At 49.0% G+C, this 143,889-nt stretch overlaps 1 protein-coding gene across 3 annotated transcripts; it reads left to right on the top strand.

The window, feature by feature from the left end:
- Positions 1–42,554: 42,554 nt before the first annotated feature.
- HRH2 (histamine receptor H2) lies at positions 42,555–87,122 on the top strand. Of its 3 annotated transcripts, none has more exons than XR_010663926.1 (4): positions 42,555–42,769; positions 65,410–67,011; positions 73,385–73,518; positions 86,917–87,043. XR_010663926.1 is itself a non-coding variant. In XM_065940879.1 (3 exons), the coding sequence occupies exons 2-3, from the start codon at positions 65,936–65,938 to the stop codon at positions 87,107–87,109; spliced, it is 1,269 nt and encodes a 422-aa protein (XP_065796951.1). In that variant the 5' UTR covers positions 42,561–42,769; positions 65,410–65,935; the 3' UTR covers positions 87,110–87,122. The 3 variants fall into 3 exon arrangements, 1 of the variants encoding a protein (XP_065796951.1); XR_010663927.1 differs by lacking the exon at positions 86,917–87,043 and adding an exon at positions 75,689–77,767; XM_065940879.1 differs by lacking the exon at positions 73,385–73,518 and having other exon boundaries at positions 42,561–42,769; positions 86,917–87,122.
- Positions 87,123–143,889: the final 56,767 nt, after the last annotated feature.

Here is a 143,889-nt window from a genome sequence, read left to right as displayed (position 1 = left end):
AGAATTTGCCCATAAGGTATACCATTCAATGGCTTCCAGGGTATTCACAGAGCTTCGTATCCATCACCACAATCAATTTTAGAACATCTTCATCAAAACATTACATCAAAACGAAACCTCACCCTCTTGAGCCATCAAGACCAATCCACCTGGCCCTCCTGGCTGCCACTGAGCTGCTTTGTGTCTCTGTAGGTTTGCTGTTCACGGAAATGAATGCTGCCTTTTACAACTGGTTCATTTCCTTATAATAATGCTTTCAGGATGCATCCCTGTCACGTGAAGAAATTTTTTTTTTTTTTTAATTATCAATCTGGACTTTCTCACATGCCACTTTCACTTCTAGAAGTCAATATTAACCCAATCAGCCCCCATGGATACTAAAGGCCATTATCTTCCATCCTTTCACATTCAGTCCTCATAGCAAACCTATGACAGGGCTTGGGATATCTTTCTGATGGGAAAACAGAGGCTCTTTAAGTGAGGATGCAAGGAATTCCTAGAAAGGGTGCTCCCTGCTTGCCTACTTTGACCTCAGCAGGCAGCATCTCCAGAGTCCTCAGAAGATGCTCCAGAAGTCTCATCTGCAAAACCTCCCAGGCCCCGGACTCTGGGCTCTGGACCTCTGGGTCAGGGTTCCAAACCACACTGAAACGTTTTGTATGTTAATGTCTTTTATTGGGCTTTTATTGGTATTTTTAAATAGCCCAGGGCTATAAAATTCTTAAAATAAAACAGGGGAAGATTCAATGGCATTGGATTTGAAATGATTTCTTGGGTTATGACACGAAAGGAACACACAACAAATGTAAAAATAGTTCTGTTGGACTATATCAAAATTTAAAACTGCACAGAGTGAAAATGCAACCTAATAGGAGAAAACTATTACACATCTTGTATTGGATAAGGGCTTAATATCAGAATACATGGAGAACTAATAGAACTCCACAGCAACAACAAAAACCCAGCCCAGTTTAAAAAAGTGGGCAAAGGATTTGAACAGCTATTCCTTCAAAGAAGATAATGTAGAATGAAATCTCACCATTGCTACAGTATGAATCCACCTTGAGAATATTGTGCTACATGAAACAAGCCAGACAAAGACAAATATTATATTATTTCTCTAAAAAATGAAACAAACAGAAGAAAACAAAACTCATAGATACAGAAAACAGAATGATGGTTGCCAGGGGGAGGGGTGTGAAAGGTGGGGGAGATGACGAGGGTCAGTAGGTATAAACTTCCTCCTGTTATAAAATAAAAAAGTCATGGGGATGTGTTGTATTAATAAAAAAGGAAAAAAGTAGAATTCAGAGCAAATAAAAGGTAAAAGAATATCTTTTTAAAAGAAGATATACAAATGGCCAGAAAGCATATGAAAAGATGCTCAACATCACTAAAATGCAAATCAAAACCACGATAACTCTTCACATCCATTATGGTGACTACTATCAAAAATAAACAAATAGGTATTAGCAAAGATGTGGAGAAACTGGAACCTTTGTGCACTGTTGGTAGGAATGTAAAATGGTACAATGGCTGTGGAAAACAGTGTGGGGGTGCCTTAAAGCACTAAAAATAGAATTACCATGTGATCTAGCAATTTACTTATGAGTATATACCCACAGGAACTGAAAGCAGGATCTCAAAGAGATATTAATACAACCAAGATCATAGCAGCAATATTGACAGTAACCAAAAGGTGGAAGAAACCCAAATGTTTATTGATGGATAGATAGACAAGCAAAATGCTGTGTATGCATACAACAGAATTCAAACCTTAGAAGGAAAGGAAATTCTGACACAAGCTGCAACATGGATGAACCTTGAAAACATTACACTAATTGAAATAAGTCGGTGACAAAAAGACAAATACTGTATGATTCCACTTACATGAGGAAGAGTGGTCAGATTCTTAAGATAGAAAATAGAATGATGGTCTCCAGGGGCTGGAGAAGGGAGAAATGGGGAGTTGTTGTTGACTGGGTACAAAGTTTGTTTTTCACAACCCTGTGAATGTACTTAATACTGCCAAACTGTACACTTTAAAACGGTAAGATGTTCAATTTTATGCTATGTGTATTTTAACCACAATTAAAAGCAGAAGTACATGAATGAATAAATGAATGAATTAAAAGAGCCCAGAGTCTTCTATATTTTCCTAAAGGCCACAGTCCCGCAAACTCCAAGAAGACCCAAATGGGTTCCCAGTGGGGGAGAAGAAGTCCCTCCTGCCCCCTGGTGGAGGGAAAACTGTTTTTAGGCAGGGAAAGTTTTAGCCACGTAAGTTGTTTTTTTGGACTTCACTAGTAGTGAAGTGAAAGTCGCTCCGTCATGTCCAACTCTTTGCTACCCCTGGACTGTATTCTCCAGGCCAGAATACTGGATGGGTAGCCTTTCCCTTCTCCAGGGGATCTTCGCCAACCCAGGGATCAAACCTGGGTCTACCGCATTGCAGGCAGATTCTTTACCAGCTGAGCCACAAGGGAAGCCCAAGAATACTAGAGTGGCTAGCCTATACCTTTTCCAGGGATCTTTCTGACTAGGAATCAACCAACTGAGCTATCAGGGAAGCCCCCGACTGTCAGCTTGATACATGGTTAATATGCTAGATCTTTTATGAAATCAAGCTTCCCTGATAGCTCAGCTGGTAAAGAATCCGCCTGCAATGCAGGAGACCCTGGTTCCATTCCTGGGTCGGGAAGTTCTCCTGGAGAAGGGAAAGGCTACCCACTCCAATATTCTTGGGCTTCCCTGGTGGCTTAGACTGTGAAGAATCCACCTGCAATGCGGGAGACCTGGGTTGGGAATATCCCCTGGAAGAGGGCATGGCAACCCACTCCAGTATTCTTGCCTGGAAAATGCCATTGGCAGAGGAGGCTGGCGGGCTACAATCCAAGGGATCGCAAGGTGTCAGACATGACTAAGCACAGCACACGTTGTTTTTAGGCAGGTACAAAGTCTGCTATACCTAACACCCTTTGGCCCAGGCCTGGGAAGGCGGCACAGGGCTAGAGACAATAAAAGGGTCCTCACACCTCCATTAGCACACAGAGCACTCACAGTCACTCATCAGATTCATTTTGCAGAATCCTGCTTAGGTGACCATTTTATAGATAAGTAAAGAGGCTTGTTCAAGGTCACACGGCTAGAAAGCCGTAGAGTAAATCCTCAAGCCCACACACCTTTTCCAAGCCTCTGCTCTTTCCTCAACCTCTCAGCAACATGCCCCAGAGCCTGAGTGATGCTACCAGCTCTCTCAAAAAAGTTCTCAATATAACTTCTCCTCCCAGGCCTTTACCCTCCTCTTACAGAAAATGAAAGCTCCAGGGTTAAAATGTCTATGCATGCCGCTCATTCAGCCCTTCAGCAGGCAGCGCTGACAGCATTCTGGGCTCTGGGTACTTTCCTGGCCCCGTGGATGCAGCGGGAATCAGGTGGATCAGGCCCCTGTCTTCATGGAGCTCACGGACAATAAGCACGTAAACAAATGGGAGATCCCAGAGTACAAGCACCCCAAAAGACAAGGCCAAGGGTATCTGGAGAAGACTGCATTTAAGGGCAGCGAGAGAAAGCAGGGCCGCTTCCCTCGTGTGTGTGTGTGTGTGTGTGTGTGTGTGTAGTCATTCAGTCATGTCTGACTCTTTGCGACCCCATCCAGGCCAGAATACTGGAGTGGGTTGCCTTTCCCTTCTCCAGGGGAGGACTTCCCTCATAGCTCTGTTGATAAAGAATCCACCTGCAGTTTGATTCCTGGGTCCGGAAGATCTGCTGGAGAAGGGATAGACTACCCACTCCAGAATTCTGGCCTGGAGAATTCCATGGACTGTATAGTCCAAGGGGTCGCAAAGAGGAGAACACGACTGAGCGACTTTCACTTTCACTTTCTCCAGGGCATCTTCCAGACCCAGGGATGGAACCTGGGTCTCCTGCATTGCAGGCAGATTCTTTACCATCTGAGCGGGAAGCCTCCACTGGCTCAGTGGTAAAAATCTGCCTGCAATGCAGGAGACCCAGGTTCCATCCCTGGGTCTGGAAGATCCCCTGAAGACAGAAATGGCTACCCACTCCAGTATCCTTGCCTGAGAATAAACAAGAACAACAACAGAGAAAGCAGGCCTCCTAGAAAAAAGTGGCATTCCAGTTGAAAATTAGAAACTCAAAAGGAGCCAGCCATTAAAGAGCAGCAGAGAACACTCCAGGCCTAAATAATGCGAAAGGTGTGGGAATAGACGTGGCTTCTCAGAAAAACAGCCAGGAAGCCAGCATGGCTAGAGGGTGGTGAGCGAGAGGCGGCAGGTAGGAGGCCGGTGGGGAGTGAGGCAGGAGGCAGGTGCTGAGGCGGGAAGCCAGGAGCAGGGCTCGGAATCGTTCTGGCCGAGAAGGAGTGTCCTGAGGCAGTGACAAGAAGGAAAAAGCAGCCTGGCCCGGGTGTGTGGTGTTGACTGCAGGGCGCTGCGCCCTTGAGAGCTGGGACACCCTCACTCTGCCGGATCCCCTTCTGTGCCAAGTGAAGGCTCCGTCTCCCAGGGGCTCTTCTCCTCCCGTCAGGTCTGTCCTGATGCTCTGGACAAACGGACACACCTAGGAGCTGAGCAGGCGCTGGCTCGGTCCTCTCATTTCCTTCCCTGTTTGCTTTTCCCAGCCCCAATAGGCTCTGGGCCTGGGTTCCCACCCTTCCCGGGAGCTCTGTCCGTGTCTGGGCCTCTAGCGGGCGGGCAAGGGTGACCTTCACCGCCTGAGCAGTGCAGCCAGGGCTGAGCGCTACACTGGACCAGCCCTGAGGCAGAAAAGGCTTAGGAGGCAGAGATCAGTGGGGAAGCTCCAGAGAAGGGGGAAATTAATGCTAAGTAGGACCTGGAGAGCGCCTGGGGCAACCTCGGCCTGGAGAGGAAAAGCAACTGAATCTCAGGTCACACCCAGTAATCTGATGGTCCTAGTGCGTAGTGATAATAATAATAACGATAATGACCACAGTACAGCTGTTGATAATAATCATTAAGCTCTCACTCTGTGCCAGACACTGTCTGAAGGCATTTACATGTTTAACTTTTTTGCTTTTCACAGCAACCCTATGAGGTAGGAGCTATTAGACACCCAATTTCTAGAGGACAGAGACTAAGAGATTTAGCCACTGGATCGGGCTCAGACTCAACACCTGTTGCCTCCAGAACCCCACTCTTACTTTTCACAGAAGCATAGTTGATTTATAAAGTTCTGTTAGTTTGCAGTATACAGCAGAGTGATTCAACTATATATATATATATATATATATATATATATATATATATGTATATTCTTTTTCAGATTCTTTTCCATTATAGAGTATTTTAAGATATTGAATGTTAATTCCCTTTGTTATCCAATAGGTCCTTGTTGTTTATCTATCCTTTCTGTTAATCCCAAACTCATCACATATCCCTGCCCCCTCCTTTCCCTTCGGTAACCATAGTTTGTTTTCTGTGTCTGTGAGTCTATTTCTATGTTGTATATAAATGCATTTGTATTAAAGAGTCCACATGTAATTGATGTCATATGATAGTTGTTTTTGTCTGACTCACTTCACTCGGTTTGATCACCTCCAGCTCCATCCACGCTGCTGCAAACAGCCGAATTTATTCTTTCTTATGGCTAATATTCTATCATACAGTGTATATGTATATTGTGCGGATACCTCATCTTCTTCATCCATTGATCTACTGGTGATGCTTAGGTTGCTTCCGTATCTTAGCTATTGTAAATAGCACTGCTATGAACTTTGGGATGCATGTATCTTTTCAAATTAGAGTCTTCATTTTTTTCCAGAAAATTACCCAGAAGTGTGATTGCTGGAACATATGGTAGCTCTATCTTTGGTTTTTTAAGGACTCTCCACACTGTTCTCCATAGTGGCTGTACCAACGTACACTCCCACCAACAGTATAGGAGCAGGGCCCCACTCTTAACAACTGTGCTGCCAAAGGAAGGCTCAGAGCAGGGAACCCGCTTGCCCACGGTCACTCCGGCTCACTCACACTCACGCCGTATCTCTGCCGGCCACTGTCCCCCACAGGGGATGTCATATGCCTTTTTATGTTGATGGCACCAAGCAGAGCACAGGGTTGGCACAGAAAATGCCAGTTGAATTGAAGCTAAATTGTGGTAACAAATTTTGCCTAACTGTTGCAGATTTATTCAGTACATACAGGGGGAAGAGAAAGAAGTTTCAGGAAGGAGGCAGATGGAACAAGCCCGGCTGGTGGTCATAGTAGAAAACACATGGACTTTCTGAGAAGTCACAGACTACTCATCTGCGGGATCTTCAACAAGTCATTTAGATACTCATCATCAGTTTCCTTATCTAGAAAAATTAGGATACAATTCACAGCCTCACACAGCATGGTCAACCGATGGACATAGAGAAGGATGTGGCCGATTTTTTCTGCAAAGGACCAGGTAATAAATGTTCTCAGCTTTGCAGGTCATAGAGTCTCTGTCACAGCTTCTTAATGGCTTTTGTAGCGCAAAAGTAGTCGTAGACAACACATACTCACAGAGACAGGCAGCAGGCTGGTTGGCCCACAGGCCATGGTTTGCTGATACAAAGCGGCTAGCCAAAACACAGACCTAGGTGTGACTTTCATGGGCCCCAGGAGCTTGTGCCTATGTGGATCTCTTCCACCATAATAAAATTTTGTGAGGCCTGGAAATTTTCTTTTTAATGTGAAAATTTTTCCCCCTGGGACTTTAAAATAAACTCTTTTCATAGGATAGGATACCAAAATTATTGTCTGTCCCAGGCATTGTGCCCATGTGCCTAATGGGTGAGTCAGCAGTTGGCAGCCAGCAGGCACTCAGGAACTGGGACCTCCCCTCCCAGCCTCTTTTCTTTGCTGGGTGGGACTGTATCTTTGTTGTCTAGAAGTGCATAAGAAAATATCAGAGACTGGGTGGCTTAAATCACACAAATATATTTTCTCCTGGCTCTGGAGGCTAGACCTCTGAGATCAAGGAGTCAGCATGGTCAGGTGCTGGTGAGGCCTTTCTTCCTGGCTTGCAGACATCCGCTGTCTCACTGTGTGCTCACATGACCTCTTTTTAGTGTGAAGGAGAAGGGCTGGGGAGAGAGAGAAGAAGCTCTCTGATGTCTCTTCTTATAAGGAAACTATCAGATCAGGGCCTCACCCTTATTACCTGACTTAACTTTAATTACTTCCTTAGAGGCTGAGTCTCCAAATACACCCACACTCTGGGTTAGAGTTTCAACATACAAATGGGAGTGGGGACACAAATGTTTAGTCCTTAAGAGCCTGAAATCGGACAAGAAGGAAGGACGGCTTTTATGAGCTCAAGCTTTGCAGTAAGGTCAACTGGGTGTTAGATCTTGGTGGACCCTCCCTGGCGTTTATCAGAGAAATCATTTCACTTCTTCTGCCCCCAAGTTGTTCTTCTACAAAATGGGGGTAATTTCTATGTCACTGGGCTGTCAAGGGATATGTAACAAGCATTCAACAGAGACTCACACATGGTAAGCACACGATCAACGTTAGTGATAGTGAGCCAAGTACTGACCCATTCGTCAGGCACAGCCTATGGGGCCCACAATACTTTCAGTGTCCAACGACAAGTTTAATTTACTTTAAAATCATAACACACACCCACATACACACGCACACACACACACATTTCATAATAAAAGAAGGACATTCCTAGGGCCCACAGAATTCTACTATGTTAGAAAGTGAAATGAAAGTCACTCAGTCATGTCTGACTCTTTGTGACCCCATGGACTGTAACCCGCCAGGCTCCTCTGTCCATGGGGATTTTCCAGGTCAGAATAGTGGAGTGTGTAGCTGTTCCCTTCCCCAGGGGATCTTCCCAACCCAGGAATCGAGCTCAGGTCTCCTGCATTGCAAACCTATGCGTTACTGTCTGAGCCACCGGGAAGAGACCCATAAAGGCACATGTTCCTAGGGCCCACGAAAGTCACACGCAGTGCTGTGTGCCTCGCCCTGGCTAGGCGCTTTGTATCAGAGGGCAGCAAGCCATGGGCCACAGGCCAAGTCACCGTCTGCCTGTTTTTGTACATATGTATCGTCTATGGTTACTTGTGTACTACAGAAGCCGTTGAGAAGGGGTAACAGGGACTGTATGGCTCACAGAGCTGAGAAAACTCATTACCTGGCCCTTTGCAGAAAAAAATGGCCACCTCCCACTTTACACCCATCAGCTGAGTTACTACTCCATGCCCTGTGATGGTGGTAATGTTGCCAGGGAAGGTGAAGGGATGCATATGAAGATGGTGGTGATGATGTTGATAAGGGTCATCTTATTAAAAAAAAAAAAAAAAAACCAGAGTGATTGGATGGCCGCAGTGGCTGGGGATTTTCAGCTGAGCATAAATCCTTGCCATCACCAGTGCAAAGAAGACCCGCCAAAAGGAGTGGATCCTAGCATCCACTGGGGATGCTCAGTGAATCCCTTTTTCTGGGCTCCCTGCACACAACCTTTCTGTTAAAACTCTTCATCCAGTTGAACTAATACTCGTGGCCCCATTTACACTCTGACACCAATTCTCTGAGATCAGCTGCATGTCCTGGAGCTAGTGTCATGCCCACAGATCTAAGATCTCTTCTGTAAGACTGCCTCGACTTGAGACGCCAGCCACCAGTCTCAGGAGCCACCCACACTTCTCACTGGCTGACTATAAATTTCCAGGTTCCCATGGCTCCCAGAGGCTTGCTAATTCTCTAGAATGACTCACACAATGCACTGAAAGTGCTATACTTATGATTACAGTTTTATTTTAAAGGATACAGATCAGCACCAGCCAAGTGAAGAGACGCATAGGATGAGTCTCAAGAGAAGGATTCGGGGCTTTTTCATCCTGCATGGAATACAGACACATCCCCCTCCCAGCACACCAATGTATTCGCCAATCAGGAAGCTCCACCGTGCTGTGGTGTCAGAGTTTCTATTGGGGTTTCATTAGGTAGGCATGACTGAGTAAATCACTGGCCACATAATTGAACTCAGTCTTCAACCCCTCCCCTCCTTTGAAGTCAGGCTGGCCCAAAGTTCCAGCCCTCTAATGATAGGTTTACCATGATATTGAATGGTTTGTCTTGAAAATGAACAGAGATCATTCTGCCGAAGAAGCTGAACGGTTCTATGAAGACCTACAAGACCTTTTAGAACTAACACCCGAGAAAGATGTTCTTTTCATTATAGAGGACTGAAATGCAAAAGTAGGACGTCAAGAAGTTACCTGGAAGTTTGCCTGGAGTAACAGGCTAATTTGGCCTTGGAGTACAGAATGAAGCAGGGCAAAGGCTAATAGAGTTTGGCCAAAAGAATGCACTGGTCATAGCAAACACCCTCTTCCAACAACACAAGAGAAGACTCTACACATGGACATCGCCAAATGGCTAACACCAAAATCAGATATATTCTTTGCAGCTAAAGATGGAGAAGCTCTGTATAGTCAGCAAAAATAGGACTGGGAGCTGACTGTGTCTCAGATCATGACTCCTTATTGCCAAATTCAGACTTAAATTGAAGTAAGTAGGGAAAACCACTAGACCATTCAAGTATGACCTAAATCAAATCCCTTACAATTATACAGTGGAAGTGAGAAATAGATTTAAGGGACTAGATCTGATAGACAGAGTGCCTGAAGAGCTATGTATGGAGGTTCATGACATTGTACAGGACACGGGGATGAAGACCATCCCCAAGAAAAAGAAATGCAAAAAGGCAAAATGGCTGTCTGAGGAGGCCTTACAAATAGCTGTGAAAAGAAGAGAAGTGAAAAACAAAGGAGAAAAGGAAAGATATACCCATTTGAATGCAGAGTTCCAAAGAATAACAAGAAGAGACAACACTTCCTCAGTGATGAGTGCAAAGAAATAGGGGGAAATCATAGAATGGGAAAAACTGGAGATCTCTTCAAGAAAATTAGAGATACCAAAGGAACATTTCTTGCAAAGATGGGTGCAAGAAAGGACAGAAATGGTAGGGACCTAACAGAAGCAGAAGATATTAAGAAGAGGTGGCAACAATATATAGAACTGTACAAAAAAGATCTTCGTGACCCAGATAATCATGATGGTGTGATCACTCACCTAGAGCCAGACATCCTGGAATGTGAAGTCAAGTGGGTTTTAGGAAGCATCACTATGAACAAAGCTAGTGGAGGTGATGGAATTCCAGTAAAGCTATTTCAAATCCTGAAAGATGATGCTGTGAAAGTGCTGCACTCAGTATGCCAGCAAATCTGGAAAACTCAGCAGTGGCCACAAGACTGGAAAAGGTCAGTTTTCATTCCAATCCCAAAGAAAGGTAATGCCAAAGAATGTTCAAACTACCTCACAATTGCAGTCATGTCACACACTCAAATTTCTCCAAGCCAGGCTTCAGCAATACATGAACCATGAACTTCCAGATATTCAAGCTGACTTTAGAAAAGGCAGAGGAACCAGAGATCAAATTGCTAACGTCTGCTGGATCATCAAAAAAGCAAAAGAGTTCCAGAAAAACATCTATTTATGCTTTATGGACTATGCCAAAGCCTTTGACTGTGTGGATCACAATAAACTGTGTAATATTCTTCAAGAGATGGGAATACCAGACCACCTGACCTGCTCCTTGAGAAATCTGTATGCAGGCCAAGAAGCAACAGTTAGAACTGGACATGGAACAACAGACTGTTTCCAAATAGGAAAAGGAGTACGTCAAGGCTATATTGTCACCCTGCTTATTTAACTTATATGCAGAGTACATCATGAGAAACGCTGGGCTGGAGGAAGCACAAGCTGGAATCAAGATTGCTGGGAGAAACATCAATAACCTCAGATAGGCAGATGACACCACCCTTATGGCAGAAAGTGAAAAACTAAAGAGACTCTTAATGAAAGTGAAAGAGGAGAGTGAAAAAGTTGGCTTAAAACTCAACATTCAGAAAACTAAGATCATGGCATCCAGTCCCATCACTTCATGGCAAATAGATGGTGAAACAGTGGAGACAGTGTCAGACTTTGTTTTTCTGGGCTCCAAAATCACTGCAGGTGGTGACTGAAGCCATGAAATTAAGAGATGATTACTCCTTGGAAGAAAAGTTATGACCAACCTAGACAGCATATTAAAAAAGCAGAGACATTACTTTGCCAACAAAGGTCCATCTAGTCAAAGCTATGGTGTTTCCAGGGGTCATGTATGGATGTGAGAGTTGGACTATAAAGAAAGCTGAGCACCAAAGAATTGATGCCTTTGAATTTTGGTGTTGGAGAAGACTCTTGAGGGTACCTTGGACCTCAAGGAGATCCAACCAGTCAATCCTAAAGGAGATCAATCCTGAGTGTTCATTGGAACGACTGATATTGAAGCTGAAACTCCAGTACTTTGGCCACTTGATGCGAAGAGCTGACTCATTTGAAAAGACCCTGATGTTGGGAAAGATTGAGGGAAGGAAGAGAAGGGGATGACAGAGGATGAGATGGTTGGATGGCATCACTGACTCTATGGACATGAGTTTGGGTAAACGCCGGGAGTTGATCATGGACGGGGAGGCCTGGCGTGCTATGGTCCATGGGGTCGCAAAGAGTTGGACATGAGTGAGTGACTGAACTGGACTGAATGATAGGTTTGGTCTTTCTGGTGACCAGTCCCCATCCTGAGGCTATCTAGGATCCCACTGTGATCTCTTCATCAGCACAACAAAGACACTAATATCATTCAGGAAATTTTAAAGGCTTTTAGAGTTCCACGGCAGGATGAAAACCAGATATATTCCTTATTATACCACGCCTCCCTTAGGAAGCACCTCCTTCTCTGCCTCTCCAAACTTTGATGGAATTCCCAGGCTCTTCGCTTACTGTTCTCAACCAGGGAGACATCTTGCCCCTGGAAATGACCTCTGCAGGGGCTAAGCTCATCTTTCAACCATATGTGCTCATTTTGCTCACTTTGAGGTAACAACCAGCCCTCCCTAAAACTCCTTCTGACCTGGATCCTGAGCTGCACACCTAAACCCCACTTCCTCAGCTGAGGCTGGGGTTCCTCACTTGCTTATAAACGGGATCTGCTCAGATTCCCTCTCTCACCTGATCACTGCCCAAGAGCTCTCTTGTTTAAAGTTAATTTTTATTGATGTGTAGTTGTTTCACAATGCTGGGCTAGTTTCTACTATACAGCAAAGTGAATCAACTATACATGTACATAGAACGCTTCTTTTTTGGATTTTTTTTCCCATTTAGGTCACCACAGAGCACGGAGTTGGGTTCCCTGAGCTATTAATATATAGTAGGTTCTCTGGCTGTGCTTTCTTAGCTCATCCCAACTTCAGACCCTGAGATTACCTAGCTTTCAAGAGAAGCCTAGAATTCTGGCTTGAAATGAGTCCTAAAAAGACATTAAGCCCAATTGCCAATGGCACATTCCCAGTTTTGCCCTTTCTTAGTTGGATGACCTTGAGCAAGTCACTTCAAGTCCAGAAGGTTACATTTCGTTATCTGGAAAACAGAAGAATAACTCTCCATTAGTCAGGATTTGGCTAGGGCTTGCCACAATAACAAATTCTTCCTCACATAACAAAGATGCTTTCCCACTCACAGCACAGCTGTCCCATGACTATATCATATAGAGCACGTGGTCTCCAGGGCCACCAGGGCAGAGGAAATAGGGGGGCCAGAGGAGGTACCCTGGCTCTCAGTTGTCCTGGCCCAAAGTGACCCACATCAACTTGGCTCACAAGCTACCGGCCCACAGCTGCCATGCGGCTCCCACACGGCTGCAGAGATTGCTGGAGGATGTCTATGTGCTATCTGGCAGGTGTCCACAACCTCTCCACAAGCTCTTTGACTCAGTGGGAGGTGGGGGGAATCAAGAAAGCTCATGTATGTGAAAACTCCAGCCACAGAGCAAGTGATTGCTAATCAGTTTCCTGATTTCACAAAGGCCTCTGTTTGGCTTGGTGAACCCTTTGGTCCTGATAAGACAGGTGGGTCCTGTCTGTGCTGTTTCACTGCACAACTTCCTGGCTTACAGGCTGCCAGGATAGGACAGGTCCTAGTGATCTGGCTGCTGGGGCTATTCATTCCGGGCTGAGATAAGCCCTCCAAAGATGACCACCTTACTTCTCCCAACTCCTCACCCTCACCCTCACCCTGGGATCAGAGATCCTAATTTCCTCAAATCAATGACAGAGACAGAGCTTATCTCAAATATCACTGATGTTTACCTTGGCAATCAAAGAACGAAAAAAATCTGACTTAGTGCTATCCCTTTTTAGTTTCTGGCAAAGTTTAGTCTGTGTAGCTGTAACCAAATTGGTTAGTAGAATGGAGTGCACGACATGGAGTCAAGACTGCATTTGCAATGACAGCAAAAATAGCAGCAGACATTTATTGAGCATGTATGTATGCCAGGCTTCTGGCCGAGCGTTTTATGAGAATCATCTCACTGAATTCTCAATATCTCTGTGAGGAGGATCTTATCATCCCCATTTTATGAGTGGAAAGATGGAGGCCTGTCCCTATGTCACAGCTGGTCTGCAGCAGAGCCAAGATCTGTCGGATTCCACAGCTTAAGGGGTAGACCACTCTGCTCCATGCCTAGGATCAAACAGGCTTTGCTGCTTACCAGTGGTAAGCACATTTACCAAATGCAAAGGGTTTCCAATGCCTGGGGTATATGAGGTTTAAATTAATTCATCTTTCAGCTACTGTTTACTAAGTGCATGCCAGGTCTAAGGAGCTGGCTAGATTCTGAGGTTGAGTAGATGGGTCAGGTGTGGCATTCTTAAAGATCTCATGGTTCAAGATATCATTAATTCCCAAGGAGCAAGAAAAAGGCCTTGAGAGAATGAGAGGGAGGAACGTGAAAGTTGGAGATAGGAAAAGAAAAGATCAAGAAGGGCTGAGCCCCGATGGATGGATAGGCATCAGGAAGCTAAGAAAGAAGGGTCCTACAGCAGAAAACGGTGCGTGCAATGGCAGAGAGGCACGAAGGGACATTGTCTGGGAACTGCAAATGGGCTCTTCACTGTTGGAGCATAAAATCTAGGATGGGGACAGGGAGGGGATACTGTTAGGAGATGTGACTAGAGAGGTAGCTGGAGCCACCTTCATTCACCCATCTATTCATACATTAAGGGCCATCCACTGAGCATCAAAGGATTCCAGGCACTGTGAGAGATACTGGAGATCCAACAGATACCTTACGCAGAGCTTGAAGTGTGCGGGAGGGACACGTGCAAGATACCAGCAGGTGAGTAAATGAGAGAGTTTCAGAGCGACGCAAGCAAGAGCAAGGGTCTTCAATGCCAGGCCAAGGGGGCCACAAAAGAGTCGCAGGCAGAGGACAAACAAGGTGAGATCTACATTTTGGAAGCTCACTGCATGCAGGAGGGGAGGCTGGTGCACCACCTGGGCAGACACCCCTAACCCCGGGCTGCGCTCATGGTGGGTGCTCAGATAACACTAGGGATCCGGCTCTCACTGTGTTGCACTTCTGGATCTGGGGCCTATACTCCTCCCTGCCCAGCTTCTTTGTCCCCAAGGACATCTGTGAGACGCCTCCTAATAACCCCGCTGGCTCTGTCTCCAGTGAGGACTGGGCGGAAAGGCCATCTTGATAAGCACCAAAGCTCCAGCTTTGACCCCGGGAGGAGGAGACAGCCTGAGTCCCTTGTGCTCCCCTGCTGAGGATTCAGCCACCTTTCCCCAGGGTCTCATCCATCCCCTGAATGGATGGAGGACAGAGATGTGAAAGTCAAGAGCCTTGAGCATGACCCTTGTCCCCACCTCTGACTTGCTGTGTGGTCCAGGCAGATTGCTTCCCCTCTCTGTGTTTCCTTTTTAGCAAAACAGGACAGTATCCAGCTTCCCACCTCAACAGGCCTGTGATGGGAACATGAGTAACAAGTCATTTGCTCCTCAACTAAGCACTTCCTGGGGCTCTCCATGTCAGACGGGAGGGCTGGTGCAGCCTACAGAACCAGAATAATAAGTCGCTCCTACTCATTGAGTGCTGCCCATGACCCAAGTTCTGCTCTAGTAATATTACATGGATTTGCTTCACTTAATTTTCATAGCAACCGCATGAGGTGGGTCCTCTCTCAGCCTCATTTAACAGACTAGGAAAATAAGGCAGAAAGAAGCTATAAAACTTCTCCAGGGACAGGTCTACAAAAAGCAGCAAACTAGGGTATGACCTGGGTCTGAGCCCAGAGCCCAGGCTCCTAGCCCCTAGCCCACACTGCCTCACTGCCCACATGGGGCTCACAGCCAAGGTGAGTCCTGAAACTACTCAGAATCAGATGGGGGAGCCATACACTGGAGAGCTGTGTGGTATAAAGACAGGAGACAGAGACAGGAGCTAGCTGGAGTGAGACCCGAAGGAGGCGCGTGCCTGGAGGAGCGGTGTGAGCAGGGCAGAGGGAGGCAAGGCTTTTGTAGTGAGGAAGGGGGTGGGGTATGCAGAACTCAGCAGGGGCCTGCAGGCCAGAGGCCTCACACGGAGTTTGCGCTTTCCACCAGGAGTGAAGAGAGCTGCTGGAGAGATGTAAGCTGATTGCATTTTGAAAATAATCCTCTGGACTTGAGGGACTGTGGGAAGACATGGGAAGGCCATTCATAGGACCCTGCAGTGACCCCAGTGAGGGAAGTTGGCCTAGACAGATGCTGGCCTTGGAGATGGGGAGAAGGGAACTTTGGGAGGATATCAGTCAGTTAAGTCATTCAGTCGTGTTGGACTCTTTGTGACCCCATGGACTGCAGCACTCCAGGCTTCCCTGACCATCACCAACTCCCGGAGCTTGCTCAAACTCATGTCCATCGAGTCAGTGATGCCATCCAACCATCTCATCCTCTGTCGTCCCCTTCTCCTCTCGCCTTCAATCTTTCCCAGCACCAGGGTCTTTTCAAATGAGTCAGTTCTTCACATCAGGTGGCCAAAGTACTGGAGTTTCAGCTTCAGCATCAGTCTTTCCAATGAATATTCAGGACTGATTTCCTTTAGGATGGACTGGTTGGATCTCCTTGCAGTCCAAGGGACTCTCAAGAGTCTTCTCCAACACCACAGTTCAAAAGCATCAGTTCTTCAGCGCTCAGCTTTCTTTATAGTCCAACTCTCACATCCATACATGACTACTGGAAACAGCATAGCTTTGACTAGATGGACCTTTGTTGGCAAAATATTGTCTCTGCTTTTTAATATGCTGTCTAGGTTGTTCATAGTTTTTCTTTCAAGGAGCAAGCATCTTTTAATTTCCTGGCTGCAGTCACCATCTGCAGTGATTTTGGAGCCCAAAAAAGGAAATCTCTCACTGTTTCCATTGGGAGGATATAGCTAAGCTGAATTAACAGGAATGGATAGTTGACAGAGGGTAATGGTGGGAAGCGTGAATCATGGAGAAGCTTCGGGTCTCAGAGAACATCATCTCAATAGGCTGGTTCTCCAAGGAAGCAAAGGCTTTGTAAGAGTCATTATGAAACACCCAACTGGAGAAGGAAGGTTCAGATAGACTCAGCAGACAGGAAGCCCTGACTCCACCCTCCAACTGACCATGTGACTTATGACTAATCTCTTTACCTTCCTGACCCTTAATTTCCATCTTCCAAAAGTAGAGATGTAAACACCCACCTCACAGAACTGTGGGGTTCACAAAGGTGATGGCTTCTGCCATTTGGGTTTAGAATCACTACATATCCTTAGTTACAATTCATTGAGCATGGAGGATGTGTCAAATTCTATGTTGCAAAATGCTATATACATGATCTCCATAATCCTCCTATCATTCCAGTGAGGTAAGCAAAGTTATTCTCTTCACTTCTCAGTAAGAAAATGGAGGATCAGAGAGGTTAAGGGTTTGCCCAAGGTCTGCAGTGGTAAAAGAAGAGGTAGAATTTAAGTACAGAGAGATCTTGTTTTGAAGCCTGTGTGTTTCGTCATCACATGAGCCAGCATGAGTTGGGATGAGGTCAGTGGCAAGTAACCAAGTGCAGACAAAGGTACTTGTACAGAGGGAGTTTGTTACTTCCATAGATCAAGAAATCTGGTCATAAGTGATTCTAAGTTAGAGGCAGTAGCTCAATCATGTCATCAAGGACCCACATACCTCCCAGCTTCCAAATCTATCCCTACCATTCTATCACCAGGATCTTCACTCATGCTTGCAATATGGCTGCCACAGCTCCAAGTATCATAAATGTATCCCAAGAAACAAGGGAGATGACATGAAGGGAGTATTCTTTCTTATCATGAAAGAAAAATATTTCCTCAGAAACTTTATTTCTCATTGACCAGTAATAGGTCACAAACAGTCCTAAACACATCTGTGGTAAAAGAAAGTAGAGATAACATGATGTGGTAGTTTTCAAGGGTATCTGCATATTCTTGTCACTCTTCTCATCAAGAAGTGAGGTTCCCTGGAATTTGAATCAAATTTAGGAACTTCTTGACCAATAGAACATGGCATAAATGACATCATGTGACTTCAGAGGCTAGGTCATAAAAGAAGATTCATTTTTTACTTAATTTACTGGAGCTTATATGCTGGAATCCTTAGCTGTTATATCAGTCCTACCATGAGGCTGCCATATTGTGAAGAGGCCCAACTAGCCTTCACAGAGATTCCACACAGAGAGGGCCTGTATGATGAGAGAGATGCCTGGCCATCCCTAAGTAGCCAATCACATGTGTGCATGCTCAGTCGCTTCAGCCGTGTCCAACTCAATGTGACCCCAGGGACCGTAGCTTGCCAGGCTTCTCTGTCCATGGGATTCTCCTGGCAAGAATACTGGAGTGGGTTGCCATGCCCTCCTCCAGGGGATCTTCCCAAACCAGGGATGAAACCCACATCTCTTAAGACTCCTTCACTGGCAGGCGGATCACTAGCACCACCTGGGAAGCCCAATCCCCAATGTTTATCAATGTTTCTGAGAGGAGGGATTGATAGCCCAACTCTGAGAAAGCATAGTGATGCTAGGAGGTTTCTCACTGGCCACACGTAGCCTGATCCTCTGATTGCTTGAGTGGTACAAGATTCACATGAGAGCTGGAAACATTAGTGCTTCCTGATACAGGTTCCTGCATTATTAACACTCTCTGCCCTGCTGTGACAGCTGATTCAATCACTCAATCAGTTCTGAGAACTTTCCTGTGCCAAGCAGTCCCCGGGCCCCGAGACAGAGAGATGAAAATGTAGTGCTTGTTATGCCCTCTGGGAGCTCTCAGAGTTGGATGAGCCCAGAAATAACTTCCAAGTCAGAAAGTATGTGATGTATGTGAGAGAGTGCCAGTCAAATGAGTTCAGAGCCAAGCAGTCTCTTCTGAATTTGGGGAGGCAGGAGATGAGTAAGGGGGGGCTTTGCAGTAATGGCAGCTGTGCAAACATGGCAACTCTCCTGCCTACCCTTCCTTCCCACTGCTTGCCTACTGTGTAGCCTTCTTTCTGTTCCTCGAACTCCCTAAGCTCATTCCTGCCTAGGGCCTTTGCACTTGCTGTTTATGTTTGGGAAACAGGGAAACATGAAATCCATATCTAAGGAGTATATAAATAAGGGGGAGAACGGAGCAGGCACTTGAATTGCCCTCCCCGTGGGCAATGGGCCTCTCGTCCACCCTCAAGTGCTTCAGATCAGGCCCGTGGCCAGGGTTCCAGCACAGGTAGCAGATCTACTGTGCCCCACAACCACCTTGTATGTGTCTGGCACTGTGCAAGGAGTGTTGTAAACTTCCACTTGCTTCACAATAATCTTGTAAGGTGGCTGCTAACATCCCATTGTACAGGTGAGAAGATGGGTCCAGGGAGAGGGATGAACGGTTTGCCCACTGATGCATGGCTTCCAAGGAGAAGAGGGTCAACACCAGGGTCCACGCTGTTCCTTCTGCAAGGCTTATGAGACATAAGGGGGATCCTAGAACTACAGGTCCCAGAGTCACAAAGAAAGCCTCACCAAGCTTGAATATTTCGGCTTGCATATTCACAACCACAAGGAACTCAGTCCATGAGCTGCCAAATTTTCAGCTGGTGGATTTGGGAAAGAGTAGATCCAGGAAGAAGATCCTAGCAATAGGCGGAAAGACCTTGGAGTGGCTCTCATAGGAGAGAGAGCAGCTTTGATTTGAGCTTTGGGAACCCCTCCAGAGACAACAGGCATCTCTGCTGGAGTGGAGTTTGAAGGGCTGGAGGCAGTGGGGAGCAGTGCAGCTACGTTGCCATCACAGACACTGGGTGTGGTATGCTGCCGGGAGACCACGGGCCACCTGCTCAGCAAGGCCAGGACAGGCAGCGACTGGAAAAGGGGGCTGTCTCCTGGCTGCACCGGGCCCCCGAGGATGGCATTTTGCATGTGTCCTAGAAGCAAAGCCACTGTGTAGCTGGTGCCCTCCTGTTGCAGATAAGATCACTGGGTGAGGTCACAGGGGGCCCACTGCCTGTCAGTCTGGGGCCCTGGCAGCCACATCAATCATTAGCTGGTAATCAGAGGCCTCCAGAAGCCGTGCCCTTCCGCAGAGCAGCCTGAGTCCAGCAGTTTCCCACAAGTGCCCAAATACCCCCTCAACCTCCCCTGCAGAAATCTTGGTTCTACTAGGCTCCCAGCCGAGGGCCTGAATACCTTTCTCCCCACATGCACTGGAAGAGGGCAGATCATTCGAGCTCACGGTCACTGAACCAGAGAGGTTCCATTATGGCCCCTCAGGTGGCCTGATGCATCAGAAGTGTCTGGCTCTGGCCTCCCCTCGACCTGGGTTCCAATCTTGTTTTGAGTGGTTCCCTCTATCAATCAGGAAAAGCATTGTCGTGAGGGTGTTACTACAAGAGTTCAGTGAATGGTCATCCTCCCACAGCATCCTTCATTTGCCTTTTACTGTCCAAAAGAAAGGTAGTAGGTGTTTTGAAAGAGACGAAACTCCATGCTGGCTATAGTCCTTCTAATCTAAAGTTACAGAGAGAGAGGTCACAGACAGAGCCATGGTTGTGTGCACATCCATAGGACTCACATGGGAATGGGAATTCCACCAGGCAACCGGGATTGTTCTTTTATCATTCAGCAAACCACTGCCGACTGTCCATTCTACGTTCTGAGAGCTGGGCACACAAGATCAAAACATACGGCCCCTGCCAACAGAGAGGCATCCCTGGGAATAAACAATTCCAGTCCACCCAGTAATTGCCATCACCCACGTGTGGACCGTTTTCAGTGGCAGCCCTGGAAAAGGCGTCCTGCCTGATGCTGCCTCTGGGTGTAAGTTGAAAAACTCATGGTTCCTTTATCCCAAGAGTTTAGAATTTAGAACAGAAAGAGATTCATGGATAAAAATATCAACATAGCCAGATGATGGCATTCACAGATTCATGGGCCATTTTCAGCAGGAGCACTGGAGAAGGAGCAGTAATTCTGCCCAGAGGAGGTAAGCCAGGATCCCCAGAACAGACAGGAACTGAAATTTGGGAGACTTTCGAACGTCCACAGCCTCCCTCCTCTCCTCCTGGGGCGTCCTGCCCCAGGGAACTCCTGGGGTCAAGCTCCGGCCTCTCTCAGCAAGGCAGCTATGCCCACACTCGGCCCCTTCCCCACTTCTGCTGTGGGGGGACCTCCAGGGCTGGGCTCTCCCACTGTTCCCCAAGGTGCCCACTGGCATGACGCTGGCCTCAGGCTTCCAGGAAGGTGTGGCTGAGTCAGCTTCTGTGCCCATGGAGGCTTTTTCTAAAAAATGTACTTTTTTGGCTTTCTCTCAGTCTGTTTCAGGAAGCTGGTAACTCATATTCTCCACCCCCTCCAGAGTTCACAAACACACCAAAAATTGACTTACCCTCCCCCTAAGAGCGAGTTCACAGCCTATGTGGTTAACTCATTGTACATCTTTTAGAGAGGAGAAAACAGAGCCTCAAAGCATTTAAAAAAAAAAAAGTGGCAGCGGTGGAGTGACCTCCAAGTCCAAGGCTTTGTCCAGCACCGCCCAGCTGCCACGCTTCCCACTAGAGATCAGTCTGGCACAGGTGGCCATGAACTGGCCCACAGTGAAAAGGATGGAAGGGTCACCATTTACTCAACAAATAGCTATGAAGCTCCTACTATGTGCCAGGCACAATCCTACACACTGGCAATTTGTTGATGATCAAGACAGACAAACATGAATTTCAGTGAAAAAGGATAAGTAATAATTGACCATAAAAAGAGTAAATGGAACCATTTTAGAGCGTAACGTATGCTATGAAGAAAAACAAAACAGTAATAGGATAGAGGGTGATGGGAGGTGAGAGGGGAGACTTACTTAGACAGAGTGGGCAGAGAAGTCCTGACTGATGGCAAGTGTCCGGTCCTATGAAGAGCTCAGGCCAGGAAAGCAGCAGGTGCAAAGGCCCTGAGGCAGAATGTGCATGGTGCGTTCATGAAACAGCCAGCATGGCTGGAGCAGAGTGAGGAAGAGACCGAGTGCTGAGATGAAGTCAGAGAGGGAGATGGGACCCAGCCGTATGGAGCCTTCTCACTCGGGAAAGAAGCCGGGACTGACCCCACAGAGGAAAGTCAGCTAAGCACTTGTCACAGAACTTAGGTGGACTGCCCACTTGCTGAGATAAAAGAGCATGTTCCAAAGCCTGAGGTCCCAGTCATCCCCTCAGTGGCCTAGAGTCTGCTTACCGGAGGCTGCCTGGCCTTCGGATGCATCCTTTTCTACGATCGTGCCTGGTGCCTAGGGCTTCCCTGGTGGCTCAGACGGTTAAGAATCTGCCTACACTGCAGGAGAGCCAGGCTCAGTCCCTGGGCTGGGGAGCTCTCCTGGAGAAGGGACTGGCTACCCACTCTGGTATTCTTGTCTGGAGAATTCCAGGGACGGAGGAGCCTGGCAGGCCACCATCCACAGGGTCACAAAGAGTTGGATACAACTGAGGAACTAACGGGCTTCCCCTGTGGCTCGTCTCATGAAGAATCCGCCCGCGGTGCAGGAGACCTGGCGAGGCACTGCTGCTGAACACGGGCCTTGCACGGTCCTCTGGACATTGTCTGCTGCAGCAGCTCACTCGGCTGGTCTGACCCTGCCTGGTGATGCCACAGATGTGCCCTCTGCTTGACACCAAATTTCAGCTCCCCTGGGGAACATCCTACACTCAGCTCTTCTTTCTAAGCACTATCCCAAGCATGGTGGTTGGATCCAGAGGGGCTTTCAGCCACGTGAACTCAGCTCCTCCCATAAACCCCGATCTCCTCTTCTTTACTGGTGAATTCTCTATGGGGATGACTAGTAGATTCAGGTCAGAGCAACCCAATCAACTTTCCTAATTTTAAATATCAGAGAGCAGGGCGGAGCTTGAGGGTTTCAGTACCTTCTTTTTCCAAAAGATCCTGGTATAATTTGTTTCAGAGAAGAAATTCATGTGAGCTTATGGTTGCCAAATCTTCCCCTTTTTACTCAGCAGAAGCCAGAATTTATTTTATGTGAAACTTTCAGACCTTAAAAATACCACAAAGGCCTGTCAACTACTAAAAAAAAAACCACTGTTAATAAATCATGTATTTCATTTCTGTCATACAAACACATCATACTACACGTATATACATACACGTGTTATGTAACATACACACACACACACACACACATATATATATATACGTGTGTATTTTTCCAAATTTAGAAATCAGATTTTTTTTCTTATATCAATGAGGAAGTGAAAAATGGCTCTGCTGTCAGCCAGACCCTGATGTTCCCATCTGAATATAAACAATACTCAGTGCTCACAGAATACAGAGTCCCAGTGATGCCAGGCTCAGTCAGGGTCACGCTGCATCTGTGTTTTGAACATGGCAGAGAAAAAGCCATTCAGAGCCACAAAAATAACTGAACACCCCCTCCTTTTATTAATGTGAATGATTCCTGCTTTTTTACTGTTTCCTAGGTAAAGCATGTTAAGACACCCCATGAGTGAACTGCCCTTGCTCCTTGGCAATATCCTATCCAGAACCTGCTTCCTTAATCCCACCGTAGAATCATCCAAGGCCAAAGTCTCTAAGAAACCTTCTCAACCCCCACGGCTCCCCACCCTGCCTCGTGGTTCCTCTAGGCGACTCTCCCTTACCACTGCAAGACAAACAGACCTAGTTTTGAAGGCCTTTGACAACCTACCTTTTGCCCCTGGTGGTCTTTGGACAAGGCCCTTGATAACAGCTTATCTTCAGCACCTTTCCTTATCCATCACTAGGGCTATCGACCCCTCTTTCATGGCAGCATTGGATGGCAACATCTATATTACTTCGAGCTTTTTTTTTTAACTGTTAAATTTTTTTAGCTGCACTGAGTCTTCACTCTGGCACATGGGATTCTCTAGCTGTGGTATTTTCTGTAGTGTTGGCATGCAGGCTTAGTTGCCCTGTGGCATGTGGAATTTTAGTTCCCTTGTTGTTGAGTCACTAAGCTGTGCCTGACTCTTTGCGACCCCATGGACTACAGCACTCGAGGAGGCTTCCCTGTCCTTCACTATCTCCTAGAGTTTGCTCAAGCTCATGTCCATTGAGTTGGTGATGCCTTCCAACTATCTCACCCTCTGTCACCCCCTTCTCTTCCTGCCCTCAATCTTTCCCAGCATCAGGGTGTTTTTCAACGTATCGGCTCTTTGCATCAGGTAACCGAAGTATTGGAGCTTCAGCATCCGTCCTTCCAATGAGTATTAGTTCCCCTACCAGGGATCAAACCCTCGTCCCCTGCTTTGGAAGGTGGATTTTTAACCACTGGACCACCAGGGAAGTCCCATTTTCATTTTTTAATACTCCCCACTACATATTTCCTGGTCATGGTATATCATCACATACTGTAACTGTTTTGCTTTATTGTATTTATTCGTGTCATTCGGCCTTAGGAATCATTACTATGAACAAAGCTAGTGGAGCTGATGGTATTCCAGCTGAGCTATTTCTAGTCCTAAAAGACGATGTTGTTAAAGTGCTGCATTCAATATGCCAGCAGATTTGGAAAACTCAGCAGTGGCCACAGGACTGGAAAAGGTCAGTGTTCATTCCAATCCCAAAGGAAAGCAATGCCAAAAAATGTTCAAACTACTGCACAATTGTACTCATTTCACATGCTAGCAAGATTATGCACAAAATCCTTCAAGCTAGGCTTCAGCAGTACATGAACCGAGAAATCTCAGATGTACAAACTATATTTAGAAAAGGCAGAAGAACCAGAGATCAACTTGCCAACATCTGCTGGATTGTGAAGAAGACAATAGAATTGCAAAAAAAAAAAATCTACTTCTGACAATGGAAAATTCTTAGAGAGATGGGAATACCAGACCACCTTACCTGTCTCCTGAGAAGCCTGTATGCAGGACAAGAAGCAATAGCTAGAATCGAACTGGAACAAAGGACTGTTTGAAAACTGGGAAAGAAATACATCGAGGCTGTATATTGTCACTCTGCTTATTTAACTTATATGCAGAGTACATCATGAAAAATGCTGGACTGGATGCAGCACAAGCTGGAATCAAGACTGCCAGGAGAAATATCAACAACCTCAGATATGCAGATGACACCACCCATATGGCAGAAAGTGAAGAGGAACTAAAGAACCTCTTGATGAAAGCGAAAAAAGAGAGTGAAAAAATTGGTTTAAAACTCAACATTCAAAAAACAAAGGTCATGGCACACAGTCCCATCACTTCATGGAAAATAGATGGGGAAAAAGTGGAAACAGTGACAGATTTCATTTTCTCGGACTCCAAAGTCACTGTGGATGTTGACTGAAGCCATGAAATTAAAAGATGCTTGCTCCTTGGAAGAAAAGCTATGACCAACCTAGATATCATATTAAAAAGCAGAGACATCACTTTGCTGACAAAGGTCCATCTAGTCAAAGTTATGGTTTTTCCAGTAGTCATGTATGGATGTAAGTTGGACCATAAAGAAGGCTGAGCACTGAAGAATTGATGCTTTCAAACTGTGGTGCTGGAGAAGACTCCTGAGAGTCCCTTAGACAGCAAGGAGATCAAACCAGTCAATCCTAAAGGAAACCAACCCTGAATATTAATTGGAAGGACTGATACTGAAGCTGAAGCTTCAGTACTTTTGCCAGTTGATGCAAAGAGCTGACTCATTGGAAAATACCCTGGTGCTGGGAAAGATTGACTGCAGGAGGAGAAGATGGCGATAGAGGATGAGATGGTTGGAAGGCATCATTGACTCAATGAACACAACTTTGAGCAAACTCTGGGAGATATTGAGGGACAGAGAAGCCTGGTGTGCTTCAATCCATGGGGTCACAAAGTCAGACGTGATTTAGTGACTGAGCAACAACAACAATTTGCTTTATGATAACTCCTCATTTTCTGTCCTTCCCACAGGACCATAAGCCCTGTGAGGGCAGAGACCCCCATCCAGCCCCCAACTAAAAGTCTGAGAAGAGCTTAGTGAAAGGTGAATAGAATCAGATGGGGCCTAGAAGACTGCTCATCAGCAAAAGAATGAGAGCGAGAGAAATAGTACCAGTTGCAATCTGGACCGCTGGCCTCAACAGGCAGATGCGGCCCCTGCAGGAGGGGAATTGAGCCTGGCAGGCTTTGGCTGGCTGCCTGCAAGCTGAGAGCTCTTAGAGTCTATGAATAGCCGTCACACAGGGGAACTCAGCAGAGGTGGAGGTCCTGGGACTAGAATCAGTGCTCTATTAATAAGGACAGCAGTGTGGTTGGGTCGGGAATGACCTCCAGCCCTGACTCTGAGCTTTTCCTCTGTGTTGTTGTCAGCAACTCTGAAATAGATTAAGTCAGATGGCCTTCTTTTAGCTCAGAGAACTGCAAAATGCCAAGTGTCCCCATCATCCTTGCTTGCCCAGCTATGTTATTAAAAGTTCTAGAAATCCAGAGAGACTCCCCTAGTCTGCTACAAAAGAGAACTCAAGAGGAATGTCACTAGCAGCTCCGCAGGCACCGACTCCATGTCAAGTGGAATCTGAGGGTCTCCTGAGGGAGCAGTGTCCTCTGTGCTGAGCCCGGAAGGAAAGACTCCACTCTTTGGAGCTGAGATGGGCGCAGAGTCAGGCAGGGGAGCTCACACTTCTGCAAGACATGAGCCAGAATTTGTTTGTAGAAAAAGAGATTGTGAGCCCTAAACTAGACCTTAGAAGACCAACTGTTGTCCTCGGGCCAGCTCCTGCTCTCCAAACGCACCATTTTAGAAAACAGGAAAGTGGGAATTCGTGGTCACCAAAGAACAGGTTCTTTCTGTTCTCTTTCTGGTCTGTGTTAAGTGCTCTGGGACAAGTCACATGTCCTTTCTGATCCTCAGTTTTCCTGCCTGTAGGGAGAAAGAGAGAAAGGGAAACAGAAGGGAATAAATGCTGATTAGAGTCACGTAGACTCTGGGCCAGACGTCATGCTGGGCACTGGGGAGGTGGAGATCAAAGACACTCTCTGCTTGCTCGGGAAGCCCATTATCTGGAGAGGGGACAAGTAAACAGCTGATCACAATGCTTGAGGGTCAATCAGAGGTGCGATGGAAGGAGGCTTCAGCAAGATGTGACGGCCGAACCTCAAAGAATGAGTAGGAGTATCTCCGGGGAGAGGAGCAGGACATGTGGGGGAGGAAGTGCCAGCTGGGAGGTGTCTTTTGTTTGGTGAGTACCTACAGGCGAGGACTTGTGTATGCATGCTGGGTGTTTGCCGCAAAAGTCACAGAGTCCGGGGCCTGTGGGGGCCGGGGAGATGATGTACGAGTGAGGCAGGCAGGTGTCTGAGACCACAGGATGTGTGGGAGCTTCTGTGGAGGAGAGAACTCATGCCCCGTGGAAAGAGGGACGTTACTCACTTCCCATCAAAAGCCCCCTTGTAAGAATGAGCCCAGTGTCTTCTGAGAAGACAAAAAATCTGGATTTTTATGTGAAGTAATAATTTGTAAATATTTTCTAATTTGTAAATAGCAACTCCAATGTGCCAGACAGATGAAGCAGGGTGGACATGACTTCTTGGTTCCCCAGTTTGCAGCCTCTGGGCAAGATAGTCCCTGAAGTCCCTCCCAGCATTTCTTTTTGAAAAAAAGTCATGTAGCATAGTGATTAACAGCGTGGGCTGGGGAGCCAGTAAAGATCTCAGTTCGAATCTTAGCACTGGATCTTACCAGCTAATTCACAGAGTCCATGAATGTCACCACGTGGGGCTGTGCAATGCACAGCCTGAGCAGCTGATAGGTTGCCTCGTCTGTAACTGTAAGCAAGGGACTTCTCCTCTCCAAGCCCCATCACTTGCAAATCAGGGATGAATATGTATGAGGGTAAAATGAACTTATATGGGTATATGTGCTTAGCTCAATGTTGGGCAGACAGAAAATACTCAAAACAGGACATTTTTTTTTTTAACCCGAGTGTCATTCTTAAGACTCCAGCTGAAAGTACGGGCTCCCTGGGGAAACACCCTTTGTGCTGGAGAACTCTGGCTGATGGTTGGAAGGGAAGACCCCTCTGTTTGGAGCTGGGCTGGGGTAGAATCAGGGAAGCTCATGCTTTTCTCAGGAAGACATGAGCCAGGATTAGAACGTGGGGAAACAGACTGTAAAAAATCCAGGCACTAGCTTCAGGTTTTGAGAGAATATTTTTCAAGAATTTATTGAGATTATCAGTTTGGAATATGTTTGGAAGACTTACTTTTTTTTTTAATTTCTTGTTCAATAAGGAAAAAGGAAGCCCTCCTCTGTGCCCCACTCCCCCCTCCCGCCATCTCCCCCCACCCCATCAAATGCACGGCAAACGTGAAACCAGTGACCTGGACAAAAAATGCAAGTGGATTCATGGAAAGTTGGTTTACACAGGACTTAGAACAGAGCCCTGAGAACAACCAGAACGATTCTCGGCATCCCTCCCACCCCGTAACTCTCTCCCTGACCACTTAGCCCTTCTATCTCTTCCCTCCTGTTAGCTGTTTCTGGACTTGCCTCCCTGGGCTATGAGCATCTTGACCTCAGGGAACCAGTCCTCAATGTCTTTGCATCTCAAAACATCCAGGGCATAGTACACATTACCAGGCATGAAGGGAGCAAATGAAGGACTGAATAAATGTCTCAGCTCTTAAGGTGGCTGGAGTGACAATGTTATCAGTTGAATTATGTCCCCCCAAAAGATGCTGTTAAGCTGGGAATGGGCACTTATTTGGAAATAAGATCCACACATGGTCTAGGATGACACCTAACCCAGTGTGACTGTTGTCCCTATAAAGGGGGGGAAATTGGGGGAATTCCCTGGTGGCCCAGTGGTTAGGACCTCATGCTTCCACTGCAGAAGGAAGTTCAACCCCCGGTTGGGGAACTGGGATCCCACTGGCCAAGTGGTGCAGCCAAAAAGACGCAGTGTGTGGGGGGGTGACAGAGGGCGGGGAACGATTTGGACACAGAGAAATCTACACGGAGGGGAGAAGACAAAGGAGAATACCATGTGTAAGCTGAGGAGCAGGACAGTGGCATGAACAGAGTCTCCTTCCCAAGGCTCAGGAGGAACCAAGCCCGCTGATACACTGCGATGCCCAACTTCTGGCTCCCAAACGGTGGGAAATAAATGTTTGTAATATCAGCCATCAAGTCTTTTTTTGTTGTTGTTATGGCAGCCCAGACCCAGCTAATAAGCAGTGTTGCTGGGACTCACACGGGGCATCTGGTCACCCATCTGGTCCAGAGATATACGGCAAATTCACGGCTGAGGGCTTGGGTCCAGGGTTCTCACTGGGACTGGGGAACTGAGATGCTGACTTTAACACACACAGGACTGCAGGCCATCAGCTGATGCAGCCAACCTGATTGCCTTTTCATCTGCTCCAGCTCCATCTCTCACCGTCGGCTCCCCGACTGAAGTTCTTGAGTATGTCTTACCTTGCTAGGGGGCCTGCCTTCCGATTAGGGTCCGGAGCGCATTTCACAGCGCAGAGCCGTGAGAAGGCAGCTCTCCCGGGGACCCTGATGTGGGAGTTGGGGGACAGCACAGAGTTGTGTCCCAGACCTCGGACTCTGGGCTGGGCTGCCTGGATCCCGGTTCCAGTTCTGCCTCTTGGTAGCTGGGTGACCCTGGGAAAGGGTCTTACCTCTCTGAGCCTAGTTTCCCTGAGAAATGCTGACAATAATAGCGTCTACCTCAGAGGACCATAGTGGGGATTAAACACGTTATTACAATTGAAGCTCGCAGAGTCTGGCTCGCGGGCTGTGCTGTGTGTTTGCCTTACTCCCCTGGGGACCGATCTGTGACTCTTGGCTGCGGTGGCCAATCTCACCCTGGCGATCCACCCCTCTCCAGCCCCAAGACCCACTGTTTCAAAGGGTTCCACTGCCCCCTGCTCCTCACTGTGCCCAGTCAATGGGCAGTGCTGCCAGGAGGGCAGGGAGAGTGCGCTCGGGTCTGGATCCCCTACTTTCCCACTGCAGGGCCCCCAGGGCGTGACTGCTGCCCTCTACTCAAGGCTGCAGCTCCTTCTAAGCGGTTCTCCCCGCTCCCCCCCAGCCCCTGCTTGTGTCCTGGCGTTGGAACCTGCCAGCTCTCTTGTCCCTTCAGCCCTAGAGAGGAAGGGGCCCAGTTGCAGCCAGTTGAGGGCGCCGCACCATCTTCTGGGGGCTTCCCTGCATCCCATCTTGTCCTTTGTAAAAAGTCCCCTTGCCTCGTTCTTCAAACCACCCAATCAGAGTGTGCCATCTGCTTCCTGCCAGGACACTCCCTACTGCATGCGCCCTGTGGGAGCTCTGTCAGGAAACTCATTTGGGGCCCAGCGATAAGAGAATACACTTATTCACACGTGGTGTTGGTAAGAAATAAGCTGTGGCATCACAGGGAATTGATGCTGAATTTCAGACTGGGTGGACAGAAGGGTGCGGGCAGGGCTGCAAATTGCTGGGGGGGGGGGGGGGTCGGTAGAACAGGGAGAGGGTGATGGTGGTAGTTAAATTCTTCCACTCCTGGTAAACTCGCTGAACTGCAGAAATGGTGCCCAGCTGGCAGGAGCAGCCAGTGGGGAGGGCTCCGGGCAGGGAACCAGCCTCTGGGCTCTGTCCCCACACCCAGGCCGACAGGGCTGCAGGTCTCCCCTCCAACCCCACCCTCCCCACCCCAGGCAGGGACTCTGTGGCCAGGCCGGGCCCAGGACCAGTGAGCCAAGTCCCCACTCCCGCTGCACACAGCACTCCCACCCCCCAGCCCGCCACCCTCCCACCCCCGCCCCACTAGGAGTGGGCGGACCTGCATGGCTTCCTGATGGGCTCAGGGCTCTGCAGGGCCACAGGGCCTGGGAGGCCTGCAAGAGACCTGCAGCCTCATGGACCTATTGTAAGCAGGTGAAGCTCAGAGGTAAGTCAGTTGCTCTGTCTGGAGACAAAAGGGCCCCATGGAAAGACCCAGACAGATATGTGGGTCGGGGAGGAGGAGGCTCAAAACTTCCTTGCTTTTCCACTATGATTTATAATAAGGAATTTAAGTTTGGTCTTGGTGCGCAGTTTCTGGTACAGAGCCCTAAAATCCTTGGAATTTCCTAGGCATTAAAGGCAACCAAAGTGTCTTGCTCTTCATAACAAGTCTCTTTCAACCACACCTGAACTTATGCTAATGAGGTGACTTATGGAAAGCCCCTAAGGATGGGGGCTGGTTGCCAGGGAAACCAACATGATTAAAGGTTGGAACTTCTGGTCCTGCCCACCTCCCGGAAGGGAAGACCGCTGAGAATTTGAATCGATCACCAACGGCCAAGATTTAATCAATCTTGCCTATGCAATGAGGCCTTCATAAAAACCCCAAAGGACTGGATTTGTAGAGCTCCTGGGATGGCACATGCATGGCCATCTGGGGAGTGAGGCACTCCTGAGGCGCACGGAAGCGCTGCACCTTTTCCCGGTACCTTGCCCTATGCGTCGCTTCTATCTGGCTGTTCCTGAGTTACATCCTTTTCTAATTAACTGGGGATCTAGAAAGTAAAAGGTTTCTCTGAGTTCTGTGAGTCACTCTAGGAAATTCACTGAACGTAGGAGGGCGTTATCAGTGCCTCTAATCTCTACCCATTCAGCCAGAAACAGGAATGACAACTTTGACTTGTGATCAGTAGCTGAAATGGGGCAGGGGGACAGTCTCATAGGGTGGGTGTGGGATCTGATGCCACTTCCAGATAGAAAGTGTCAGAATTAGTTGAATTGGTTTCAGAGAAACCCTTGCTAGTGTTGGAAAAAAAAAAAACCAACCCACTCATGGTAGCCATGAAAATGAGTAGGAGTGGAGGAGATAAGAGGAGTGTGGATTTCCCTCCCAAATCCTCTTGATGTTTGATATTTCTGCTCTGCCCTTCTCTCCCTGGTCTCTCTCACTCCCCAGAATCTTTCTCCTAAACCCTCCTCATCCCTCTCAAGATTGCCTGTCCCCCAGCCTAGTCTCCATTTGGTCTCAGGCAAAGCAATTTCACCCTTACAACATCTTCACATCAGCATCATCTTTCAGAATCTGGAAAGTCATTTGACTGACTACTTGACACATGTGCTTAGTGACCCGAAAGATCTCCCAGCAACCACAGAGATGAGGTGGGGAGAGGAATTAGAGATATTTTTTTGTGTATAGTAATAGTAAAACACCCAGCATGATAGTACATTGCTTAGAGTTATAAAATATTTATGTCATTAAAATTACTAAGTAATCGTAATAGCAGATATTTATTGCATATTTGCACATTACCTAGCAGCATCCTAAAAGCTTTACCTACAATATCTTATTTGATCTTCACATTGAGCCTGTGAAGCAGACTAGGAAACTGAGACTGAGGGTGGGAGGTGATTTCTCAAGGCCACACACTTTTTAAGTGGATTCAGACTCAGATCTCCTGAAGACCAGAGCTAGTACTCTGAACCACTGATGCCAGCAGGAAGAAATCTAACCCAAGATCCTAGGTGTTCAGTCACTATCACAGACGAGATGGCTTCAAAAGAGCAAATCAAATGGCAAAAATACCCAGGAATGAAGTTACAGGCAAGCAGGCAAGGCCAACACAGCTTAACAAAACTCAACAAAGGCGATCCGGGATACGGGAGCACAGATCATCAAGTTTCTTAGGTTGCAAGATTGATGCTCCTCAAATTACCCCGTTCACTTGTAATGCCAATAAAAATCCCATTAGTGCCTAGGAGAAGATCTTTGCAAATTAATTAAAATTAATTTGAAGACAAATATACTCAACAGGAGCCAAGAAAATGTGCAAGAAATGAAAGGAGGGGAGCTCATACTGCTCATTCCTCTTTCCGTGGGTATCTATTGATCACCTCTTCTACAGGCCTGAAGATAAAAAGATCATCTTTGTCCTCAAGAAGCTTACAATCCAGTGGATACTAAAATATGCTATGGAAGCAGGGGCATGTAAATGGTGCGACTATGGGACAGAAGCAGACAGAAACAGTGAGGGCCCAGACATAGGCTCTTGGATAGCAGGAAGTGGGGACTTGGGGAATAGCGATCCTGAAGGTGTTTATGAAATGCTCTGAATTTGTGGCATCGCTGCACCCCCAGAAGTCCTGTGACTCAGGAATCCTGATGACCCGCACTTTACGCAGCAGGAAACATAAGCCCAGAGAACTCGACCTGCTCACAGTCACACAAGCCAGCGAGCAGCGTCGCGGGGCCCAGAACCTACGTCCGTCCAGCTCCAAGGTCCCCGCATGGAGCTCTACAGACAGTAACACGAAGGGCATCAAGACACTGAGTCAGCGTGAAAGTGGCTGAGTCAACTGACTGCTTTGGGATAATTATTTGAGAGATGATTAATTTGATGATAAAAACAAATTTGACAAGGATTAGGTATTAAAAGACAAGGCAAAAACTATAAAAGCAATAGAGAAAATAAAGAGAAATGGATTAGATATTTAAACGTAGGACAAAAACCATGAAAGAAATAGAGAAGATAAAGGTGGGTGCGGGGAGAGGACGGGTTTGTAATTTTGGGTTGACTTTTAAAAGGCATTTCCCGGCAGGACATGAGGGTCAGTAATGGTAAGAGAAGAGAGTACAAAGGAGAGAAAGGCTATATCACCTGAGTTGAGAAGGGGGTTTCACAGCATGACATGAAAGTCAGTAATGATAAAAGATCAGCAGGCATAATCACATTGTGATTTACAACTCCTTTGCAGTGTAAGGCATGGAGACAAGAACAAAATGAGAAAATATACTCACAGCACACGTGACAGACAATAGTGGCTACTCAAGGGGCTCATGGGAGCCCGAAAGGAAAAGAAAAGCACCGCATAGAAATATGGGCAAAAGACGCAAACAGGTCACAGTGGAAGGAGAAAGAACCAGAGAGCCTCAGGCAGGCTGCTTTCTGTACACACTGCCCATTCTGTACAATGAGGTAGGATGTGGTAGTTAATAAGAATGGGATTCAACCTATACATACACACACAAGAAAAAATGCAGGAAATGAGCTGTGATATTTTAAACTATATTTTAAAAGTTTTTTTAATTTGTAGTGTGTGTATATGTGTGTGTGTTTCAGATTCAAATTGCCTGGATTGGAATCCTGGCTCTGACATTATTAGCTGTGTGGCTTTGGACAAATTATTTAATCTCAGTTTCCCCATCTACAAAATTGAGGAATAACTGTATTATCTTCAACTGGTTGTCTTACAAGTATTAAAACATGTGATATCTTAGAACAATGCTGTGTGTGTGAGCTAAGTTGCTCAGTCGTGTCTGACTCTTTGCCACCCCATGGTCTATAGCCCGCCAGGCTGCTCTATCACTGGAATTTCCCTGGCAAGAATACTGGGGTGGCTTGCCATTTCCTGCCCTGGGGTTGAGGGGGTATGGTCTTCCCAACCCAGGGATGGAACATATGTTTCTTTCGTCTCCTACACTGGCAGATTCTTTACCATTGCACCACCTGGAAGCCCTAGGGACATACTAAATGCCCAGTTACTGGGAGCTACCATCATCATCATCATCATTCACAGGACAAAAAAATCCAAAAAGCTAAAATTAGGATACAAAAAGTCAGTTTGTGAATGTCCATGCCTGTGAGAGAAGGGCTTGGGATAGTATGACACTATTACATTTAAGTATGTTTTCTTTTAAAATGAAAGCAAAGAGGGCGCTTTCTCCTCTAAGTGGAGGAGCTTCAGTAAAGAAGGAGGAGAAAGTGGAGCCAATGAGTGGAGAGAAGCAGAGACCCCTCCTGGTCCCCAGAGGGTGAGCAGTGAAGGAAGTAGCTTTTGGGAGAAGGGATGGGTGATGTTCAGCTTCCCGTAAGGCAAGGCAGTGATTTGTTTATAGACTTGCTCTGTGCTCTTACAAAACAAACAACCTCTTCCTTTTCTTTTTTTTTTTTTCCTTTTCATTTTAAACTTAAGCTAATTCAAACAGCTTTTTGCTCCTGGTAACCAAAAATTTCTGACCAAAACAAGTAGCTGATAACATAAGAAAATACACTCAACCTCACTGAGAAACGAAGAATTGCAAACTAGAATGCTGAGATAGCCATTTCCGCCTACCGCATTGAGAAACATTTAACAGACTGCTAAAAGCTCAGTGTGGGTGAGGGGGTTGGGAAGAGTCAACACGCACACGTCTGCTGCTGAAAGTGTACATTTGGTCAAGCTTTGGGAGAGCACTTACACATCAATCTATTTGCTCTTAGATTTAGAGAGTCCACCTGCAAGGATTTCCCAAAGAACATCTTGGACAAGTTAAGGAAGATTCAAGTTCAAAGATGATGACATTGCTTCTATTGGTGAGAAAACTAGAAACAGCCTGGGAGAACTGATGAGAATTCTCCTCAACAGGCGAGTCATTAAACATGTGGGTCAGCATGTCAGACGGCTACAGCGCACCCTGGCTCCTGTGTTCGCACCGTTGTCGAGTCCCTTCCCCTTGAGTGTGGAAGGACCCCCAACAGAACACCTCAGCATTGACTGCATGTCGCTCTGTGATGGGTTACACGAGATCCTGACTTCTGTCCTGCTAGCAGGGTCTCTGCCCCTCTGGCTCTGATGACACGAGTCGCCATGGTGGGGAGGGCCATGTGGCAAGGAGCTGAGGATGGCTCCAGGACAACAGTCACTGAGGAACTCGGGCCATCGATCAGGAAGGACTCAAAGCCTCTTAACAACTCTGCCGGTAAATTTAAAAGCACATCCTTCCCCACTCCAGCCTTCAGAAGAGAACCCAACCCAGCTGACATCTTGGTTACAGTCTAGGAAAAGACTCTGAACAGAGGACTCGGCTAAGTTGCACCTAGACTCCTGACTCACAAAAACAGTGAGACAATAAATGTGTGTTGTTTTGAGCCACTAGGTTTGCAGTCATTTTTTTTTTTTTTTTGCTTCACTAGATCACAGAAACTATGTCACTTTTCAGAAGAGTTACATTAGATATATTTGCATGAATATGGGGAAATATCCATGCTACTCTTATGTTAAAAAAGTAAGTGGAAGAGTAATATATAAGATCCCATTTTTACAAATAAATGTCTAAAAACATTTGTATGAATAGATAAAAATCTAGAATGAGACATAGATCAAATTATTCATAAGCTTATCTCTGGAGGAATAAGATTTCAGGAAACTCATTAAAGCCATATGGTTTGAATTTTTTTTTTACAACAAACTTTATGCTTCCATAATAGTGGAAGTATTTCCATTTAGAAGAAACAATAATACTACCTGGCTTAAAACATCAAAGAACTTTAAAAAGTATGCTTTGCTGTGTGTGGCAGATACTGCTTAGTGATCAGCCCAATACTTCCATTCCCAGTCCTCTTCTCCTTTCCCTGCATCCACACAGAGGTTAGAAGGGTGACTCTGTCACTTCACAAGTCTCCCTGTGGCTAGGGATGGCCACAACCGGTCTGGGCAAAGGAGTCACACGTAGAAGTCCAAAAAGGGGGGAAATACTGCGGGCTCCCTCCCACTTCCCTTTCTGCCTGCCTCACGAAGCACGGTCTGGTGGAAAGAGGCCCCTGGAACACCATGTGACATCTGCTGTGATCCTGCAGGGGCATCAGTGAGATGAAGAAGGCTTCAAGGAAGGGCATGTGATCTACCTGGGAACTCGGAGCTGAACTTTCAGGGCAAGTTAATACCTAAATGTGGCAAGGGAGCAGGTGGAGAGAGAAAGGGAGAGTGCCCCGACAGAGAAGGATTCAGTTGCCATATCCTCAAAGAGCAGCAAATTAAGGATGGGATCATATTTTCTGCACATGTGAATATTTCCTCCTTAAAGCAAGATGTGTTCAGCTGTAAACTGTGAAAACCTGGACTCATGTGGTTACATCATTTGAGTGTTTCATTACTTCACAAGGGAAAAAGGTGGCAAGCCGGTGTTTCCAAGGTTGGTGCAGGAGCCCTGCTGTGTTCGGGTTCTGAGTCCATTTCTTCCCTAGTTTTTCCCTCATGAGCACAACATGGATGCCTCAGCTGCAAGATCCAAAGAAGGAAGTGGCAGAACAAGCAGGCCGGGCATCAGGAGAAGGCATGCCTTCTGTCCCTCTCTCCTGTTACAGATGGGAAATTCCCCATCCCTGCCCCAAAGGCTAACCCTTTGTCCCATTAGCCAGACTGAGTCACATGATGGTCTCTATCTAAAATGGAGGTTGGCAAAGCAAGTCTCTAACTTTCCAGCCTTGACAGTGGGTAAAGCAAGGACAAAGGGTGGTGGAAATCACTGTGGCAAACCACAGCTCTTGCCATTCTGCCCCTGCCTGGACCAGGGACAAGCTCCCCATGATTTCTTGAGCTGGGCCCAGGCTCACCTCCGAACTCTATGCCTCCCAACACTCTGATTAATGACGCAGCCAGGCTCCCAGAGGATCAGCCCAGCATGGGTCCTGAACTAGCTTTTTCTTTATTCCAGGAGTCCCCAGTTCAGGGCTGCCTGTGTCCATCTGCGCTAAACATGCTTTCCCACCCTTGCTTTAGGACATGGCTAATAGCTCCTCTTCTGTGCATTAGTCAGGGCTCCCCAAAGAACAGAACCAATAGAATGTGGATAGAGAGAGAAAGAGAATTATTTTAAGGAACTGGCTCATGCCATTAAGGAGGCTGACAAATCCAAAATCCAGAGGGTGGGCTGGCTGGCTAGAGACCCAGGATGAATGCATCATCTACTTTGGATTCCCACGAAACAGTCTATTTTCTACTGGAGTGGGCCGGGAGAGCCAACTAGTTAAAAGCAGGAGCTTTGGAGGTAGTTACATGAATCCTGCAGCTAGCTGCCAGACCTTGGAGAAAACTCTGACTTTCAGAGCCTCGGTTTCCTCATCTGCAATCTGGTAGAAATAACAGCATTTACCTCACAGGGCTTTAGTAAAAATTATTTGAGTTGATGTGTTATATAAAGAACACAGCATAGATACAGAAGATGGTACCTGCTCTGCAAATTGTGTTCCTTCCTATCTTGAGAGTGAGAATGGGCACTTAATGCAGTCTTAAAGTCACCAGGGAAAATAGCCAAGTGCAGGCTCCTTGGAATTGTCCAGTGGGGTGGGAACATGTTGCATCTATCTGAGAACTCCAGCCCTGAGACCCTTCCAACACCTCTCTCCAGACCCAGAGCACAGGATGGCCAGGAAATGCTGCACTTCACACACCCCAATCACAGTCTCAGGCGTCCTATCACAAACCCAGAGCTCAGGATAGAGACAAGAAATGACTGATGACAAAAACCGGAGGGGTTTCCCTGGAATTTTCCGCAGACCACTTTGATAAATGCTATCACTATGCCATTCGTCATCTTAATTGTTGCAATCTTTTTTTTTCTTTTTTTTCCAATTTTAAGCTGTCAGACTCGTCAGAGATTACTCATCCAAAGAAGGCACTTTTTTTTTTCTCTATTTTGGTCAAATAGTGGTTTGGGTTTCCTCAGAACAAGAAGGTTCTTCCGGCTTCCTTTGAAAGACAGTTCTTACATGTTCAGAGCCAGGAGGGCTTTGAGGCCATCAGATCCTGAAGCCCTCTATCGAAGTGGGGAGCCTATTTGTAATAATGATGACTTCAATGATCAAAGTGCTTAGTTACCAAAGGGCGTCAGATCTTTATTACAGAACTGGAGACTTTCAGAGCTGGAAGGGGTTGCAAATGTCATCCCAATCTGTTGGGTGACCGACCATGAGTTGCCTTACTTTACAATGTGTGAAGGGTATCGGTTGTCTATGAAAACCCTCCAATGACTTCATTTCATTTAGGATGAAATCCCCATGCCTCACTATGACCTTGTACCAATACTGTCTCAAACCATGCCCCCCCTCCCTCCTACACTCAGTCATGATGAACTTTGTGTTCCTTGCTAAGTCCAAGTTTGTGCCTACTTTGCATTTGTCCCTACTGCTCCTACATGGGACACTGTTGCCCCTTATTTTCCTATTCCTGGCTCAGCTCAAATGTCACATGCTCAGAAAAACTTTCTCCAACTGTCTTCAAGAAAGTGCCTCCCCTGTCATACTCAATTACATTACCCCACTTTGCTTTCTCATAGCAATTCTCTTTAGTTAAAATTATCTGGCTTATTCTTACTCAGTGTCTTTCTACACCTTCTAGCAAGTCAGATCTTTGTCTATCTTGTTCATTACTGTATCCCAGAGTCAACTCAGTGCCAGACATAGTAGGTCCAGTATTATGTGTTGAAAGAATGAATGCATTTAATAGTCATTTCTTCCATGTAAGCCTCATCCTTTTGAGGCAGACCTTACTGCCTGTGCTTATTTAATGGTGAGTTGACATTGTTGAAATAAAGACCTCTTACACTGATATTCAAGAAAAGTATAGGTAACCCTTCAGTAAAAGGTCATAAAATTAATGTCTGTCTGTGTTTACTAAATAATGCACTTCAGTTTTGTAAATCATAAAAATTGTAATTCTTAAACCATAATGTCAGAAGAATGAGAATGTTTCTGAATGCTTGTAATCTGTATTTTGATTAAGAATCCTACAGTGGATTTTGAAAGGCTTTATTTAGATTATGTGTGAACTTAATACATGTCAATTAACAAAACAATGGTTTTTAATGTGTATTTTCTTTAAAAAAAAAAAAAAAGCTCATTTTCTAAATGGGCTTGTGCCATGCTAAGTCGCTTCAGGCGTGTCCGACTCTGTGCGACCCTATGGACTATGGCCCACCAGGCTCCTCTGTCCATGGGGTTCTCCAGGCAGAAATACTGGAGTGGGTTGCCATGCCCTCCTCCAGGGGATCTTCCCGACCCAGGGATTGAACCAGCATCTCTTACGCCTCACCTGCACTGGCAGGTGGGGTCTTTCCCACCAGTGCCACCTGGGGAGCCCAAATGGGCTTAGAGATGGGAACTGATTCCCATGGCCCCTTATCTAGTAATTCACTGTTTTGTAACAAATCACCCCAGAGCTCACTGACTTGAACCGACAAGAACATACCATTTCTCTCATTCATTGCGTGCCTGGGTGGTTCTGCTGGGCTCGCCTGCGCTTACACATGGGACAGCCGGCTCTCGCCCACCATGTGGTCCTTCAGATGTCTCCACAGCCTGGTGGCCTCAGGGATGATCCCAAGAGAGTAAAAGCTGGGGGATCAAGGCCTCTTAAGGCGTAGCCTCAGAAATGACCCGGCATCACTTCTTCTGGGTTCTGCCCATCCAAGCAAGCCATAAGACAGGCCCAGACTCGGGAAGGGACACAGACTCCACTCTCAGTGGGAGGAGCTGTCACACTGCAAAGGAGCAGAGGGCCATATGGTGGCCGTCACTGAAAATCTGCCACAGATAGTAAGTGCTGGAACCAGCTCGACTGAACCTCTGACTCAGCAAGGAAAGCCAAGGACCAAGTTGTTGTCTGTGACTCCAGAAATCTAAATGGCCTAAGTCACACTTATCTCTCAATTACATTATGTGCCCACCACGTGGACCTCACTCTGGGACCCAAAGTTAGGGAGCAACCTCTCTCCATGGCATATCTCCTGAACAGACAGTCTCATGACAGACAGAAAAGGGAAACGACAAGGACTCAATGGCCCAGAGCCTCTGCACAGAAGTGACACAAATCACATCCACGGTTACGTCAGTGGCCAGTCAGGTCACAGACGGTTCCGCCTCTCCTGGGAGGGACGCTGAACGTGAATGGACAATAATCTCATCCACATGGAGCTTATTTTCCTCTTCGAGTCCTTTAAAAAAAAAATATCCTTCAACAGAGCCAAAATCTGTCTCATTTTAATTCTACTGTTGGTCCAAGTGCTGTTGTCTCATCTGCTTCCTCTGCCCACAGAGCCGAGAGACAAAGGTCGTCGGAACTGTCTCTTCTCTGGGAGCCAGCCAGTGTGAAAACCTGCCAAAGCCCCGCCATGGCTCACGGGATCAAGTCTAAGAGCCCACGGGCATCCTCTTAGGCGCCCCCACACTTCGACTCCTGCCGGCCTGCCAGGCTGCACTCCCTGAAGGCCCCAGGCTGTCCGACGGCTTATGCCGCTCACCGAGTTATCCCCCCCGCCTCTGTGGCCCTTCCGCTGTTCTCCACCTTGTGAAGTGCTGTTTTCCTTTGAAGATCTGCCTTGAAAACCATGCCTCTCTATAGACAACTTTTGTTTTCTTTGGCAGGGTCAACCAACTTTCCTTTTTCTAAACCTCTTCATTATAGCATCTGTTCATTCACTCATTCAACCTACACTTTTAGAGCATTTGTTATTGCTCCAGGCTCTGGGGAGACACAAGGAATTGTACAAACAAGTTTCCAGCTCCTTCACTGGTTACATTCTGGTATGCTAAAGCAGGCAATGAGCACATAAACAAATGAGTAAACAAAGTAATTTTACATAGTGATAAATGTTTTCATTACAATAAGAAAAGGGTGATAGAAAAATCTGGTAGCAAGGAAGTGACTGTTGTAAGTAGGATGATCAGGCTTTGTGACCTTGCTGACTTTTGGGCAGCTGCAAAAAGATGTAGGGGAAGCAGAGAGAACAGCTGGTTCAAATGGTCTGTGGTGTGATCCAGCTGGGCTTGCTGTGGGCACAAGGAGGAATGTGCTGCGGCTGAGGAACATAGAGAGAGGCAGAGAATGGTAAGACACGAGCTCAGAGAGGTGGGTCATGGCCAGATCATGTGGATGGTGATAAGGAGCCTGGATTCTATTCTAACTACAACACAAAGCCATGGAAGAGTTTTCATCAGGGAAGTAGAAAGGCATGATCTAATTTATACTTTTTTGAGATAACCTATGTTGCTCTGTGAGGCTTCCCAGGAGGCACCAGTGGTAAAGAACCTGCCTGCCAGCACAGGAGCCATAAGAGATCTGGTTCAACCCCTGGGCCAGGAAGATCCCCTGGAGGAGGACATGGCAACCAACTCCAGTATTCTTGCCTGGAGAATCCCATGGACAGAGGAGCCTGGTGGGCTACAGTCCATAGTTGCAAAAGAGTCACACATGACTTAATACACACACACATACGTTACTTTGTGAATTGTTGGTGAGCAGGAGTAGAGTCTGTGAGACCAACTTGGAGGCCTTTGCTGTCATTCCAAGTTACTGGTGACTTGGATACACCATCTACAACAGCCTCCCCCAGAAGCTGTGACCTCTGAGCTCCAGGGAACTATAACCTTAGTCTCTGCATCTCAGCACACACATAGCCCTGGGGGGGGTGTGGTGGGCACAGTGACAGAATGACTTGAGGTGGGGTGTCAGTCATCCGCAGCACATACCTGAAACTTAGACTCAGCAGAACCAGCTCCCTTTCCCCCTGCTTTGTCAAACTTCTGCAGAAACTCCCCTCCACGTATCAGATGGGGCAGCCCATCTGACTGCCTGCCTCGCTTACTCTGGGTTTGCAACCCAGGCCTGGTACAACCCTCAACATCCTGCCCACCCAGGCTCTGCTCCACCAAGGTCTGCTGGGTTAGCATAGCAGCCTTGATACCTTGATCTGAAGAGAGGCTTTCTCCCATTGAGCCTCTGTGTTTTCATCTGCAAGGCGGGTGTTATTTTCCCTACTCCAAGAGCCCTTTTTCCGAAGATGCTCCTTCCTATCTTTTCTTTCTCTCCATCTCTCCCTTCAAGTAGAACAAATCCACTCTGGGCATTTCTGAAACTCCACTGATTTTTTTATTTTTTTTAATTAATAACCCCTGAACTGATTTCTTGGTGCCCTTAAGCCTCAGGCCCTCTTTGTTTCCAGTTCAGATCCCAGAATTATCCAGACTTTTCCCTTGAAACTAGTTCTTCCTCTCTCTTCTAGCTAGATTCCAGGTGGCTGGGAGCTGGACACCCCAGGGTAGCGGGTGCCACCTGATCCCATGGGTCTAGCCCTCCCAGGGCAGGCCGTCCAGCTGTGGGCAGAAACCAGTGCTGAACCGCAGTCAGGAGTCCCTTTCCTCTCAACCAGGGAAGGCACAGCTGGAGTCTGGGTCCCAGGCCAGGCAGTGGGGGCAGTGGGCGGGAGGGAGGGGAAAAGCGAGGGAAAGAGGGGGGAGCTTGACCAAAAAAAAAAAAAGACAAAAGGGAAAGTGTGAGGCAGAGACAGAAGGAAAGAAGGTCCAGGAGAAAGCAAAAGACAGAGTGTGGGAGAGTGTGGGAGAGGCAGGAAAGCCAAGGAGGGGAGCATGTGAGTGTGTGCGTGCGCCGTGGGGGAAAGAGACGACAGAGAGGGAGAGAAAGAGACTTGGAGAGGGAAGGAAGGGAAGGAGCGAGCGGGAGCCAGGAGCAGCGAGCTGGGGGCGGAGACGAGGAAGTGGGTGCGAGGCGCAGGGCGCGGGCGGGCGGGGAGCGCCGCCCGCTCCATCCCTGCCCGGAGCGCAGCCGGCGCGGGCGCAGGACGGAGGCTTGCCCGAGCGGAGCCACCTCGGCGGCGGCAGCTCCAGGTAACGCGGCCGCCTTCTCCCCGCCGGGCCTGGGCGCGGGGTGGGGTCCCCGGGCAGGCGCTGGTGGAGAGGAGGGGCGCCCCTGGCGGCTGCGCCCGGTTCCCCGTCGCCGGCTTGACCCTGACCCCGGGTTCGAGCCCGGCCCGTCCGCGTGCGGGCTGTGTCTGACCTTGGACCAGTCCCTTTGCCGGCGAGACTCAGTTTCCTTTTGTGACTCGCGGGGGTGGCGCCTGGGAACGTGGCAAGCGCGGGGTGCAGCCCCGGTCGGTCTGCGGTGGTGCTCTGGGCGCGGGATCGCGCGGAAGTCCCCGCTGCCCCCGTGGGATCGATTTGGAAAACCCACTTTCGCAGAAACAGCCCATGATTTGTCCCTATGTCTGGGCGCTGGCGTTTTCTCAGGGCGATGTCTGTGGGCGCAAGGCTCGACTTTCTGCTTAAGGAAAGCCGGTAGAGGGCAGGGGCTGGGCCGGGAGGAGGCTCCCAGCTCCTTAGGAAGCCTTCGCTCTCCTGGACTGTCACCCCGATGCCCCATGCCCTGGAGCGAGGACCGGGTACCGGGAGCTTCTGGACACCGAGCCTCCGGGATGGAGCCGGGCAGGTGGCCTCGGCTTCGAGGCTTGGAAACGGCAGTTCTGCCGCCTAATGCGTGCAGCTGACCTTGAGCATGGGAGCCTGAGCTTCACTCAAGGATAAGAAGGTGGGGCAGGCAGGTACCTGCGGGTCGTGGCATTCCCCTGTGGCAGCTGTCATGCCCTAACTCGGGTGCCCAGAGTCCTGGCGCGGGCTGCCTCCTGAAAACTCATTTGTATGTGCCAGATCGGTCCTGGTCTCCTTTGCCAGAGATGGTTAGTGGTCCAGCTGGGCATGAAGCAGTGCCCAGGGAATGAGGAGGGGGGTGTCAGGAGCCCCTCTCCCCAACCCAGATACAACATCCTGGTGGTTATTTTAGATGTGACGCCTTTGAGATAACAGCTTACATCCAGTCAAGACTCCTGACGGAAGCTCTCTGAGCCTCAGTTTCCTTATTTGTAATAGAAAGTCATGAATTCCTCCCTGTTCAGGAGATTTCTGTTGCTGGAGGTTAGGAAAGGCAATTAGTAAATGATATTTATTGACACCTCGGACCCTGAGTTATGAGGAGAATTGAATAGAATGAAAAAAGAACGTTTCTTTTGCACATGCCAGGTCTGGTAACTCAGCGTGTGATGTATATGGTATTGGCTATAGTCATTGCAATAATCAGGGAAGCCAGTGCCATTAAATCCCAGTTTACAGAAAACCAAGGCTCACAGGGTCTGTGATTTCCTCGGGGTCACACTGATGGGAAATGCCTGCCCTGGGGCTGGCCCCAGTCCTGCCTGATTGCAGAGTGCGTCTCACAGCACCAAACTGCCCCCCAGATATGGTGGTCGATGGCGTTCCTGGCACCTGGTTCATTGCTTGCTTGTTGGCTGGTTTCTTGTGAAGCATGTAATAGGAAGAGGTGCTACATAATCGCTGGAGAAAGTGAGTCTGAAGTCTGGCTGTGGTGTGTGGGGGGTCCCTTTGCCAGGTGATTTCTCCAGGAGTCTGGAAGGAAGGAAGGTCACGGCCCGACTCCACACAGGAAGCAGATACTAGGCTGACTCACTCTGTCCCACCAACTTTTCCTTCCCCTACCAGCTCATCCCAGTTCACCTTACCTCCATTAATCTCAACCAAGGCTGCCGCTCCAGGTCACAAGAGCAGTCTTCCTTCTGCATCCTCCCATGATGACTAATGGAGCTGACCGTCTGGGCTGAGGTGTCCGAGGGGAAAACAGATCCAGCTGTGCTCCATCTCCGCGAGGGCCCCAGAGAAGCAGAAACGGGATTGGGTCCCAATCTCAAGGATTTAGCTCAGCTTAGGGAGAAAGTCTGTGGTGACGGGAAAATGGGCATCCTGCTCTGGGAAAATGGGTGTTCCGGCAGGCTGGAGAGGTTCCTTTGCCAAAAATGTTCTCAGAGAAGAGCAGAATATCCAAACAAGATGATGGGAATATAAACCAAGGCTCAGCTGGAAAGAGATTCATCAAGAGAGAGGACCTAAATGTTCAAAAGTAGGAAATCAACTGAGGAAACTATGGGACAGTGAGGTGGCTAATAAAAATGGACAATCCTCTTTTTTGATGATAAATTTTTTATGTTATTTGAATTTTACTACAATATTAAAACACTTGAAATTAAAGTATAGTTGATTTACAACATAGTATTTATTTCTGCTGTTATAGCAAAGTAATTCAGTTATATGTGTATATATATATATATATATAATATATATTTAGAGAGAGAGACGTTCTTTTTTAAAGTATTCTTTTCCATTATGGTTTATCATATGCTCCTGAATATGGTTCTCTGTGCCGTGCAGTAGGACCTTGTTTATCCATTCTATATGTAACAGCTTACATCAGCTAACCCCATCCTCCCACTGCTTCCCCCCTCAGCCCCCTTCCCCTGGGCAACCACCAGTCCGTCCTCTATGAAAAATGGACGGTCCTTCATGGATGGGCACTTGTGTATGTGTATATGTAGCATCACAAATTGGTGGCAAGTACTTAGAAAAAAGACTGGAAGGATATAATCCAAATGGTGTTAACAGTGTTTGCCCGTGGGAGATTTATTCCCGCTTTATAATTTATAGACTTTACAGATTTTAGTCAATGAACATATGCTATAATAATTAGTGGACATAGAACTGTCTGATTTTTACTCCACCTGCTCCCACCTCTTCCTGGCCAGCATCCAGGACACGGCTGAAGTATGGAGGCCTGTCAGCAAGAGGGTCACCTCTGTGTTGAGGCCTGGCAGGCATCTTAGAAGGAAGAAGGAATACTAAATTTTTAATCCCACCAACATCTGGCCTGAGTTGTTTTTCCTGTGTGCTCGTGGTAAATCTGTGAGGCAGGTGCTAGCGATAGCCCCACTTCTCAGAGAAGAAGCCGAGAGTGAGACCTCTTCAGCCACTTCCCGGTGTCCCACAGGGTCCAAAGCCAGGCCACCCACATTCAGAGTCTGCGCTCAGCTGGAGTCAGGAAGGGTCAACAGATTCCATCGGTTGACATTTTAGTACTTATCACAGAAACCCTGGGGGAGGCAGTGCTTCTCTGCACTTTCTGAAGAAATGGCTCGAGAAATCCCCTGGTGGTTCGGTGGTTACCCTGGGCCCCCTCTCACTGTGGGGGCCCAGGGTCAGTCCCTGGTCGGAGAACGAAGATCCTGCAAGCTGTGGGGCATGACCCCCAAAATTAAATCAAGTTTCTGTTTAAAAGAACAGAAATGGCTCAGCAGTGACCTCTGAAGTGCCAGGCCTTGTGCTAGGGACCCAAAGGCACATAAGGTGCCATCCCTGCACAGACGTGGGGGAGAGCAGTGTGTAAACTGGGTCTGCAGGGCCTTCCTGGTGGAGGTGGGGGATTGTGTTAGGGACACTGGGGCCTCAGGGGAGGAAGAACGGAGGCTCCCTGGACAAGATGGTATCTGAAATGGTTCTGGAAGGATAAGCAAGAACCCACCAGGTGAGCAAGACAGGCTAGAACAGTGGTTCTCAACTGGGCAGTTTGGCCACCCAGGGACATTTATCAACATATGGAGACAGTTTTGATTATCACAGCTGGGGGTGGGGAGGTGTACTGACAGCCAGTGGGCAGAGGGCACGGATGCTGCCAAACATCCCACAAGGCCCAGGACGGTCCCCACAACAGAGAATTTACCTGTCCAAAATGTCAATGGTGCTGAGTTGAGAAACCCTGGAACAGAAGAGAAGGGCCGTCCTGAGCAGGGTTGGCCCATGCAGGGCGTCCACGGATATTCAGCAACTGCCACCTTGGAGCCCGTGACGGCACTCCTGGTCTCCCTGCTGCCACTCTGCCCCCACCACCAGCCAGAATGGTCTCTTTTTAAACAAAAACCATAGAAGCTTTATAGAGATATAATTCACCTGCCATAAAATATCAAATATATAAGCCATCTGCTTTGAGTATATTCGCAGAGCTGCACAACCGTGGCTGCTTTCTGATTCCAGAACATTTTCATCACCCCAAAGAGAAACTTTCTACACATTGGCTGTGACACCCTATCCACCCCCCACCCCCCCACAAATCGCTGATTTGCTTCCTGTCTCTGTAGATGTGCCTGTTCTGCAGATTTCGTGTCAGTGGAATCATGCAACATATGACCTTTGTGTCTGGCTTATTTTCAGCATTGTGTCTTCAAGGGCCATCTATGTTGTAGCGTGTGTCAGTATGTCACCGCTTTTTATGGCCCAAATAATATTCCATTGCATGGATAGACCAAATTTTGTTTATCCATTCATCGATGCTTGATTGGTATTTGGGTCGTATCTACCTTTTTGGCTATTATGAGTAACACTGCTCTGAACAGTTGTGTACAGGTTTTGTCAGGACATAAATTTTCATTTCTCTGAGGTATATACCTAAAAGTAGAATTATTAGGTTGTATGATAACACTAGGTTTAACCCTTTGAAGAAGCACTAGAGTGTTTTCTGAACCTGTGGCGCCATCGTACATCCCCACCAGCCCTGTCTGAGGTCTCCATCCTCCCTGACACTCATGGTCTGACTTTTGGATCCTAGCCATGCTAGTGGGTGTGAAGTGATATCACTGTGGTTTTGATTTGCATTCCCCGACAGCTAATGAATTTGAACACCTTTTTGGGTGCTCCGTGTCCGTTTGTGTATCTTGTTTGCAGCACCGTCTTTTCACATCAGCTTTAAAACTTGGTTGCATGCTTCCCTTGCTTAGAGCGAGCCACAGACCCTGCAGAGAGGTACCAGGCCTGCCCGACAGGGCCTTGCCCCCATCTCTGGACGCACCTCCCCTCACTCTGCTATGGCCAAGCCGACCTCAGAGCAGCAAGCCCATCACTGTGTGAGTCCTTTGCGGGGGGTTCCCCTACCCCCACTGCCACCCCATCCTCCTTTGCACAGCAGCTCTGGGATCAGCCTCAGAAAGAGCTTCCCTGTTCTCTTGGTCTCAAGGGCCTTCCCTGACACCCACCCACAAGCTTTTTCTATCCCTTTCAAGGTTTCTTTTGGATATTCTTTTTAGTATCTCATAAAATCCAGAAGAACTGGCCTCCTGTGTGACCCTGGGCAAGTGGCTGCCCCTCTCTGGGTCCCGGCTGCCCCATCTGAAAACAGACACAGGTATATGAGCTGGCTGACCTCATAGGGCCTTTCTAACTCTGCCCTTCATTGATGCCAGCTTCCCTGTGGTAGCTCTGCCAGGAGGCGCCGGCCTGGCGCCATGGCAGCGAGAGAAAGGTGGCTGGAGCCAAGTTGGTCACGGATCGTAGTAGGCAGTGTGGCTGATAATCGCCAGGTCCGTGGGGACAGTCTCCAGGAGCATGTGGCAGCCAGGAACAGCAGGAAGAATTGTCAACAGCTCAGCCCAGGGCTCCACCTTGGCCTCATTCAGCTCTAGAGTCACCCACTTTCCCCAAGAGAGTAATCTAACCTCCAAACCCTCTCTGAGCATTAGAGCCATCCGGCCCCTCACTCAGTCACTTAACAAACACTTCTTGGTGGTCTGCCGTGCCTAGTCCTGCGTGGTGCCCCGAAAACATAGAGACAGGTAACCGCCACACCTGCCCAGAGAGCCAGGTGTCGTGGGGAAGGCAGGCTTGCAGCCAGCAGCAGGACAGCGGCAGCCCTGAAGTGGCGAGTAGCCCTCAAACCGGAATACCCACTGCCTGGCGGGGAAGCGGGAGGATTCGTGAGCTGGGTGCGGGGATGAACGGGAGCGCAGCAGGTAGGCAGAGTGTCTGGGTATTAAAGGCATAGGAAGAGGTGTGCAGAGACACGGTTGCAAAGCCTCCAGGTGTGCTCAGGGCATTCAGGACAATTAGGTTTTGCCTGAGGCTCCGGGGTCAGTGGAAGGAGGTAACAGAGGATTCAGTTTGCTGAGGTCCTGATCATGGAAAGCCTGCAGTGCCAAGCAGAAGAGTGTGGACTTAGCCCTGGAGGCTGCAGGTACCAGGCAGAGATTGGAGGCTGCAGATAGAGGCCAGCAGGTTGCACTTTTGAAAAGTGCCCTTTCCCCAGACAGCACAGAGGCCAGGGTGCTGGGGAGAGAAGGGGAGACCAGGCACTCTGTCTGGGTACCCTTGCTCTTTCCAGATGAGCAGAGATGAAGGCTGGAGCACTGCCGCTGGAGAGAAGGGGCAGAGTCTAAAGCTGTTTGGCAGACAGAAGCACCTGAAGGAGATCGGGGAGTCTAAACAATGAACGACATGGGAGATGCCAGGGCCAGCCTCCCAGGTTGCTGTGACGGGGAGGCATGGGACCTGTGGGAGCTGGCCCATGAGGATGGCGTTTTCCTGGTGGCTGAGGCACGACCTCAGAGGCAGTGGAAGAGGGTGTCCAGACCGAGGGATTGGGCTCTGCAAAGGACCAGAGCTGTGAGACTGTCGAGAGTGAAAGGAAGGGTGACGCTTCCTGGGTGGTTGAAGTACAGGGCGTGATAAGAGGGGAGGGGAAACTGAGGCTGGGGAGGGCAGGAGGGGCAGAGACTCTGGCCTCTGAAGGCCGTGGGACTCCCGGCTACGGCCCCACTGCCCGTCCCTTCCAGACGCAGAGCACTCACTACCCCGGAGAAAGCCCATTGCTAGAATCAATCACCCCCCTTCTGGACCCCGTACCACACTCCCAGGGCAGAGATGGGTAAATGTCAGACCCCCGCCCCCCCGACCCCGAACACTGACCGATGGATTTGGTCTAGGGCAGAATTTGCAAAGCCGTATGAAAGGCGGGAGGGTGGTTACAAAAGCAACCAGGTCCTGGGGGCCGACCTTGCTCTCGGAGAGCAGCAGGAATGTGCCAAGGTCATAGACACCTGCTGGTGGAGGACTTTCGCAGGAAACTGTAAGATACTTTTTATTAAGCCATTATTTTAAAATGAGATTTCATTGAAAAGTTTGGGTCTTTTATTTATTTTTTCAAAGACTGTATATATTTTCAGATCTTTCTTCCTTCCTTTCTTCCTTTTTAAATGTTTACTTATTTATTTGGCTACTCCAGATCTTAGTTGCAGCACACAGGATCTTTGCTTTCAGGCCTGAGGGATCTAGTTCCCTGGTCAAGGACTGAACCCAGCCCCCCTGCATTTAGTGGTAAAGAACCCGTCTCCCAATGCAGGAGATGTAAGAGACACAGGCTCGACCCCAGGGTGGGGAAGATCCCCTGGAGGAGGGCATGGCAACCCACTCCAGTATCCTCGCCTGGAGATCCCCATGGACAGAGGAGCCTGGCGGGCTACAGTCCACGGGGCTGCAAAGAGTTGGACACTGAAGCGACTCAGCATGCACACACCCTTGCCTTAGGAGCACAGAGTCTTAGCATTGGCCCACCAGGGAAGTCCCGTAGATGTTTTATTTTAAAGCCAGAAGTACTCACATCAGGGCTTCCCTGATAGCTCAAATGGTAAAGAATCCGCCTGCAATGCGGGAGACCTGGGTTTGATCTCTGGGTTGGGAAGATCCCCTGGAGAAGGGAAAGGCTACCACTCCAGTATTCTGGTCTGGAGAATTCCATGGACTGTATAGTCCATGGGGTCACAAAAGGCGGACACGACTGAGTGACTTTCACTCACTCACTTAAACATCATCTTTCCAGTTTCTCCTGAAGAATGTGGTGATCCCGTGGCACTGGGCCCATACTGACTACGGTAGCCATCCCTCTGGCCCAAGTCCTGATACCCTCTCTGGGTCACCATGCTTGTACCCCCAGTCCCAGAGGATGTAGACTGTTCACACACAGCCTGCCTGGGTCCTAGGCCCTCAGACCTAGGAGGTCTGACCAACCTCCTAGTTTTCTTTACCAACTGAGACACCAGGGAAGCCCATACAAAGGTACATGATATAATATACAAAGGCCCCGGCTACCTTGCCCAAAAGAGGGGGTCAATTTTGTTTTGTTGCAATGTATCTTTTCAGATTTTCTTTATGCAAAAACATATACACTTCATATATAAACATATGCATGTGTACTAAGTCACCTCAGTCGTGTCTGACTCTGTGACGCTATGGACTGTAGCCCACCAGGTTCCTCTGTCCATGGGATTCTCCAGGCAAGAATACTGGAGGGGGTTGTCATGCCCTCCTCCAGGGGAGATTCTTTACTGCTATCGCTACCTGGGAAGCACCACATATAAACACATGTTTACATATATATGTATGTATTCTCACCTTTGACATAAGGAGAATATATTAGACACACTTCTGCATCTTCATGTTGCCTTTTAGTCCCAGTAGGCTTCATTCTCAAGTGTAGAAGATTTTGAATAAGGAGATGTAGAAGATAATAGTAACAAATAACTGTATCACCATCAGAAAGCCACTATTACCATCCAGCCCGCCCTTCTAGACATAAACTTTATTTCTTGTGTTTCTCTCCAGCTGGTTAACAGGGCAGGAGTTCATAGTTGCAGTCATCCTCTGTATACAATCTGAATCCTGCTGCTTTACTACTTAAATGTAAGCATTTCCCCTTATTTCATAGTTTCCAAAATGTGACAGCAGCAGCTCTAGTAATTCCATTAGGACATAATTTACGCCACTGTTCTTCCAGTTTTGAACATATAAAAGTCATTTGCAGCAGCACCTGTCATGAATAATACAGTTAAGCCTACAGTTTTGCGTGTATTTGGAATTGTCTTGAGTGAGCCTCTTCAGAAAGCCTGCACCCGGAGTAGAAGCCAAGCAGCAGTGATTTGGTCCCCAGGGCTGGGGGCTGGAGGCTGGGGGCTGGGAGCGTGTGGCTGAGGGAGGGGGTGTTGGGGGGCCTTGCGGGGAGGAGGGACCCGGAGGCCAGTGGGCAGCTGGAGGGAGGGGGTTCCAGTCCCCGCCTTGTGCCGAGTGTTCGTGCGTCTGCAGAGCGCTCCCTTGCCCTCAGCACTCAGTCTCTGGAGCTTCACACACGTTTGCCCAACTACTCCTCACAACAGTCGGATAATGGGGAGGTTCCTGTTATTTCCATTGTGCCCCGTGAGGAATCTGAGATGGGAGGAATCCAAGCCCTTGCTCCCCGTGGCTGCATAAAGAAGCAGCGGGGCCAGAACGTGGCCCAGGTCCCTGGGTCCTGGAGGCGCCTTGCTCTTAACCCCCCACCAGCCATTCTACACCCTTGTGTGTTTGGGACTAGTATCCCCGTTTTGCAGAAAGGGAGACCGAGGTTCAAGGCAAAGCTGCCTGGCTAAGAGTGCCTCCTTGGCAAGTAGCAGAGATGGGATTCGATCTTGAGGCAGCTGCTGGCTGAGATGGGGAGTGGTGAGAGGCGGGCTGGGAGGAGAAGCCTTCTGACCCACACGTGGTCCCAGCCAGCCATGGCGACTGTGCAGGGCTGCCCAGGAGCACCTACCCCTGTGCTCAGATCTTTCAGATGAAGACATGTTTACCTGGGTGCCTTCTCTTGCAGGAGGGCAGGCAAGAAGACCAGAGAATGGCCAGGGGGCAGGGAGAGACATTTACCAAGGAGCCACCACGTCTCTAGCATCCCGTTACCTTCACATTTCATCTTGCCAGCATCGCATGCTCAGTTTTCTGCTCATTTACAGATGGGAAAACTGAGCCTCCGACAGGTTCCTGGTTCCTCTCCATTACACAGTGTTAGCTTCCTGGGTTGAGTAAAATACTCAAGTGTGGCAGGTGGCCCTGAGTGTCCTGGGGTGGACTTGGATGGCAGCTGTCTCAGATAACAACAACCATCCCATCACACGGTGAACAGATTGGCTTTTTAGTTCTTCTTCAGACCTTCTTCTTTGTGCAAGGAAAGTTATCAGTTAGGTGATAATGTGTCTTTAGCACCTTTGTAGCACAGCCTTTCTAGCTAGGAGAGGGTTGGGCTGGCTTTTCAGGCAGCAGCAGCTACATGGAATTTAATAACATCAGCTCTGTTTCCACTGCCTTTGTTTTCAGGGTAGCCTATTTGAGGGAAAGTGATCCTGGTGGTTATTGTAATAATAAGACAAAATTCCTTTTACAATTCATTCTATCACTTTAAAGAAAAATGTTAAGTACAAAATAGAACTGGTATATTTTGTGGGTTTGGCAAAATCGTGGAGTTGGTCCATGAACGCATGAGGTTTGGAAACACAGTAGGCTTCAGACAGGGTATGCTGTTTGCAATTGGAAGCCTAGAGGGCCCTTCCCTCCTCTGGCAGCTGCGTGACCTCAGCCCAGGCATTCGGCCTCTCTGAGCCATCTTTGCAAAGTGTGCTAATAGTGACGGCCCTGGCAGCTCCGCAGGGAGCTCTCCTGCAGGACTCACTCTGAAGTAATGGCACGTGGAGGGAGTGGAAGGTGGGGGAGGGCAGAGAGGACTACCTAAGATAACCAGAGTGTGACTGTTCCTGGCAAGCCTTCGCTGTTTGCAGTGGATATCTGTAAGGTGACCCAGTGAGCTGTAGGACTTTTGCCACACTTGTTACCTCAAGTCTGGTCATGGGCTTTGGTCAGGTTACAAAGCACCATAGACCTCAAGTTCCTCATCTATAAAGTGGAGATAAATAATGGTGTCCCTGTAGGAAGGCTGTTGCAGAGAGATTAAATGGGATAAAGTATGTAAATATCAGTTCTTAGAACATTGCTTACACTTTCAAAGCACCCCCTAAATGTGGTATTATCCTGCAATGATGGTTGTTTTCAGTATGCATTAGTCAACCCAATAAATATGAATTGAGCCCCCATTAAGTGCCTGTCAGGGAACAAAAAATGATGCCTATATTCTATTTCGGACAAAGATACGGTGAACAAATAGGGAAAAAAAGAAAAATGCCAAAAAAATATTGGCTTTCTTAGTGAAGAGCCAAGTGGAGGGGATATGGTGAGGGTCCAGGAGCTGCTCCAAGGGTCAAGGAGGATGCCCTCCACAGAACTGATATTTGAGCCAAGATGCCAGTGTCCACCCACGTCAGCAGCAGATCAAGGCAGAGGCCTGAGGAGGAGGCAGTGCATGTCCAAGGCTCTGGGGCAGGGTCAGAGTGGTCGGGTACCCGGTGAGTCCTGAGGCTGAGGAAGGAGGTCAGAGAGATGGGGCACGGATCCCAGGGGTGGGATGTCTTGTGATCCAAGGAACGTGTATAAGGCACAGTGTGAATGAGACGGAAGCAGGAGGGCAGGGCTGGAGACCAAAGGGGGCAGCAGACATGCCTGTTGACAGCTGTCACAGAAGCCCAGACAAGAGATGCTGCTGGCTTGGACGAGGACCAGGATGGCAGCAAACAAAGAAAGTAGCCTCATCCAAGACATACGTATTTCAGAGGGAAAATGCACCCACTTTGCTGATGGGTTGAATGTTGGGGATGAAGGAAAGACAGTGGTCCAGGATGATGCTTGAATGTGTAGCCTGAGCCCCGAGGTGGATGAAGGGAAACCAGAGGCTAGGAAAGAGACTCAGAGATCCCCCTTCCCTTTGTGTCCCCGATGTCCAGAATAGACAAACTCTATGGAGCCCGAAAGCAAGTCGGTGGTTGCCGGGAACCGGAGACAGGAAGTGATTGCTTAACAGGTGTAGGTTCCCTTCAAGATGATGACTATGTTTGAAAACCAAGTAGAGATGGAAGTTACACAACATCATGAATGGACTGAATGCCATTGAATTGTGCACTTTGATCTCATGTGCCTTTCACCTAAACTGATAAAAAGGGGAAGAAATAGAGATGCTCCTAGACAACAGTGACCAAGGGAATTTGTTGTCACCCGATGTGGCTTCAGCTTCCCATCATCAACCGTTGGCAGAAGCCAGTCAGATGATCTGGGGTCTCTCACTGAAAACAAAACATCTCAGCAAGGACTGGTCACACAAATAGTCAGCAAGTGAACTGAATTATATGCATGTCTTAGTTGGTGAGAGGGCAGGGCGGTTGGCTATGGACATTCAGAGACAGTGGAGTTAGATCTGGTTCAAAGCCCTGCCTGTCTCTTTTCCAGCTATGCACCTTTGGACAAGTGACTTAATGTCTGAACCTGAGTTTCACAATCTGTCAAATGGGACTCATAATAATCTCTGCCTCACAGAGATATTTGGGGCTTCCCAGGTGGTGCGCGGTAAAGAATCTGCCAGTCAAGGCAGGAGACTCTAGAGATGTGGGTTCACTCCCTGGGTTGGGGAGATCCCTGGGAGTAGGACATGGCAACCCACGCCAGAGTTCTTGCCTGGAGAATCCCATGGACAGAGGAGCCTGGCGGGCTACAGTCCACAGTCCAAGGGATCGCAAAGAGTCAGACACCACTGAGTACTGCAGAGCAGCCCAGAGATACTGAGTTACCTGTGGGTGCTCAGCGGATGGAAGAGACCAGTGTCCTGGCTTCCAGCCCCAGTCATCTTCCCCGCACTGTGATGCCCGAGTGAGGACAGTCGTCACAGGAGAAAGTCCGCTTTGCTCCACCATGCCTTTCACACATGGGTGGGGCTCGTCTTTGACTGTGCCAACAGCAGCGGTTACAGAACCTGTCCCAAATTCCAGGCAATATTTGGGTCCGTTCACCTCTCAGCCTGTGCAGAGGGGGCACTCTCCCCCATCAAGGGGGCTGCAGTGTTTGGGACAAGATGGGCTTGAGAGCAGACAGGAAAGGGTGGAACCAAAAACTCAGATCACCAGGAGCCCAAGGCCTTTCTCTCTAATGAACAACTTCAACCAGAAATTGTTTACTGCCATATGAGGCTTTTACCGAACGTCAAGCCCACTGTGGGGAAGGAGTTAGAAATCTACAACCACGAAGATCAAAGACAGCAAAAGAGGAAGCATCTTCAGCTGCAGATGCCCGGGGAACTCACCATCATCTCTTTGGAAAGCCTGAAGGGTGTAGTTTCTTTCTCTGTAGGAAAGCTGAAATAATAGCAACTGAAAACCAGGATTATGGAGTGAGACAGTCGGGGATTCAAATTCTGACTTTTTGACTTAGTGATATTGAGACTTTGGGCAACCTCACTTTCCTGAACCTGGGTTTCTGCATTTTTAAAATGAGGAAAAGACCTCTTGCCACAGGATGTTGTGGTGAAGCGTGAGTGAGAGGATGTTCAGAGAGCAGATGGCCCTAGGCATGTTGTGGAGCAAGCATCTGACATATGTTCCCCAGTCAGAAGTGCCTCATTGATTGATGGCTGACTGGGATCAAGAGGGTGGTGTCCTGCATGCCACTGGTTCTCTAGGCAATCTCGGACCTGTTGATTGAACCTCCAGGGCTGGGCTGCTGCCCTTAGAACTAAGTGCAAACTCCTCAGCACTCCCCTCACAACTACATTTCCACTCCCCACCCTGAGAACTGGCTGGAAAGGTTGGCAGAGGCCAGATCATGCAGGGCTAGGACTTGGCAGGCATCGTCATCTTTATGCAAATGACAGGAGAAGCAATTGGAGGGGCCGGACCTGACCAGTCCTATGCAGTGACTGCGAAAAGAGGGGTATCTGAGGGTGAGCTTGGAGCAGAGGACTTACTAGTAAGGGGCTCTTGACTGAGTAGTCAGTCAGTTCAGTCACTCAGTCGTGTTTGACTCTTTGTAACCCCATGGACTGCAGCATGCCAGGCCTCCCTGTCCGTCACCAACTGCTAGAGCTTACCCAAAGTCCTGTCCATAGCATCGGTGATGCCATCCAACCATCTCATCCTCTGTCATCCCCTTCTCCTCCCGCCTTCAATCTTTCCCAGCATGAGGGTCTTTTCCAGTGAGTCAACCCTTCACATCAGGTGGCCAAAGTATTGGAGTTTCAGCTTCAGCATCAGTCCTTCCAATGAACACCCAGGACTGATCTCCTTTAGGATGGACTGGTTGGATCTCCTTGCAGTCCAAGGGACTCTCAAGAGTCTTCTCCAACACCACAGTTCAAAAGCATCAATTCTACTCTTGACTGGGTAGACTGAGTGCCAGCCCTGGCTTGGAGCCCCGACGCACCAGGTCCCGCTCTTAAGCATCACCTGAGCACATGGTCGCCTTTCCTTTGCTGTTGTTCCTTCCACCTGGGTGCCCTCCCTCTGCCTTTCTCTGCTGGTCAAGCCCTGTGGCCTGGCTGTTAGTTTGGCCATAGGTGATGTCTGCCCACAGCTGTCATTGTTCAGTCGTTCAGTCGTGTCTGACTTTTTGCGACCCCATGGACTGCAGCACGCCAGGCTTCCCTGTCCTTCACAATCTTCCAGAGTTTGCTCAAACTCACATCCATTGAGTCAGTGATGCCATCCAACCATCTCATCCTCTGTCGCCCCCTTCTCCTCCTGCCCTTGATTCTTCCCAGCATCAGGGTCTTTTCCAGTGAGTTGGCCCTTTGCATCAGGTGGCCAAAGTATTGGAGCTTCAGCTTCAGCATCAGTCCTTCCAATGAACACCCAGGTTGATTTCCTTTAAGATTGACTGGTTTGATATTCTTGCTGTCCAAGGGATTCTCAAGAATCTTCTTCAGCACCACAATTTGAAATCATCAGTTCTTTGGCAATCAGCCTTCTTCATGGTTCAACTCTCACATCCGTACATAACTACTGGGAAAACCATGGCATTGACTATAGGTAAAAAGATTCCCAAGGTCCCAAGGGACATATGGGGAAGGAAGTTTATCCCACACCCTCGGCTGAGCCCCCATCAACCCCCCTGGGAGCAGTCAGCCCCTTTTCACGTGTGTCCTTCCTGAACCAGTCTGTGCATCAGTGCAAGACCACAAGAACACACGCACGTTCCCCCTTTAGCATGTCACACTCACACATGCAGAACCATTCCACATCAGCCCCAAAGCCTGCAATAGTCCTTTATTTAATTTTAATTTTTTTATCAAAGTACAGTTGATATATGGTATTATGTAACTTACAGGCATACAATATAATGAATAACAATATTTACAATATATCCTTGTAGCTTATTTATCCATAATAGTTTGTACTTCTTAATCTACTACCTTTATATTGTCCCTCCCTCCCATCCTTCTCCCCACTAGTAACCACTAGTTTGTTCTCTGTGTCTGTGAGTCTGCTTATTTTTTGGAAAACAGCAAAGAAGTTTCTCAAAAAACTAAAACTAGAGCTACCATATGACCTAGCAATTTCACTCTTGGATATATCTGGGAAAGAAAACCCCACTAATTTGAAAAGAAACACGCACTCCAATGTTCATAGCAGTGTTATTTACAGTCGCCAAGGTGTGGAAGCAACCTAAGTGTCTATCAACAGATGAATGGATAAAGAGGACGTGGGACATATATACCATGGAGTAGTATCCAGCCACAGCAAAGAAGGAAATATTGCCATTGATAGCAACATGGATGAACTTGGAGGCTATTATGCTGAAGTGAAATAAGTCAGACACAGACAAACAAATACTGTAGAATATCACTTATATGTGGAATCTAAAAAATATGAGAAACTGGTGCACTTGTCCTTTTGATGATTGCATTGTGTGCTGCCACAGGGACTTGAACACCATTTCCAGGTCACATGATGAATTTCTCAAAGTGCAACTGCTGGGTCAGTTGTTCGTTTTTAGCATCCGTGGGGTTTTCCAGGCCCCATAAAATGTTGCCTTCTGCACACACACACCGCTGTCACCTGCCACCACCCACAGCATCACCCAGCCTCCTCCCAGTTCCCACAGCCCCCTGCTGCTCCCCACACCCACCATGGCCCCCGGCCCCATCTTTAGGCAGTGTCTGGACTGCTGGAGGCTGGACCCGCCTCACCCTTCGGGTGCACCTCTGGGCCCTACCCTGCATCCCGGGCTCCCAGTGATGGAGTCCCAGAGCCCGCCAGCCTTTCTGAAGTGGCTGGCCCCCACCACCTGGCCTCCAGGCACGCTGCTCAGCACCTTTGTCTGCAGCCACAGCGGAGCTTAGAAGGCCCGTCTTCCCTCCTTCAACAATAAGAGTCACTCCGCTGACATAGCTTCCACTTCTCAGGCACCTCTGGGACTCCTGAGCGGGCAGTGCTCCTGGGGGAGCTGACCCTGGGGCCACTCTCTGATGCCCGCAGCACCCGGTACCCAGAACATCCAAAATGACCAAGTGACGGGGCGATGTTCTGGGACATTATGGCTCGTAAAGACGAACTGCCTGCCAGGGACCCAGTGACCCCTGCATCTCATTGCCGGCAGTGATGACTGGGGGCAGCCAGCAGGGCCCAGTGAGGCTCCCTGCCACTCTGCGGCCACCCCCACCCCCTGGTGTCCCCGCAGGACTGCTGGACGTAAAGCCCCCTCTGGGCTTCCAGTCGTGCCATCCTCCACTCACCCCCCCCCAAGGGTTCCTATGGTTCTGCCGACATCCCCAACTCTCTGCCTCCCAGTGTTTGTAGCAGCTGTCCTCTGCTTGGAGCCCGCTCGTCACCTGTTTTCACCAAGTGACCCTTTTCCTATCTATTCATATCTCAAATCACATACCCTCCAGAGCAGGATGGGTCCCTCTACCGTGTATCACTGTGGCTTCTGGGCTGAGTCGCTCAGTTGTGTCCGACTCTGCAACCCCATGGGCTGTAGCCCGCCAGGCTCCTCTGTCCGTGGGATTCTCCAGGCAAAAATACAGGAGCGGGTTGCCATGCCCTCCTCCAGGGGACTTCCCAACCCAGGGATCGAACCGGGGTCTCCTGCATTGCAGGCGGATTCTTTACCAGCTGAGCTGCCAGGGAAGCCTGTGGCTCCTTACAGTCCCCCTTCATAGAACTGTCAACATACTGCAGTTGAATCAGCAGCTCTGCTGTGAGTTACTTCATGTTTGCCCCCTCCAACCCCAACCTCCACCACGCTGTCGGAGGAGTTCCAAGATTTGTCTTCCATGTTCACTGCTGTCCCCTGGCACCCCAGCACAGTGTCTGCCCTGGGATCCACTCCCTACATTTATAGAGCATGTGTGAATGCAGTTTCCTGGCTATGGGGCTTTCGACAATAATAAAAGGTAACATTTTTGTTACTATGAACTATTATTCTTATACTATTATTATATTTAATGTAACCTGCCATATGCCAGGCACAAAGTGTTTCACACACCTTTGCTCTCTGCATTTTCACAACCACCAAGTGAAGAAGGACATATCATTACCCCCATTTTATAAAAGAGAAAACTAAGGCTCAGAGAGGTTGCAATCATATGTCCAGGGTCACCAAGCTCTTAAATGACAGTACTGAGACTGAAACCCAGATTCATCCAATGTCAAAGTCCTTGTCTTTCAGCCCCTGGGTGTCCTTTCACTTGTAGGTGTGTCAGTTTTGCACAGTAAGGATCACATGACCTACTCCACAGACTTGCCCGCTGGCTCCCCCAGAAGCCACTGTGTGCTCCCTTAGCACACAACGGTTGCCTGGTGAATATCATTTTCTTTTCCTATTGTAAATGATTGCTTGGAGAATTGGATTCATCTTCCAGGTTGAGTGAGAAACCCAAAGGAGCTTTAACTGATTCTCCCACATTGCCAGCTACTCCCCCAGTGGCTTTGCCTGGGGGGTTAGGTACTTAAACTGCAAAGGGGGAGCTTCATTTCACTTCTTAGTGAAAAGGGAAAGAAAAGTATTGCACTCAGTTTGATAAAATTTTATGAGAGAAGACCCCAATCCCCAGACTATGGCTTCGCCCCTCTGTTGGCAAATAAAACAGACTGTTCGTGGCATCTCTCGCAGGATTTTGTGGGTGGGCAGCAGTGAGAGGGGCGTTGGGGCATTAGGCAGACCTGGTGGGCCTTTGGCTGTACCTCTGCTGGGGGGTGACCTTCAACAAACACTTCAAGCCCCATTTTCTTTGCAGTCACAGGAGAGGATTGAGCAGGGTCGTGGTGTTCCACATTCCACCCACCACAGAGCATTCCTAGGGAGACACACTTTGATGAGGCATCACCAAGGACCACATCCAGAGAAGAATTTTCCAAGGGCCCTGGAAACTCAGATTTCTACCCAGTGGAGAGTTAAAGAACCTCTCTCTCCCGTGTCCCCCAGAAATTGCAAGCCTCTACTAGAGGTGGGTATAAGTGGGAGGCAGAAGTGAGAGGAGATGGAGCAGGTGCCTCTGGAAGACTCTGAAAGACTTCCTGGAGGAGGTGACAGAGACAGCCAGGTCTTCAGGGAAGAGTGCGAGTTCCCCAGGCCTGGAAGGGAAGAGGGGCATTCCAGGCAGTGGGAATAGCATGTACAAAGGCACAGAGTCGTAATGGGCCTAGGACTTTAAAATCAGGAGGAATTAAATGCCACCAGAGCTATTTCTACAAGTGTTGTCCAGCTAAAGGGCACCAGGCAGGCAGGAGCTAAAGCTAAGGAGAAAAGACAAAACCAGGTCACGCAGAACCTTGAAAGTCACGTCGAAGATCTGTCTGTACTTAGAGATGACTGAGGCTGGTCATTGGAGGTGATCAAAGCAGACTTCCCCGTGCAGAGCCCAGCACAGTGGGTTTAATACACATCTGTGAGGGCACTGAGTGCCTTTAACACACTCAGCTGTGGCTGCTCTTGAAGGCTAATTGGCCACCTTGGCCTCCCAGAGGTGCTTGATGTGATGAATCAGACTCTGAGCAGGGCACCGCTTTTTGTTACGGCTGCATTTGCCAGGTGATGACTGTAGATGAAGATCAGAAATCTCCCCAGGGGCCAGTAAGTGGCACAGCACCCCATAAGCAAATTCTTCAGAAAGTGCTTTTTTCAGAGACTCTTAAGGCGAAAACTGAGACGACATAAGAGGAAGCAGTGTGACACATACAACTGCAATATCTGTGGTCAGCCTGCAAGACCGGGACAGGAAGTGGCTGAAGCCGGTTTTAATGAAAATTCTATATCATTTTCACACACACACTCACTCTGTGTACTCTGGGCCTCTTCTTTAGACAACAAGAAATGCTTGCTGACTGGCTGGCTGGCTGGAAGGACAGATGGATGGGTGGATGGAAGCTGGGGACAGGTGGTCTAGATCCAGGCCCTGCTTGCAGACAGACACTGAGCCATATTAACAAAGCCAGGTGCCAACAGTATGAAGTGAAAGTAGAAGTGTGAGCTGCTCAGTTGAGTCCGACTCTTTGCAGCCCCATGGACTGTAGCCCTCCAGGCTCTGTCTGTGGAATTCTTCAGGCAAGAATCCTGGAGTGGGGTGCCATTCCCTTCTCCAAGAGATCTTCCTGACCCAGGGATCGAACTGGGTCTCCTGCATTGCAGGCAGACTCTTTACTGTCTGAGCCGCTATAACTCAGCACAGGAGAGGGTACCCCTGCCTGCAGGCTTCAGGGAGACAGAGGTACAGGGACGCCCCACTTTTTGAAAGTTTGCTTTACCTCACTTCTCTTTCACGAAAGACCTACCTGTTTCATACCAAAAGAAATCCAAGGAGGATTTTTGCTTTTATGGAAAAAAAAAAAAAAGGTGAAAAGCAAAAATAACGTTCAGGTTTGTTTGGCGGTGAGCTATTATAGAGGCAGCCTGCATGCACGCCCCCCCCGCCCCCCCCCCAAGCTCCTTCCCTGGGAACCACATTCAGCATCTCATCATCAAGCTGCGAAGTGTGTCTGAGCATCTGTGCTTTATCTTGATTTATTTTGTGCGTCCGTTAGCAAGATGGGTCCTAAAATAACGTCTTCTTTACTTTACACCATGTTGGCTTTCAGAAGATTTCAAAACAACATCATGCTCTCAGATGGTGGGGGACGGTGTGGGGACCGGTGTTTGAGCTAGGCCTTAAAAGGGCGTCGTTGACTGAAGACAAGGAAGAACGGGACTTGGAGTGAAGAAGACAGCAAAGGCAGAGTCAGGAGCAAAGAGACTGGGTGCATTTGGGCGAAAGTCGGGGTGCCAGAATGGCAGAGTGAGGGAGACAACAGGACTATCTGCTGAGACCCACTTGGAAGGACACATTGAAGTCTGTGCAGGAGTGGGCCTGAAGGCAGCTGGAGGGACGTAAGCTGAATCCAGGCTCTCTGGACACTCACTAAGGGTGTGACACCACTGGGCCTGTCTGAGCCTCGTTCTCCTCAACTGTTAAATAGCAACAGATTCCTCTCGTGAGCAGTCATTGTGTGGCTGAGATCTTCCACTTAATATGCGTGAAATCACCTTGCCCAGGACCCTGCTGTAGTGCAGACGCTTCATCGCGGGTTGAACCGTTCCCCCGCTGATAGGCACTCAGATCGTCTCTCATCATTTGCCACTTGCAAACCTGCTGCCGCAGACCTCCTTGCTCATGGCTCTTCTTGTGATGGTGGTGGTTGCCACAGTCTAGCTTCCCAATAGAATGCATTAGATCTAAGTGATCTAGAAGGGTGTCTACTATATAGTAGAGATTTTGAAAGAAATGAGGAAAGGAAGTATCAGAACAGTGTCCTACATGTGTCTGGTACAGGCAGAACCTCAGAGAAAGAATGGATGGTCCCCATAACACCAAACAGTCAGCAAAGGTCACCTTCCCAGTGTGAGGGCTTGGGTATGCAATGATTCAAACAGTTGGCCCTTCCTGTATACCTCAGAGCCCTTGGTTTACTGCAATAAGCAATGTCATCGCTTTTAAAGTTTGAAAGGAAGGTTCAAGGAAGTGTTTTTTATATTAGCTGTGATGGTAACAATGATGGTAATCACAAAGACAGTGATCTTGTGGTCGTGACCCCAAGGGCCATCACGCTCTAGGGCCATCATTCTACCCCCAAAGCTCCACATGAAAGCTCCTGCCTTCAAGAAGGTTACTGGAAACTTCTGGGACTTAGGCTATAAAACAGAAACACAACCGAAGTGGTTGTTCTTTGAAGCTCCAGGAGCTCCATGAAGAAAGGAATCAGCGCTTTCTTTGTGGTGGTTGTGGCCATGGCCCCAGCCCCTCAAAAAACACTGGGCACGTTGTAGGTTCTGAAAGAAATATTTGCTGAAAAGAGCAGAGAGAGGGAGGAGACAGAAGGGAGAAGGGAGGGAGGGAAAGAATTAATTTTTAATTATATAAGAGGCCGGTTTATTCAGATTTGAAAGTCTTCAACGTTAACTAAAACATCAGTTCAAAATACCTAATCCTGGCTATTAAGGAAACTCAGAGGAAATTTTGATCAGAAATAGGGGTTCTCAAAAAAAAACAAACAAAAAACCAAAACCAAACAGTCTTGCTGCTACCCCTTCCAAAGTTAATTAAGTGTGGCAGTAACAGCAGTACTGTTTGGGCTATTTATGTAATGAAAAGATCTTCTAAAAATAATACTTAGAGGCCCAGCCTACTAGGCTAGCTGGCTGAGCCGGCTGGAATGGCAGAAGGTGACCAGGAGCTGTGATCCCTGCACTGACATAGCTGTTGCGATTAAACGATGCCTCTCTTATTCAGTTTGCAAAACCACTCCAGGCCAAGAGACTGAGGCTTCATTTGTGTCAGATGGCGTTGAGCTCCTTCCTGAGAGGAGTTCTGCTGGCTGTTAACTTGATTCTCTGCACACTCCCAGATCCCAGCAGACTGCTGCTGCTGGCTGTTTTCTGGAAAACCAGGTTCTGCTTGAGAGAAAGGGCCCAGGAATCAAGCAGGGCCTTAGCTTGTTTTGCGTGGATCAGAATCATAGACTATCACCAATAAGAAGGAATTTAACCTGATATTTAACCGAAAGAAGCATGGCGTGCCCTGGTATTCATTCCACTGAAGTGATTGATGTGGGACCAGAGGTGGAAAGGAAGGAGGAATGGAGGGAGGAAGGAAGAAACTAGAAACCACCAGAATACCTGTGTTAGAGTGATGACAGGCAAACCACGGCCAGCCACCCCACAGACTGTTATGTAGCCATTTGAACGACTGAGTGAGGTCTGCACCCGCTGACCTGGAAAGTGAGGTTTAGAGAGCCCACCTCTGTCTAGAGCACAGGTGGGGCTGCAGTTGGCAGACTGGGACGGCAGGCTAGATCTGGTCCTCCCTTTGGTTTTGTGCATCACGTGAACTAAGAATAGCAAATTTACATTTTTTGCATTTTGCAAAAATTTTGCATTTGCAAAATTTTACATTTTGCTTTAAAGAGTTTGAGAAAAATTCAAGAGAAGAAGATTTTGCCACACATGAAAACGATGTGACATGCACATTTCAGTGTCCACAGCAACGTCCAGGATCACTCATCTGTGCATTGTCTGTGGAGGTGTCCTCACACGGAACAGTTAAGTCAGTCGTGGCAGAGAGCTCGCAGGACACAAAGCAGACACAAAGCCCACTGGCTGGCCCTCTCCGGGAAAAGCTGGTTGGCTTCTTGTTCATAGCGTGGTGATGTTTCATAAAGCGAGAGTGTAGAACGCTGCTCTCAGCACTTGGCAGAGTCAGTGTATTAACACTGGCTATTTTTTTCATTCATTTTATCATTTATCCATCTAGGCGTAATGCCTTCTGGTGGAGCCAGGCCCTGAGAACCAGCAGTGACCAAGCAGATGCAGCGCCCGTTTTCTCAGAGCGTAGAGTCTGAGTCTAGAATCTCTAATGTAAACAGTATAAACGTAAGCCTGTCCTACTGTGTCTCCTGTGATGACTTGGTGGTCAGCCCCTTGCATGCCGTATCCCTTCCTCCTCTCACTCTGTATCCTGATTGCCCTGGTCCCTTCTAAGGAGAGATGCCAGCCTGGCCTCCGGGTGTCTTGGAGTGAGGTCAAGGTCTAGAACTGTTCATTTTGAATTGGGTCATACATACTGTCGGTCTGGTTTCAACATGCTCAAAACTCCATCTTTGTGTTTCTAGCTCACGCTTTCCAGGGGACCCTAGAGGGCGAGGCAGCCGTGCCGGACCCCCATCACCTGGATGGGGGCAGCTGTCCACCATGGAGAAGGCTGCAGCCATAGCTCCACATGAAACCTCCCCAATAAAACCAAAGCCACCTCCAGACTCACGCCCCAGTGCCTCAGTCTCCATGCAAAAACCAGAGAGTGGAGATGTGTTCAGTCCTGGGAGGAAGTCGGCTCTGCTGGAGGCGATTTGAGGACTGCGGTTTGAACCAGGAACCTCGCTTGGAGAACTAGATGTCCCTCATCTTCCTTCCCACTCATGCCCCCCACCTTCTTGGAGATCATTTTACTTATTTCTACAAAAAACAGCACTAGCTTGGTCCCTGGAGCCTCCCCACATTTGGATACTTCTCTCGGCTCTGCTGGGCAGCCTGGAGCCCAGCGGTGGACATAATTGACCTGCTGGGGAGCTGGAAGAGGAGCAACCGTGGGCCTGGGGTGGGGGCAGGGGGACACAGGGGCAGGAGCTGTAGGGACCCAGGATGGCGTCCAACGGCACGGCCTCTTCCTCTTGCCTGGACCCTGCCGCGTTCAAGGTCACCGTCAGCGTAGTCCTCACCCTCCTCATCCTCATCACCATCGCCGGCAACGTGGTCGTCTGCCTGGCGGTGGGCTTGAACCGCCGACTCCGCAGCCTGACCAACTGCTTCATCGTATCCCTGGCCATTACTGACCTGCTGCTCGGCCTCCTGGTGCTGCCCTTCTCTGCCTTCCACCAGCTGTCCTGCCAGTGGAGCTTCGGCAAGGTCTTCTGCAACATCTATACCAGCCTGGATGTCATGCTCTGCACGGCCTCCATCCTCAACCTTTTCATGATCAGCCTTGACAGGTACTGCGCCGTCACGGACCCCCTGCGCTACCCCGTGCTGGTCACCCCGGTCCGGGTCGCCGTCTCCCTGGTCTTAATCTGGGTCATCTCCATCACCCTGTCCTTCCTGTCCATCCACCTGGAATGGAACAGCAGGCCTGAGAACCACAGTGACAGTCACACCACCCCCAAGTGCAAAGTCCAGGTCAACTTGGTGTACGGTCTGGTGGACGGGCTGGTCACCTTCTACCTGCCGCTGCTCATCATGTGCGTCACATACTACCGCATCTTCAGGATCGCCCGGGAACAGGCCAGGAGGATTCACAACGTCGGCCCGTGGAGGGCGGCCACACTCAGGGAGCACAAAGCCACGGTGACACTGGCTGCCGTCATGGGGGCCTTCATCGTCTGCTGGTTCCCCTACTTCACCGTGTTCGTTTACCGGGGGCTGCAAGGGGACAGTGCTGTCGACAAGACTGTGGAAGACGTGGTCCTGTGGCTCGGCTATGCCAACTCGGCCCTGAACCCCGTGCTGTACGCTGCGCTCAACAGAGACTTCCGCACGGCCTACCAGGAGCTCTTCCGTTGCGGCCCTGCCAGCCACGAGGCGCGCAGAACTTCTCTGGGGTCCAACAGCTCTCAGCTGGTGAGGCACACGAGCCAGGGACCCAGCTGGCCGGCAGAGAGGCCACTGAGGCTCCAGGTGTGGAGTGGGACTGAGGTCGCGGCCCCCCAGGGAGCCACAGACAGGTAACTCCCCGGCAGTTTGCATGCGGGATGCACCATGGTGGAGGGGAGGGTCTCCCTCTGGGTTGACAGCCGTTCACCAGGGGCTGCTTCGGATGCTGCGTGCTGGGAAGCCTTCATGAGCACTCTGCAAACCTTGTGTTGCTCCATCCTCCCGAACGCCCCCTCAGGTAGAACTTTTGACCTCTGTTTTCAAAAGGAGCCAGTCAGATCTCAGAGAACTTCGCCAGGGCCCCACACAGAGCTGGCATCTGCATAGAGCGCCCCTGACTCAGAACGGGCTGGCCCTCTCTTCTAGCTACCTCGTCCTTACAATCCGGGGTCCTAAGTGTGAGGCTCAACTCTGCCCACTTAGTTAGTGGTCACAGGTGTTCACTTAAATCCGACAGCCCTCAAATAGCCATGCGCTAGTGCTGCCGCCGGGGGCTTGAATCAGAGGCCCCATTCAGCCCAGTCTTGAGCACCTGTGATGCACCAGATCTCACTTGGTGGGGTGCTCAAGTGGTAGGAGAAAGAGGCTTGGCTGCGTCGGGAAGGCACAGCCTTGAAAGCCAGGCTTGGGCATTGTAGCTGTAGGTTTTAGGGGAAGATAGAAGGATTAGAAGTTAGGATGGGGGTAACCCAATCACCTCTGTGCTTTGGAGAGAGGACTCTGGTTGTCCCTTCAGATGTGGACCAGAAGAATGAGATGGGGACATCGGTGAAGGGGGATGCAGGACTGCTCCATAAGAGGGAAGAGAATAGAGCAAAATCTAGGAGGCTAGTAAAAAGTGGGCTTGGAGACCATTGGATGTCTGGGACATAGGGCATGCAAGAGAGAGGAAGCCCCAAGACTCCACCTTTGAGAGGTACCCGGCCTGGAAAGAGAAGGTCAGAATGAGATTGAGATAAATTCACTTGTGACAAAGCCCCTGAGAGGTATTAAGGGAAACCTCCCCAAAGGCTTGAGTGGCTCGAGGAAGCTGACACTTGGAGAGAAGGTTCACAGGTCTTAGCAAGCTCCATCTAGCTGCTGAGGCGAGTGAAGGATGCTGGGAGAACACCCGACACATACAAATGCTCAGGAAAAGTCACCCTCCTTTCTCTTCCCACAGACCATGCCTTTGCCCCCCAGAATGCTGGTCTGTGTGAGTGATCCATCCATCCACCCATCCACCCATCCACCCATCCATTCATTTGCAAACATGTGTCTACTTCCCATCACACGCCAGGAACTGTGCTGGGCGGCAGGGATGTAGCAGAGGCGCCTCGGCGTCCGTTCTGACAGACAGGCTGCTCAGCCCATCTCGGCTCTGTGACTTGAGCACGTCTCTGCCCTCTTGGGCCTCAGTGTCCTCCTCTCGTGGAGACTGGGGTTTGTCCTCAAGCAGCCTGCCCTGCTCACCTCCCAGAATCACCCAAAGCACGCGGGGGCCAAGGGATGTAAACAAGCTCTGTGAGCCCCCTGGCAGGATACTTGTCTGCTCTCGAGCTCTGAGCACTGGACTCGGGAAAAAGGCTTGGATGACCATTGCACACCTACATCCTCTGGGAGCTGGTATTGTTGGGGATAAAATTGCCCAACTGGACCCCTTGGCCTTCTGTCCCTCTGGCCCTTGCAGCAGCTGGGTGTGGAGTGTGGGTCTCAGGCCCTCCCCCTGTCCCCTGTTATCCTTCCAGACGAACTTCATTGCTCCTGCATCCAGCCTCCTCCAGGCCTCCCATCTCTAGATTCTCCCTCTCCAATCCATCCTCCAAGCTGCCCAAAGACATCTCTCCAAAGCGCAGATCATGAGGTCTGAGACTGGATGAGATGACCCTGTCTTTCCACACTGCTTCATTCAGGAAGAGCAGCGTCAAGTACAAAGCTCATTTAGTTCACAGAGCAAAGGACGGAGTGTACACTCGGGCAAAAGCCACTGACGCAGTTCAGCCTGGAGGTCATTCCACTTGCTCTTGTGCTAACCAGTGGGACCTGGGTTAATAGGCTGCCTTTACCCCCAGATCCTCAGGGAGACATCCAGTAAGCACCCACCGGTAGTAACCAGCCCTCATCCAACACCCGTTAGGTGCCAATTTTACCTTGGCCGTTATTTCTATATGTTGATCTTTCCGTGACAGCATCTTATCCCCACCCCTCCCAGCTGCTGGGTTGCAAAGGGAGATAAAGTCGGTCCCCCACGCTGCTACCATGCTTGCCACCTGTGACTGGTCACGGTCTGGTTGAGGAACAGATGCCATGGTTCAGCGCTGCGTGTGCTAAACCTTGAAGTCCACTGTGCAGGACGCCCAGAGGAGGCAGTGACGACCCAGATAGCCTGGGAGCAGCCCTCTGAGCTGAGCCCTGAATGCAGATGGGAACGACCTTCCAGGTGGTGGTGCCGGGGCCCGTTAGACTCGGGGCCGCAGCTCATTCTCTGTACCGCCCTGCGAAGTAGGTGTTTAGCTTTCACGTTACAGATAGGGGGAATGAGGCTCGGAGAAGGAACTCAAGCTAGTGATGCAGCCAGAGCCAAGATCTGAGCAGGAGCAGAAATAGCAGCCCTGTTACTGAGTGTCCTCTGGGTGCCCGGCACGCAGCGGGCAGTGAGAGTCCACCTCCTCTTCCGATCGTCACCGCCACCCTGGCCGCCAAGGCCAACTGAGAGGGCGGGCCTGCCTGGGTCACACGCAGCAGCCGCGGGGCAGAGGGGTCCGGCGGAGGCGGTGGTGAACCGGCTGGAGGGCCTCGTATGTGGTTGTGGGAGTGGGTGTTCAGGAAGCCAGGGGTTGCGTTTCCAGTGGAGGCTGCCCGGGTGATCAGGGACTTGAGACCCTTCGTAAGGTTGGCTCCCAGCTTCCCTGATGACCGATAGTGTGTCCTTTCTGCTCCCTACTTGGGCGCAAAACCCAGCATTGACCTGGCAGAGAACCCTTATCACCGCCAAAGGTCCGGGTGCCCTTGGTTGGGGGTGGTGGCGGTCGGGAGGGGGGGCAGGGGCGTGGCACAGTCAGCCAAGGGGAGACTCCAGGAGACAGTGGCCGACCTGCAGCCTCCTTCCCCGAAGGGCGCTCTGCCCTTGCCTGACCCAGGTGGCCGCCTTCACCTCGCCCCTCATCACCTCTCCCCACCTTTGACCCCAGGCCCCCAGCCTCACCCCCTCTGCTCCACTGACCCTGCTGAGTAGACGCCACTGCTTCTGCTGGGAATAGGCTGGGGTAGCTCCCAAGGGAGGGCCGCTGCGGCAGATGACCTTGAACTTGGCGACTGGAAGCAACACAGATTTCTTCTCTGCTTTTTCGGGAGGCCAGGAGACTGGGATCGAGGTGTGGGTAGGGCGGGTTTCTCCCGGAGGCTTCATGGGAGAATCCATCTCCTTGCCTTTTCTGGCTCCTGGGGGCCACCGAGCTCCTTGGCGTGAGCTCCTTCACATCACTCTGACCTCTTGCTTCCGTGGCCACATCTCCTTCCCCTCTTCTCCGTCTGCCTCCTTCCTTTAATAAGAGAACTTGTGATTACATTTGGGGCCCACTGGGATAACCCAGGATAACTTCCCCATCCTAATGTCCTTAACTTAATCACAGATCCAGAGTCTTTTTTGCCACATAACGTTCTCAGGTTCCACCATGAGGATGTAGATCTCTGGGGGCCCATGTACGGCTCCCTGACTTAGCATGAGGATTAGAGGCCCTTCATGGTTTACCCCTGACCACCTCCTGACCTCATCCCCAGGCCCACAGCCATCCTCCAGTCCCTTCTGCCTTCACCAGAACAAACCCCTCTGTGAGTTCATTCACACACACTCCCCGAGAATTCGCTACACGCCCGCACTGTTTGGGGGTGTCGCATTGAGCCAGGCAGAGGCCTTTGTTGCAAAGGGATGTTATTCTTGGGCAGTGGTTCTCTGAATGTGGGCCCTCGGCCCAGGGCAGGCTTCCAGGAGTGATATAGCTGACATTGGCCACACTGCCTCATCCGGGCAGAGTTAGGATTCTAGTCCAAATCCATCTGACCCCGAAGCCAGGTTCTTTCCATGATGAAACACTGAAGGGACTCAAGTTCAGCCCACACTCGGTCCTAGTCCCATAGACAGCAGACAGGAAACTACGGCCCAGGGACGCAAGCACCCTGAGGCTCAGAGCACGTTAGGGGAGGGGCTGGAAGGAGACCCTGCTGCTCTGAATCCCTGCCCAGGGCTCTTGAGTCCTTCCCCATACACTCAGCCGCCCTGTGCTGTCTCCCAAGGCAGGGGGATGAGCTTTCTGAGCATGAGTATCTGCGTCTCTCTAGGGACAGGGTCCTTCACCTCTTTGCAGGGTCCCTGTGCCCACTGCCCTCCTCCCAGAGGCCCAGAAGCGAGAGTCAGAACTTAGGAAGGAGAAGAGGTGCGCCGGGAGGCAGGGAGCCGCAGGTGCCCCTGCGGCCAGCCCCCTCCCCTCGCAGGCCTCTGCCTCCCAGCTGCCCTCCCTCCTCCCACTGGCCCTCTAGCCCTCGCCCCGCGGCGTCCCCCGCTCCCTGCCTCCTTCCCTGCGCCCCTCAGCTCAGGCCCAGCCCAGGACAACTTCTCACCCCTCCTGGCACACGCCGTCTGCTCCATGTCTTCTCCCCTAGACTGTGAGGCCCTAAGGGCTGGCCTACGTCTCTGTTGGTTCCTGCCTAACTCCTGGCACGGGGCCTGGCACAGTTCGCCCAGTAGTGTTTGTTGAGTGAATAAGGGAATGAGGGAATGTGTAAATGTCTTGTCCTAGGTTCGCAGAAGCTCAGAGAGGTGACTAACACCACCCCTGCTTAAGGGATCAGGGAACCCAGTCTCAGAGGGAAGTTCCTGGAACCTAGTGGAAGCTCAGAATTTCCTGGTTCCCTTTTCTAACTCTGACGTCACTAAAGGGCTTCCCACCAACTAGCAGTGTCAGCAACCTGCTGTGCATCACGGAGTCACCCCACACATCACACGCCCCCCAGGGATGATGAAAGGATCGCGGAATTGGGGTGGGAATCCAGATTTCGGACAACCTGGATGTGGTCCATTGCGTCTCCACACCGCTGTGTCCCAGTTTGACCTGAGGTTGGGAGCCGGGGGAGGGTGGAGCTGACCTTATCTTCTGCTCCAAGTCCAGTCTGGCCCGGCAGAGGAGGCTGGGATCCCCTTAGCAGTAAAAAGTTTGCATGACTGATGTATACACGTTTCTTCTTAAGAAGAGCTTTGCTCAGAAAGGAAGCATTGCATAATTTACCCGAACTTGTCCACTCATATCATTTGGGTTCTGAAATAGACTAACCTTCTGGCATGCTGATTCCAGTATTTCTTCAGGGCCTTTCCGAACACTCTTGGCACAGGTGCCCAGAGCAGCTGGTATCCTGCTCCCCATCCCTTCCCAACCCCCACCCCACCGTCCCAAGGGGCCTTCCTGCTCCCTGCACTGGAGCCCTGCTGTGAGCTGCCTTATCATCCCCGCCCTCTGCACCTGACGGTCACACCGCAAGGCTACTGGGGTGTCTTCCTGCCTCGGGGTGGAACTTAGGGAATCTGACTGGAGCCCTGGTCCCATCCTAGTTAGGGGTTGGGTGATGTTAGACAAGTCGTGGACAGTCTGAGCTGCAGTTTCCTTACCTGTAAAACTATGACTGTTATCAGACCTCTCTGCAGAATTGGGAGAGTAAAGTGGAATCAAGGATACTGGCATTTAGCACAGTTCCTGGCACGTGGCAGGTGCTTTAACAGACACGAGTTTTCCTTCTTTGCCATCCATCTCTCTTTTCCTTTCTCCTCATTTTGTCTCTTTTCTGTCATTTTATAGCTTTCTTTCATGTCGCACTTTTGTTGAGATATACTTCACATACCGTAGGATTCACTCATTTCAAGCACACTTCACTGGCCTTGAGTCTATTCACAGAGTTATGCCACCATCGCCACAGTCAATTTCAGCACCTTTTCATGACCCCAAAGAAACTCTGGAGCCTTTAGCCATCAACCTCCCAATCCCTGCGTTTCCCACCCGACCACGGATGTCCTTTCTGTCTCTGTGGACGTGCCTGTTCTGGGCGTTTCAGAGGAGCCATGGTCTTCCGTGCCCGGCTGCTTCACTTGGCATGTGCTGCGGAGCTGCTTTCTGCGTTTTCTGTCTTTCCCCACGCTGCTCTGGTTGCCTTTCCCTCCCGTTCCCCACTCCGTCCGTGTCCAGGGTCCCATCGCTCTCTCACCAAGCGCTCGGGCGTCCTGGCGGCTCCTGGTCGTTCACGGCCCTGGGGTGGGGGTCCGGGTGTGAGGCTGGCTCCTGGACCGCGCGGTGGCCTCGCCTCTCCTGCCTGGGTGAGTTGGGAAGGCCCTGCTCAGGCCGGGGGGGTTCTGTCCTGCTACACAGCGGAGCACATGGGCCGCACCAAGGCATTAATCCTTCTCATCTTCTGTCTCTTCAGGGAGTTTGGGGAGTGAGACCCCCTCCCAGCCCTGGAGTCAGGGGAAGGAGAGCAGAGGGAAAGGAGGTGGGAAGCCTTTTACAGCCTCACAAGTCAAGGAGAATAAACCGTGGCCCCCAGGAGTCACTTGAAAGGTAGAGAACCGCTCCTTTCCCGCCCTCCGGGGCCGGCGCCTTTGAAGCAGGCTGCAGGCCCCAGCAGTGCCCGGCCACCCTCCCTCCCTCCCGCTGGCTTGGCACAGAACCCGGCCCCTGCCCTTTCCTGACCCTCCCTTCTGGCTCCTTCTGTCGCAGGTCTGACAGGACTGCTATGGGCTTCCTTCCCGGGGGCTGCAGTGTGGAGGGAGGGGGATCCGTGCCTTTGGGCCCGCCCTAGCAGCTTTGCGCCAACAAGAAAAGGGTGAACACCCTAGGTGAGCAAATTAGGAGAAGGCCTTTTCTGCAGGGCACCCAGCCCCAAAGTACACGGCTTGGCGAGCAGAAGGAGGTCTGGATTTCAGCCCTGATACTCTCATGCAGAGAACAGAGTCACAGAGAGGTCCTCACACCTTCCAGACCCCTAGGAGAAGGCAGGGTGGAGGGCAGGGCTCAGCAAGCCTCTTCTGCAAAGGGCCAGACAGGATAAGTAAGTTAGCTTATGGTGCCTGTGTTGTGTGGTAGCCAGCACTCAACCCTGCTGGCATAGCAGGAAAGCAGTCCCTGACAATACATAAATGAATGGTGCTGGCTGCCTTCCAATAAAACTTTATTTATGGGCGCCAAAATAGAAATTTCATATCATTTTCACTAGTCACAAAATATAATTCTTCTATTCACTTTTTTCAACCATTTCAGGCTAGTGTCTGCCAGCCCCTGTATACTGTGCTATTTAGTACCTCAGCCGTGTCCGACTCTTTGCAACCCCATGGACTGCAGCCTACCAGGCTCCTCTGTCCATGGGGATTCTCCAGGGAGGAAGAATACTGGAGTGGGTTGCCATGTCCTCCTCCAGGGGATCTTCCCAACCCAGGGATTGAGCCAGGTCTCCCACATTGCAGGTGGATTCTTTCCCATCTGAGCCACAATGGAAGCCCAAGAATACTGGAGTAGGTAGCCTATCCCTTCTCCGGGGAATCTTCCTGACCCAGGAATCAAAGCGGGATCTCCTGCATTGCAGGCGGATTCTGCACCAACTGAGCCACAGGGAAGCCCACCAAGCTCTGAGGTGGGTGAGAGGAAAGGGTGCTGGATTTACTGGATTTGTGACTTTGGGCAGGTGGCTTGCCGTCTCTGAGCCTCCACTTGCTCATCTGAAAAATGGGGATAAAAATACCCCCCCCCCCGTGAAGAGTCTGATGAGGTTTAGCACCAGTTGATGCAAAGTGCCCGGCACAGGGTAGACGATTGTAAATGGTAGTTTTTCTTTCTTTCTTTCTTTTCCTTTCTTTCTCCCTTCCTCCTCTCCCCCTTCCCTCCCTCCTGCCTTTCCTCCTTTCCCTCCCGTGGCCACCCGGTAAACGAGCAGCTGGAAAGTCCAGGTCAGGCTCCGTGGACTTGTATCTCAGCTGTGCCACTGAATCACTCAATTTGGACCCTGATCCTGAGCCTCATGTCCCTTCTCTGAAAATGGGGGGCTTGGATCCATCTCAGGGGACCATTCCAACACGAATTATATCTAAATGCTTAACAAGAGAGAGAAATTGTGCCAAACTCCCAATAGTGTTTATGTCAAGAATCTTCTGGCAAGGGCGGGGAGGAACCTGTTTTTCATACTAATGAATTGCTCTGAGGATGAAGAGGCAAATTCAGTAAAATGTGCCTTCGTCGCAGCCTGCGCTCTGTCGGCAGGGCGTATGCGCAGGTAGGGGTGCAGACGGGGTGCAGACGGGGCTGCCGGGAGGGCCTCAGCCTGGCAGATGCAGGGCCCGGCTTTCCCACCACACCCCTCTCCGGGCCTCGGCGTGCTCATCCGTGACAGAGGCCGCAGCTCCTAGCAGCTGTCTCTGCTCCTGACGAGATGGCAGTGGGTCCCAGGCAATGCTGTATCCCTTAAACCCACAGCAGCCGTGTTGTGGCAGCGTTGGGGGGCTGGGACAGGGTGTGCCTGAGACCCGCTGGGCATTTTAGGGTGTCCAGAGTCCCCGAGGCTCCCCTGGGGTGTGAGGGCCATTCCTTTCCTGCCCGTTTTTGTGCAGAGGGATGGGGGCAGGGGTTGTCCTAGCTCCCCAAACTGGCAGGTGGCTCTGCTTGTCTACATCTGCTTGTGTGGAAGGCTGCAGCTTGCGGCGAGGACGGGCGGGTGAGACCCAGGCCTTCCTCATTCCAGGACTGAGAACGTGCCATCATCCTCTGGAGACGGGTGCTCTGCGTGGGCAGCGGGATATTTCCCAGCACCCAGAGGTTTCAAGGAACTTCCCCTTTCCACATTGACTTGGGAAACACAGAATATTTATAAACTTCATCATCATTAAAATGGAACATGAAAATCAGAAGTCAGAGAGAAACCCCAGTCATGGGGCCATCTTCCACAAGCCCTGAAGTCACGCTCTGTACTCCCTTTCTGTCTCTGTGAGCAGATGTGGTCCTACCGTCACAGCGACAAGAGGATCCATGCATGGAATTCTCTAAGACAGGTCTCTGTCTCAGGGGCTGCTGAGTCTTACTGATTCACTCATTCACTTGCCCTCTAGAGCCCCTGCCCTGTATGGTGGGGAGGTGGTTGGAGGGGGTGCAACTAATGGAGCTGTCAGATGAGCTGTTAGGGACAAAACGTGGGGTAAGTGCTGGGACCTGGCGGATGGGGGCCAAGAGGGCCCTGGGGGGCCCAGCAATTGGGCAAAGCCTCCTGGAAGGGGTGGTGGCTCAGCGGACTCCTGAAGGACAGGCAGGAATTTTCTAAACTGAAGGGCGGAGGTTGGAGGTGCCGTTCTAGGCAACAGAGGCTTGAAGTCAGGGAGGAGAGGAGAGAGGGACTGGGATTCACAGGGTCTGGGAAGCCAACCAACATGCTTGAATAGAAAAGGTATTCCCTTTTCTAAAATTTGCCCCCATCTGAAAAGCAAGACTGATCACCTTAGCCCTTCCCTCCTTTCCAGGGCTGGAAGAAAGACCAAGGGCATTAATGTCTGGCCTAGGACAGAAACTTGGAGCGCAGTGCTGGGGTGTAAGCTCTTGGTTTCATTCCGCTGTGTGTGCCCACAGGCCACCACTTAACAGACGGTGGGGAAACATACATTTTCCAGGTCAGGGGGTCTCAGTCACTTCCAGTTGTAACTGTGGCAACTTTGGAAGTAGAACCCCACCAACACAAAAGTCGCTTTCCTGCCTGCTCCTTCCCTGCAGGGTAAGCTAAGCTCCTGGGGGCTGTCTGGCCCCCACAGTGTCCGTCTTCATCTGTGGCACCCACGCCATGCCTGCTGCAGGCCCCCTGGCATTGCTGAGGACCAGCCACGTCCTCCCACCGGCCTTGGCCTCCGCCGCAGGCCCCCACATCACCCGGCAGGAAGGCCCCAAGGCCCAGCCACATGCTGAGACTCACTGTAGGTAGGGGGATTTTAGGGGCCTTCTGCACCCCCTTGGGGGCAGAGGAACTGGGGTACAGAGCTCCACGAAGCCTCCTCTCTGCCATGTCTGCAGGGGACCCCCCACACCTCACCTCCAATGAGCATTCTGACCCCAAAGGAGGGGCTGGGGGCAGGGCCCACTCTAGCAGGGAACTGACGCTCAGCCTCCTCTCTGGGCGGGGGAGCTGCTCTTAACAAGGCTCCCGAAGGCCGGATGCCATTGGAACCTCTCACATGGCTCTGTTTCCCTCTGGATCGTGGCCCGAATGGCGGGAGGGCCGGCCCAGGCGAGAACCCAAGGCAAGCCCAGTGCACCTCCAGACAGTGTCCCCTCCTGCCCTGCCAGAGGCACGGCGCCCAGCTGGCACACGGGCCTGCAGTCAGCAAAGGGCTCCCTGGTGGTGGTGACCAGTAACCCCCGCTGCGTGGCTGAGCATGGTAGCGTCTGACTGCCTGGGAGCTGGTTGACCTCAGGCAGGCTACCTCTGCATGCCTCCATTTCTTCGAGGGTCAGATGGGAGTTGCAGGGGTTCACGGAGAGAACAGACCTACGGGCCCTGAGAACAGAGTCGCCCACAGCCGTTCTGGTGGGGGAGGGGTTCCCCGGGAGCCTGAGACAGGCTGAAACGTTCCCCTGTGTTTGCATTTTGCCCTTGTCTAGGCATTATTTTTGCTATTATAAGCAACCCTGTGATGAACATCTCCATGCAAAGAACATTTTGTTTCTTTCAGATTATTTCCCTAGAAACTGAATTTCTGGAACAGGAATTACTGGTCAAAGGGGAGGGATATTTTCAGTCTTGTTACACTTCGCTTAATTGTTTTCTAGCCTGGCTGTGCAGTGTGGGGGGAGGGAGTCACTGTCGGCCAGTTCTGACCATGCAGGGGGGAGGGCCCTGGAGCTGCTGTGAGGGGGCTGAGGAGGACAGAGGGCATCCTCAGCGAGGAGGAGAGGGCTCCGCCACTTAGGCTGGACGGGGCGAGGGAAGAGGGGAGCAGAAGGGGCTGAGGGGGAGCCATCGGGAGCCCACATCCAGGGATTGAGCCCATCAGAGACCAGAGAATGCACAGCGTGTGAGTTGAGAGTTATGTTTCATTCGAGCAAAATCAGGACTGTAGCGGGCGGGAGAGCGTTTCAGACAGCTCTGAGAAGCTACTCCAAGGAGGCAGAGGGGAAGGTCAGTGTGTATGTGATTTTGGTGAAGGGGGTATACATCAGTCGAGCACATATTTTTTTTGCAGAAGTCACGAGGAGCACTCGTCACCACGAAGGATTTCAGGGCTTTCTAGACATGAGGAGGTGCAAGAATCAGGCTCATAGAATCGGCTCCTGAAACTATCTGTCGAAGCCCTGTTCCGCCAGATTTTCCAGGGCACAGTGCCTCAGTGCCACCCTCCACCCTGAACTCCTTCAGGGGCTGTTGCAAGTCAGCAGCTGCGGCTGCACGTGGCTTAATCCTTATAGGAGGTTCGTGGCAAGTGCCGATTTGTAGCTGACAGGAGCAGATAAGTCTCAGATCTAAAGGGTTGACATGATGGTGCCAGGAGTCCAGCCTGGGATGGAGTTCCCGCCTGGCCTGGAGCAAATGGCAGCCTCCCTGAGCCTCAGTTTCACATCAGTGAAATGGGCATGATCCTTCGCCTGCCTCCCGGCGGCAGTAAGAATGGAATGAATGATAGGAAATTACTTTGGAGTTGCCTCGGGTACTGTGGGTTCTTTGTCCACGGCATCCACTGGCGTGAGTAGGGGGGAGGGCGGGGAAGGGGGTTACTTCAGTTTAAAAAAAACACGCCAGTTTCAGGATGAGGATTGAGCAAGCCGGGCGGTCTCACATGGAGGTCACTGGAGGGTTGGAGCACCCGGGCTGGGTGAACACAAGCTCCCCAGGACTGGGGGCTCTGAGCACGGCACATTGGACGGGGAGGGGACAGGGCAGGGAGCCCCAGCTTTGCAGGCGGCCAAGCTGCACTCTCTCAAGCCGCCTCCACTTACTTGCTTGTTAGTGACTGAGGGTTTTGAGAACTCCCTCCACTGCTGGAGATGAGAGGATCCCAGTATCAGACGTACCACATGCATACTATGAGAGTTCCGTGCTAAGGCTGACCTATGATCACCCCCATCGCTTTATTATCCTGCCACCTCATTCCCCAGCTGCGAGTGGGCCACACGGAGGCAGAGGAAGGGCTGAGCGGAAGTAGGGCTTGCCACGCCTTTACGTGTCCTTGCAGCAGCAAACCCAATGTGCTGTAACATGCCCAGCGCTCCTTAGCAGCTGTGTGACCTCAGATGAGTTTCCTAAGATCTCTGTGCCTTTGCTTCCTCCTCCATCCAACAGAGGCTGATGTGTGAATTAAGCTGAGCCGCTACTGACAGAATGCCCAGAGCCGGGCCCCGCTGTCAGTGGCTGCTGTCGGGGCCCAGCGCCCAGGTTTCGGACCCCGCCGCTGTGGCACAGAGCCAGTTCCTCCCCCCACTGGCTGTGTGACCTTGGTTAGGTCGATTGCCCAACCCTACAAAGAGCCGGTCCCCTCCTCTGTAAAGATGCGGGTCGTGGGGCCCCCGAGGCACTCCAGGCTGACAGTGAGTGCTCAGTGTGACTGTTGGCTGGGGGCCTCAGAGAGGACCCCACGGAAACCAGCAGAGCCGGCCCCGGGGCCACGGCTGTCCCAGCGGGGGCGCATGCTCCCTACCAGCGGGGCGCACCCCCTGCCCCACCCCTGGGGCTCCTACACCCACGGGAAGGTACAGTCACACCAACCCATGCACTCAGCAACTCCTGCAGACCAGCCAGGCCACGCGGCAGCTGAGACCGTCCCTCGGTCAGTTCAGAACGCTCCCCGGGCAGAAAGCCTTCAGCGGTGCCCAGGTGCCAGCAAGGCCAAGCTGTTCTGGCCATGAATCCCTTTCCACTCCCCTCCCCTTTCTCCAGCTGACCTAGACCATCCCAAGTTCTCAGAGTACGACCCATGGCTTGTGCTGCCTCCCTGGGCCTCGAGAAATGACCCATCTTTCCAACACACCTGTCCAATTTCCACTCATTGCCCCAGACCCGATTCCAAAGACACCCGCTCCACGACACCTCCCCGGATCCCCAGGGCCAGAAATGGCTGCTGTCCCAGACCGTCCTGCCCACGCACAGTTACTCACACTCCGATGCGTACACTCCCATGCACACTCAGGCACTAGCATACACGTTCTTGGGTGCACACATATGTGTGTTCACACACACATACCCACTCACATCTTTCAGCACCTTGAGACCAGTGGCCTCGCCCTGACCATCTCCTCCTCTCTCATGTTAGCTCTCCATCATTACTGACTTGGTCTGACCCTCAGAAAGGGGTGGGAAGGGAGCAGAGCTGGGAGGCGACAGCTGTTGGTTCACATTTGAGCTTTGCTCCTGAGTAATCTGGAGGCATCACTTACTCGCCAGCAGCCCCTGCACTTACCTTGGAGTGCCACTAACTAGAAAAAGGATGCCAAGCACCCCGCTCAGGACCTAGCACGTGAGCATTCAGTAAAGGCTCGCTTGTCAATCACTTACTAGTCATTCACCAGTACAACTCATGGATGCTGGCTATGTACCAGGCTGCCGGGGTCGCTAGAGTCACTACGCGCCCTTCCCTTGGGCTCCTAGTCTGGTCCCATGCTGTGGCCCACCAGCATTTAGGGGTGTATGTTCTGGGAGGTCTCCAATCAAGACCACTTTCAGGAGCCTAAAGTACCCTGACCATCACCATCCTTTCTCTTGTCACAGGAAAAAAACTAAAAAGGGATAATAGTTTGTGACTGTCACTTACTATCTCAACTTAGTCCCAGGGAGTTCTGTGTGTGTCTTCTCTGTAAGGAAAATGAACACTGTTTTTGCAAAGCTCCTGCAGGAAGCCTTTGCCCAGCTTGCTCCTGATGCTTGAAGGAGAGAGAGAAAGCTCCACCTGTGGACTTAGTCCTGAGCGCCCACTACACGGTCCTGACCCTCCACCCTTCAAAGCAGACTCTGTGTTTACTTCCAGAAAATTATGAGATGCACTGAAAAAAAAAATCAGTTCTTTCATGATCGAAGGGCGGAGGTTTGGTCATTTCAGCCAAATGTTGGGTAATACTGGTTTGTGATAGTAAACAGTTGAATGAAGATAACACTCATGCGAGTGGGCTCTGGTAACTTGGCATCTGGGAATTTCTGCTTCAAAGCTTATTTTAGGGTAACCAGAAATTGGGTCTCCTTGGAGAAGAGGGTCACCTCTGATTTTCATAAAAGCGTAAGGCAAGGAGTCAGACACTTGGTTTGCAGCTGGCTCCCAGGGGACTAGACGGGCACTTCTCCTTTGTAAGCTCCTCCACTTCCCTCTTCTCAAGAATGAGATAGGACTTCCCAGGGAGCCGGCTCCCGGGATGTAGGTGAAACTGCCGGCCTGTTTCACCGGCTCTCCCCGGAGCTCGGGTGTGGGATGAGCAAGGGTCTGGGTCCAGGGGCCAGCCCAGCCTTCAGCACAGAGGCCCTCAATCACCAGTCCTTGCTGACCCTCACGGCAAAGCAGCTCACGGCTGTACCCATCGCAAGACAGAGACGAAGAGGGAGAGGAGAAGAATTTTCTAGAATTTCACAGCCTTTCCCTTCCCCCATCCCTTCTCCTGGCTTCCACAGCCCTTGCCCTGGGATCATGCCCATTTCACAGATGAGAAGATGAGTTTCAGCAGAAGGTGGAATTGTCTGAGACCCAACAGCAGGGGAGTGAGGCAGCCTCAACCAGAATGCAGGACTCCAGCTTCCAAATGTCACATTTTGTCCCAGTCAGCCCAACAAAGGGCTGGTGTTCAGCAGGGATTGGCTGACACGCTGCCTCTCGGTCCTGAGTTCCCGGCTCAGGGTGCTCTTCTGGGCTAGCAGCGGTGGGAAGGTAGAAACAAGACCAGCACGAGACACCACAGGCTGCGAAGTCGGAAAGTCAGAAGACAGGAGCAACAATGTCTAAACTGAGACTGACTGGGCCTTTCACTCATCAGTTCACACACAAGATTGAACCCCTGCTATAAACTTGGACAGTGGGGTAGACAATGACAGATCCTACACCTGTCTGTAGTCTGGGAGATAGACAGGTAAACCGATCGTTAGCCCAAGAAGGTGAGTGTCTCAGCAAAGGGGCTCTAGGAGGCAGGAGGGAATCAGTAACCTTGGGAGACCTCAGAGACAGCTCCCCAGGGGAGGCTATGCCTGAGCAGAACCTTGAATGACTCCAAAGTGCGCAGCAAGGAAGATAAAGGAATTTCAAACGACGGGGATGACATGTATAAAGGGGCAAGTATTTATAAGAAATAGCGGATTCTCATATGGGTATGGTGGTTCTGTGTGATGGTTTGTACTATAAGAGGTAGAGGGTAATGGGAAAGGCCACGGCACTCATTCTCTGTAGTCCTTACAATAGTCCTGCAAGCTTGCTACTATTAGCATATTTCACAGATGAGGAAAGGAGGTTCTGAGCAGGCCAAAGCAAGGCTTCTCACTGAAACTGAGTCCTGACCCCTGGTGGCTGAACATATTATAGTGCCTTTGTGAGAAGAGATGGGGCTTCAAAGGACATTTCTTTAGGAATGCTATTAGAACATTTAAATGCCAGTAGCAGAAACCCAGTTCTGAGAGTCTGGGATTGGTGGCGGTTGGGGATTGGCTTAGAACTGAAGAGATCAAGGTCCAGCTTCAGCCTGGACTCGGTCACTCAAATGTCATCATAAATTTGCCTTTCTCCAGCTTGCAACTAGTTTCATCCTAGGCTGCTTCATTTTCAGTTAAAGTTTCCCTGGGGTGCCGCCAGAAGCTCCAACTTACATCTTCCCACCTTAGTACCCACTCTTCATGCAAAATATGCCCCTTTCCTCCTGTTCCAACAGAAAATTTTAAGCTTATGTTGCATTGGCTGGTTTGGGTCATATCTCTACCGCTATACCCAGACCTGGACCCAGGGCAATGAATAATAGGTAAATCTCACCTCACCCACATGGATAGGGTAAGGGAAGTTTGGATCCCAAAGAAGAATCCAGGTACCGTTACCAAGAGAAGGGGAATTGATGAGGGGAAGGTAAAAAATGAGATGTTTCCATAAGCCATTACTGAATGGCAGATACTCTATTACGGGCTCTCCTAAAATCCCATTAATGTCTTCTTCAAGTGTCAGGGCAAAAATGGGCCATGAAGGAATATTAACCCTACTAGGATCTCTAGACATGTGTAACATAAGAGAGTCTACAGAGGATAGGAATCCAACTTCTCTGGCATGGATGGCAAGCTAAGTAAAGGCGGAAGGGCTCCATACCACCAGACACTGTGAAGTTAAATATGCATGGTAACCATCTTTTATAAGAGGACAGAAATTCTATATGCTGAGGAGCAAACAGAAGGAGAAAAAAAGGCTGTTTAAAACAGGCAAAAAGAAAAAGGGGGGGGACAGGAAATTTTAGAAAAGATGGGACAAATATAAAACACAAAATCTCATTGAATGAATTAGTCAAAATCCATCAGTAATCATAGGTAATGTAAGTGGAATAAGTTGTGCCAATTTAAAAAAATGAAGGGTGTTAGGTATGATTTTTTAAATCCAAACAAATATTTTTACAAGAGATAGACTTAAGGAAACAAAAATGTAGAACGTATAAGGAAGGAGACATAAGATATACTAGGCAAATAGTAATCAAAAGAAATCTGGGTAGCTGTATTAATATCAAAGTGAACTGTAGGCAAAAAGGATTATTAAACATAAAGATGGTCACCACCTTTTGAAAAAAGATTCAGTTCACTAGAAGGAAAAGAATTCTACTTGCTTCAAAAAGTAAAATTGACAGAACTATAAAGAGAGATTAATCATTAACATGGACAATATTAAGAATGAAAGGGAGATACTATTATAGATTTTGCAAAGATTAAGAAAGAGAATAAGAACACTGTGATCAATTTTATGCCCAAACAAGGGAAAACTCAAATGCAGTGAACAAATTCCTAGCAAAACAGAATTTGCCAAAACTGACTTGGGAAGAAATAGAAGGTGTGAATGATCCTATAACCTTTAAGAATAAAGTGAATGAAACACGAGAAGTACTTGGTTTTGTTAAGGAGTTCTACCAAACACTCAAGGAACAGATCATTCCAGTGCTCCTCAGACTGTTCAGAGGAGAGAAAAGGGGAAACTCTCCTGTTCATTTAATGAGACCAGCAGAGTGTAAGATCATAAAAATGAGAAACAACTCAGATGTCCATCAAAAAGTGAACAGATAAATAAATTGGCGTTATCTTCCCATAATGGCATTCCCATTTATGACAGTGAAAATGAACTACAGGTCCACGTGTCAACACAGCTTAATCTCAAAAATATAATGTTAAACAACAACTTAAAAAAAGGTAGTACATTAAAAAAAAAAACCTAAAACATGATCCCATTTATATAAAAGTAAAATGCTGGCAGAACAACACAATATATTGTTTACCAATACATACATATTTGCTGAAACAAGTCAGAGGTTGGTAAATTCTGTTAGTTAACCTGAGAGGTGGTTACACTGGTATGCATTTTAATATTCTTTAATATTTTAAGCCACACATATATGCTTTTTATATAATCTCTTTGATGTATTTTATTTAAAAATATTTAAGGACAGAATCCGGAGAAGGCAATGGCACCCCACTCCAGTACTCTTGCCTGGAAAATCCCATGGACGGAGAAGCCTGGTAGGCTGCAGTCCATGGGGTTGCTAAGAGTCGGACACGACTGAGACTTCACTTTCACTTTTCACTTTCCTGCATTGGAGAAGGAAATGGCAACCCACTCTAGTGTTCTTGCCTGGAGAGTCCCAGGGACAGGGGAGCCTGGTGGGCTGCCGTCTATGGGGTCGCAGAGAGTCAGACATGACTGAGCGACTTCACAGCAGCAGCAAGGACAGAATCACCTGGAGCAGAAGATCTATCTGAGTAGAGGAGTTATTCGAGGTGTTTAGTGTCCTCCTTTTGTTAGTCTCTACGTTCTGAATCTTTTACTATGAACATATGATACTTCATAATCACATTATTTTAAGAGATTTTTAAGCCTTTTAGGAGAAGGGAGGTAATTTCATAGCCTAGAGCTATCTTGTCTTCCATACTTTCACTAATCCCAGTAAAAGTCATATTATCACAGTTCAGGCTCCGTCTGGAATGTTAATCCAAGGTTAGATCCCTGCCTGCTTGGTTAAATATGTACCCTGCTGGCATGGAGAACTGGAGCCTCTGAAATGCCAGGGGTGTGACCTTGACGTCCAGGTGAGAGTGGGGCTGGCCAGACTCGTGGCAAGAGGCTGGGCCATGAGAGGCCTCCAGCATCAGCTAAGTCAGGACATGCCAGGCGCTGAGGGAGGCGCGGGTGTCAGCTATGGCTGCTGGCTGTGTCCCTGTCCACATTACAGTCAGGCAGCCTCATGTACAGCGCCGCTCTGAAGGACTGCAAGAAGAGCAATGACGCTCTTCTCTCTCTCTCTGGGGAAGGCAGTGAGTTTGATTCCTCTGGTGGCCAGAATCCCTTAACAGATGATGGCTAGAGCTGAGGCCAGGCACAAGCTTCAGTAGGACATGCGGAGAGGACCTGATCTCAGGACCAAGTGAAGGCTAGCTCCCAGCTTGGCACTGGATGTGAAAAGCCACTGCTCCAGCAGCCTAGGCAGGGAAGCACGAAGCTAGGCAGCACCCACTGCCTTAGAGCCGAAGCCAGATTTTGTCCTGCCCTGGAGCTGCAGAGACCCAGGCAGAGTCTCCAGGGGCCACGGATGGGCCAGGGTGGGCAGGACTTGCAGGGGCACCCCTGGAACCACAGCTGCTGGCAGATCCCCTTGCCTGCGCACTCAGATCCCCCAGCCTTATTATGTGCACGTAAGGTCTCCACGCCCCTGGCTGTTCCCACCAAAATAGATGGACAGGACTTTACACGATCGCCATAAATGGAAACGCAGTATCACTTGCGGGAAATGGAAGCACTTGTGCACACAGAAGCAATGACACGAGACAATCCCCCAAGTCTGTACGGATTTCACTGCCTGATTAAAGCTCTGAGCCTGTGCTTGCTCCGGGTTATAAAGGGAGACCCGCATGCTGGGTGCTGAAAAACACACGCCCCCCCGCCCCATGTGGAGTCATCCCTCTTGACCTCAGAAGGCTTGAGATAAAAACAATAAAGGAATTCTCACTCACTGAACATAGAGGAAGGAAAAGCAGGTCAGCCATCCACACTGCAGCACGCAACAGGCAAAGGTATTTTGTATACCTGGGTGTGAGGACAGCCTTTCTGAAAATGTACATCAAATACTCTGCTAAAATCTTTCCTCCGAGTGTTTTGGCTAGCTTTCCTTCCGGGACCTTCAATCAGCTTGACTCAGCAGATACTAACTGAGGACTTACTATGTGCTGGCCACTCAGTAGGGGTTTGAAAGGCAAGCGCCGTGCTTTCAGTGACCACAGATTCTAGTGGAGAGGCAGACGTATTCACTGCCGGTTTTAATGCAAGGCTGAACAAGTCTTTATGTCTTCTCCCAGCCTTCCCCCCCACTCATGCAAAACAGGATGTAGGTGTCCAGGAATCATTTTATCCAGACACAGAAATAGCAAACATTCACTGGGTTCAAACTATGAGCCAGGCAATATATGGGATACTTGTAGACATTTTATAACACTTAATCCTTTCAAGGATTGGAAAGGTGGTTATCTTTACCTCTGCTTAGAGGGGTTAGGTAACTTGACCAGGGTACACAGCATGTTAGAAGCCGACTTGGGAGTTGAAAGCCAGTCTCCTGAATGTTCCCCTGTGTTGGAACCCCTGTTGACGTGGGTGGTCCCCCCGCTCCCTCCCCCCCAATTCTGTCCCATCTCGCCCCACCCTCCCCAGGGCGCAGCTGAGAAGAAGCAAAGGCCCGGAGGCCGGGTCTGGCCCTCCGGCCTTGCCTGGTGCTCTCCTCACCTGGCCTGTGCTTGTATCCCCCCAGGAATCCAGCACGGTACCGCGCCGCGTGCTCCAGAAACCTTCTCAGCTGCTGCAAGAGCCTTTGGGCGCTCAGGTTCCTCCAGAGACACGGGGGAGGCCCCTGGGAGGAGCAGCCAGGGGCGCCGCCGTCAGAGCAGCCACCAGCAACACCCGCCCAGGAATCGGTGAGGACGCTGCCCTCCGAGACTGTGTAGACCCGGCCCCATGACGCTGAAGATAACTGCTCCCCATCACCAAGATTTGACCCACGGAGCCACCAACGACCCCAAAACCGCACAAACCGCAGAGGACACGCCCCACCTTGAGCCCGGGGACTCCCAGAGCACAGGGCGGGTGGGTGCTGGGGTCCTCTGGGCTGGGATGGAGCTGGCCTGCCATGCCCCGGGACTCCCCTGCGTCCGGGTCTGCCAAGTCCCACGGGTTCAAAGCTCACGGTGGTGCTGGCCCTGGGTCACCAGCAGAGATGGCGGCACTTCTGAGGACCTGTGTGTGTGCAGAAACACGGGTGCCGCCTGGGCACGCGGGGGGTGTTGCCATCCCAGCGCTCTGCGGGATGCAGGGAGGGAGGAGAAGGGAAAGGAAGGCCGTCGGTCTTTAATGAACACCTTCTGTGTGCCCGGCACTTCCCCTGCGTCGGCTCATGGCTTCCTTAGAAGCGCGGCTGGGATCGCAGATGCTACTTTACGGGGTGGAGACGGGCTGAGAAGCGTGGGGCCGCTCAGCTAGAAGGTGCGTCTCGCACAGGACACTTAGGAATCGCGGTGGAAGGAGGGAACAAACAGCAGGAGGATGGGTGGAAATCCAGGCGGCCAGCCCAGGCTCTTCGCCGGGACCCTGCGGGTCTCTGCGGAGAGGCCTCGGCACTTCCCTGACTCAGCCGACGCTCCTGCAAGCGAGGCTCAGATCCGGGGCCCGGGGGGCGCCCTTCATGCTGCAGTTCTGGCTCTCTGGTGCTTTCCATCTAGAAGGAGTGGCGTGGGGCGGATTTGCGGGGGGAAATGTGAGGGGGGACCGGGAGGGCCAGGTTGGGGGGACGGGGAGGGGGACCCAACAGGCCCGAGGCAGGACGTTGGTCCCGGCGCGCCCTCTGCTGGAGGCGGGGGTCCTGCGGCGGCCTCCCGCTCGGAGCAACTCCTTACTCACTCTTCCCCCGGGGGTACCGCCCCGCTTTCCTACCTTCAGGGTTGTTGAAGAGACCCAAGGAGGCGGGGGAGATGAGGGTGCCCATGGGCTCCCCGCATGACCACTGCCCCGCCCTGAGCCCCCTCTTCCCCTGGTTGCAAGACCCCCTCCTGGCGTCCCCTCCCCACCCACTCGCGCCTTTCAGTCCCCCTGCCCGGCCTTCCATGTGGCCATTGCCTTTGCCTCTCACTGCTACTCCTCACTCTCTGTGGCCTCATCGGCACCCCCGAAGCTACCAGGAGGCTTACCTGGAAGATTCCTCACAGATGTGTACCTTCCAGGTTCCTGCTGGAAGCCCTCGCTGTTTCTCAGTCTCACCTGGAGCACGTCCGCCTCTGCACCCTGACCTTTGCCCTGCAGCTGCTCCTCCCCGGGGTCCCCCTCCCCAGATAGAAACCCTACCATTGGCTTCAAAGGTCCGTCTTGGCCCCGCCCGTCTCCTGGCTCCCGGCGGCTCCGTGCTCTGGGTGGACTTCGCTCCCATGTCTCCGCCTGGTTCTCTCCACCTGCCCTGCCTCCCTTGGTCCCGCTGCCTTCCCCTCCATCAGGAAAACGGGAGAGCTTCCCGGATTCCCCCCTGGCCCGCCCCTCCCGGTCCACTCTGTCCTGCAGTCAGAGTGGGCTGTGCAAAACAAAATGCAACCGCGCCCGGAAAACCAGCCGGCAGGCCCCGCGCGGTGGGCCCTGCTGTGCTCTCCAGCCTCCTCCTTCCCCCACCCTCTCTTCTACCTCTTCACCCCAGCCCCACAAGCCTTCTCCTTTGGGTTTATTTATCTCACTGCTCCTTCCAGCTGCGCCACACACTGAGTTGTTTCCATCACTTGGAAAGCTGCTCTTGTCCTTTCAGCCACGGGTAAAACATCCCTGTGATGTTTGATGAAATATCACTTTTCAGGGAGTCTTCCGGAGTCTTCCTTGACTGTCCCTATTGGGTCTGGCCTCCCACCCGCACCCCTGGAACTGTCCTCGGAAGCCATAGGCAGGCTTATTATGCCTGCGTGGTCCCCTGACCCTTGTCTGCCAGTGAGTCCTGCCTGGTTCTATTGACCATTGTGTGTCTAGCTCCTCGGAGACTGTTTGGCCCACATAGTGGGAGCTTTAAGCAATTTATCTGCCAATACACCTGAAGGCACGATTTGCCCCAGTGTTCCCCAGAGATGCTCAATCTGTTGGCTCGATTCCTCTGAAAATCTCAGAATCCCTCTCTTGGAAGTTTTCCCAGGAATCTGAGACAGGTGGGTCTCTATGTCATAGCCCAGGTAGATGGGGCATAAGATGGGTCTGGCTGATCACAGACGCAGCTGGTCAGGGCTGATGTCAGGGTGCCTGCGTGCCACCTGCCACCGCAGATCTTTCTCTGAGCTGCCCCACCCTCCTGGAGACCGCCCGCATCCCCTGCTGGCTGCAGAAGTGGGGCGTGTGCTGCCCAGGGGAGAAGCCTCTGCACTGGGCCCCCAAATCCACATTTTGTGTTATCATGATGTTCCAATAAAGCTGTCAAAACAGATGCTGCCTTGCGGTTTTATTTTTTAACTTCCTGGTGAGGAAATACTCACCAAACTCCATCATACAGTGTGTCTTGATTTAGAAAAAGAATTATGATAAAATGTTGGGGTAGAAGCCAGCTGAGAAATTGCCTTGAAGGGTAGAAGAGTCCTCAGGAAAGGAGGTCTTATCTTGAAACATCATGTTGGAAATGAAGGACAGGCTGGTCAGAAGTTCAGATCTTCATCTGACTCACCTGGTAAGCCAGGTACATGGTACGCACTCAATCAGTGTTTGTGGAGGGAAATATTTCTGAAATTGTCAGATTCAGCGATGCCTTTGTTAGGTGGGAGAGAGAGACATCTTTAAAATGGAAAACTTATCAATCAAGGAAGTCTTCTGCAGTGGAGAGTAAGTGAAGTGCAAGTGAAAAACCAGGTCAAGGATTCTATGCAAGGAATGATTCTCAAAGGCACTCATGAAAGGGCTTGGAAAAGGGAGGGAGGGAGCTGACCAGAGTCCAGGTCACTGTTGGAAAAGTGGTGTCAGCAGTGAGTAGTGATCCCTGGAGTGGAAGGAGGAGGCTGTGGAATCCTGAACCTCAGGGGCCTCGCAGAAAGACACACCAAGACACACCTTGATGAATTCCCACAGGAAGCAGAGAAGAAATCGTTTGAGTCATCACAATCAAAGCTTACAGGAGCTGATCTGCCTGAAATGGATTTTCATATATTTCAGAGCAGAGAAGACAAAGTGTGTTAAGGGGTCTTATAGATGCCCAGCCAGGGCCAGAAGCCTGGGGACCACAATTTCCAGAATCTCATTCCAGCGGGTTCAGATTCCACCAATGGGAAGTGGAGGAGAAGCAAAACCACTGTTGCTAAGTAGGCCAAGGAGGGAGGGACAGGAGGAGGGGAAGGGGCTGCAGGGAGGCTTGAACACGGCTGTGGGTCACGGAGCAGAGCGGTTCCAGATGGAGTTGCATCCAGGAACATTGCCTCATCCTGTGAGTAGTGGGAAGGCTTTGAAAGGCCTGCATTGAGAGGGGACTGATGAGGTCTGTGTTACAAAAGAGATCTTTGAGAGTCCAGCTTCGGAAAGGGGTGAAGGCAGGGTGAGCAAGGGCAGCCCCACTTTGGGGGTGGGGAGAGGAGGGGTTGACAGTCACATCAGATCTACTCCAGACCATAGAGCAGACTTCAGGCTCCAGGCCAGGTACCTGAAGGAATCAGACCCTTCCCGCCCTCCAGAGCGGTAGGCTGATGCCTAAACAATGTCACCCAGTGCTGGGGTCACCCAGGGAGGAAAGTGTGCGTGTGCAGTGTGGAAAGATGTGGGCCGAGGCAGCTGTGAACTTCTAGGGGTCGACGGCTCAGAGCCCTTGCCCGTGTGCTTAGCCGTGGCCGACTCTTTGCGATCTTTTGGACTATGCCTGCCAGGCTCCTCAGTCCATGGAGTTTTCCAGGCAAGAATACCGGAGTGGGTTGCCATTTCCTTCTGCAGGGGATCTTTCCAACCCAGGGATCAAATCCGCCTCTCCTGTGTCTACTGCGTTGCACGCAGGTTCTTTCCCCACTGAGCCATCAGGGAAGGTCAGATGCGGGGAGCCCGTTTGGCACCCATCAGCTAAGCTGCTAGCGGGTGACACTTGGCTGTTCAGGCTCCAGCTGGAATTTGGGGGAGAGTTTATCATCTTCATTGTCCATTTTAGGGAGCTCTTTCCAGGTCCCTCAAGCAGGAAATGACAGCCTAGGACACCCTTCTCCCACCACAGTAGCCAAATCCCACTGGATTTTGTAAGCATTCCAGGGATAATTTAAGAACACTTAACAGTCACCAACAGCCCACAGGGCAACTGGGGAAAGGCCTTCTTTGTGCGCCAGCAGCCCTCCGGGGCTCATAATTTTGTTATTTGTGAAGAGCATTTTGCAGATGTTGACGCCAGGGCCCCAACCTCTCCACGCAGGATCATGGAGAGCAACGCGTTTCTCAGGCCCCGAGATGCCGCTGTGTGAGGCAGGCACTGGCCTGACTGACCTCGGCCCTTACTCCCTGGGGCTTTGCCAAGACCTTCATGTGCCTGGTGGGCCTGGCAGGATTCCCAAGGAAATAGGGCCCCAGAGGACACGCCTTTTGAGCAGCACAGTTCCCAGATCATCCCATCCTTCACATTCACCTGAATTTTTAGAAGCCTTGTCATGCACTCAGACATTAGGTCAGCCCCTCCACAGAGCTGGTTTTTCCACTGGACACAGGCAGAGGGTAGCATCCCCACCACTTGGGACCTGAAGAAAGACAGGGTGCACCCCACGTTAAAAGCCCAAGTGAAATAGCTGGGTTTCCAACCCAGACCACCTTGTCTCCCAAGTCCAGACTTTTTTAAATTTTTAACCATTCATATTATGAAATTTATGTGTAAGGATTAAGCGATAATCAGATATAGCCTCTTTTCAAAATTGTGACATTACAGAGGAATGCCAGAGTTCTTTGGACTACCTCTCCCCAGCCTTGAGCAATTTCCAAGGCAACCACTGCTACGAAGTGTGCCGTATGGTGTTTGGTTCAATTTGTTTGGTTTTCAACATAAAAGTTATACTGCACCTCAGGGACTGAACTCAATAATCTGTCTTCAAGGTTCAACTACATTAGCACATAAAGGGCTCCTTACTTATTTTGTCTCATGGTATTGGTACCCACAGTTCATTTAGCTGTTCCCCCTAGTCATGGACATCTGAATCATTTCTAGTTTCTGTTTAAATAATAACGCACTTTTCCATTAAAGGTTATTATAGGATGTTGAGTATAGCCCCTTGTGCTATACAGTAGACCCTTCTTGTTTACCTATTATATATATGGTAGCTTGTATCTGTTCACCTCAAACTCCTAATTTACCCCTCCCCTGACCCTTTCCCCTTTGGTAATCATAAATTTGTTTTCTATGTCTGTGAATCTGTTTCTGTCTTGTAAAGAAGTTCTTCTGAATCACTTTGGTATATACCTGAAACTAACACAGTATTATAAATCAACTATACTTCAATTTAAAAAGTAACAATATGCTGATCATCTGAAACAATGTTTCCTTGTGTGCACCTGCACGTGGGGTTTGTTCTCATTGATGTGTGTACATGCGTGTGTGTCTTTCTGTCTGTCTGTGTCTGTGTGTGTCTGTGCACGTGTGTTTAGCACACCTACAAGCATAACTGTGGATGTGGAGCATTATGTGTTGCCAAGTAGTCCTCCAGAGAGGCACGGCTCGCTCAAGCTCCACCAACAGCACTAGGCGGGGCTTGACTCCTCACAGCTCCATCATCCACTTGTGCCTTTTCTACCATACCCTGTGGGGCGTCCTTCACCCCCAAGAAGTCACAGTAGTCCTCCTAGAGGTGCCTTACCTCCAGTAAGGGCAAGCAGAGGCTCCCTTGGCTCACCCTGGGTTTCCCACGAGCTTTCCCAAGCCTCATGCTCCTCCTTGGCTCTCTGTGGAGGACAGCAGACTTGCCCGAGTCGCATCACTGGAGAAAGACCGTATCATTTCACTAGAGCCACAGTAGTGCTGCTTAAGAAATGTCCACAAACACACTCAGCATACGACAGTAACATTTATGCAGCTCAGAAATCTGTAGGCTGGCTAATGGAGGACGGGCTCTGCTGCGGAGGCTCATCTTAGCTCCGCAAATCTCTTATCCTCTCCTGGGACCAGAATGCCCATCCCGGCGTTCTCTTCTTGCAGAAATGGCAGGGACCTGGGACAGCAAGCCCAGCAGCACGAGTGCATTTCAGGCTCCTGAGCAACTTGCCTGCAAACACAGCGATAGCCAAAGTCAGTCACATGGCCCAGGCAAAGATGGAGTGAGTATATCTGAGGTGGAGAGAGGGATGAATGTTACAGAATGACCAGCTAATCCACTACAGTGGCCAAGCCTGGATAGCAACTGAAGGCTGCCTGACTCTAGAGCTCGGCATCCTCAGGATAGAGGAGACCTGGGTCTCTCAAGCCACTGGAAGTTTCCTAGAGCTCTCTACACCTCCCACGCCACAATATTGTAGTTGCTTCCATTTCCAGTACCCCACACACCTTATGCTCATTCTCTATCCTGGCCTACAGTGAGGTCTCCAAGACTCAAATCTGGGCCCTAGCTGAAGACACTTCTGTTCTGCACCGCCAGCATTTTACCGCCCCCTCAATCACCATCACTTGGACAGGGCCTTCAGGGTCACATTATGGTCTGGCTCTGCCTAAAGTTCCAGGCTCACCTCATACCTCTGTCCCTTGCTCACCCTGCCCACCCAGCCCAATGGCCTAACCTCTTATACAGTCTCACTCTATGGCTATGTCCCCTGCAGAATGTCCTTCCCAATCTTCAGAATTCGCCTTAGCCATTTTTGAAATTTCAGCTTGGGCCTCACCTCTATTTCAAAACTATCCCTGCCCCTTCCTAGAAGAGCTAACCACTTTCTCCTGGGTGCTCGTTCTGTCCAAGGACACATCTACTTCTCCCAGGGGTTCCCAGACCCCGAGGCCCTCAGGGACCATCAAAGTTCACTGATGGAAAAAAACAGAAAAGGACACACTGACAGTTTTTGAATAATATCCCTGCTGTGGGTTTATGCCCCTGCCATACTGATCTTGTGTATGTGTATTCAGATCACCAAGGGGCTGCTGCCATTCTGTGCACAGTGATGTGACTTGATGGAGATGTGGAGTCAGATCCTATTTTTTAGGAGAAGCCAATCTGGATATCTATTAGCAATTTTTATTCATTTTAATTAATTCATTTTAATGAATTAATATTAAAGATCTCAGAAAAGTGGTGGGCATGTAATAAGCTTTGTAGAAGTAATAGAATAAATGGGTGAAGAGCCAGACCATAATAGAAAGACAGATAAATTAATAATGATAATGGAAAATAAATTAGGTAGATAATATATAGATCTTTGAAAAGATGGCAAAAATTTTTTTTAAAAAAACACTGTACAGACCAAATCAAGCCTTTTCCCAGGCTACATTTGACCAGAGGATCAGTTCTTGTTCTCAGATACAGGAGAAGTGCCCTGTTTCTCTGTTGGAGCCCTCAGAGGATGGAGTGGGGATGTGGCATGTGGCTGCCCATTCCGAGCTGAGCCCCCTGAGGACGCCCCCCACTGCCCACACTCCCAGTCCTCCCTGCTGCCCTTCTCCCTCAGGGTGAGGTGGGCAGGGGCAGGAAGAGCAGAGGAGAAGAATCTTGGAGAGAACATGAATTGCTTCTATCTCAAAAAAAGCTTTCTCTTTGGTGCTCAAAACTCCAAAGAGCCTCCTGGTCCTCCGAGAGGGTCTTTGAGGTGCCTACTCCTCCCATCTCCATGGTCAGTGCCGTGGATCAGGCCTCGCTGCAACTTTCTTGGGCTCCTAACTAGCTTTCTATTTCCCATTCTCTCCTGCTCTAATATGTCTGGCCACCTCTCTACACCCTCAAAGGAGGAGTAGCTCATGGTGTCGGTCTGGCTTTGAAATCTGATTCTGTGTGAACACTTTACCTCCTTGCACACTAGTTTCTTCCCCATAAAATAGGGGTAATTACAGTATCTCCCAGGGCTGTTGGAGATCAGGCTCTCAAGGTGCTTTGAACTATGCAATAGAAGAACTTAGCTATGAGTACATGCTTGATAAACGTCAACCATTGTTATTGCTGAAAGGCAAATCATTCTAAGCACTCTTGTACTTAAATACCTTTGGGGCTTTCATCACCTGTGGATACAGACCAGGCTCCTTGGCTTGGCACTCACAGCCTTTTCCTGATCTAGGCCATGTTGTCTGTCCCTTGGCGCTCCCACGCGGACATAGGTTCCAGTCTTGAGATACACACACACCCTACTCTGAATGGCTGTGCGTTCTTGCCTTGTCAGTCCGGGTCTTCTAAATACTGGGACCTGGCAAGCGATCCCTTCCCCGAAGTTGGGGAAATCTACCACCACCCTTGGAGCTTAGCCCAGGATGTGAGACCAAGTCAGGGCTGCCCTAGGCACCCAATACGTCACGGAGATTTGGGGATGGAGGACATTCTGAGCTTACTCCGAGCCCTTGTTCCAGGGACCCAGCGTGCATCTGACCTGGCAGGCTGAGCCAGGCAGGACCGAGAGTGACGCATGCGGTCCTCTCTGGCCGTCATTTCCCGCCCGTGAGACGGCAGTGCTGCGAACCTTTCCTCTACGATATCTCTAACCCGCACGGCCTTTCCAAGGCCTTTATTGTTCACTGGCTCGCCTGGTTTTGGTTGAGCGCCTGGATGAGTCTGAAAACTTTTATTTGAAAAATGATAGGAGAAGGATCTGGAGTCCCTGAGGCATGGTCTGGGGTAGCAGATGGTGAGGGGGAGGGATGGGAAAAGAGGAAGGAGAGGAGAGCCACCAAGATGGAGACCACACACATTTCCAAAATGACACTTCAGCAGAAAGGGGACGCCTAGTGCGCGTGTTGCATTTGTGAGCACTCATGTGAGCCAACTCGTCCTGCACAATTCCTCTGACAATGAGATCTCCAGAAGAGCCCACTGTCCTCATGCATATTTCAGTATGTACAGCTCTTGGGGGGCATATAGGAAACTGGTAGCCAGGTCCCTGTAGAACATAACAGAAGGGACCCCAGAGGGTGTAGCTGCCCAGAGGCAGAGGAGACCATGAGAACCCGAGCCCTTTGGGAAGTCACCGGAGTCTGGGGAAGACTGTGGACTTCCCAGAAGGTAATGAGTGAGTGGGGTCAAACCAACCTTGTCCAGATCTCAAGTAACTGGGGAACCTCGGTTGTCATTTTGTTTATAGAGTATTCATAAAACCTACCTTGTAGATTTAAGAGATATGATTAATCAAAGTATCTAATGGATACATGGAGACACAAGTATTTGAAGAGCTTTTTCCTCTGGTTACATCCTGCAGAAAATGGCTGGCCTCACAGTGCCAGAAACAATGTAACGAGAATTTCCAGTCTGAAGAGCAGGCCTCATACAGCATAAAATACTAAAGCACCAGGTGGATCTAAGCAGGTGTTTCAAATGGTCTGAAAAAGTTTAGACTCATTACATGTGAGTAGAGGAGAGGGGAGGGTCACCTCAGGTCTTGGAGTCTGTCTCCCAGAAACAGGTCACTAAAGGCAGACTCAGACCAAGTTGAATTCTGGTTTGAACCAGGCAGGCAGGGTAGGGAACTCTGAAATATCATGAAACAAGCCACAAATATGTTCCCTCATATATCCAGACATTCTTTCCTCTTAAAGGGCAAAATGTGCATTGGCTCCTATATTTGCAATAAAGTAAATGTTTTTTGGAATTAAAAAAAAAAAAAACCAACCTCTTGCTGTGCTAATTCTTCTCTAGGTCTTTAATTGTTTTAATTGAGATATAGCTCATATACCATAAAATTCACCCTTTTAAAATATATGATTCAGTTGAAAGAGTTGCATTGACATATACACACTACCACGTTTGAAACTGACACTTGGTGGTAAGCTCCTATGTCACACAGGAAGACCAGCCCAGCCCTCTGGGACGACCTAGAAGGGTGGGATGGGGTTTGGGAGGGAGGCTTAAGAGGAAGGGCAGACGACAGAGAGATGGATCCTTATGGCTGGGCTTCCCCAGCGGCTCAGTGCTAAAGAATCCGTCTGCAGTGCGAAGACCTGGGTTAGAGCCCTGGGTGGGGAAGATCCCCTGGAGGAGGGCATGGCAACCCACTCTAGTATTCTTGCCTGGAGAATCCCCATGGACAGAGGAGCCTGGAGGGCTACCGTCCCTGAACTTGCAAAGAGTTGGACATGACTGAAGCGACTGGGCATGCACGCATACTTAGGGCTGATTCAATATTGTTGTACAACAGAAGCTAACACAGTATTGTAAACCAATTATCCTCCAATTAAAAATTTTAAAATATGTATACAATTCAGTACTTTGTAATATATTCACAGCACTGTGCAGCCATCACCACTGTCTACAGAAATCCCATGCCCACTGGTGGTCACCGGCCTAGTTCTGACAACCACAAATCTCTCTATTCTCCATGGATTTGTCTCATCTGTACATTTTGCCACACAGACATTACAGTCAGAGAGCAGTGGAATCCACAGTGATATCTGCTGATATTCAGAAACTAAGTCATTTCTGTTGCTTACCAATAAAAATCACGCTACTTACCAATAAAATATATATGACACAAAATTAAAACTCTTTGCTATACGTCCCATTAAGTTATCTGATTTAGATACTCTCCAAAGGAACTTAAGGAAGCTAAGTTCCTGACCACACACACACACAAAAGAAAATGTTTTGCTGAATATTTTCAGAACTGACTCCACTGGGATCATGGACATGAAAGAATAAGTTATTTTCTTTCTGTATATAGTTTTTACTAACAGAAAAATCAGTTTTCCCCTGATCCATCTGTATAAATGTGGAACAGAGATTGAAAGACATGGATTTAAAGGAGTGGCAAACTACTTCTCTGCCTTCGTGGATCACAACAAACTGTGGAAAATTCTTAAAGAAGTGGGAATACCAGACCACCTGAACTGCCTCCTGAGAAATATGTATGAAAGTCAAGAAGCAGCAGTTAGAACTGGACAAGGAGCAGCAGACTGGTTCAAAATTGGAAAAGGAGTACGTCAAGGCTGTATATTGTCACCCTGATTATTTAACTTATATGCAGAGTACATCATGTGAAATGCCGGGCTGGATAAAGCACAAGCTGGAATCAAGGTTGCTGGGAGAAATATCAATAACCTCAGATACGCAGATGACATCATCCTTATGGCAAAAAGTGAAGAAGAACTAAAGAGTCTCTTGATGAAAGTGAAAGAGGAGAGTGAAAAAGCTGGCTTAAAACTCAACATTCAGAAAACTAATATCATGGCATCTGGTCCCATCACTTCATGGCAAAAAGATGGGGAAACAATGGAAACGGTGACAGACTTTATTTTCTTGGGCTCCAAAATCACTGCAGATGGTGACTGCAGCCATGAAACGGAAAGATGCTTGCTCCTAGGAAGAAAAGCTATGACCAACATAGATGGCATATTAAAAAGCAGAGACATTACTCTGCCAACAAAGGTCTGTCTAGTCAAAGCTAGTCATGTATGGATGTGAGAGCTGGACTATAAAGAAGGCTCAGCACCAAAGAATTGATCCTTTTGAACTATGGTGTTGGAGAAGACTCTTGAGTCCCTTGGACTGCAAGGAGATCAAACCAGTCAAGCCTAAGGAAACCAGTCTTGAATATTCATTGGAAGGACGGATGCTGAAGCTAAAACTCCAATACTTTGGCCACCTGATGTGAAGAACTGACTCCTTGGAAAAAATCCTGATGTTGGGAAAGATTGAAGGCAGGAGAAGAAGGGGGTGACAGAGGATGAGATGGCTGGATGGCATCACTGACTTGATGGACATGAGTTTGAGCAAGCTCTGGGAGTTGGTGATGGACAGGGAGGCCTGGCGTGCTGTAGTCCATGGGGTCACACTGAACTGACCTGCACCTAGGTCCAGACCTGCCCCTGGCAAGACTTGCTCAGAAAACCCCTTTTCTACTGTTAGAAAAATTCACTCAAAACTTGGGAATAAGGCTAGCGAATGACAACACGTCTTTGAAAGTCACACATGAGTATACCTAGCAGGCCTGACCAGGATTAATTAGCTGATTGTCTTGGGAAACATCCCTTTCTTTACTATTTACTGTTGATCAAGGACCAGACTGTGCAATGTTACAGGTTAACTTGCATAAGAGTGCGTGCACGCATGCTAAGTTGCTTCAGCCGTGTCTGACTCTTTGTGACCCTATGGACTGTAGCCCTCCAGGCTCATCTGTCCATGGGATTCTGCAGGCAAGAATACTGGAGTGGGTTGCCATGCCCTCCTACAGAGAATCTTCCCCACCCAGGGATTGAACCCAGCTTGTGTAAGAGTAATTTAAGCTGCAAATAATTTTCTTTTGGCCCAGTAGAAATGCAGAGGCCTTCTGTCCCATAGAAAAGACAAGGCTAAAAGTTATGGCTTATTGTTCTATGGAACACCAACCAGTTTGGGATCTAACTTAACAATCTTATTTCGAGATTCTTCCTTTCAAGATATCTAGCTGTCTCTCACACACTTGTTTGAGCTGGTTCTACCTTCCTGCTTATTTCCTTACTAATGGGATAAATTAACCTGTCACATGTTGACTATACATTTGCATGAGTCATGCTTTTAATCTTTCAAAAATTATGCTTTAACAAAACATTGGGTTTCTCACCACAGCCAGTGAGCAACAATGCCATGAAAAAGAGAGTGAAAGTGAAAGTCACTCAGTCATGTCCAGCTCTTTGCAACCCCATGGAATTCTCCAGGCCAGAGTATTGGAGAGGGTAGCTGTTCCCTTCTCCAGGGGATCATCCCAACCCAGGGTTCAAACCCAGGTCTCCTGCATTGCAGGTGGATTCTTTACCAGCTGAGCCACCAGGGAAGGCCAAGAATCCTGGAGTGGGTAGCCTATCCCTTCCCCAGGGATCTTCCTGACCTAGAATCAAACTGGGGTCTCCTGCATTGCAGGTAGATTATTTATCAGCTGAGCTACTAGGGAAGCTCCAATGAACACAAGCTTGTCCAAGATGTACAAAGATATTTGAGACCTGAAAAAGTTCAGAGCCTCCAAAATATAAGAAACATGTAAATCAGGGAATCAATCAATTCTTAGTTAAATAGTGACAAAATACACTATTTTAAATGTCTATATAAAGTATGGCTTGTCAACCATATATCACTTCCACTCAGGATTATGCCAGACCAGCCGGGAGATTTCAGCGAGCAACACGACGCGTTCCTTTAGGCTAAGAAATAAAGACACAGGACAGATGGGGTCCAGAGGATCGCTGCAGTCAATGATGCTCCTTTATTTCTCTAAGCTTCATTTATACTTAAACCAAGAAGGAGACATCACAAAGAAAATTCTTCCCCATGTACATCATCTTAAGATAACAATAATTAGAACTCTCACTAGGCGTCAGAGCACAGGAATGGCATCCTGATTTAGATTAGGGGTAATCGTAAAAAGGCTGTCTGTCTGCGTCTTGTGTGCATTCAAGGCTTACTAGTGTTGTGTTTATCTTTGGATAGTAAATTCAGAGGGGTGGCGGGACAGAGAGCTATGTCCTTGAAGGAACCCTTGATAGTCAAGGCAGCTCCCAGAGTCAGCTCTTTCAAGCCGCTCCCCACAGGATTATATAGAAATTACTTTTAATATGAGATTTTTCTCTGTGGTCACAACTTCTGATGGCAGGAATCCCTTAAGACTAAAGGGGAAGATATATTCTTTGTGTTGGTTTTACCAACAGTAAAATGGAATAAAAATAGCTCCGTGCTTGGAGACAGTCTCTTAGAGGAACAGCTGGTCTCACCTGCCCTGTTTCTGTGATGAAATTGATCCTAGGCTACAGAATCCCAGATCCGCACACCAAACCCGCCTGGGCTCCCAGGATCCGGCAGGAGAGGATGGGCACAGTCCGTGCCCTGCCCGACTCCCTGCATCTGCAGGACGCTGTGTCCTCTCTCTCTCTGGGCAGTCACCATGCTTCAGAACCTCTGGCGCAGGCTAGGGTCATGATGCATGTCAGCTGCCTATCCTGGCAACCAGATCCACTGCCCACTTGCACAACCCGTCAGACCTCGTGGGAAAACATCCTGATAGGAGGCTACTTCTTCTATGTGGTGATGACAGCCATCCAACTGATTTGGCATCATGGAATCTTTACTGCAGGCTCTGAGGACATGGCAATAAGAAATACTAAGAATTATTCTGGTCTTGAGCTGTCTTCTGGGGAATCCATTCACCACTGGTATCCATGGTAACACTTAGGCGCAAAGAAGAGGTCTCAACAGGGATTTCACGTCCTCATGTCCACAAGGTCCTTAGCTAATTTTTTCTTTTTGAAAGATCCTCATTTCAATCTTTGATCATCTAGCAGTGTCAATTTTGATTCACCATGGATCCACCATTCGCATTACCATCTCTTTCAAGCACAAGAAACGGAATCACTCTAAAGTCACTCTTACAAGTGTGGGGTGGGGGTTGAGGCTCCCTTTCTCACTTCTCTGAAACTGCGGTCAAACCCACCATATCATTGTTGACAAAGCCAAATTCTCTTCTGACCCAAGATAGGAGGAGAAAGCAAACACACAAGTTGCAGGTCTCAAGGTTTTTACTAAGAAGGATACACTCCTCTCTAAGCCTCAAAACTCTAAGATCTGAATTCCTGCTCCACTTTAAGTTCTAAAGGAACTTTAGAGCGTATAATTTATTCATTTGTACCTTGGTTTTCCCCATCTGTAAAATGGGAGTGACCATTAGTCTAAGGATCAGGTCATGATTGAATGAGATAATGTTCACCAGTACCCAGCACCTATTTGGTACCTTGTAAATATTTGCTCTCAAAGTCCCACAATGTTAAAGTGGATAACTTTCCCATGTCACCAACTGAAGCTAGTAAAGTTTTCTGGGTTTAAAATAATCCTGTAGTTTGGTGAGTGCTGAAGATATACTTATCTGGGGGACTTTCTCTACATCTTATCAACATATGAGGATGTTTTCAGACCCTACCTTAAATGACTCAATTAGTGTTAAATTCAATTATAGTTCACCAGCTGGCTTAATATTACTGCTTGCAGAATATGTTTAAATATAAACATTGATTGGCTTTGATTTTGCAGTCTTATTTTTACATTCTGGAATAAAATGAGGCAGAAGCTAGACATGGGGAGAGTGACGAACCAGTGAGAAGGGCAGGAAGTGCTGACCTGGAGGTTATAAACGGCAGCAGCTGCCACAGGAGCCCTCATGAGGTTGTTTAAATATTTACTCAACGTTTAAATAGAATGTGACTTGCAAAGAATTGGAAAGGATTGAAATCTTTTATTTGGCAAGATCAGATCCATCTTTCTTCTTCCAACCAGTGGTTTCCAAAAACAAAAGTGACATGCTATTAGGAGAAAATGTAAACGCTTCACTTCTGTGGATTTGCTGAGTTAAGGCTGCTGGGCTTGCCGCTGCTCAGCTTGTTCTTCGGTCTATTTCCTCTGTTTCTTGCCCTGGCAGGCAGCTGTCAATCATGGCTGCCCAAATCTGTAAGCATCCTCTCCCTTTTTCTGTAGTTTCCTCTGTTGTGAATTTCTTCTGCCCCATGGAGAATGCACACAGCTGCCTTTGCCAGCCTCCTTCACTCCTTGAATGCAGACATGTGACTTAGAATCTCCCGATCAAAGGCAGGGAGCACCTTTGATTTAAAAAGAAGCTCTGTGCAGAAAGCAGTGGACTCAGGCGGCAGTGCCTCATGCTGGAGGGCGGGACGCAGTCACAGCTCCAGCCAGCCGGTTCCGCCACAAACCTGAGAGCTTTCTAATAACCCCTGTGCTGGTAAATCCCTTCCTGCTTGATACCCAGCTCCTGGCATGTATTAGGTATTCAGTGAATTCTCATTGAATGAGGATCTGTCGAAGCAAAACCTCTGCTGGGCACAGCTCTTCAAGAACCCGCGTACATGCTTGGGGAAAAGCAGGGGATCTGCTTCAGGCGTGTCTTCCCTGCTTCACTGAGAAGGTGGTTGCCTGGTCGCCTGGGCCTGGACCCCAGGCAAGCGGCCTCCGCTGTGGTTCCTGTGCTTTGGGAAATCCTTCCCTGGCCCTCCATCTGCACCTCCCAGAGTCGGGGGTCTGTGGGGCCAAGAGGATGTGCCCATGGTAGCCCACCCGCTCCTCCTTGTCAAGCACACTTGGAGGAATTAGACCCCTGGATTTCCTCAGCCGAACATGCTAAAGCCCCATTGTAGGGTCTGTGCAGGCTTCACGCCAGAACCCAGCCTCCACGGGACAGACTCACGCACCGTGTGCATGCCTGGGCCCGGGGGGCTAATTTTTTTTTTTGGCTGAGCTGGGTCTTCACTGCTGCTTGGGCTTTGCTCCAGTGGCCATGAGCGAGCGGTGGCAGTGCGCGGGTTTCTTGCTGTGGAGACCTCTCTTGCTGCAGAGCCCAGCTCGAGGGTGCATGGGCTTCAGCAGCTGCGGCGCACAAGCTTAGTTGCTTTACACTATGTGGAATCTTCCTGGACCAGGGATCGGAACCATGTCCCCTGCATTGGAGGCGGATTCTTAACCACCAGACCCTACCAGGGAAGTCCTTGAGTGACTGTTTGCAGGGGGGGATATGCGGGGTTTTAACCCTTGAGCACGTGCAAGACTGGGGGCATGGGGGCGGAGCCAGGCTGGGAAGAGAGGAGAGATGGCTTCACGCCAAGGTCCAGCCCTCCCCTCCCACCATGCTCTGGTGCCCAGCTCCAAGGAGCACAGAGATTCCAGATCTGAGCCTGACTTTCCAGGTAGTTTTTACAGTATACTTGGTCAAGGTCAAAGGATAGAACATACTTCATTTTAATGGTTTGTCTGTGTACTGGTTACCTATTGCCGTATAACAAATTGCCCCCCATTAGCAGCTTAAAACAGCACACATTTACCATCTCACAGTGTCTCATGTCAGGAAGCTGGGACCTTCCAGGCTGACTTTCCTGCTTCAGTCTCAGAAGGCTGCCGTTAAGGTGCATGTTGGCCCAGGGGCTATGGTCTCATCTGAAGGCCCGACTAGGCTCACTCAGGGCTTGTGGGCAGCAATCTGTTTCTTTCAGGCCCTGGATCAGTTCCTTGCCACGTGGGCCTCCCTGACATGGCAACTGACATCATCAAAGCATGCAAGTCAGAGGCAGGAAAGAGTCTGCCATGAAGCCAGGAGCCACAGTCTCTGTAAACTATGACGGGAGTGGCACCATCACCTTTGTCATATACTATTGGTAAGAAGCAAGTCACTAAGCCAGTCCACACTCAAGGGAACACAAAGCACCCTTTGGCCAGGCCCCAAGCACCGGGGACTCCAGCAGAACCCCCAAACCCTGAGCTGAGTGTGAGCGGCTTTTCCACAGAGCCCAGGGCTCCGGGAGCTCCACTCTGTCCCCTGGACAGATCAGTAAAGCCCCATTCAGAGACAGCTTCCATGAAGGACAGAAATTACCACCTCCAGTTCCAATTACCAGCTGAGCTAATTGTAAAAGTAATTGCAATTGAGGGATCTAATTATCAGGCTGGGCCAGAGTAGTGCCTCCTCCCGCCTCTGGGGAGACTCCTGCTGCCTCCGGGGGGCTACAGATGTGGTGGGAATCCCATTCTTGAGGAAACAAGAGGTCTGGCTTGTATCCCAGAGACCAGAAGGCAACCCCAGATCAGGCTTCCCGGTGGAGAGTGGCTTCTCCCCTTGGGTTTCTGCCCAAGGACTCCTGAGCCTCTAGACCTGCTCTTGTGCCGCAGTCCATGACCAACTGTGAGCTGGCATCCGGTCATGGCCCCGCCCTGCACCGCCCTCCCCATGGGCCGGTACAGTAGGCACGGTCAGCCCCCTGTCTCCCCCGTCTGGCCTGGAGCTTGTCCGCACCCCGCCCCGCCCCACCCCCACCGCTTCCAGAGCCCACCCGCAGGACCCACTCTGGGCGTCTCCTGCCAGCAACACCCAGGCCTGCAGAGCACGCGCAGCCCAGGGAGCCGAGTCTGGCCTGACCCTGCGTGAGCCTAGCACAGGGTACAGTGCAGGAGCTCAGAGTCACCACAGAGAGCAGGAGGTCCACGCGGGGAGGCCAGAGAGCGGCCTCCTCCCCCAGCTGGCACCAGCTCCAGCCTAAGCCTAAGCCTTGGCCTAAGCCATACACACACTGTCAATATGGCCCACCTTCGGGAGACCAGAGCTGGGGCAGGGCCTGAGCAGTTTCTGGCATCAGGTCCCAGTTCCCCAGCATGTGATCTGGAAGAGGGGAAGGCCATGGGCTCCAGCTGGGTGCATCCTCTGGGCCCACGGACTCCTCGCCTGTGGGGAGCGGCCCAGCTGGAACACCGAGACAGGGTCTTTCAAAGCTTGGGAGCCATGGCCTGGGTCCCTCTTGCCTGGGACTTGGGAATAGCACTGGGAGAGCTCCTTGTTCTGTAGAAAACTTTCCAACGCAGGAGTGGCCCGATCTGTTCCAAACTTTTAATAGGCCCCCATTGCCCTTGAAAGGGCTTGCCTGGGAGCTCAGTTGGTAAAGAATCTGCCTGCAATGCAGGAGACCCCAGTTCGATTCCTGGGTCGGGAAGAGCCACTGAAGAAGGGACAGGTTGCCCACTCCAGTATTCTTGGGCTTCCCTGGTGGCTTAGCTGGTAAAGAATCTGCCTGCAATGTGGGAGATCTGGGTTCAGTCCCTGGGTTGGGAAGATCCTCTGGAGAAGGAAAGGCTACCCACTCCAGTATTCTGGCCTGGAGAATTCCATGGACTGTATAGCCCGTGGGGTCACAAAGAGTCGGACACAACTGAGCAACTTTCACTTTCATTGTCCATAGCACAGGGCTTCCCAAGTGACGCTAGTGGTAAAGAAGCAGCCTGCCAATGCAGGAATAAGAGATGGAGGTTCAATCCCTGGGTGGGGAAGATCCCCTGGAGGAGGGCATGGCAACCCACTCCAGTATCCTTGCCTGGAGAATCCCATGGACAGAGGAGCCTGGCGGGCTACAGTCCATAGGGTCGCACAGAGTCAGACACGACTGAAGTGACTTAGCGCGCGCACACACACACACACACACACACACACACACACACGCATGCGCGCACACATGCCCTTACAGAAACACCTACCTGCAATCCCCAGGCCAAAAGGCTAAGAACCCAGCCCAGGCCTGCCCTCAGGGAGCCCCCAGCCCTGTGGGAGGGTAGGACCCTCAGACAGCAAAGATGCAGGGAGAAGTGGGCACCCTGAAGCCTCGCCCAGAGCATCCCGGGAGCCCCAAGCTGGGAAGGAATGGGGGTGGAAGGAGGGGCCAGGGAAGGGCTGGGAGGGAGGGTGGGTCGGACAGAACCCACACTTTCTGGCTGGGCCAACCTGCCTTCTCTGCTTCTGTAACTTCATCCTCTGCTGCTCCCCACCCCACCCTGCTAACCCCTTGGCTCCTCCAGATCTGATGGAACCCCTGAAGCTTATTCAATCTGGCAGAGGGAGCGGGTGGGTTTCCTGATAGAAAAGAACACAAAATGATTAATGCAACATGAATTCCAGAGCCCTGGAAAGTGAGGGCCCTCAAAGCTTTGGGCCACTGTATCGCAGCTGACTTACCTCTCCCTTGCTGGGGTCAGTTGGACCCCTCTGGTCCCAGCTCCCTTTTAACCTGCACCCCACCTGCTACATTCCCTGGCCCCTCCCTCCACACCCCATTCCTGCCCAGCTTAGGGCTCCCAGGATGCTCTGAGCGTGGCTTCATGGCGCTCACTTCTCCCTGCATCTTTCCTCTCTCTGAGGATCCTAGCCTCCCACAGGGCTGGGGGCTCCCTGAGGGCAGGCCTGGGGCTTACAGACAGATGTCTCTGGAGACCTGAGGAAATGGTCTAATGAATGAATGCTTTTCCCACAAATAAAGTGATACATGAACATCTGTTATCTAGCCTTGAACACTTAAACGTTCAGTGGTCCAAAAGCAGGGGTTATACACGAGGAAGTTCTCCTGGAATCTTAGACAAGAGTACTGGAGTGGGTTGCTATTTTCTTCTCCAGGGGGATCTTCTACAACCCAGGGATCGAACCCAGGTTTTCTACATTGCAGGCAAACGCTTTACCCTCTAAGCCACCAGGGAAACCCCTTGCCACAGCTACAACCAGCCTGAAATTCCCAAGCTCAGTAATCCCAGACCCCAGAGGCCAGGCACGGGGCGGCCACCAGGGGGCAGTGCGGGAACACACATGCTCATCAGCAGCCCTTGCGAGCGCCCTTCCCTAAGGCTCTTATCTCCCTGCAGAAAGCACCTTCGCCCAGCCGCGGCCACCCCGCAGCTCTGAGTTCCCGCGCTTCTTTGCACTGTTTAACAAGAAAATCAGGGCTGTGCGATCGGGCAGATCCCAGGTCAAACCCAAGCTCTCTCATTTCCCTCCTGGCTGTGTGAATTTAGGCAAGTTCCTTCCCCTCTCTGAGCCTCCATCGCCTAACCTTTGGGGTTCTTGCTATGCCCTCGAGAGCCTCCAGAAATGGTAAATTGCCACGTGCGGATTGACGATGGGCTAATTATCATTCACCCATAGTCTCAGTCCACTGTCTGATTCCCAAAGCACGCCACATTAACCCAACTTTGGCTTTAGGGGAAAATGTTGAAAATGCCAAGCACCATAACAAGCTTATAAAAAGCTCTGATTTAGCCTCTATTAAAGACATCGTGAACAGTTTATTGATTTTTTTTAAGGGAAATGAGAGAAAACAGAAGCAAACCCTTCGGGGTGCCAATTGAATTAGCAGTTGGGAGTTTATTCCACAAGAGACAGCGGGCTCCGCAAAGCGCTTCCTCTAGCCCCTGCCCCGCTCCTGTCTTCTCCCCCTGCCCACAGCGGGGCGCTCCCTGGGCTTGTTACAGAGGAGAGCCCAGCGCCCAGCCCAGCACCCACAGTCAGTGCTCAATCAGTCCACACTGCATTGCTCTGAGGAAGGCGCTGGGAAACACTTTCTCCCCCACCATCCACTAGGGTTTCTGACGGCATCCTCAGCAGTGCTTGGCTGCAAGCCCTAAACCCTAACTTGAGGGAACTGAATCTATTGGAAGGATGTCAGCTCAAAAAGTGAAAGGAGCTCAGGGGATCGAGCTGAGCAAACGCTGGAGCATCTCTGGGGGCCCCAGATGGAGAGAACTCTTCTCCCGAAGGCCAGGCTGCCATCCCCGGGATGCGTGACCTCTCATGGCCTCTCCCTGTGGTTCAAGACTGCTGGAGTGAGCCCCCCACCACCCCCCCGCCTGGCCTGGCCTGGGAAACACATGCATCTTGATGGGTAGCCCCAGAACCACACCCACCCCCCCCCCCTCCAGAGAGCTCAGGAGGGACAAGCCCCCAGAGAAAGGGGCAGGGAGGCTACCGACCAGTGAAAGTCCACGACATTGTTTAATACAGCAAATTTGGGCCCCCAGCGCCTCCTCTCCTGTCCCTCTGCCCAGCTCTGCAGTGTGGAACATGGAAAGCTGTGGTGAGGGGGAAGCAGGCAAGATTCCTCCTTCTGAGAGTGTGAGAGCTGGCTGAGCGGGTATGGCTCACAGAGGATGGGGGGAGAGAGAGAGGCCCTTGGTGCAGACAGTCCTGGGTGTTCACTGGGTTGCTACTTGCTGTGCAACGTCAGGCAGACCTCTGCCTTCTCTGGGCCATAGCTGCATCGTCAGTTAAGACCTTTCTGCCGCCCTGGCCGTTCCATCCAGCAGAATCCCACTACGGCCTACAGAGGTGCCCAGGTTCCTCTGTCATCCACTACCTCTCACACACACTCACACACACACACACTCACCAGGCCCCAGTGAAATAGAAGCCCCTCCATATCTCATTCATTCAACAGCAAACTCCCAGAGACAGGAAGCTGGCCTTGAGCTTTAGCCCCTTTGCTCATTAGCTGCCACTAATCTTGAATTGAACTATGATTTTAAACTGAAGCATAGTTCATTTATAATGTGTTAGCTTCAGGAGTACAGCAAAGTGATTCAGTTATAAATATATAAATTCTTTTCCATTATAAGTTATTATAAGAATGTTGAATATTGTTCCCTGTGCTACACAGTAGGTCCTTGTTGTTTATTTATTTTATATGTAGTAGTGTGTTTCTACTAATCCCAAACTCCTAACTCTCCCCTCCCCTTCTGCCTCTGATAACCATAAGTCTGTTTTCTATGTCTGAAGAAGTTTCAGTTTCTTCAGCTGAAATGTGTGATGTGACTAACACCTTAACTTCGAACAGGTTTGGTGGAAGCATCGGATGAGATTACAGACGTGTGAGAACTCTGTCAAAATTATGGAACTGAGCAGATAGCTTCTAAACTGTGCATTTCCAAGTTGTTATTTTTGCCTTTCCCTTTGGGGACGTGGGAGCTGGTTCTGAAAACAAAGCCTAGGGCCTTTTATTTGGGAATAAACAAAGCCCTTTTTTTCTCTCTCTGGGCTTTACAACTCGCTTATCAGGAATCCTGCAGCTGCTTGAGTCCTGTCTTCAGTCTGCAGACCCATTCCGCAGATTCCTGGGGAGCCACCCTGGTGGCTCAGCTTGGTCCATGCTTACATGCTGGATGACTCAGCCAGTGAGTGTGTGTGTGTGTGTGAAGGATTTCACTTATACCCAAAGGTGGTACTTGCCAATGCCACATGTGTAGTGCTAGCCACAAAATTTAGACCCAGAGAAGAATATTCAGACACAGCAGACATTTATTTCTTCTCTCACACAATGTGCAAGTCTGAAAAAAATCCAACCAAAGAGGCCCTGCATTTCCAAACTCTATTTCCTTTCATTTTGGTTTACAGATTGGAGCGTTCTCGCCTAAACGCGTGTCTTTCTTGTATTACCTTACTACAAGCAGCAGAAAGAAATGAATGCCCGCTAGCTTTCAGACTCTTTACCCCTTTTCCGGAGACACCACATCCACGGCACGTTTTAGGCAACGACTCATTAGGTGTTCTCAACTGCAGGACGCGAGTCCCCCGCCTTCCTGCCTGTGACCTCCATGTCCTCCCCACCCACTGCCCAGTGCTGGGCCATGCCACACACTCTAAGCTTGTTACTATGGCAACACCTCCACTTCAAGGTACCAATTTATTAGAGTATTAATTAGAATCATATAAGCTGCTGAAACATAGATCCAAATAAATAAGGGCTGAAAGCATCAGAATTTGGTTTCTTCTTTGCATGAGAGTCCTGAGCCTGTGTTTCTAGTCAGGAGCTTCCTCCTCCTCGTGAGCAGGGAGCAGGCTTCACTTTGTGGCCGCATCCCCTTGAAAACAAGAGACTTGTCACTGCCTCCTTCAGCTTTAGGAAGGGGCGGAAATGAGGAGGGACACACCTGCTCTTTAAAAGGCTCAGCCTCCCAAAGGAAGTCCATTGCTTCTGCCTGTGTTTCATGGGCCGGAACTCAGAACTCAGCCCGTGACCACATCCCTCCGCAGGGGAGGAAGGACCAGGGAGTGAGAAGGGGAATCTGGGGGACCAGGCAGCGGCCAAGTCCAACCCCATCCTCAGAGATGTCTCTCTGGCCCACTGCACATGGCTGGGGGTGCATCTACTGCCATTCATTCATTTAATAAATATTTACTTAGCATCCGATTGTGTGCAGGCCCTGTGTGAGGGAAATGAACAATACCTCAGTGACTCAGACACCATCAGTGTCCTCAATGAGCTCACAGCTTAATGGAGAGACTTAAAAAATGAGCAATTACACCAAAGTGTGATCAAAATTGTGTCCCCCAGGACGATAGAGCTGATGGAGAGAGTACGAGGAAGGCGGCTGATAACACGGTGAAGGACGCCCTGGAGACGACATTTAGGCTGAGACCTGCAAGATGTGCAACCGTTGTCCCGAGGGAGGGTGTCAGTGAAGAGTGTGGCCCAGCCTGGCAGGCAGAGTGCGGCTGGTTGAGAACAGGCTGGAGTCCTAGTTGCCTTCCTCAGTGTAGTTCCTGGGAGATGGCTCAATCTTCGGCTGATGGAGGGAAACCAGAGTGGTGAAGATATTCACAAGGTGGACACACAAGGTACTAAGGGGGTTATTAGTTTCCTAGGGCTGATGTGACAAGTCAGCACAAGCTTAATGGCTGCAAACAATACATATGTATTATCTGACCCTTCTGGGCTGTTAGAAGTCCAAAGGGGGGCCTCAAGAAGGTTCTAGGGCAGTCTGTTTCCAACCTTTCCCGCTCCTAGAGGCAGTCCGCTTTCCTTGGCTCCTGGCTCCCAGCCTACTGCTGCATCCCTCTCATCCCAGCTTCTGCTCCCATATCCAGCCCCCCTCAACCCTAGGCTCTCCTGCTTTCTTCTTTCACTAATAAGCAATCTTACATAATTAGGGGATTATGTGGAGCCCACCCAGGTAATTCAAAACCATCTCCTCAGTTCAAGATCCTTAACTTAATCACATCTGCCAAGACCCTTTTGCTCTATAAGGTCACAAGTTCCAGGGTTTGGGATGTGGACATCTTTGGGGGGCATTATGATCGCCAGGTGGATCAGACAAGAAAAGGAGCATCCATGCAGGTGACCAAGCGCAGTGACCAGGAAGATGAGCATATTCGGAAGTCAGAAGGAAAGGCGGCAGAGCCCCAGCAGGAAGTCCATCACCCCCATCCACGGACATCTGTTTGTGCCTTGCCTACCTTCACTCTCCCCGCTTTGGAACTGCAAACCAAATTTATTCATGGAGATACTCCTGACATTCTTAACCTGGGGGTTGGACCATGACCAAGTTGAAGTCAACCAGTCTTTCACGCCCAGTTCAGTGGTGGGACTGGTCCAAGCCAGGACAATGAGAGCTTCCTTCTAAGTTATTTTGGAGTGGCTGGGGGATACATTGCTGCTGGTGACCATTGTTGGCCAACTCCTCTGACATAATCCATGGAAAAATAAGACTTGGACTTCCCTGGTGGCTCAGCTGGTAAAGAATCCACCTGCAATGTGGGAGAAATAAGACTTGAGTTATATTGAAAGAGATCATAACGTTGTTTGAGAATCCAGATCTAGCTATACCTGAAGCCAACATCTCGATCGTGTGAACAATAAGAACACAGCAAAATCCCATTTGGGCTTAATCGTCTTTCTAGCTGTGGCAAACGAATGGATGTTGTCACAGCCAGCCTCTGGCACTGGTCTTAGGTCTAGGGGGAACAGCCAACATCTCTCCCCTCAGTTTCCCCCATTCTTCAAGACTGTGTTTCACGACACCTTTCCAAGGAAGGTGTCCCGATTCTCCACACCCTCAACCCACCTGGCCCTGGTTGGAATGCTTCCCATAGGATCCTGACCTCTTCCAGGTGACCACGTCACCCAAGTACCTATGCAGAGCCTTCTTGACCTTCCCTGTTCTTTCACCCGCAGGGAGTGAGCTGCCCGTCTGCTCTCTGGCTACTCAGCTCCTGGAGCATGAATCCGTCAGAACCAGATGCTAAGCCGCAGGAGAGGCAGCAGCTGTCATCCTCCAGATAGGGAAAAGGAAAAGTCGTTGGCACCTCGCTGAGCGTTGCTGTGCCCTGTCCTTGAAGGATCAGAAAAGGCAGCTCAAAGCTTCTCACCCCGGGGTCTTCTCTGCAAGGCCAAGGTCACCCAGCAGAAGAGCAGCAGATCATCTATCAGCCCCTGGACAGAAAATCAGGAAGGGTCCCCAAGGTTCCTGGTGACCTAGCCCTTCCATGTCTTTGATAGGCATGGGTTCGACTTGAACGCCTCCAGAGACAGGGAGCTTACCATTTCTCTGGCAAATCATCCTCTCCCTGGACAGTGGGTCCAAGTCTACCCCTGAACTTACTCTTCCTCCGGTCTTTAGGGAAAGCCTGAGCGCATCCCTCTCCCCACTGCCCCTCCACCTGCTGTGCGCCCCGGTCCTAGCCCTCACGGCAGTGCGCTGAGAATGTCTCTCAAGTTCTCATCACTTCTGCCCCCCACATTTCTGTACTTCCCACCCTTTTACTTCAAATATCTCCAGCTCTTTCCTGTGGGATCCCTGGCATGTCATGTAGCCTTGACATGAACCAGAAGGTTCCAGAACCCCAAGAGTTCCCAACCTCACCCAGCTAAGTGCCTGACCTTAGCCAAGGCAGGCAGAGATTAGTAAAGAGTCCCCACCCTCAGACCACCTTGTTTCCTTGAATCCTAAGACAGCCTCACCTAGGGGAACTAGGAGGCAGATTGTCTCTCACCTGGGGCCTCCAGGGAGGCCAGCACAGTACATTTGCTGGTGAGGGGCATTCAGTTACATCCAGTTAGGGACACTGAGCCCAGGGGAGGTGATGTATCGCGCTCAGCATGGATCCCTGGATCCAACACTGCAGCTCTTCCAGGCTTCCAAAGAACCTGTGATCCCTCTGCTGGTAACAGGCTCTCAGTAAATGTCTCAGGAAGGAAGGGGAGTGGCAGGAAGGAGAAGGAAGCATTTTTGAGCACCTACTGGATGCTAGGGGCGGTTACTGAACCTCATTCACTTTATCCATCGAGACAGCGTGGCAATTGCTCCCGCCTTCAGAGAGGAAGTGGGCGAGGCCGAGGTCACGCGGTCTGTGCACGTCAGCGAGGTGGGGCGAGGCCGAGGTCAGGTGGTCTGTGCGCGTCAGAGAGGAGGTGGGCGAGGCCGAGGTCACGCGGTCTGTGTGCGTCAGCAAGGAGGTGGGGCGAGGGCGAGGTCACGTGGCCTGTGCCCATCACGCGTCACGAGACCGAGGTCACGTGGTCTGTGCACGTCACGAGGCTGAGGTCACGTGGTCTGTGCGCGTCAGAGAGGAGGTGGGCGAAGCCGAGGTGGGCGAGGCCGAGGTCACACGGTCTGTGCATGTCAGAGGAGGGTTTGAGTCCAGCCTGTTAAGTGCTGGGCCACCCTGTTTCTCTGCCGTCGCTTCTTCGAGGACAGCACAGGCTATAAATGCCCCAGCAATGTCACCGGCTGCTCCTGAAGGATTACGTGTGGCGGCTGCAGCTCTTCCTGTGGGAGGAGGAGGGTGTGGCTAAGGGGAAGACGCAAGGAAAATTTGAGATGGAAGAAGGGGCACCCTCTTTCTCTAGAGCAGAACATCAGATTTCATGAGCCAGAGCTGGCCGAGTAAGACGCCAGTTCTGCCTCAACCCACCCTTCTTCCAGAAGTCACCCCAGCCCTGGGGTATGGAGCCATACTCTTCTCCCCAACCACTCACAGCCCAGTAACCTGCCCTGGGTAAGCTTTGTACTTAACAAGGGCCAAGGGAATATTCATTGGGTGGACTGATGCTGAAGCTGAAGCTTCAATACTTTGGCCACCTGATATGAAGAGCCAACTCACTGGAAAAGACCCTGATGCGGGGAAAGATTGAGGGTAGGAGAAGGGGACTAGAGGATGAGATGGTTGGATGGCATCACCGATTCAATGGACATGAATTTGAGCAAGCTCCAGGAGATTGTGAAGGACAGGGAAGCCTGCCGTGCTGCATCCCATGGGGTCACAAAGAGTCAGACACGACTGAGTGACTGAAAACAACAAAGGGGCCCACGGGGCAGAGGAGAGAGAGTCTGGAACACCTTCACTCAGTTACTCCATGAACACTTATCCTTGTTGTAGATCCCACTCATTGGGTTCCCACCACGCATGTTGTACGTTCCAGCAGTGCAACTCTGGGCAAATCTGTTCTCTCTTGATCTGTTTCATTTCTGTAAAGTATGCACGATTCTAGTGTCTGCCTTAAAAGACTGTTGGAAGAACTAAAGAGAATGAGTAAGCCCTCAAACAATGTTACTTACTACTATTAAACTACTTCTATCCTGACAACAACACAGCTAAGAAGGTCCTGTTATTTCCATTCCCCAGAAGAGAAAACTGAAGCTCAGCCAGGTTCAAGACTCTGCTCGAGGTCCATCTAGGGGGACCTGGGGATGCAACCAGAAACTCTTCTTACCCGCTTCATCTTCATTCCCAGCAGCACACCAGGGACCAGGGGTCCTCAGGCACACAGGCCTGATCCCTTGTCTAGTGGGGGAAGACACACACATAGACAGTTCCAACTCTAGGGAGTAAGAGCTGTGATGGAGGGCCTAGGGAGCTAGAGAGCGGGGGAAGGGTAAGAAATGGAGGAGAGGTCCCAACTCTGGGGAGCTGGGGAACCCTGGGGAGACTGCACGAGAGGTAAACTTTTAGCCAGGCCCCCTTCATATAGGAAGCAACTGGAACAGTAGTTAAGGAACAGAGCTCAAAACCTGGCTCTGTCCCTCCACTGTGTGATCTTAAAGAAGGAAGTTCACCTCCCTGAGCTTCAGTTTCCTCATGTAAATAGCTTAGTAACTGTGAGACCAAGTAAATGAAAACACCTGGCACCTGGTAGGTATTTACCATTTACAAAGTTCACTCTCCTCTCAGTCTCCAAATGCTTATTGAATGCCTCCTGCATGCCTGATGCCGGATGAAGAGATCAACCATGATCTCACTGGCAAAGATGCTCAGTGAGCAGAAGCAACTTGCCTAAGGCCACACTGGTTCAGTCTACCTCGTGCTCACAGGGCACTTAAAAGAGTTCATCACCTTGGCAAACCCTCCAAACATCTCTGAGAGGATGAAGTGACTGCTTCTATTTCATGGATGAGGGAACGAAGACCCAGGATGGGGTTCTTGCACAAGATCATCAAGGACCACCTTTGACAAGATCAGGACAACACCCTCCCCACTCCCGTCAGAGCACCGCTGCTACCAGGCTCCAAACAGAGCCCTGGAGAGAGCCAAAAGTCCACATAGGCAAGCTGGCTCCAAATAGCGGGGTGGTTGACTATTTGAAGTCCAAGTTCCATCTTTCAGAGGAAATAAGCTGATCAGAAGGGGGTGAGTTAGCTGCTCATGGACACAGGTAGTTTCTTCACTTGTAAAATAGAAATGAAAATAATCCTACTGCTTGATGTTCCCCTGGTCTTGGAGAGCAGAGTCCTGCCCTGATTTACCTCTAGAATCCACCCCATGCCTCTCACAGTCTAGGAGTTTAGGGTGGGGCTGAGCCATCACCCCCAGCTGTAGGCACAGTACGCAGCAGGGCTGGCCAGCATGTCACAGTCCCCCAGCTGCAGGGTTTGGACTCCAGACCCAAGACTCCTGGTGTCTCTAATGGGAAAGGAAAGCTCTTTCAATAGAGCTATTGGGAGGTGAAGATGAAAGCAAAATGCTGGTCTACCCACCGGTGAGGACAGCAAAGGAAGCGGAGCCAAGAACAGATGCAGCATCCTGGGCCCATTGTTCAATCAGACGCAGCCTTGTGTTTGGCTTAAGCAATCCTTTAGAATATCTAATTATGGAAACCAATAAATGTCCCGCTTTCCTTAAACCACATTGAATCAAGTTCCCGATCCTAGCAACAGCAGAAACTTGAGGAATACTGTAACCCAAACAGGAGCTAACATATCACATTTGCCATGAAAAAAGTATAAGAGAGTACTAACATCTTAATGGTAGTAATTAAATGGGAAAACAATGAAATTAATCAAGAGAGTTTTATTTATCCAGAAGATAGTATTTAAGGAGAAAATTATTTATTTAGGGAAGCATAAGGGGGAAAATGGAGACTTCTGAAATTCTGAAGAAGGCAGCAGGGCCCTCCCAGGGAGAAATCATCGTGGAGAAACCATCATGAATTAACACATATGCTAACTGTGGTAGGTGGGTCTCTGTGATTGCATACCATCCCCAAACAGCCAACACACTTAGTGGTTCTACACGCACTTTCAAAAATGAGGGAAATGATGTTCAACAGGAATAGACACTTAGCCAAGCACATATTACATTTGCACCAAACTCCATTTCACACGAAGTCCAAGTCTATTTCCTCATCAAATAAGGCATTCAACAGTAATTTACTACCAGCACCTAAGATACCTCTTTGATCACAGTCTCTGTGGTCATCACAGGGACATTATAAAAAATACCCCAAAGTAGAAATCCATAGTAAAAATCAGGGCCAGTACCAATGGGGACTAGACTCCAAAGGCGGCTTCCATCCCCCTCCCCTCCTGGGTCTCCAAGGGACAAAATGAAGATCCAAGGCTGACTGCAGAGTCTAGGCATGTCCTACGGGACCAGCATACCCTCTGGCCCCAAGACCAGAACTGACAAACTCGCTGCTCTCAACAAAAGCAGTAGCAGTCTTGCCTGAAAACCCATTGTCTCTTTCTTCCATAAAAAAAAGGAAGAAATCCCTCAAATAGATCATTATACAGTCTCTACCCACTGGTTCAAATGAAAGGCAAATCTTTTGTAAGTCTCTTTCAACATTCTATCCAGAAACTCTGCACCGATGGGAATTGATAAGAACTCGGAGCCAGGTAAGGTCACGCTGGACCCTGTTTAGCCAGGTCGGAGCACGGGGCTACCATCCAGTGGGCATCTGCTCTTGTACCGTGTTGGGCTGAGCTTCCGGAGGGCCCCAGTTCTTGGCAGGGAAGTAGTGCTGGTCTCCATTGCACGGATGAGAAAATGGCACAGAGTGACCCAAGGCAGAGCAGGACTTGAACCTGGATCCCTCTGCCTCCAGAGACTGCAACTCTCACCTCCCTGCACACTTGCACTCTTCGAGCACAGTGAGAAACGGTAACCAAGCAGGAGCAGAACTGAGCTCCAAGAGACAAGAGTTCTTTTTTTCTGCGCAAGAAGAAGCTAACAGGCCCCCCTTCCTTGCATCTGCAGCGTAGGGTTGCAGGGACGTTAATGAACAAAGTCACTCACAGTCTGCCCTGACATCCTCAGAATATATCGCCCTGCTCTGGGAACACGTCTCCTTAGCCCCATAAATAATTGCGAACCCGTGCGTTCCCTGGCATTTCTGCTGAAATCATCACTCACCCACACTCTCTGTGCTTCCTGCAGAGCCAAAGCAATTCTTTCTGATTTTAAAAAATGCAGTCTTTTATTGAAAATAGTTTTTGTATTCACTCTCCACCAAGCACCGCCTCAGTGCTGCGCTCGGTCTTAAGCAGCAGAGACACAGAATGGCTTGGACACAGCCCTGCCCTCAGGGAACTCAGATCCTGCAGAGGAGAGAGAGAGACTCAGCAGAGCATTAGAACTGCACCATGTAAATTATTTACCAGAATTAGGAGGAGGGGCCAGTGTGAGGAGGGCCGGCAGTAAGTACAGACAGTGCCTTGCAGGGGGACAGGAGGAAGCAAGGCTGACTCCCGGGTGGCGCCACACTGGGGAGAAAGGTGCTCTTGGAAGGGGGCGAGAGGCGGGTGGTGAGCCAGCCTGATGGCAGAAGGTGCGAATCTTCAGTCAAGTTATTAACATCATAAAATCACAAGTGATGGGCTTTTCTTTTTGTTTTGTTTGTGTGTGTGTGGATATGAAGGGTGTGCTGAGGTGCACACACCAGTAACTGATCTTAAGGGACATGCACAGATGCAGGAGTTGAGGGCCATGTGGGAAGAAAGCCGGGAGCAGGCAGAAATCAAGGACGGTGTGAACTGCACAGACTCTGACATTGCTAAATTAATTAGTCCATGCCAGCTCCCACAGTCATTGGCTTGATAATGGACACATGATGTCAATCAGCCAACCAAAGCTGGCCCTGGAACTTTTGCTGGGATGTCTGGCAAAGAGACTTGTTTTTCCCCGGAGCTGCTACTGATTACTGTGAAGGGAGTGCCCGCCTGAGGATGGGGCCGACACAGAGGAAAGCACCCTCGTAAAGGCACTGTTCAACCCCGCTGCGTGACTGATGCTCCCTCTGCCAGGAGATATTCAATTGCACAAGCCAATTTTTTTCTTTTTTAAAAATATTTGAGATGGTTTATCACACTGGTGACTTCCAGGGTTGTGACGGTGGGTGCAAAGACCTGTGACAGTAGGTGGAAGATATACTCACACTCAGCAGGTTGTGGAAGAAAATGCAGTTTTGTAGATGGGTGGTGGCCAGGTCACAGAGGGCTGTAGTGTTAAGCCAAGTATAAGCGGTGGGAACCAGAAAAGAAATTTAAGCAGGGGGGTGGTATAATCAGATATATATATATATATATCTCTGTGGGCTCACTCTGTTTATTCAAATGTGTTTAAAACCTAGAAAGAATTCCCCAAGTAGGAAGCTAGCCAGACGTTTTTCTTCTCCAGTTTTTCTGCACGAAGGTGCTATCCAAGGTACTGAGATACCCAAGAGGACTCTTCCAGGAAAGGAAGCAAGCTAAGTCTTGTGGGAGGAGATTGGCATGCTGGCTCATACATTCAAAATGCCAGCTAGTTCCAGTCCCTTATTTCTGCACAAATTGAATCAGTCCTGGGCTGTTTGTCTCCCTTCTCCTATAGACGGGGAAGAAAGTCTATTTGTGTATGGCTGCTCCCTGAAATCAACCTCAGGGCATACACAAATCTTTTGTCCTTGCCTCTGCCTGGGCTGATGGAGCAGGGACTAATAAAACTTAGAGACAAAAAGACTGGGTAACGAGTTCTTTGATACTGAAGTGTGCAAACAGCCAGAATGATTAACATACTTGTCCGGGGTTGGTGGTAGTTTATTGGTCCCAGTTCTTCACTTCTCCCTGTATCCAACCTCTTTTTCATATGATGAGTCCTTCTCATCAAAAGAGTAGGACATAGTTCCCTTTTCTTTAGCTTTGGTCTTGGCCATATGACTTGCTTTGGCCAAAACCGGGGGACAGAAGTGAAGATGAGCCTGTCCCAAGCTTAGATGTTACCAGACCCAGGCATTTCCACTAAGCTTCTTGCAGGGTGTCATCACCACTGGGAGAGTGTGTTCCAGTGTAACTGCTGCTGGGGGATAATTCTCCATGTCTCCTCCACACGACAGGAGAAGGGGATGACAGAAGACCAGGTGGTTGGATGGCAACACCGACTCAGCGGACATGATTTTAAGCAAAATCTGGGAGATGGTAAAGGACAAGGAAGCCTGATGCCTTGCAGTCCATGGGGTCACAAAGAGTCAGACACGACTGAGCAACTAACCAACTAGAAACCACACATCTTGTGAGCAGAGCCACAACTGGCTACATAATTAACAGGTCCTCACTGCAAAATGCAAGTGTACAGTCTCTAATTTTGAAAGTACTCACAATTGAAAGATCAGTGATTTTTATGTGTGGCCCTGTGCAGTTTCATAGGGCACATGCCCAGGAAGCCAGCCCGGCAGAAGCAGTGATAGCTTCTGTTTTAGGTCAGTTCAGTTCAGTTCAGTCGCTCAGTTGTGTCTGACTCTGTGACCCCATGAACCACAGCACGCCAGGCCTCCCTGTCCATCACCAACTCCCAGATTCCACCCAAACCCATGCCCATTGAGTCGATGATGCCATCCAACCATCTCATCCTCTGTCGTCTCCTTCTCCTCCTACCTTCAATCCTTCCCAGCATTAGGGTCTTTTCAAATGAGTCAGCTCTTCACATCAGGTGGCCAAAATATTGGAGTTTCAGCTTCAGCATCAGTCCTTCCAATGACACCCAGGACTGATCTCCTTTAGGATGGACAGACTGGATCTCCTTGCAGTCCAAGGGACTCTCAAGAGTCTTCTCCAAGACCACAGTTCAAAAGCATCGATTCTTCTGTGCTCAACTTTCTTTATAGTCCAACTTTCACATCCACACATGACTACTGGAAAAACCATAGCCTTGACTAGACGGACCTTTGTTGGCAAAGTAATGTATCTCTGCTTTTTAATATGCTGTCTAGGTTGGTCATAACTTTCCTTCCAAGGAGTAAGCGTCTTTTAATTTCATGGCTGCAATCACCATCTGCAGTGATTTTGGAGCCCAGAAAAATAAAGTCAGCCACTGTTTCCACTGTTTCCCCATCTATTTCCCATGGAGTGATGGGACCAGATGCCATGATCGTAGTTTTCTGAATGTTGAGCTTTAAAGCAAGTTTTTCACTCTCCTCTTTCACTTTGATCAAGAGGCTCTTTAGTTCCTCTTCACTTTCTGCCATAAGGGGCCAACAAATGATGATCTTAGATCAAATTCTGTCCATCAGCTGTTTGGGTTTGACCCTGGAACTAAGGAAGTTTTTACATTTTTAAATGACTGAAAAAAACAATCAAAAGAGAAATACATTATGTGGCCTGTGGAAAGTTAGTTGCTCATTTTCGTCAGACTCTTTACGACCCCATGGATTGTAGCCCACCAGGCCCCTCTGTCCATGGGATTTCCCAGGCAAGAATACTGGAGTGGGTTGCCATTCCCATCTCCAGGGAATCTTCCTGACCCAGGGTTTGAACCCCCATCTCCTGCATTGCAGGCAGATTCTTTACTGTCTGAGAAAAATTCAAATGTCAGTGTTCATAAATAAAGCTTTATTGAAACATATGCCTGAATATTGATTTCCGTGGTGTCTGTGCTGCTTTCACACCACTACTGCAGTGCTTGGTTGTTGCAACAGAGACTGTGTGGTCCACAGATTCTAGCACGTTTGCTTTCTGATTTGTTACAGAAGTTTGCTGACCCTGTTCTCAGCTAGACAGAAGAGTTACCTAATGAATTCCTGCCGGTATTGGCTGAGCACCAGCTAAACCACAGATCTCTGAGAATGAGTGCTACTATTGTATGGCCCCCGAGATCCTGCCAGAGAGTAATGCAGCAAATTCTAAGCTGTAGGGCTTCACTCCAAGTTAAAGTTTCTCAAATAATTGTATGTGGGATGATTTCCCAAGGGCATGGAGGAGCCTTCCATGACGTTGCATTGCATCATAAGAAAGAGCTGCTGTTTCCCATTTTCTGTAATACCTTATTGCATCAAGGAGGAGGTTTCAGCTTGGTCCTGGTAAGTCTTTCCCTCTTTCCTCACTCCTGGTCACGTCTTCATAAGAGAAACAGACCAGAACTTGTGCTCAGTACCTCTATCAGAGGAGGCATCTCCCTAGAAGAGATGCGAGTGCTGTCTCTACTGTGTGTCTTCTGATGATTTAACTTTCCATTTCTGGCAAGCAGTACTAGTGTTCTATTTATGTCAGTGTGTCAGTTTCCTTTTTAAATGCTTTTGTTGATGTAAAAATTGTGATTTTACTTGAACAAGAATTATAAATTTATATTACCTAAATAACAACATTGAGTAAATCATCATGCAGATAGAGGTAAATGTGAGGAGAGTGTCACGGAGGTGGTGGACAAGTGGCTGAAGTTTGGGAAGCGTGGATAGGGCTGGCTCTTGAAACCCTTCCCTCCTCTGGTTGCAGAGCACAGTGTAAGCGTGTGACTCTGGGACAGCCCTCCCTGGCTCAGCCCCCGTCTCTGCTGTGTGTTGGCTGTACTTCGTTTCTCTGAGCCTCTATCCTGTTGCTGCAAAATGGAGATGACAGTACCTGTCTCCAAACTGTAGTGAACACTGTAGGCTGCCTATCAGCATGCTTCCTCCTTCAGCCCCTGTGGATAAAACCCAGTTGTTTTAAGGTATCTACTGCTCCCCCAGGTCACGTCAAGCTTCAGGAAAGCTGCTCCCAGCTCTGGATATGGCCTAATTGCCCCTTCCCTTTGCCAATGATTTGGCCAAAGGTAGATTGTGATCCAAGGCTGGCACTGAGCCACCAGTGGTTTTTTGAGAAGACTTAGTAGCTCCTAAGAGAGAGTCACTGAAGTAAGGTTCTTTTGTGCTTGTGTGGATATTGTTGGATCTGGATGGGATTCCTGGAACCAGTGTAGCCAGTTACCCCTGATGAAGTCAACACTGGACTCCCCTGGTAGTACGGTGGAGGAGACTCTGCCAGCCTGTGCAGGGGACACGGGTTTGACCCTGGTCCATCCAGGAAGATGAGACATGCTACGGAGCACCTAAAGTCGGTGCTCCACAACCCCTGACCCCGCAGGCTGCAACCGCTGAAGCCCATGCGCCTCCAGCCCGTGCCCCACAGCGAGAAGCCTGGGCACTGGCTGGAGAGCGGCCCTGACCACAGCTAGAGGAAGCCCATGCACACAGCCAAAATAAATAAACTTAAAAAAAAAGTCAACATCAGTACCAGAGAGCAGATTGGTGGGCAAACCCCAGGCTTGATGATGTTGAACTGCTAAATCAACCAACTCTGAAGCTAACCTTTCCTCTGGAAGTAAAACATGTGTCCTAAGAAACGTTCTTATTGTTTAAGCCAGTTAGAAATGGGGTTTCTCTCACAACCGAAAGAATCCTAACTGATACAAACACTGGTATTTTGTGTTCCAGGTTCAAATCACTACATCAATACATCTGCCAAATGGTCCACTTGGCCTGTGGTTATGCAGACAGCCCCTTGCAGATAATCAGCTGTAACAGAGAGTCCCCTTTGTCAGCCAGCGCCTCTCTTCTTCCTTAGGAACAGAACCTAGATTTCATTGAGGGCAGCAATGTGCCCAGTTAAAAAGGAAACTGCATTTCCCACTCTCCCCGTGCCTGTGGGTGTGACCACATGACTAAGTTCTGGCCAGTGATGTGCAGATGACAGTGAACTGTGAGCGTTCCAGGAAGGTGCCTCAAGGAAGCTGATTCAGCCAAAGCACTCTTCCTTCTAACGGCACATTCTATTTGCTTGTTTCTAGTAGTCAGTGAGGGAGAAGGCAATGGCACCCCACTCCAGTACTCTTGCCTGGAAAGTTCCATGAATGGAGGAGCCTGGTAGGCTGCAGCCCCTGGGGTCGCTGCGAGTCGGACACGACTGAGCGACTTCACTTTCACTTTTCACTTTCATGCATTGGAGAAGGAAATGGCAACCCACTCCAGTGTTCTTGCCTGGAGAATCCCAGGGACGGCAGAGCCTGGTGGGCTGCCGTCTATGGGGTCGCACAGAGTCGGACACGACTGAAGTGACTTAGCAGCAGCAGCAGCAGTAGTCAGTGATGAAAGTGAAAGCGGCTCAGTCATGTCTGACTTTTTGCAACCCCATAGACGATACAGTCCTTGGAATTCTCCAGGCCAGAATACTGGAGTAGGTAGCTGTTCCTTTCTCTGGGGGATCTTTCCAAACCAGGGATCGAACTCAGGTCTCCCACACTGCAGGCGGATTCTTTACCAGCTGAGCCACAAGGGGCTTCCCTGATAGGTCAGTTGGTAAAGAATCTACCTACAATACGGGAGACCCCAGTTCAATTCCTGGGTCGGGAAGATCCCCTGGAGAAGGGATAGGTACCCACTCCAGTATTCTTGGGCTTCCCTTGTGGCTTGATGAATTTCTGGAGCTTCCATACCAACCTTGCACTCCAACTTCTTTGACTGTTTTATGTAGTAAAGTGAATCCTGTGTGTTTAAGCCCCTGTTTGGGATTTCTGTTACATACAGCTGGACTTAATCCTATCTGATACATATCTAATTGCAAATTCCTTGTTCTTTATCAAGAGGCTGATGTCTGCAAACACATAAAAACGTGACTGAAATAATTTTCAGATACACAGAAGACCTAAGATTTAATATGATCTTTATTGACACTCAGATTCTCCAAAGAAACTTAGAGCTGTTGGGAGGGTGAAAATGGATCATTTATATCATAAACATAACTCAGAATCCAGTCCACACAAAGCACCCAAGCAATGACATGTGTGTGCACTCAGTCATGTCCGACTCTTTGTGACCCCAAAGACTGCAATCTGCCAGGTTCTTCTGTCCATGGGATTTCCCAGGCAAGAATATTGGCGTGGTTGCCATTTCCTTCTCCATGGCATCTTCCCAACCCAGGGATCAAACCTACACCGCCTGCATTGGCAGGCAAATTCTTTACTACTGAGCCACCTGGGAAGCCCAAGCAATGACGACTTATAGGTTTTTATTGTTATCAGATAGTCCAGCCCTCTGATTTGATCCGTGAGGAAATGGAGATCCAGAGAAAGGAATCAACTTGTCCAAATCATGTAGCTCAGCAGTGCAGGCTAGACTAGAATTCATATTTCGACACTCTTGCTTCAGAGTTCTTTCCCCTCTCCTAAGTCTTTTGCAAGGTCGGAAGCTCCACCACAGAGAAGTGTGCAAGGGGCCTTGGATGCCCACATCCTTCCCAGGGACACTTCTAGCAGTTATCTTGGTCCATTTTTAAACTTGCAATACCAGAACACCACAGTCTGGGTAGCTTACAAACAGCAGAAATTCATTTCTCATAGTTCTTAAGGCTGGAAGTCTGAGATCAGGGTGCTAGTATGGTCAAGGGAGGCCCTCTTCCGGCCCACAGACTTCTTGCTGCGTCCTTAGAGGGAGGAAGGTGTCAGGGAGTGCTCTGGGCCTCTTTTATAAGGGCAGTAATCCATCATGGGGCCTCCACTCTCACAGTCCAATCACTTCCCAAAGGCCCTGCCTCCCACACCCTTCCCCTTGGGGAATAGGATTTAACTTTGCATTTGGCAGTGGGAGGGGGGAGGGGAACACCAACATTCAGACAACAGCACTCCTCTGTAGACAGTCAGCTCCGTTGAATGACTTTTAGTTTTCTTCCAAGTTCAGGATTCCATAGCTTTTTCAGAACCAGAATGAAAAGGAAAGATTGAGAGTCTTTTCTTCTCCCATCTGTGTCCTCCCCTGTAATGCCTATGAGTGAGTATAATGATGTGTGATGGAAATGAAAACAAAAGTGGGAAAAGCAAATAGTCAAAGCCTCAAATTTTACTGGAACCTAGACCACAAGTAAAGGGGGATTATGGCCTGGTTCCTCCTGTCTTTGTGGTCTTTGCTTGCCTTCTTTCCAGTCACCCCGTCTCCTGTAGACAAGGCGGGAACCGTGTGGCTAACACAGTCATGGGAAAGGGTCTCGAGGTGTCAGGTCTCACCTAAAGACCTAAAGGGAACCCTGGAAGTCTCCAGAGGCTGTTTTGCTGTTGTCTTCCAGCCAGAGGATAGCTGTTATTGACAGAACTTTATCAACATTTCCTTAGTGCTGTTATTAAGGCAGCCAGCTTGCCCCAAGCTGATGAATTTTAAAAGAAGTATAGAATAATTTTTTTTTTTTAATCTGAAGCTGAAAAAGTAATGAATGTTTAAAAGCTTGCCTCGTTTGAAGCTTCTCACTGGAGCAGATTAACCCATTCACTGATTAGGGATTCAAAAAAAATGATTATTAGCAGATTCCAAAAAGCATGTTAGACATTACAATATCTCCAACCATTTAATCCTTCAAAGAACCCTATGAGGCAGAAATTGTCACCACCCTCCAACTCAGTTGTGAATACAGGAGCTGGATGCATACTTGGGCCCGTGAGACAGCCGAGCACACCTGGGTATCCATCCTGGGCACGGCCGTGATCTGGTCCTTCACCCCGGTCCACTCTGGGACTCAGCCAGGACAGATGGCCCATTTAGCCTGCCCAAAGACAATCTTCTGTACTTGCCTGTCAGCTCACAAACCTAGCGTGGCCAGCAAGGTCAGCAAGCTCTTTGGAGGTGAGGAGGGAGGAGAAGGGGGTGCCGTGGGTGTGGGCTTGAGTCGCCCTGCATCCTGGTTCCCGTCAGCTCAGAGGAGCAGGCTGCCGAGCCCCGAGAGAGTGAGGGAAAGCCGGTCTTGGTGGTCCCAAGGGCAGAACTAGAGACCCCAGAGAAGAAGCCTGCGCTAAGTGCTAAGTCATTCAGTCATGTCTGACTCTTTGCGTCCCCATGAACTGTATTCCGCCAGGCTCCACTGTCCATGGGAGGCTCCAGGCAGGAATACTGGAGTAGGTTGCCATTTCCTTCTTCAGAGGATCTTCCTGACCCAGGGATCAAACCTGCGTCTCTTATGTCTTCTGCATTGGCAGGTGGGTTCTTTACCACTAGCACCACCCACACAGAGCAAATCTGAGCTCCACAGAGGTTGAGCTTCTAGCAGAGCTATCCAACTACTCAGGAACGAGTTGCCTGTCCCTAGAGGTATGCAAGCAGAGGCCATCATGCTGCCACCTTCCTGGAATGCAGTGTGAGGCATTCTGGCACTCAGTGGTATCAAATCAACCTTCGTTCCAGGAGAATGTACCACAGTCAGCATCATGCTAGCATGAGCTGAGCACCTGCTCTGTTCCACAAGTCCATCCGATCCCAACGACTCTGTAGGTTGGGATCACTGGACCTATTTTACAGCCCCTCGGAGAAGGCAAATGGCTTGTTCAGGGTTGCACACATCCTGCTGTCTCCCATACCTGTGCTTTTGCCACTCTGCATCCTGCTTGAAGTCAGTCCCATTGGCGAAAAGCAATCTTTCCATAGGGAAGAGAGATCCTGTCTTCATAACCTTAAAAATCACTGCAAGTTACTGAAAGTTAGCTATGTGCCAGGCACTCTTCCATGCACTTTGCAGAAGTTATCTAATTTAATCCATCTATTAAACTATCTTTCTCCATTGAGTTATGAAGGAACTGACTTCCAAAGTTGAAGTCACTTGCCCAAGGCTACAGCTAGCTGGCCAAGTCAGCCTGACTGTGGGCTTGAGCTCTGCTTCATTCTGATACTTATTATTCAGGCAGGGTACCTCTGGTGGCTCAGATGGTAAAGAGTCTGCCTGCAATTCAGGAGACCTGAGTTTGATCCCTGGGTCAAGAAGATCCCATGGAGGAGGGCATGGCAACCCAACTTCAGTGTTCTTGCCTGGAGAATCCCATGGACAGAGGGGCCTGGTGGGCTACAGTCCATGGGGTCTCAAAGAGTCGGACGTGACTGAGTGACTAAGCTTATGCAGGCAGGGGGCAAACCCAGCAGGCATGCGTGCGGAACAAGAGGAAGACAGTGAGAAAGGGGAGGGGGTGGGGCTGGTCTGGGGCAGCCGTGTGAAAGAGCAGGGCTCACAGGGCTGACAGCAGGCTGGGGAGGTCACTTCCACACCCACACCAAGCCTGGCTGTAGAATGAGATGCTCCCCAAGTTCAGGTGGTTTGTATGGCTAGCTGTGTAGCCTTAGTCAAGTCACTGTCTCTCTCTGAGCCTGGAATAGCCCACAGTTTAAAGCTGAGCTCCAAGCCCAGCAAGGATGAGAGGACAATTTGGGAACTAAGGCAATTAGGCAGAGTCATTAAAAGCTAGGTCCACTCACCAGTTTGCCAGCTAGGAGTGCTTACTTATCCTTCTTGGCGTGGGGCACTTGGGAATGGGATCCAACCACTTGCAAAGCACTGGATCCCAATTATTCAGAGAAAGAGTAGGGGTGGTGGCCAGATCCCAGATATTCACGCACTTTGACTTTTTCAGTCAGGAGCCCCGTTCCCAATCAGCTTCTACCAAGTTGATCTTCTTGGTCTCTTTCACTCATTTCTTTATTCCTTCAACAAACGTTTATTGGGCACCAGCAACACAGCCATTCCAGAGTTCGGCACGTTCGTCCATACCCTTGCTGACTCTAGGATAAGGCTGTTTCCCCCATGGGCCAGGTGAGAGGAAGTGGTTTAGCTCTGGTCACACGGCTGGAAGCGGGCGGGTTCTCACTGGAGCCTATGACCTTGCTGCAGCAGGGCCAGTCCCGCCTGCCGGTGTCTGAGATAAACCCGTAACCCAGGGCCTGCGGCTGGAGCCATGTGCGCGCACGTCTGAAGGCCCTGGATTTCCCACCGTCCTGGCACCTGTCGCAGTTTAGCGGGTTACCATGGTATCGTTCCCCCCAGCACCCCGGGCAGCGGGGACCACCATCTGTTTACACGGCTGTCAGAGGAATTGATGTCATACGAAATTGTCAGCTCAGCAGGATGAGAGGAGGAAGAGTGGGCGGCTCTGAAAGCTTCCAAGCCATCAAAACTCATCTTGATCAAAGCCATGAGCAAGTGGCTGCTCCCCTGAGGGAAACAGAGGGAAAAAAAAAAAAAAAAAAAAAACGGGTAGGCTGTGGAAAAAATTTTCCCTGGAGGAAGAAGCAGGTAGCGATAGTCATGGTTAGTATTACTCTTTCCATTTTTACACTCATTTACAAATCATAAGCTCAAACAGGTAGCAATAGTAATGGTGAGTATGATTCTTTCCATTTTTACATTCATTTACAAATCATAAGCTCATTTTAGCGTCTCACAGCCCTGGGAGATAGGTATCACTACTAGCTCCATTTTACGGATGTTTTAAAATATACGACTGAGGCTCAGAGATGTGAAAAGCTTGCTCAAGGTCATAGCAAACCAGACAGGCGGCCCTGCCCAGAGATGCCTGCGGCAGTTTGTCTGTAAGACCACACCTGGAAGAGGGAGGGAAAGGACCTGAAGAGCTCGGCTGAGAGCCGGGAGTCCCGGCCCCCAATTAGAGCTCCGACAAAGCCAGTGCTGCAATAAAAGCCAGAGCAGCTGGGGGTTGCCCAGAGCTCAACTCAGAGGCATTAAATATCCCTAGAAATATAACTGGAGAGTGGAAATCCATTATTAGCTGCTCAGTATCTGCCCCTCTTCCTCAGCCAACCCACTGACTCTCCTCTGGGAATCAAAATCCTCTAGCCCCACTCCACTGGGGTTTGTGAGAGGCTGACCCACCCCAGATGATCTGGATGTAATCCAACCAGGACACCTCAACTCCAGGCCATGGTGACTGACTCAGGCATAAGCATGTGACCCAAAATGAGCCAATGAGAGCCAGAAAAGAGACTCTCTCCCTTCTGCTGGGCTGATGAAAGGAGATGATGTAAGCCAGAAATAGGCCAGCATCTTGCCCCAGAGGGCAGAGCCTGCCTGAGAAGGGAGCCAGCGCCAGGGAAAGCAAGGCCAGAAAGGGGCAGTGATGGATTTCTCCTGGATCCAGCCAAGCCTGAAGGAGACTCTACTGGACTTATGCTGGCTAATACGTTTTCCCTTTTACTGAGGTAACTGAGTTGCATTTTCTGTCACTTGCATCACCTCTCCTCATCTCAGTGAGAGAACTCTGTGAGACTGGGAGGAATCACTGCAGAAGCTGGGGCAAGAGTGATTCACTACCACCCCCCAGCCCTGGGCTGATTGAATAGCAGTTGCTAAGCTGCCTTCAAAGGAGAGTGGGCAGGGTAACTGCAGGATTTCTGCTAGGTAAGTTATACAAGCTGGGACTAGAATGGAATTGCTAGAGTGAAGGATAGGCTGAGGTGGTCCCCAGAGTCCCCTTTCTTCATCCTAATCTGGGCAACACTGAGCATCACCTCTAAGTAAGTCTTGACCAAGTATTTAAAAAATACTGATTTGAAGAAACTACTAGCCTGCTTAAGTGACCCCTTTTCTCCAGCTAGCCTAAGTACTTTAAAATCTGGTAACTTTGGGAAAATCCCGTTCCCTCTCTGGGCCTCAGTTTTCTCATCTGTAAAGTGGATACTCTCATTTGCATTTTGCTGATGAGGAAGAGGAAGCAGTAAGGGGACAGAACTTGATCAACCTGCACAGTGGAAGGGTCAGGAAGAGCTTGGAGGCTCCCATCTCTCTCTGGGGATCATGGTCCTCCATTTCCAAATAAGGAAAGGTTTTCAACTGGGAAGTTTTTCTTCCTCTAAAAGCATATCTGTCCTTGTTGCTTATTTATTTTCTACACCTGAAACTAATGTAATATTGTAACTTAATTATGTCAGCTTTCCTGGTGGCTCAGACAGTAAAGAATCTGCTTGCAATGCAGGAGACCCAGGTTCGATCCCTTGGTTAGGAAGATCCCCTGGAGAAGGAAATGGCTACCTACTTCAGTATTCTTATCTGGAGAACTCCACTGACAGAGGAGCCTGGTGGGCCACAGTCCATGGAGTGGCAAAGATATACTTCAATGTAAATATATATTTATATCTGTACTTATATATATGCACTTCTTAAAGACACAAACTGAAATATTTATGGGTGAAATGATACTAGGTCTGTGACTTGCTTCAAAATTGTATGGAAGAAAGAGCATGGTTAGAGGTATAGATTAAACAAGAATAGCCAGGAGCTGTTGAAAATGGGGTAATGGATATATGATGGTTATGAAATACTTCTCTATGCTGAAGAAGCTGAAGTTGATGGGCTCCGTGAAGACCTACAAGATCTTCTAGAACTAACAACCAAAAAAGATGTCCTTTCCATCACAGGGGATTGAAATACAAAAATAGAAAGTCAAGAGATATCTGGAATAACAGGCAAATTTGGCCTTGGAGTACAAAATGAAACAGGGCAAAAGCTAGCAGAGTTTTGTCAAGAGAGCATCCTGGTCATAGCAATCATTCTTTCCCAACAACACAAGAGATGACTCTACACATGAACATCACCAGATGGTCAATACCAAATTCAGATTGACTATGTTCTTTTCAGCCAAAGATGGAGAAGCTCTACACAGTCAGCAAAAACAAGACTGGGAGCTGACTGTGGCTCAGATCATGAACTCCTTATTACAAGATTCAGACTTAAATTGAAGAAAGTAGGGAAGGCTCCTGAGTCATTCAGGTATGACCTAAATAAAATTCTTTACGATTACACAGTGAAGGTGATGAATAGATTCAAGGCTTTAGATCTGATAGACAGAGTTCCTGAAGCACTGTGGACAAAGGTTCATAGCATTGTACAGGATGCAGTGACCAAAACCATCCCAAAGAAAAATAAATGCAAGAAAACAAAGTGGCCATCTGGGGAGGATTTACAAACAGCTGAGGAAAAAAGAGAAGGGAAAGGCAAGAGAGAAATGGAAAGATATACCCAACTGAATGGAGAGTTCCAGAGAACAACAAGGAGATATAAGAAAGCCTTCTTAAATGAACAGTGTAAAGAAATAGAGGAAAACAACAGAATGGGAAAGACTAGAGATCTCTTCAAGAAAATTAGAGATACCAAGGGAACAGTTCGTGTAAGGATGGGCACAATAAAGGACAGAAACAGTATGGACCTAACGGAAGCAGAAGAGATTAAGAAGAGGTGGCAAGAATACACAGAATAACTATACAAGAAAGGTCTTAATGACCCAGATAGATTCCAATTTCTTGGGCTCCAAAATCACTGTGGGTGGTAAATGCAGTCAGGAAATTAAAAGACTCTTGCTCCTTGGAAGAAAAACTGTGCAAACCTAGACAGCACATTAAAAAGCAGAGACATCACTTTGCCAACAAGGATCTGTATAGTCCAAGCTATGATTTTTCCAGTAATCATGTATGGACGTGAGTTGGACCATAAAGAAGGCTGAATGCTGAAGAACTGATGCTTTCAAACTATGATGCTGAAGACTCATGTGAGTCCCTCGGATGGCAGGAAGATCAAACCAGTCAGTCTTAAAGGACATCAAGCCTGAGTATTCGTTGGAAGAACTGATGCTGAAGCTGAAGTTCGAATGCTTTGGCCACCCGATTCGATGAGCCAACTCACTGGAAAAGGCCCTGATACTGGGTAAGACTGAGGGCAAGAGGAGAAGTGGGTGACAGAGGATGAGATGGCTGGATGGCATCACTGACTCAATGGACATGAATCTGAGCGAACGGGGAGAAAGTGAAGGACAGGGAAGTCTGGCATACTGTAGTACACGGGGTTGCAAAGAGTTGGACACGACTTAACAACTAAACAACAACAACTAATTCTGTATAGGTTTGATATGTCCAAGATAAAGTGTTAAAAAATAAAAATAAGCCTCCTGGCTTGCTATCAGCGTGGGCTGCTCTGACATGTTTCAACATGCTCCACCATAACCTGGGGCAGGGCCCAGCCCAAGGGAAGTGAAAGAAGCGTTCCTGGGTAATTGATGGAGAATCGCTTGTGCTTTTTGCTCAAGGAGAGGTTTTTCTCTTCCTGCATCTCACACAAGTCGGCAACTTTGTGCTCCTGGACTCACAGGGAGGCTGAGACGGGGCAGGAGGCGAAGCTGCTTAGGTCTTCAGTGACGGTCAGGCGGAATTTTATTGGCTAGAGAGGAGCGGGAGAGGCTTTCTCAGTCTGGACAGGGCTCCACCTTGACAAAGTCCCTTGAATCCTATGGGTGGCATAGAAACCTCAGAACCACCAGTTCTGCTGGAGCCAGGACTGGGGACATCTCCATGGTGATTGACGGGCACCACTGATGCCCACCCAGTGGGAGTGGGGATCTCTCGGAAGCTGTGACAAGGCCTAAGAATGTGTGGTCTTTGCCTTAAACCAAGGGGCAGGCTGCTCCTCTAATGACCACCGCTGACCTTCTGGTCTGTCAGATGAGTCGGGGGGTTGAATTTTAATTTAAACCAAGTTAAAGAAAATGAAGGAATATAGAAAGGTGTGCACCTGACATGGGTGGTAAAATAAAGGAAGAGGCTTTGGAGATGAAAGAGCAGGATTCTGACCTGGTGCTGCTGCTTACAGGCTATGAGACCCTGGCCAAGTTATTTCCCCTCTGAAGACTCAGATTCCCCGCCTGTAATACAGGGACAACAGAAACAACACGATGGGCTTACTGGGAGGGGACGGATGGGGCATGCCCTGTGTGGCGTGAGACACTGACACGGCCTCCAGCTCCCTTACCCACCCAAGCCCCCCGCCACCCTGCCTTTAAGAAGAGGACATTTAAATGGAACTGTAATTCACATGCAGCCAGCAGAGGCTAATTCAGAATTTATTTTTACTCCTTGATTGAATAACAGTTTAAGGGCTGGTATCTCATTTTCTTGGTTGGCTACACAGAGTCCTCTGGAGTCTTGTGCACATAGTCCAGATGTTCCAGTTAAATCCATACATGAGAACAGGTCATCTCTAGAGCCAACAGCCCAGTGAAGCATCATCTTGTCCCCTCAGCATCCACACCGCAAGGAGGGTAAGATTCACGCTGGCCATTCTTGATTTCCCCCATACTTGCTCCTCTGCTGGACTACTCCAGCCCAGGAAATGGAACCCCACGCCCACCCCCACATCCCTGGTTGTCTCCCTGCCTCACATCTCCCCAGTCCACCATCCCCAAGAATTACAACTGTGCCCCAGCCCCCACCTGGGACTCTCTTCACGCGTTTCCACTCCACCTCCTGATGCAAGCAGCCATCTTCCATTATCTAGAGCCTGCTCATTAGTCTCCCTGCATCCCCTGACCCCGCTTTCTCCCCCACATGGCAGCCCGAGTTTTTTCCAAATATAAACTGGAATATTTAAAATATTAATCAAAATCTTCCAAAGGCTTTGTACTGGACTTAAAATAGAAGCTCAGTCCTTATCCTGGCATACCAGTGTCTCTTTTCCCCTGGTCTGTCCTCCCACCTCATCTCATTGATCATGGGCCCATCTTTGTTCACTCAGCTCCAGCCCCTCTGGCTTCCTTATGTCTTTTGAACACACAGGCAAAGCTCTTTCCTACTTCCAAGGCCTTTGTATCTTCTTACAGCTGCCTCCGTCTCATTCCTCAGGTGTCAGTTCAAAGTCCCCTCTTCAGAGAAGCTTTCCCTAACTGCCCCATCTAAAGGAATCCTCTGACCCCCATAACTCTTTGTTTTTTAAATCAGCCAAAGACACCCACTGTATACTGGCCCCTAGGTTATTTCTTTGACACCTGTTAGCTCAAAAGCCCACCAAACTCAAATTTTTATACATCTACCAATTTTTAAAAACCAACAGGCAGATTTTAGTCAATTAAGGCCTGATTGATTTGCATACCCCACAAAGTTACACCTAGTATCTACTGGTCATTGGCAAGATAGGGCTCAAGTTTATAAGACCAAAGCTACTGGGACTTTCCTGCTGATCCAATGGTTAAGGCTCCATGCTTTCACTACTCAATTTTATGTTCTTTATAATACTTACCACTCTGAAATTACCTGGTTACTTGGCTTGCTTGCCTTTTGTTCCTCTGCCTTATTAAAATGTAAAATCCACGTAATCAGTCAATATGTCTATGAAAAGGATATTTGCCTTCACTAGTGATCAAAGAAATTTCAAGGTAAAGTAATGACAGGTTATTTTTTCACGTAAGTTGGTAAAATTTCTAAAGTTGGAGGGTGCTGCATATTGCCAGACTATAGGGGGAAGGGGTAATTGCGTACTCAGCTAATGAGAGTGTGAATGAGCCCCCATCTTAGAAGGTAATTTTAACCTTAAAACAGGCACAGTTCCTGGCCAAGCAATTCCGCTTCTCAGTAACTATCTGTAAAAAAATTCTTATGTCTTCATAAAATGGAATGTTAACAATTATAAATGAACAAAAGAAGACTCTCACTTTTAGGAAGATGGAGTAGATGTATTGTACTTTCCCTATTTCTTCTGCAAAGTACAACTAAAAACCCTGAATGTTGTACATAAAACAAACATTAAAAGACAGAAAGGTGAGAGTAGGCAAATTGGCTAGGGACCTCAGAATCCAAGGAACAACATGATGGTAAGTTCCCCAGGGTTTTTTTGTTTTCTTTTGCTTTGGTTTGGGGTTTCTTGTTGCTTGTTTTGTTTTGTATTGTTTGCCTCATACATTCCAGACTTAGAGCTGAAGAAGCCAGCAACCAAGAAATGCCAACAAGCATAGATACAAAAGGCTCAACAAAAGCTTGCTTTCTCTAGCCAGAGTGGACTGGGAAGGGGACAACTGAGAAAGACAAAAATCTTTTAGACAATAACCACTCTATTCCAGAAAAATCACCGTTCCAGCGTCACCCATACCAACCAATCAGGGAGCCTAGAGTGACGTCCTCGTAAGGCTATAAGAATGTGCCTCAATCTGCCACCCCACCAGCCCCAGTTGATGTCAAAGAAAACCAAGCAGGGGGCAGAAATGAGCCCACACTCCACCCATGATGTCCCAGAGGCCATATAGTGAGCAGTAATACAGCACTCCTATTTCTCCCAACCAGGAAGGTGTCAGTGGAGTCCAGTGTGGGGATCTGGAACTTCCACACCCAATCAGCAGTAATGAGGAGTTCCCACCACCTCAGGTATCAAAGAGGCAAGACAGGAAATCTGGACTTCCATCCCCATCTGGCTACTACATAATAGCACCTACTTTCTCTTGCCAGAGGAGTTTCAAAAGAAACAACCTAAAACAGAAAGCTTAACTAAGATGCAGAGTCTCATAACATAATACTCAAAATACCTAGGTTTTAATCAAATCGCTTATCATACCAAGAGCTAGGAAGATCTCAAACTGAACAAGAAAAGGTAACAACAGATGCCAAAACTAACATGACAAAGATGTTAGATATACAACAAGGATCTTAAAGTAGCCATCCTAAAGATGCTTCAACAAGCAATCATGAATATGCTTGAAGGAAATTAAAAAGTAAAAAGTTGGGAAAAGGAATACAGAGCCCCAGCAAAAGGTAGATAACTATAAAAAAAATCAGATGGAAATTTTAGAACTGAAAATACAGTAACTGAACTTAAAAACAAAAACAAACAAAAAAAGTGGATGAGTTCAGCAGTAGAATTAGAGAACAGAAGAAAGAATCAGAGAACTTGAGAATAGAATAGTCGAAATTACCAAATCTGAACAACAGACAGAAAATAGATTGAAAATATAATTAAAGGAATCTTGGAGACATATGAGAATATAACGAATATCTAACATTTACATCACTGTAGTCCCAGACAAAGATGAAATTTTCTAAACTCATCAGGAGTGGTGATAGTAATATCAGATAAAGTGACATCAGAACAAAGAAAATTACCAGAGGCAGAGAAGGACATTATATAATGATTACAAAATCAGTTCAATAAGAAGATAGCAGTTTTAACTGTGTATGCAATGAAAAACACAGCTGCAAAATATATGAAGTAAAACTGAATAGAACTGAAACAAAAAGACAAAATCTAATGTATATTTGGAGACCTTAACATATTCTCTCAATAACTGAGAAAACTATTAGACATAAAAATTAGACAGAAAATCAGTAAGGATACTAAAGAGCTTAACAACAACAAACAGGGTCTAACTGACATTTATAGAACACTCTACTCAACACCAGCAGAATACACATTCTTTTCAAGTGCCCACAGGACATGTACTAAGATAGACCATGCTCTGGGCCATTAATACTCAAAAAAATAAAAAAGCAAACAAACACAAAAACCAATCTCAACAGATTTAAAACAACTGAAATTACACAGAGTATGCTCTTCAAACACAATGAAGTAAACCTAGAAATCAATAACAGAAATATAGCAGAAAAATCTCTAAATAGTCAGAAAATAAACATGTTTCCAAAGTACTCATGAGTCAAAGAGATAGTCTCAAGGGGTGTCAAAAAGTCCATTGAGCTGAGTAAAAAATGGAAATAGGGTATATCAAAATTTATGCCACAATTCAGGGTAAGACAGACATTTATAGCACTAAGTGCTTACAATGGAAAATAAGAAAAGCCTCAAATCAGTAATCAAAGCACCTACCTTGAGAGCTTAGGAAAAAAGAAAGCAAAATAAACCCCAAATAAGCAGAGAAAAGGAAATAATAAAGAGGAGAAATAAATACAACTGAAAATCATTTTAAAAAATGGCGAAAAGTCAAGGAAAGAAAAAGCTGGTTCCTTGAAAAGGTCAATAAAATTGACAAACTTCTGGCATGACTAATAAAGGGGAGAAGGGAGAATGAGGACTAAAGGCAGGGATATCACTACAGACCTTGCAGACATCAAAAGGATAATAAGAGAACACCATGACAACTCTTCACACATAAATTGACACCTCTGATAAAGTGAATCAGTCCTTGGAAAGCACATACTATCCCCGACTCATCAAATATTAAATAGATCATTTGAATAGCCCCAAGGGCTTTAGCTCAGTTAGTAAAGAATCCACTTGCAATGCAGGAGACCTGGGTTCAATTCCTGGGTCAGGAAGATCCACTGGAAAAGAGATAGATTGCCCACCCCAGTATTCTTGGGCTTCCCTTGTGGCTCAGCTGGTAAAGAATCTACCTGCAATGTGGGAGACCTGAGTTCAATCCCTGGGTTGGGAGGAGCCCCTGGAGAAGGAAAAGGCTACACACTCCAGTATTCTGGCCTGGAAAAGTCCATGGACTGTATAGTCCACAAAGGGTTGAACAAGACTGAGTGCCTTTCATTTTCAAAATTATTAAAGATGTTAAATTCATAATTTAATATTAGAACTTCCAAAAATGGAATCTCCAGACCTGGACCACCAGAGAGTTTTACCAAACATCTAAGAAAAGTTAACATCAATGTTCCACAATCTCTTCCAGAAAATAGAATAGGTGGAAAAACTTCTTAACTCATATTATGAATCTACTATTACTCTTATACCAAAATCAGATAAAGGCAATACAAAAATTTTTTAAATATAGACACGAGGCTTAACAAAATATTAGCAAATAGAATTTGCATTATATAAAAGAATTATACACCACAACATTGGTCTATATTTGAAAAACAATTAATGAAACCTATATTAATGGCCTAAAGAAGAAAAATCACAGGATATACCAACTGATCGGAAAAAGGTATTTGATAAAATTCAATATCCATTCATGATGAATGATAAGAATTCCCAGAAAAACAGAAATGGGGGAAACTTCTTCAACTTGATGAAAGCTTCTACACAAAATCAATAGCTAGCATTAATGTTGAAAGCCCAGTGTACATTTCCTGCTAAGATTAAAAAACAAGGCCAAGATGTCTGATCTCATCACTCTTCTTATTCGACACAATGCTGGAAGTTTTAGATAGTGCAATAAAGCAAGATGAGGAAATAAAAAGAAGGCATGAGGCCAGAGAGTAATAAATAAAGCTGCCAGTATTTGCAGATGCCATGATTATGATTTTATATGTAAGCCTTTCCTGGGCTGCCCGGGTGGCACGAGTGGTGAAGAATCTGCCTGCCAGTGCAGGAGGCACAAGAGACACGAGTCGGATCCCAGGATTGGAGGACCCCCTGGAGTAGGAAGTGCCACTCCACACCAGCATTCTTCCAGGGACAGAAGAGCCTGGCAGGCTACAACCCGCGGGGCTGCGAAGAGTCAGACACGACTGAGCACACACAAACACACAAATATTTCCAAGGAATTTAAAACAAACAAAAAAAGCCCCAAAGCAAACCTATACCATATTGAGTATAAATGAGTTTAGCAAGGTCACAGGATATGAGATAAACATACAAAAATCAATTGTATTTTTATATACTAGCAATGCATACATGGAAGCCAAAATTAAAAACACAATGCCATTTAGAAACACTTGGAAAAAGAGAAACATTTAGGCATAAATCTAACAAAACATGTATGGAACTTGTGCACTGAAAATTATAAAATGCTGATGAAAAAAACTGAAGATCTAAATAAATGGAAAGGCATACTGTGTTCAAGGAGTGGAAGACTTAATAGGTCAATTTTTCCCAAATTAATATTTAAGTTTTAAAAAAATTATTATCAAAATCTAAGCAATATTTTTGTGGATATAGATTAGATTATTCTAAAATTTATGTCAAAAGGCAAAGGAACTTTGCAAGTTTTGAAAAGAAGACTAGACTTCCCTGGTGGCCCAGTGGTTGCGAAGCTGTGCTTCCATCTCAGAGTTTTATCCCTGGGCAAGGATCTAGGATCCTGAATGCCACGCAGTGAGGCCTCAATAAATAAACAAAGTGGGAAAAGCATCCTAGCTGATTTGAAGACTTATTATTTAACTATAGTAATCAGGGTTGTATGGTGTTGATGGAGATATTCAGTTCAGCTCAACTCAGTTGCTCAGTTGTGTCCAACCCTGCGGCCCCACGGACTGCAGCACGCCAGGCCTCCCTGTCCATCACCAACTCCCTGAGCTTACTCAAACTCGTGTCCACTGAGTCAGGGATGCCATCCAACCATCTCATCCTCTGTCATCACCTTCTCCTCCTGCCCTCAATCTTTCCCAGCATCAAGGTCTTTTCCAATGAGTCAGTTCTTTGCATCAAGTGGCCAAAGTATTGGAGTTTCATCTTCAGCATCAGTCCTTCCAATGAATATTCAGGAAACAAAAGAAGAGAATAGAGAACCGAGGAACACACCCACATAAATACACTCCACCAATTTTTGACAAAGGTGCAAAAGCATTTCATTGAATTTCAACAAACAATACTGAAGTAATTGGACATCCATAGGAGAAAAAGAACTCAATCTCATCACTTATATAAAAATTAACTTAAAATGGATTTCAGTGTTCAATCTAAAACTATAAAACTTTCTAAAAAAAAAGAAAAATATAGGAGAAAATCTTCAGGGCCTAGAACCAAGCAGACAGTTCTTAGATTTGATTTGAAAATTCAAATCAATAAAAGGAAAAATTGATAAGTTGGATGGATCTCATTAAAATGAAAAAAAAAAAAGTTTCTCTGTGAAAGATCCTGTTGATAGAATGACAAGACAAGCTACACACTAGGAGAAAATATCGTAAACTAAATATCCAACAAGGACAAGTAACTAGGGTAAATGAAGTATATATTTATTTTATATATATATTTGATAAGTTCTAAGAGTATGTAATTTATATATACTAACATTATATATACCATATAATGTAATATATATACATATCACTCTGTTGTAATTGTTCTGTATCTCAGCTCTACTATTGTTAATATCTTGGTTTTGATACTGTACTATAATTTTGCAAGGTGTTCCCATTGGAGAAACTGATTGAAAGGTATTTAGGATCTGTGTGTATCATTTCTTACAATTGCATGTCAATCTACAATTATCTCAAAATAGTTTAATTAAAAAATAATTGTTGGCAACATTGCTTGTATTCAAGGGAAAAAACTGGAAACAGATTACATATTCTTAAGAAGGGGAATGGTTGTCTATAACATCAGCTCCATAAAATGGAATATTGGTAGAAGCTAAAGGAAAAAGAAAAAAAACTCTCTCTGACCTGAAAAGCTATGTCACAGAACTCTTTATGTAGAATGGTACCATTTATATTAAAATTCACACACACAAAGAATGTGGCTACTGTGTAAATACCCACACCCTACATTCTCAATGACAGCAATGTTACCAAGGGTCAAAAATCAATTTGAGGGAGGCTAAGAAGTCTTACCTTCCTTGTATATAAAGCGCAGATATGTATAGAGTACATAGCAGATAAACGATACAGTAAAAATAATTCATGGGTGAGAGGAGATGTGTTTAGTATTTTTTTAGTATTTAGGAAAAAAAGAGAGAGACTCTTTAGGGGGCAATAATGAAAAAAACAAGTAAAGAATTCCCAGCCTAGACCCGTATTTCTCAGCCTCAGCCCCGCTGACGTTTTGTGATGAGAAGTCTTCACTGTATAAGGCTGTCCTGTCATCGGAGAGGGTTTGGCAGCCTCCCTGGCTTCTACCCGCTTGATGCGGGTAGTACCAACGCCCAGTGTGACAATCAGAAATGTCCCGGGAGGCACAGTTGCCCCTGGTTGAGAACTACTCGACAAAGGAAGTCACAGACCAAACCCCAGCCGTGGGGCAGGCAGTGCGGCAGGAGTGGTGGAGCCACAGCACCTTCATTTTTGACAAGGAGAATATATTCAGGGCTTACTTGTGTCATTAAAAATTAATTTTTCAAAAATGACTCTAACTGGGAAATGCAGTCCTAGAGAAAGGAAAAGACCAGAGAAGCCCTTGGACCTAGATGTAACCCCAGTCCTTCCCCTCCTCACTCCAGGACCACCAGCAAGCACTTGCACCCCACTCCCGCCTCCCCCTATCACCTGCCCTGTCCCTCCAAGGGGAGCCTCTCTGTCTGCCCCTCCTCTTGCATATGCACCCTTTGCGCCCAGATCTCCATGCTCAGGCAGCTCTTGGTCAGGAATGCAGTCTAACACATGCTCATCGCTGGACCCCAAGGTCCTGTCATCCAAGAAGCCCTCGTCACTCCCACCAGCATTTAGAGTCCTCTGCTGTGATGCCACAGAACCGTCTCCCCCTGCAAGATGCACGCATCATTCCCAGCTGTTTACAGAACAGAGTGGACTGCCGCTCGCCCTCCACCTCTGCACCTTCCTTTCAGCTGGGCTCTTAATCTGGTTGGCTTAGCAAATGGGAGGCACCAGCAAAGGATGGAGTGGGGAGGAGACTGGGGTGGGGGTTGAGTCTCTGGCTTCTTTCCAGCTGCCCTCTACCCCACCCCACCCTGCCCTTAGGCAATGCTCCTCCTAGAGTCACATCTCTGGTTTGGTTCAGTTTTGTCCAGTCGCTCAGTTGTGTCCAACTCTTTGACACCACATGGACTGCAGCACGCCAGGCCTCCTTGTCCATCACCAACTTCCGGAGTTTGCCCAAACTCATGTCCATTGAGTCAGTGATGTCATCTAACCATCTCATCCTCTGTCGTCCCCTTCTCCTCCTGCCCCCAATCCCTCCCAGTATCAAGGTCTTTTCCAATGAGTCAGCTCTTCGCATCAGGTGACCATAGTTATGGAGCTTCAGCTTCAGCTTCCAACGAATATTCAGGACTGATTTCGTTTAGGATTGACTGGTTGGATCTCCTTGCAGTCCAAGGGACTCTCAAGAGTCTTCTCAAACACCACAGTTCAAAAGCATCAATTCTTCGGTGCTCAGCTTTATTTATGGTCCAACTCTCACATCCATACATGACTACTGGAAAAACCATATCTTTGACTAGACAGACCTTTGTTGGCAGAGTAAAGTCTCTTCTTTTTAATATGCTGTCTAGGTTTATCATAGCTTTTCTTCCAAGAAGCAAGCATCTTTTAATTTCATGGCTGCAATCACCATCTGCAGTGATTTTGGAGACCAAGAAAATAAAGTCTGTCACTGTTTCTATTGTTTCCCCATCTATTTGCCATGAAGTGATGGCACTGAATGCCATGATCTTGGTTTTTTGAATGTTGAGTTTTAAGCCAGATTTTTCACCCTCCTCTTTCATTTTCATCAAGAGGCTCTTTAGTTCTTCTTTGCTTTCTGCCAGAAGGGTGGTTGTCATCTGGATATCTGAGGCTATTGATATTTCTCCCGGCAATCTTGATTCCAGCTTTACTTCCTTCCAGCTTGTGCCACAACTCTGGAAGGGCTCCAGTAGCCATTTCTTCCTGTGGTCCCGTGTCCCGCGAGGGTGGTAACAGCTTCCCTGGTGATACCGCGTCTCCTGTTGGCCCTGTAACCTGGCCCCATCCTGTGCACTGAGCCCTTTTCAGTTGTCCTCAAATTGTTCCTGACAAGGCCCTGATCTGACACGCATAGCCAACCCCGCAGCTCAACTATGAGCTCCCAGGGCCTGAAAACTGTGTGTTTTCGTTCTGCTTGGTTTTGTTTTTAATCACAGAACTCCAGGGGTCGGCACTGATAAGAGCTAGAACGTGGGCAGGGCTCAATGAAAGTTCACTGAATAAATGGGTGAAAGAATGAAGAATAGGCGGATAGATGGATTTACCAATGAATGGAAGGACAAACGAGCAGATGGATTAGTGTATGGATGGGAGGATGTTCAAACTCTACTTTTGCAAACATGAATAACCGACAGAAATTCTTGAATACTCACAGTTTGCCAGGCATCACACCAAGCCTTTTATGTATCTTCACTCAACCTCTATGACCAGCCTATGAGACAAGAGTATCAACATGAGGAAGGGTTAGGTCACTTGCTCAAAGTCACAGTTGAGAGATGACAAGACTACAGGATTCAATCCCACCAGCCTCCAGGGCCTGCAATCCTGATAGCAAAGGAATATGGCTGGATGACTCCTCCAGGACCCCGAGGTCCACCAGTGTCCTAGGGATGGTCGCCTGGGGCCTCTTCTGTACCATGCCTGTCCCCTATCTCCAGGCCCTGGGTGGTCCTTGCTCTTTAAACAGTGGGCCTACCTTCAGCACACTTCCCTCTGAAATCGCTCTCTACCCCTGTCCATCCTGAGTGTCTCTAAGGACATCTGGCTTGCACGTGTGGGCGCAGAGAGGCACCAGGCCCCTTCCACTCCAACTGACAAGCCCTTGTTTACGTCTTGAGCAGGCAGGAGCTTTGCAGGTCTTTGGGTTTCTGCTCAAAGGAAAAACCTCCTCCCCGGGGAAGGACAGCCTGGGACACCTGTTCCCCACAGGGTTGCAGCCTGGATGTAAAAAGCACCTGCCTAGGAGACATA

Source organism: Muntiacus reevesi, chromosome 7 (genome assembly GCF_963930625.1).
Source record: "Muntiacus reevesi chromosome 7, mMunRee1.1, whole genome shotgun sequence".
NCBI lineage: Eukaryota > Metazoa > Chordata > Mammalia > Artiodactyla > Cervidae > Muntiacus > Muntiacus reevesi.
Note: the sequence above shows the minus strand (reverse complement) of the source record. Positions and strands in the feature narration are given on the sequence as shown.

Bases quoted from the DNA above. Each gene is read 5' to 3' on its own strand.
- HRH2 (XM_065940879.1), top strand. From the start codon at position 65,936: ATGGCGTCCAACGGCACGGCCTCTTCCTCTTGCCTGGACCCTGCCGCG. The intron at 67,012-86,916 runs GTAACTCCCCGG...GTATCCCCCCAG, and splicing joins CCCCAGGGAGCCACAGACAG to GAATCCAGCACGGTACCGCG.